Source organism: Panthera uncia, chromosome C2, assembly GCF_023721935.1.
Source record: "Panthera uncia isolate 11264 chromosome C2, Puncia_PCG_1.0, whole genome shotgun sequence".
Classification (NCBI taxonomy): Eukaryota; Metazoa; Chordata; class Mammalia; order Carnivora; family Felidae; genus Panthera; species Panthera uncia.
Genome location: NC_064810.1, coordinates 93,454,313 through 93,598,491, shown reverse-complemented (window position 1 = coordinate 93,598,491; position 144,179 = coordinate 93,454,313). Strand labels below are relative to the sequence as shown.

Here is a 144,179-nt window from a genome sequence, read left to right as displayed (position 1 = left end):
ATAAATTCCAATTTGTTATTTTCTTTCATGATTAGTACTTTTTGTGTCCTAAGAAAGCTTTGTCTACCCTAGTGTTGTGAAGATAATGCTATGTTTTCCTGTAGAGATTTTGTAGTTTTGGCTTTTACCTCTAAGTCTACATTGTACTTCTAGTTTACTTTTGTGAATGGTGAGGAGAAAATTAAGGTTCGTTTCTTTCATAGTACCAAACAAGATAATACTCTATTCAATTTTTCAAATTAAAAATATCCCCAATTCACTTTTAAACTTAAAATCTATCTTGACTTAGTTATTACACAACTGCTTACAAAACAATCTACACAAAAGAATACAACTCACATAATAAGAGCAATAAATCTGCCTTATAATAAAACAAACATATATAACAGCAAAACCTCACTGAGTGAAAGTTAACTTTCACTAAGGTCAAATAACCTAAATATCTGTGTTTAATGGCAATATAATTTGTTTTGTTTTGTTTTGATTGGTTTTGTTTTGTTTTTAATATAATTTGTATAAAACCAAAAAACCTTCTTGAAGTTCTCATGGTATTTTATTAAATTCCAATCTGAAATGTACGACAGAGAGCACTGTAACCATCAGTAACTTAAACACAACGTATGCTTATCTTTAACCTGAAGATCCAGACCTCAAGTACCACATTATGAAGCAGACAAGCTCACCTGAGTAGCTGCAGACTGACAGGAAGATGACGATGACGACGAGACAACAGGAATGTCAGACTGTACAGCAGCCACAGTGGTAGCGGGTGTGAAAATCAGCTGTACAGACAGAAAAACCAAAAAAATACCCTAAGACAAAAAGAACGTGTCCCACACACAATGTATAGCAGGCAAGAGAGACTGAAATTTGTGACAGAAAGACAATGCAGTTTAGGATTGTCTCCTAAGCAAAAGGTTTTACGTGACAAAGAGAAGTTTCTAATAGAGAACTAAAAAAAATAAAAATTAAAAAAATAAAAAAACCATAAACAGTTTGAAACAGCTCATGATTCTGATGAGTAGAAAAATAAATCAGTGCTCGAAAAAGAAAATGTATTTTCGTAATATGAAATCCTCATACCAAATTTTGCCCCAAATAAGCTATTATGATGCTTAAACTTTTGCCAGCTTAAAACTATGGCAGGATTCCTAAAATGGAAGTTATTTACAGTGGACAACCATAGTCACTACTCTTGAATACAAATTTCAGTGAGAAACCTGAAAAGAAACACAAAAGTCTTTTCAGTGTTCTTCATCACAAAAGATAACTATGCTACAAACTACATTATAGTATTTCACTCAGCCACATGGGATCTATAGTACAAACCTAGGCTGCCCTTGATTTTAAAACTATTCATAAAGAAATATTCATTCCAAATGTAAATGCCACAACATGTCAAAATACAACACCTGCAAAAAAGCTTCACATCAAATAAAGGAAGACATACTCGATTTATTTATCATCACCATCTCTTCAAATGTTATTTTTTAATATTGAAACAGAATGCCATTAGTTTAAAAGGCAATACAATCCACTCAGAGATTATCCAATCCAATTTAATAAATTATGAGAGTTATTTCAAACAATGTGTAATGCTCTATTTGAAAGTTGCATTACAAATTATTCAGTTTCCTATTTAAATTAAAATGACCAGTCAAGAGATCTTTTAAATTTCAGTTCTTTATATGCTAAGTTTAAATGAATTAACCAAGTATAACTTTCACAAGAAGGTAATTCCCAGAATAAACAGCTGAAAGCAGGAAACCTCAAGAGAAAATGTTCCATGTAGCTTGAACCATGTGAACCTGCAAGTTTTATAAAGAGGTCAAAGTGGTCATTTCAAATAGTTCAGTCTAATTTTAAAGCATATTATTAATTAAAGAAGATCTCCTGGGGAAATAAAATCAGAAATATGGTAATGTCTACTGAATAATCTGTAAATAAAAGGTCGGTCATGTCATGGTTTCCTCTTAGAAATATGATGGAAAACTCTGTCATTTTAGTGGAAAACTGGTGATCCAGATATATATTCCATTCACTGAACAAAAAAGAATATAAATAAATATATATTAGGCCAAAGCTCTTGTCTAGCTACCTGTAAAGACACCAAATAAAGTAAATGTCAACAATTTCTACATTCCTTAAAGAAGCTCGATAGTCAAATTAGGAAATCAGCAGGTACTCAAATAAAGAATAGCCAAATTAACATTCCTGTATTAACAAAAGATCAAAGTAAACACAAGAACACAAATACCTCTCAGATTTTGAGATGGGAATGACCAAAGCTAAAAAGCATCTGGTAAACTACCAGGAACTCCAATCCAGATTTCAGAAGATTCCACAACATAAATTCTAACTTAACAGTTAACCACCAAGTTTTCATCAAATTTAGGATGTCAAAGATACACAATGGCTTTCATATCACTGCAACTCTCAATTATAATACTGTAAGATGCCATCAGTTATAAATGCATCTCAGTTTCAGAGATGTAAAAATGTGAAAAAGGTTTGAATTCAATAAAACTTTATATTAAAAAATAATCGCTCCATGTTACAGAATCTGTTAGCTTCCCAAAGTTGCTACTATTTGATACACCAAGAAGGCCTACCAATTAAAAGTAGAATTTTTCATGACATATATGTATAAGAGCTAAGCACACATATAAAAAATTTGTTAAACATTTCTTAAATATTAAAAATGCCTCTTATTGCATCAAATCAAGAAACATTTTGATCTCTCTCAAGTCCTTAAACACTGAAAAAATTTGGTAGCTCGTATCTTACCATTTGAGCTCGGAGATACATTTGAGCTTGGCTTGCCGTTAGGGTAGGGGAGGTACTCCCTAGTAACATAGTCTGTTGGGTAATACTGCCGCTGGTAGAACTGGAAGCCTGGGAACGGCTTATTAACTGTGCAGGTGTAGGAGAAGTGGAGAGGTTGATCTAAGGAAGAAAACATATTAGGTCATAGGCTTCCATTTTTTGTTTCCGTGCCAGTGAATCTCACCAAGCTGCAGTTAGGCAATCAATGGTATAAACTATGGCTAAGGAACCTAAAAGAGAGGGCTTTATCTTTGACGGAGCCTCCTTCACTTCTCTGGGCAATTATCTGCACATATGCAAACAACACTATGTACTGATTAGTAATCAGGATAATTTTTAAGGATATCCTCAAGGTGTTTTGATAAGATTCCAGCATCTTAAAATATCATTTCCACTACCTCCTAAAAATTAGGGTTAATGTTCCATTATTTTAATATTCCTTATAACACTTGAATCAACAGTTTATACTATTTTGTCAGATTCTGTCACATTTCGAGGGTTTTCTCAAGTGAACAAAAATTAAAACACAGATAATCCATTCACATATATATATATATATATAAACATACGTGTAACACATAATTAGTATAACGTTCTCCCTCAAAAGCTCTCAAAGAATACAATTACTACTTGTCAAACGGAAAAATCCTGAATACTGATTACAAAATTAAATTATAAGCACTACCTTAAAGTTAAAACTGCTGTTAAAAAAAAGAAAACTAGTGCACAGTCTATCTCTAGGATACATAAAAAAACTGATAAATGGTTATTATCTATAAAGGCACTGGGTGAGGCAGGTAGAGAACAAAGGGAAACACATATAGCCTTTATCTTTCCAATTTCACACCACATGCATATATTATCCTTTTTTCGTATTTTTTGTGTTTTATTTCTCTATTTTGATTTTTTAATGTTTATGTATTATCCATATTAAAGATAAATATTTTAACAAGAGTAATATAACCTGACCTCCAATACTTTAAAATTAAGAAATAAATTATAAAGCAGTTTATTAGACTTTTGATTCAAGCGACAAGGTAGACTAGACGAATACATCTATGTGCCCAAATACACTCACTGAAATGCCAAATCAACAAGAAAAACTAGAATACAATTGAACTCCTAAAGGGCAAGGATTGGGGGGTGGAATTCCCAGGTTCCAGAAAGGAAGTAACTCAAAGATGTAAGCTCTAGCTGACAGGAAGGCAGTCTCAGGGGATCCTGGTCTAGAGATAGAAGACCTGATTCTGAACCTATTTCAGGCAAGAGCTGGAGGTAAAACCCCTATTTTGAGCCGAGATCTTCAAAAGCAGTGCTCAGTACGTGCAAAGGGACTGGAAATGCTCCACCCATGTGCCCTGAGAAGCAGCAAGGGAGCTTGCCATCTGTCCTGCCTTCAATGGAAGGAGAGAGGCTCCGATGAGAATCATAACACCAGGCTTGCACCATGTGGGGGATACAAAATCAAATTTACACCACCTGCAGTTCCATAACCCATCCCAAAACATTAGCATTTAAACCAGTTCAGGACATCTGTTAAAATGAATAAGGTATCTATCTGTTAAACTAAAAGAGTGACTGGAGGAAGCTAAGTGAAGGATATATTGGAGGTTTTGCATAACTTCCTAGGAGTCTATAATTATTTAAAAATAAAACCGTTAAAAAAAAAAAACAGTATAGTGGGTACACAAGAGTTGGTTAATGAATTCTCTAAACTTATCTGTTATCTTTTGATTTAAAAAAATATATGTACTGGCACACCTGTGTGGCTCAGTTGGTTAAGCATCTGACTCTTGATTTCGGCTGAGATCATGATCTCACAGTTTGTGATTTCAAGCCCCATGTAAGGCTCTGCATTGACAGCTCAGAGCCTGCTTGGGATTCTCTCCCTCTCTCTCTGCCCCTCTCCTGCTCTCTTTCTCAAAATAAATAAATAAACATTTAAAAAAATAAAAATACGGGCTCCGTGCTGACAGCTCAGAGCCTGCAGCCTGCTTCAGATTCTGTGTCTCCCCTTCTCTCTGCCCCTCCCCTGCTTGCACTCTTTCTCTGTCAAAAGAAAACAAATGTTGAATAAAATTTTCTTATAAAAAAAATACAAATAAAAAATAATATGTGTACTTAAATCTAGAATTCAGTGCATAAAGGCAATGAATATCATACACAGAATTATTCTGCAATATGGTTTTTACTCCTGGCACACCACTAAAATCCCATTAGCAATAATCACCAATGTCTTCCATCTAACAAATTCAGTGGATTCCTTCCAGACCATTCCCTCTCAATCTTCTTTACCAGCTCTTCTTTCTGGCCCACCCCCAGAGTGTTCATGTTTTGTTCTCAACACTTTTCTTCATGAATTCCTAGATTATCACATCTACACTACCACAGTCTCAAAAAAAAAAAACCTCAAATCTGATGACTCTCAATCCTTGATTATAAATTCATTCAGAGCTCCAGATCCAAATACCTACAGAATACATCTTTCTGGATATCTCTTATCAACTCAAATTCAGTGTGTTCATACACCAAACTCATTATAATTCCTTCTTAAACCAGCTTCACCTCAAATGGCCACAGGTATCCTCTAAAATCCCATAAGACAGATTATATGGAAGTCATCCTGAATCTTCCTTCTCCTTTACTAACATACAAAATCGGTCACACCTTACTGTTTATACATCTTTATTTTCTTCGTTTTCATTTTGATTTTTAATCACTTAGTTTGAGAGTTTGGGCCTATGGCACTTCCAGCTAGATTACTTTAGCAGCTGCAAACTGACCTCCATGCCTGAAATCTTGTTTCCTCTTACTTGCCATATAGTCTTTCCCTGATTTAATTAACTGACCATTTAAAAATCTGGGTAGCTTCAACCTCCCCTGACTACCTCTCTAGCATCAACTCCTTTCACTCCTCCATACACAACTTTCACATTAGCCATATGAAGCTACTTGCAATATCATAATATCCCAGGCCTCTGTGGCCCTAGTAACAATGCTCTGGACTGGTCTGAGCATCCCCTTAGCCCATGCCCCACCCCATCGGCACCTAGGTAGTGAACAACCCTCTTTCAAAAATCATCTGCTCTAATAAGCTTTTTTCAGGCATCCCTACATCCCACAGTAGAACTACTTCCCTTCCTTTTTGCTTGTTATCATCCATATACTTCTAGCATATACTTCTATCTCACTCTTATAAACAATAATTTCTATAAGGTGGGGGATCATGGACTATTTGCCTTAATATATCCAATATATACAAAAGTACCTTCATTCAATAAGTTTACTGAGTTAATGAATGCCATGTTATTTTAAGGCACACTTCATAATTTTAATTAATATATAAGCCCAACACAGAGTATCAGTAGATGTGTATGAGAGAAAAAAAGCCATTTTGGTACAGTCCCTAACAAAGCAGAGTAAAAAGGCAGAGGCAGTGTGGTAATATTAGTTCAACTCTATTTTTGATGTGCTTTATAATAAATTATCAATAGCCCCCTCCCAAAGCTTTTTATTTTCCTATGCCTCTACAAATGGACACTTTGAACAAAGCCTTGCTGCAAAGATTAAATCACTTAGCAGGGTAAAACTGGACTCAGGTTTTCTGACCCATGTGCTTTGGCGTTCAGAGTTGTCTTCTACACCCTGATCACTTGCTAATTTGGGTCATTCTGCAGTAATAGTGCCATGGCACTTTTTTTCGTCAGTGGAAGGAAGAAGGGGAGGGGCGGGGAGGAACTCTAGTAAGAACAGACCACACACTCTAAACAGAAACACAAAAAAAAGTCTTTATAAAAAATGATTTGCTGGTAGCTAAAATGCCTGAGAGTGCTCTGTAAGGAAGCAGAACACAAAGTACAAACAGAATGCTTTTCTTTTTCTTAAAAAAGAAAAAAAGGAAGTACGAAAACTAAATTGTAACTTCCTCACCACCTGCATTCCATTCTGTGCAGGCTGTAAGATTAAAAAACCAATATCATGTTTATTTTTAAGTTCCACATAGCAAGTGTCTCCTCACAAATGCCTAACCCATGAGGGCAAATGTATCTGTGCGAGAAGTCCATCTCCACAACTCATCTAACTAAAAAAACTTCCTTTCCTTCCCACAACTGATAAGCCTCTCCTCTACTCTCTGCTTTGGTCTGTTGACCTGAACCAGAGCCCTTAACTGTTTGGATTATATTCTCTGTTAATTCCATCCCAACATTCCTAATTTCTTATCACTTTAAAGCCTTGGCCAATCCTGTCACCTCATACCCAAAGACCCATACTCCATAAAGGACCCATACTCCTTGAGCCCTTATTACAGAAGCTCTCTTCCCAGTTGGAAGCACTAATTCCAAGAGTCACCAGAGAAAACCACGTATACCAAGAAAAGCCATTTGACTCCCAACCATCTTGGTATCTGCCCAAAAGGAGGTTACATAGGGTGTCCGGCCCAGAATTCTCCCTAAAGCCAAAGCCCATTTGAGAACCACTCCTGTTATATGACTGATCAAAATCAATCAGGTATGTCTACAGAGACATAATAGTTCACAGACATTAAAAGGATAATATATATCTGTAATATTCAATGACAGGAAAATATCTTTAATGACCCACTGAAGAATGAAAAAACTGTAGAATAACATATAGAGTACATTCCTTGCATTCCCACTTACATAATTATGTGAAAATGTCTTCATGTATACATACATATCACATGTGAAAAACACGTTGAGAGAAAAATGAATGCATAGTATATACACACAATAATGCACTCATAAAACTGTATGTGATTAAATTTCATATATATATGGATACACACACACGCCCCTCTGGAAGAACAGTCACCAAAATTTAAAGGTGACTAATCCCCACTACGGGTAAAATTTGGGATAATGTGTATTTTCTTTTTTGTCTTTTCTATGTAGGTGTTACTTTAAAATAGGAAAGGAAATGTTATTTTCCTTTTTTTTTTTTAACGTTTAGTACATTGTTTTGTTTTTACCACTTCAATGCAGTGTATACCTTTTCCTGGCTCATTATTCAGTGGGTATTAGTAGGTAATTCAAGTGTCTAGAAGAATAAAATATTAATATTTCAAATAATATCTACCCATTTAGATAATATCTACCTAATATTTCAAATAATATCTACTTAAAGGATTTCCTTTAAGAGACTGCACGCTTTTTTAATTTTTTTTAATGTTTATTTTTGACAGAGAGAGAGAGAGAGAGAGAGAGAGAGAGAGCGCGCGCGCATGAGCAGGGGAGGGGCAGAGAGCGAGGGAGACACAGAATCTGAAGCAGGCTCCAGGCTCTGAGCAGTCAGCACAAAGTCCGACACAGGGCCTGAACTCACAGACCACGAAATCATGACCTGAGCCACAGTCGGACGCTCAACTGACTGAGCCACCCAGGCGCCCCAAGACCGCACACTTTTAATAATACTATGAAATAAAATGTGTATTCTATTTATTATAGAAAACCATTATTTCTACTATCTGAGATTCAAGCTATAAACATAACAGCAAAACAAACAAGAAACCTCATAATCTCCCATTTGCTTTCAGATTTTGACATCTTAGAAAAACGGCAATGCTGAAACAATTAAAATATGGTAAGTAACTTAAAATGTCCAGCAATGGAGATGGTTATATAAGATAAAGCGCATCCATACTATGCAACACTATGCAATAGCTTAAGTAAGATTGAATTCTGTGTGCTAACACAGAAAGATCTCAAGACACCATGGAGTGTAAAACACAGAATGCAGAACACTGCTCCCAGTGCATAAAAATATGTGTTAACATATACACACCCATTTCTTTTTTTTTTTAATGTTTTATTTATTTTTGAAAGAGTACAAGCAGGGGAAGAGCAGAGAGAGGGGCACAGAGGATCTGAAGCAGGCTCTGCGCTGACAACAGCCAGCCCGATGTGGGGCTTGAACTCACGAATGAGATCATGACCTGATCCAAAGTCAGACACTCAACCGACTCAGCCACCCAGGTGCTACTACACACATTTCTTTATGCTCTATATGTCCATAATGCATAGGTAAAGATGTGATGGAGGGATATCCAGCACACTGAGGAGTCAGAAGGACTGAAGAGGACTGAAAGAAGGCAGAAGGGGACAGAGGGCTGAAGGGGACTTAACACTTTTTTTTACTTTTGCTGTACTTTTGGAATATTTTACAAGAATGTGGTAAAGCTGCTCATGACCATACAAATATTCAGGCTACAATTTTATTTTAAGGTGGTTATTAAGTTTTGGAATAGGTCCAAAACATAAACTCAATCACTTGAGATTTCATTTTTAAAAATCCATGACTAGGGGCACCTGGGTGGCTCAGTCAGTTGAGCATCTAACTTAGGCTCAGGTCACGATCTCACGGTTCATGGGTTTGAGCCCCGTGTCGGGGTCTGTGCTGAACTCTTGCTTAGAGCCTAGAGCCTGCTACAGGGTCTGTGTCTCTTTTTCTCTCTGCCCCCACCCCCACCGCCACTTGCGTCTCACTCTGTCCCTCAAAAATAAATAAATGTAAAATAAAAAAATTTTTTTAATTAAAAAAAAATCCTTGATTAAAGTAACTCCTAAAATAGGGGCACCTGGTGACTCAGTTAAGCATCCCACTTCCACTCAGGTCATGGCGGCACAGTTCATGGGTTCAAGCCCCGCACCGGGCTCTCCACTGTCAGTGTGGAGCCCGCTTCATACCCTCTGTCTCCCTCTCTTTCCACTCCTGCCCCACTCACATGTGAATGTGCTCTTTCTCTCCCAAAAATAAATAAACATTTCAAAAAATAAAATAAATAAAGTACCTCTTAAAATAGGTAAGAGGATGAGGACACTAGCAATAGAACACCGAGAATGACTGGTTATAAACAAATAATTTTCTCTCAGAAAAACTTACAATGGATTCATTTGATACATGATTAATCTGATTTAGACATTTTTAGGGGAAAGTAAACATTTTTAAGATTGATCTAAAAACAATCTCACTGACCCAAAAAGTATACTCTTAGGAAATTTCTTAAAAGAAAATAACTAGATATGTCAACAAGATATATAACAGAATATTCAATGCAGGTTTACTTATAATAGCAAAATTTCCAATACAGTCGCATGGGGGTTAGGGCATCAACAAACAAATTTTGGGTAGATGCATAAGACGTCACTTATCACCAGACCTCAACATGAACTCCAAACTCACAGATCCAATGTCTATTCAACATCTACAAGTGGGTATCTAATATCCACCACAAACTCAGAATGTCCAAAACCAAACTCCTGATTTTCTTCTCCAACACCTGCTTTGGCAGGTCCTTCCAGAGTTTCAGGCCAAAATGCTACAGTTATCCTTGAGTCTTCACATTTCCTCACATCTTTTATTCAGTCCATCAGCACATCCTATTAGCTCTACTTTTAAAACACATCCAAATCTCTATAATAAAATATTGGTGAAAAAAAAAAATCTAGAATCTGGCCAACCACATTTCACCACATTTACTATCACCATCACAGTCTAAGCCACTAATCTCTCAGATAACCATTAAAAACCATTTAACTGGTCTCCCTGCTTCTATCTTTGCCCCCTAGAACCTAACACTGCCACTAAGTTAAAACCTGTCTGAGATCATGTGGCTTCCCTACCGAAATAGCTCTTCTCTCCAATAGCTTCGCAATTAAATGTGAGTAAAAGTTTTATTATCTCTTCCCAACTGGATTACAATTACCTCTCAAATGTCATCTCTACACCACACTCCCACTCTCTCATTCCACTCCAGCCACACTACCCTCCTCTCTGTTCCTCGAGCATGTTTGCCTCCTTCACTCTCCTTCAAATACCATTTTTATTAGCAATGCTTTCCCTGACCACCCCGGTTAAAAAAGCAAATTCCCTCTCCCCATTCCCCTTTCTTGCATTATTCTTCTTTATAGCACTTACCATCTGACATATTACATACCAGCTTACCATCTGTCTATCCCTAGCTCCACAAGGACAGAGAATTTGTCTGTTGTGTTGCTGTGCTCCCAGCACCTAAAGGGTCTGGCACATATTGAATGCTAATAAATATGTGTCGTATAAGTGAAATGTATGAATGAAAAAGAATCATAGAACTGGGCTTCAAAATCTCATCTTGTTTAGCACCATAAGTAGAAAGCTATCACAAACAAGGTTTTCCCTTTTTGACTAAATAGTACAGTGAATGAAAATCAAAACACCCAAGATTAATGTAGATCCCAGGACCAAAAGACAACAAAGAAAAAGAGAATGAGATACAAACAGCTATTGAATCATTTAGAGACTTATGATTGCAATTTTCAGCTACATAATCCTTTCCAGCTGAAAATGCCCATAAAGGAGAAAGTATATAGAGAATGATGGCACTTCACTTACATTAAAACAGACAAATAAAATTAACTACATAAGTCTATCTGTTTACATTCATGTATAAAAACACACAGTAATAGGAAAGCCTGACACAAAATTTTTTCAGGGCCAAAGGGACTACTGAATCAGGATGTCCCTTCTACTTTATACAATTGTAGTGTATGTCCCTTAAACAACACGAGTACATTTGTGTTTTATTTAGGCAATATAAAAATTAAAATAAAGCTCTTCAATCTACTTCCTCAGAGATAACAAATGACTAACAATTTGTTGTGTATCACAGATTTTCTTCCTGAATAGTCAGGCAGATATATAGATTTGTTTTTTAAGTAAGTTAAATGACAGGAATTCTGTTTCCAGGAAGATAGAGATACTTTTCAGTATCCCTCCCACTAAATAAAACTAAAAACCTTTGATGTTACATATAAAATAAGCATAAGAAGATCCCGAGAGGTGGAGAGAAGCAGACTGGCTAAGGACCTCAGAACCCACTGAAACATGTTGTTGTGAGGTCCCTGGGTTTTCTTTTTGTCTTATAGAACCCAAAATTTTAAGCTGAAGTAGTCAGTAACCCAGAAATACAAATGGGTACAAACAAAAAAAGCCCCAAAAGCAGCCTGTTCTTTCCAGCCGAAAGACCAAGAAAGAGGCTACCTACAACATGGAAAACTTTTAGACAACTGCTCTACTCTAGCCAAACACCACAGAAAACACTGTGGCCCACCCACACCAGCAAAAACTTCCACCTACACCAGGATGTAATGAGGTACCCCAATTCTCCTAATCCTTCCAATGGATATGCTTCAGAGAAAACAAGGTAGAGAGGCAGGACTTTCATCCCAGCCAGGCAGTAACAGACTTACCACCACCAACCCACCCTGTCCCTGCAGTATCAGTGGAGCAGTAACAGGTACTCTTACTCCCCTCGCTCCCTCCAGCCAGGACTCTCACCACCACTCAGCAATTATGAGTGTCAATAGAGATCAAATGGGTAACCTGGACTTTCTACCCTCAGACGATAGTAAGGAGGTGGCACACATTCCCTTTCAGAAGCTAGCCAAAACACAAAGTTTAAATATGATACACTCATAATACTCAAAATATTGAGGTTTCAATCAAAAATCACTCATCAAACTAAGAACCAGAAAGACCTAAGCTGAATACAAAAGACAATAAGTAGATGCCAACATCAAGATGAAAGATAAAATTATCTGGCAGATTTTAAAGCAGTCATCATAAAAAAGCTTTGAACAAGCAATGTGAGCCCACTTGAATGGAAAAACTCTCAGCAAATAGAAGATACAAATAAGAATCACATGGAAATTTTAGAACTGAAAAACAGAATAACCTAAATATAAGTTAATGAGATCATACTATAATTTTTTGCTTTTTTCACTTAATGCCTAATGAAAATGTAAGTCTCTGTATACACACATATTTTTTAGCTATAGTATTCCACTGTACGAATTAACTATAATTTGTTTAATCTTTAATTAATGGGCACTTATTTATATTGTTTATAATTTTTCACGATTATAAACCATGCATAGTTGTATAATTATGTCATTTCTGCATGATTATCTATGTCATAATTATCTGTCATTTTTAGTAAATGACATCACTAAAAATAACAGTAAGTGAAAGGGAACGCATAGTTGAAATTTTCATACACATTGACAAATAATCTTTCAGAAAGGTTGTACCAAATACATTCCCACTTATAGTGTATGAGTATACCTACTTTCTCACATCCTTGCCAATAATGGGTATTGACTCAATGTTGTTCCTTGTTTTCTGATTTAAGAGATGTCCTTGTTTTTACATACACTTCTTTGTTACTAATACAGTAAATACATTTTCATATATTGAGAAGCCAGAAATTTTTCTTTGAAAATTACCAATACAGGTCTTTTGTGAATTCTCACTGTTTACCTTACAATTATAAATGAGTCCTTGTTATTTCACAAATATCAGCTGGTTAATCTACAAGGTACTAATATATTTTTAATCATTCTGTTGGTTTTTAACTTTGTTGCTTTTTTTTGCAGCAGAGTTTTTAATTGGTTTGGATTTCATTTTGGCAAATCAAATTTAACTAAATCTAAGTCCAATTCAGTTAAAGTACAAAGGCATCAACTTGAACACTCAGTCCCAACTACTTTTAAAACCAAACAATCATAAAATCACCACTCTCACTACTGATCAAAGTCTAGAATTAGTCTGTTTTAATGAGGTTTGGAAAGAAGAGGATGCTGGCACCCACTGATTACCTATATATTCAATTAACAACAGCCTTCTCCACAGTTTCAACCCTAAATCACAATGACTGGATTTTGACTCCGTTGTTTAATAATATTCTATTTCTCCATTGGGATCCCACTCCTACTCTAAATCCAAGTCTATGGATCTGGCTGATGACTTGACAACCTACCTTCTAGCCCTTTCTCCTACTGGAGGCTGGACCCTTCCCGGTGGGATTTCACTGTTGATCTGGAATCCTACCTTGAAATAACCAAAAACTGTGAAAAGTTTCTAGACTGCCACCTGACATGGCTCATTAGTATCACTACCTAGAGATTTCTGCTACCACACTCTTTCCCTCTTTTGGAGACTGACCCACACTTACTAAGCTACCTTGGGTATCATAATTTGGATAGCTAGTCAACTCACTTGAGCTACTGCTCAACTGGGATATAAAATAAAACAAATGCAGTGTATTTTTTTTTTAATTTTCCTGGACATCTGCTCTCCATGCTTACCTCTTTCCCCCCACCAACCAATCACAGGTTCTGGCATGTTTTATCATACATACAAGCCTGCCTGGTTTATGACAAGCAGCACTAATAATGTCATAAAAAAATAAATACAATCACTGGAATCAGAATTTCTGTGAAAGTCACATACATAAATTCATGAGAGAAAAATAGTTTAAAAGGATACCTTTTAATAATTTGAAAATCTCTCTTTGATATTTATGATATTCCAGTATTTCAAAGAATAAAAAAATTTGCCCATAATTTTTTTTAACCAGCTCACAAATGTTTACAGTGTTTGCCTTAACTACCAATGTATTAATTAAAGACACATCGGCATCAATAACCATAATTATAGTATTAAGGCTTAGGGCTAGATTACATTGCTTAAATTTTTCTTTTTCAGTCTGTTTACAAGTCATAAGTAACATCTTTTTTTTTTTTTAAGTTTATTTATTTATTTTGAGACAAAGAGGGGAGGGGCCAGAGAGAGAGAGAGAGAGAGAGAGAGAGAGAGAATCCCAAGTAGGTATGCACTGCCAGCACAGAGCCTGATGCAAGGCTTGATCTCACGAAGTGAGATTTAACTAATTTTATTCATGTTCCAGGATACTTCCATGCCAAAAATAGGATTTTTAAATTAAAAATGTCAGTAGCCATAAAAATAATCATATGCTCCTATATATGTACTTAGTCAGCAAAGACCATACCCCTAGCTAAAGAAATACAGTACAAGTTATCTGCAATTCCTTAGCAATCTACAACTAAACTCTACTGCAGTCGATTTTACAAAGTATCAGAGTATTATCATCTGGGATCAGGAAAAATTAGTTAGAAAGGATATTATTAGGTTAACTCAATGGTTCTCAACCAGGGGCAGTTTTGCCTTCCAGGAAACATCTGCCAGTGCCTAGAGACATTTTTGGTTGTCACACTGTGGCAATGAGGAGGGCCTACTAGTATCTAGTGGGTAGAAGCTAGGGATGCTGCTAAGGACCCAAACAGTGCACAGGATAGCCCCCCTACACACACAGCAAAAAGTTATCTGGTCCATAACGTCTACAGCGGAGGAGACAGAGCAATCTGGAACTAACGAAATGTGAATATGGACTACACTGTTAAATTTCCTGCATCTGACCATTCTCATGTGGTTTTGTAAAAGAACAACTTTGTTCATAGGAAATACATATTGAAGCATTTAAGAATAAAGGAACATGTCTCAACTAACCTGCAAATGGTTCAGAAAAAGATGTCTGTCTACACGTATATATGTAGAGAGAAAGAATGAATGATAAATGAACCAAATGCTAACAATGGTGAATCTGAGTAAAAAGTACATAGAAATTTTCAATATTCTTACAATGTGAAATTCTATCAAGATAAAAAAATATTACATGCCTATAAATTTCTTTTAACTGGGAAACTGCACAATTTCTATATATGTGCAATATAGCAAATCAGATTTACTCCTTTCTCAAAATAAATTACGTTATCTTAGGGTGCTGGGTGGCTCAGTCATTTAAGCGTCCAACTCTTGATTTTGGCTCAGGTCATGATCTCACAGTTCGTGAGATTGAGTCCCGCATCAGGTTCTGTGCTGACAGTGCATGCCTGCTTGGGATTCTCTCTCTTCCACTCTCTCTGCCCTCTCCCCTGCTTGCGCTCTCTCTCTCTCTCTCTCAAAATAAAAATAAACTTCAAAAAAAATTTTTGTTTAAAGTTACGTTATCTTGAATGGATACTTGTAAATTGGCCAAGATAAGTCAAGTAAGCATAAGCTGAAAAGTATTAATTTCTAAAATGTGAAGTGTCCAAAAAAAGCTAGAAATATTTAGATGTCTACCAAGGGTTGACATTCTTTAGTATATTGCAGGGAATACATGGCCTAATACTCCTGCATTGTACATTTCAGGCTTTCAATACATACTGAAAACTGCCATAATTCTGAATCACATAAAATCTGAGAAAAATCAGCAGGAAAACATATATAAGAAATAATACAAAAACATTTTTTTTTAAGACTCAGATTTTCACGGCGCCTGGGTGGCTCAGTCAATTAAGTGTCCTACTTCAGCTCTGGTCATGATCTCGCAGTTTGTGAGTTCGACCCCTGTGTCAGGCTCTGTGCTGACAGCTAGGAGCCTGGGGCTTGCTTTGGATTCTGTGTGTCCCTCTCTCTCTCTCTCTGCTCCTCCCCTGCTCATTCTCTCTCAAAAATAAATAAACATTAAAAAAAAATTTATTAAAAAAAAAAAACTCAGGTTTTCAGAAGCTTAACATTAGCTCTGAATTCTTGAAACTTATCATTTCTATTTCTACGCACTTATCACTTAAGTATCAATCAACAAATATACAACAGCAACTTTGTAAATATTAAGTTCACTTTTGGAAAGCAGTAATTAACATTTTTAAATCCAGGAAAAAATTTAGGGCACTTACAGATGTCTGGGACATACTTGACTGTTGTGTGACACTTCCTGTGGGGGATGTAGATGGTCTTCCACTGGACAAACTTGCCTAAAATAATAAGATCTTTATAATATGTCTATAAAAATCTGAAGTTAAAAACTTTCTGGCACCAAGATACCAAAAAATCACAATAAAAGTTAAAACATCTAGGTATGAACCAATGCAAAATTCAATTCACAGTCAACACAGATTAAGCTTTGGCCCAACAGCTTAAGAAAAAAAGGAAAAAGCTGAATAATGAAAACGAAGGACCCAAAGGCTAATCTTATTTTAAGAGCTGCACTCATTGTCAGTTTCACTCTACAAGTCTCTGTCTTCTTTCAAGTGGAATCACCACTCCAACGTTATGAAAAAGAAAATGGAGCCACATCAAGTGCCAGTGGGTTTCAGTTTCCTAACTTGTATCATGAATATGAAGTTATTTAAAATCATACTACGAAGAAGATGCAAGAGCTGTGTTCCTAACAGAAATAAACCTTTTTCAGGTTCAATCAACTGAGATCCTCCTCTCATAAGAATATTTAAGATTAAATCTTCACAGTCTTATTTAAATAAACAGAATAAGAATGAAAATCTTTTTTAAAGCAAGCATTTAATTATAAAAATATCCCGTTATCACTAGGAAGTTATGACTAGATACAAGAAAGGTGCATGTATATATATTTTTATACAGAAAATTTCTGGAGGAATATATACTGAACAGCAGCCACCTGTGAAGAATGAAAAACAGCAGTGGGTCTAGAAAATGAACACCTCCACTTTACCTCTTATAAACAATTTTATACTGCTTGATTTTTTTTAAATGAATGTAAATTACTTATATTAAAATTTTTTTCACTGAAATGTAAATACAATTCCTGTAACCCTAAGTATTCACTATTGTACCCAGAATTTTATCACCTACAAAACCATGACACTAGCATAGTATTTCTGCAATGTAGATAAAAAGAAGTGGGACGGAGCTAGCAACCGAGTAACATATAAAACATATCCGTACACTTTTTATTAACTTCTATCTGGCAGCCTATTAATTTAAGACAAACTAATCACAGGACATCTGAGAATTCCGAAATAATACCCAATATATCTATTTTCAGTAATTATCTGCAAAAAATGTGAACTTTTGCCAACTTTACCTCATAAAGTCTGAATTCAGTTAAGTCTCACCTGAACTGCAGCAAGGCTCTGAAGCTGGGAGCTGCTTAAGTGCTGCTGCTGGAGGGCTGCGGTGTGTAGCATCAAGTGCTGCTGCTGAGCAGCGTACATCTGCTGAAGGTACTGAGCAGCAGAGCTGGGGGGGGCGATGCAATGCCTGCTGAATCACCTGTGACGAGTCAATTGAACCAATGTCAAATCATGATCTTAATGTTAAGCTGAACCATGAAGTATAAAACAAGCGGTGGTTTAAAATTTCACTACGTTAATATTGAGGGTAATGTTTATTAACATAGTTCTCTCCTAGTTACATATGACTAAGATTCGCTAATCTGTACAAATCAAAGCCACCCAAAAGAAGCAATTCACAAAAGAAAAAAGAGCCAAATAAGCACCTGAAAAAATCTTCACTCTCATTAGTAGTCAAAATTTACAAATTAAAACAAGATACTATTTTCCAACTTTCAGATGAATAACTGACTTATTTTAGTGTATGCGCTGCCAAAGCAAGAACTGAATAACTGACTTAAAAGAATATTACCACTAAATGGGGAAACAGATAACTCTCACAGTGTCAGTAAGGATGTAAACTGGCGTACTGTTTTAGAGAAAACTGGGTAGCATTCCGGGCTTGGGTATAGAGAGGAATATGCATTTACAGCCATTACAAATAATAACATAGATCAATGCTGCTCAATATAGCAGCCACTAGCCACATGTGTCTCCTGAGCACTTACGAATGCAGCTAATGCAACTAAGAAAATGAGTTTTTAATTTTACTAAATTTTAATATAAATAGTCACAAGCACCTAGGGACACAATACACCTGTATTGTACAGCACAGACATATCTACTTTTAGCAACAAAAAAAAAAATTCCCAAATATATCATTTGGTGAAAAAAGCAGATTACTAAATAGTGTATAGAGTAAGATACCATTTTATATTAAAATATTTGAAAGACTATTCAGGAAAACATTAAAAGACTACCAATAGACAGCTAGATTCGAGGAGATTTTTACCTTCTCATTTGTACTTTCCGTAAATATCTGGAAAAAATCTACAAGCAGGTATTATATAAATAATCATGTAAAACTATAAAGCTACTTCCTGTTTTAAATTATTAGTTTTTTTAATGTTTTTAAATGTCAGATTCCTTTCAACATAAAAAAAACTATTCTAACTTAAAAAAATTCCTGAAAAACTGTTAATTACTGTGAATATTAGTAAAATATAAAATCTGAGCCTGAAACTTCACAAATAGATACATGTAGAAAAGTATTCTAAAAAAAGAGAAAAAAATCCTTGATCTGTCCAAACTCATAAGTCAGACTAGACCTCTCCTCTGCAACCACATTCCAAAGTCACACCATGCCCCACAGTGATCTGAAACAGCACAAAACCCTACTCTCAGGATCAAACCACAGTGTTCAGAACTAACAGAGTAATTGAGCCATAATCCTACAGCTTGAGGTCTGAGTCAGGACACCATGAACCACAGAGCAATGAATCTCTTTATCCAAATTCCAAGAAACATATTTCCTTGTTTACTTTCATGTATTCATATCTCATCTCTCCAACTACAGATTGGCTGTATCTGCTACAGACTCCTGTCACAATATCAATGTACGCTTTTGACCTCTCAGGAGACGACAGACCAGCATTAAGCAATTTAGAATTACAGCAGGACACCTTTTGGGTCAGGTAAATCTATATATGTTCTTCGAATTCCATAACAAAACTAAAGTCAAGCTAAAATAAAAGATAAATATAATCTATTTGACACATTTTTGTCAGTGTAGCCATTTCTTCTATTGTCAACACAGTCTTTCATTATCGTTCAATGACACACTGATGGAAGAGAGACTCCTAAAAGGCAAGTTAAAGGTACAACACATTGTTCTTATTTTAATCTTTAAAGAAACAAAAAGGGTAAAGAGAACTCATGGGACTGGAAAAGAATGCTGGACAGTATTAAAGAACTACTTAGGTAATTCAATGAATATTGATTTGACTGTACTTTAGAGGAAGCAATTCTATCACCTCATAAGAACTAGTATAAGTGCTATTTGTGAGAGATACCTATACCTATCCTTCTCCAGTAACATCTTATTTTTTATTAACACATTCAGCTTAGATAAAAACTAGAGATCAAAATGTCATATTAAAATACCACATCAACTACATGCTCAAACATCTAGATACTCTCTCCTAGATCCCTTGCCGCAAAGAAGGTAAAAAACATTAAAAACACATTCTTCATTCCAGTTTGAACTTTTGCTGGACTGACTCAATCTTCAACAACTCTGATTCTACCCCATGGTAACTTCAGAATTCTAAACAACACAACAGTTAAAAGCCATTATGCTGGGATATCCAATCTAGAAAAATGGAGTGGAGAGAGGACTATATTGCAACCAGGTTAAGTTATTTTCAGAGTAGAATGAAACATAAAAACTCACGGAGTGATTAAAGGCACAACTCTAAAACCAGACAATCTACTAGCTATGTGAATTTAGGAAAAGTTAATCTATTTAAAACATCCGTTTTCCCCATCCGTAAAATGGGAGAGAACAGCATCCACTTTACAGAGGTGTGGTGAGGATTAAAAGAGATAATCCAGGAATGCCTGAGTGGCTCAGTAGGTTAACATCCTTTGACTCTTGACTTTGAATAAGGTCATGATCTCATAGTTTATGAGTTCAAGCCCTGCTTCCAGGCTTTGCACTGGCAGTTCAGAGCCTGCTTGGGATTCTTTCTCTCTCTCCCTGTCTCTGCCCCCTCCCCTGCTCGTGCATGCACTCTCTCTCTCTCAAAATAAATAAATAAACTTTAAAAATAAAAAAATTAAAAAAAAGAGGGATCCCTAGGTGGCTCAGTCAGTTGAGTGTCCGACTCTTGATTTTTAGCTCAGGTCATGATCTCATGGGTTTGAGCCCCACACCAGACTCTGCACTGTCAGCAGGGACCCTGCTTAGAGTTCTCCGTCTTTTCTCTCTCTCTGCCCCTCCCCTGCTAATGCTCTCTCTCAAAAATACATAAACTTTAAAAAAAGATAATCCACGTAAAGCATTCATCAAATGCTTGCCACATAGCAATTATTCAATAAATATTAGCTACTGTTATTGATTGGGAATATATAATGTGCCCCACACCGTTTTAATGCTTCCTTTAATGATCAAAGTAACTGAGGAACTAGGTGGTCTCATCCTCATTTTACAATTTCCTGATGGTCAAAGAGATCATGCCTCTCAGCCAAGACACATAGCTACTAAGGATTAAGAAAATGGAATTCAAACAAAGAGCATATCAGACTACAATGCCCATGCCCTTTTTATGAAATACCATATTGCCTCAACCTCATTATAAAAGTTAACCAAGTAAACTTAATTTTGCAACCAAGTGAAGAGACTAAAACTTTTCCTAAATATTCCCTTCCCCCCTCTGCCCCTAAGAACTTTAAATGATTCTTCTGCTTAGGTTCTTAAGCCACTTGAGTTTAAAATGAACCTCTAGAGGCACCTAAGTGGCTCAGTTGGTTGGGCGTCTGACTTTGGCTCAGGTCATGATCTCGTGGCTTGTGGGTTCGAGCCCTGCATCAGGCTCTATACTGACAGCTCGGATCCTGGAGTCTGCTTCGGATTCTGTGTCTCCTTCTCTCTCTGCCCCTCCCCCACTTGCACTCTGTCTCTCAAAAATAAACATTAAAAAAAAAATCTTCAAAAAAATAAATAAATAAATAAAATGAAATAAAATAGGGGCACCTGGGTGGCTCAGTCGGTTGAGCGTCCGACTTCGGCTCAGGTCATGATCTCACAATTCGTGAGTTCGAGCCCCACGTCGGGCTCTGTGCTGACAGCTCAGAGCCTGGAGCCTGCTTCAGATTCTGTGTCTCCCTCTCTCTCTGCTCTTCCCCTGCTCACATGCTGTCTCTCTCTCAAAAATAAAGATTAAAAAATATTAAAAGAAAAAAAAGAAATAAAATAAACCTCTTAACACATCCACAGACCTGAACAGATCTTCCTAAGTCTATATTTTGGTTTCAAATATAAAAGAACCTAGAAAAGCCTAGATCCATTCTGTATATTTAGGCTGTAGGCTGAGTGTCTCCACATTGTAGCAGCCACCTAGAGACCTTCCAATTATAATTTTCTTGACATATGGTTTTATAAGCCACATGCTGACAAATGTAAGCCCTTTCAATAGAAGGATTATTGAATAACTTTTGATTGTTTCAGATATTAACTATTCTAACTGCACTCATTTAGAAAATATCATGTGACTCATTTGAGGACGTAAAACAACAGGTTCACCTGGCTTAAGAGAAAAATAACAGCATCCTAAGTCTTAGCCCACCCGTCATTATAACTGAAATACCTGTACAGCGTGTCGGTCTGAGCCACTGTAGACAGAGATCTGTGGCTGCTGCATTCGAGAGGAGGAAGTGGTGATAGTTGTGGTGGTGGTACTACTGGCTGTTGTCGACACAGAAGATGTGCCAGGATTTGCTTCACTATCCATAGCTGTACTGTGGTCCTTGAATCTGTCAGGTAACACAAAGGGTTTGTGTCGGCAAAAGCACTGTGTTACAGGCTTTAAAGAGTATTTAATTATTTCAAAGAAATAATCAGCAACAATCTAAATTTTTAAGACAACCCTCATAATAGCAGAGATAGCATACAGTCACCATAAACACTTAGGAAAAGTACTTCACAAATATATAGCATATTTGATAGTTAATACCTTCTAAATTTGAGTTCAAATAATTCAGGATATGCAACTTAAATAAATCCTGGCCTAAAGTTTATCTTTTCATTTATGAAAGATGAGTGAAACCGAAACAAGTTTATAAAAGAATACTATACCTAAAAAATAAATACTAAGGCAACATCAGAATTTAAAATATTTCTTTACTTTCTTTTGACCAAAGTCATTCTTAACTATTAAAATAGGATGCCTAAGCATTTGTGTTCATTAGCTTATTTCTGGTTACCATATACACTCTGCTTTTAAAATGTTCTCTTATTAATTTTAAAAATAATTTAAGATTTTATTTTTGGGGGCGCCTGGGTGGCTCAGTCAGTTAAGCATCCGACTTCGGCTCAGGTCATGATCTCGCAGTCCGTGAGTTCGAGCCCCGCGTCGGGCTCTGTGCTGACAGCTCAGAGCCTGGAGCCTGCTTCGGATTCTGTGTCTCCCTCTCTCTCTGCCCCTCCCTCGCTCATGCTCTGACTCTCTCTTATCTCAAAAATAAATAAAAACATTAAAAAAAAGAAGATTTTATTTTTTAAGTAATCTCTATACTTGATGTGGGCCTCCAAGGGGCACCTGGCTGGCTCGATGGGTAGAGCACACAACTCTTGATCTCAGGGTTGTGGTGAATTCAAGGTCCACACTGGGCACAGAGCTTACATTTAAAAAAAAAAAAAAAAAGTAGGGGCGCCTGGGTGGCTCCATTGGCTAAGTGTCCGACTTTGCTTCAGGTTCGTGATTTCAAACCCCGCATTGGGCTCTCTGCTGTCAGCACAGAGCCTGCTTCAGATCCTCTTTCTCCCTCCCCACTCATGCTCTCTCTCAAAAATAAACATTTTTTAAAAAGTAAAAATAGTAAGTTTTTATTAACTCACAGCGGCTTTTCCCCTAGTCTACAACACTGTCCACACTACACCTAATAACTCTGGTTATACTTATAAGCAGATTACTCCTGGAAAACAGAGCAGCTGACAACAATTTCCTCACTTCCTTCCAAAAACCTCCTTTCATAAAGAACTACTCCAAATTTTGAAAAACTGTAATTATGTTACTTTCCTCATGTATGGACAGTAAAGGACATTTTTGTACCAGACTTTCTGATTCCTTCAAACTCACTTCATTGTTGTGGTATAAAATCCCACTTAACACTGAATCTACAACTGAATAAATTCAAACAACATTTTAAGTCAAATCTGAGGGCCTCAATATTGTTAGAAAGTAAAACTTAGAGGGGCGCCTGGGTGGCGCAGTCGGTTAAGCGTCCGACTTCAGCCAGGTCACGATCTCGCGGTCTGTGAGTTCGAGCCCCGCGTCAGGCTCTGGGCTGATGGCTCGGAGCCTGGAGCCTGTTTCCGATTCTGTGTCTCCCTCTCTGCCCCTCCCCCGTTCATGCTCTGTCTCTCTCTGTCCCAAAAATAAAAATAAAAAACGTTGAAAAAAAAAATTTTTTTAAAAAGAAAGTAAAACTTAGAAATGCACCAGAATGGTGAAAAGCACACTTGAGAATCTACGGATTTTATCTGTCTTTCTTATCCAATCTTTTCTTCTGAGAAGCAAAATCTGCCACACATCACATCAGCATCATTGACAAGAATGTAGCAAGAACACTTTCTACTTCATGAAAAGACAAAGGAATTTGGCACTAATTGTGCATACACACACTATTCCCATATGGTGTCCCTTTACGTACAAATTTTCTTTGTTCTTTACACCATTTATGCAAATAGTATTTATAGGCTGTCCAAGGAATTAAAAGTAAAAAAACAAAAAAACAAAAAACCTCAATTTAATAAAAGGAAGTGAAAGGAAAATAGTAGAGGAAAACAGCTGACTTCAGTTTTTTGATTAGTAAATGACCCACATCTTTATGCTTCTCTATGGTTTTTTTTTTATACTTTTTCAAACTGCTTTCCAATCATCAAATCATACGTTCAAATCATACAGATTTAGTGGTAGACAAGGTAAACTTTTTGCCAAATTGCTGGCTGTCAAAACTCTTACCCATGTAGCAGTGATATGCAAAAAGCCAGCTTAAATTCTGGTCCTTTCAGACAGCTATTCTGCACAACCACATCCTCAAACTGAAACCCCATGGTAAGTTCGTTCACTAACAAACCAAAGATGGTCGCAGATAATCCAAATTCTAGGCCCAAATCTAAACATCAGTGAGCAGGAAGGACCAAACCATTGTATCACATTTGGAGACCTGGCACAAAAAAACAATTTTACTAACTCCACCGTCTGTGCGTAGTACTGTCTGCAAAATACAGCTGGCAGTCGTGGTGCACAAGAGGCCTACCCAGGAAACACGAAGTTTGAGTAGCTAACTAAGAACATCATCACACCACACCACCGCACAAGAACATGGCTCTCTAAGGCAGGCGTCAACACTGCAGCCAGAGACCCAGGGGAAATAAGGTCTTTCTTTCCGGGGTGTTTCAGCCTGGCCAGACCCGCAGGAGCCCCCGCCGCGATAAGGCCCGCGCTAGGACACCTTCTCCACGCCTCCTGGGGGAGGGCGGTGAGCAGCCTCGTCTCAGGTTCTCCCTCCGAGGAGGAGTGGGGTGACGCCGGGGCGGGAAGTGGGGGAGCGCTAAGGAGGCCCGGCAGTGCCCGCCCAACCCTACCCAGCCTCCGCGGGCCCCTGGAGCGGGCATCCGTGACGAGGCTGCCCGCGGGGCCCACTTGCAGGGATGACAGCGCCTGAGGGGCCCGCTGGGGCCCACCTCCCGGAAGACCCCAGCGGTCGGGGTCCCTGGGGTGGCTCTGCCAGCAGGGCCCTGCCGATTCGGGATCACACGGCGGAATGGGCGCTCCCGCCTGGAGGTAACTAGACCCTTACAGTTGGCCTCCGCCCCCCTATATGGGCCAAGCGGGCTCCTCCAAGCAAGATAAGGAACTCCTGGGTCTCCCTTTCCCTGCACTGCCCTCCAAAGAGCCTTGAGCTTTCCCCTCAGGGGACATGTCGCTGCCCCACTCGCCCCCCCGGTTACGACATCAGTCACCAGCAAGTCACTCACTCCGCTTCCGCCATCTTCTCTCCTCCATCACTAACACGGGCTGCGCATGCGCCCCCCCGGCGGCGAGCGGAGGGGCGGGGTCGACTCAGCCCGGGGGCCCCCCCCCCCAAGGTCACGTGGCGTTCTCGTCTTCCAATCCCCCCTCCCACCTGAGGCCTTGTTCGCTCGGGGAAATGACCAGGTTTCTCCAATTTAGCTGCCACTATTTCCCCTCCAATCCCTCCCTTTCTCTTGCCGATGGTCATCTTCTTACGGAGGGGTCTGTAACCAAGATATAAAACGTTCTGCTTGGACAGTTAACTTAAAATTTTTAAGAACATCTAAAATATACCAAAGCCTATGCAAACTGCCATAAGTGAAATGAAAGAAAATACAACCGAGATTGGATGAAGTTTCAGTGGGAAAGGAAATGCTTTGGTGGCTACCGGGCTTGTTACCTAGGGCTTATTGAAGTTGGGGGTACAAACAAGCAGTTCCTCTCTCAGCCTCAAAAATTGTGTTCCAGACCCTGTGAGATTAAGGAATCACCATAATTACCCTATGAATGTTATTCACGTCTTCCACATGAATTTACTGAGCATTTAGTAGGGATTGCAAACTTGAGCACCGGAAAGAATAAGCAGGAATGGCCACCGGTTTGTTAATATGGTTTGCTGTACAGTGTATATGCTAACTACGCTGAGGCAGACTGAGACAAATAAATAAAGATGACTTTTAAAAATCTGTGTCTTCCAAGAAATTTTAATATCAAGAGTGGGGTGTTTTTGTAGAGATATCCGTTCAATGTAATAAGTATTCTGAAACATCCATTAAGTGTTTTGGAAACCTTAAGTTCATGAAATAATCAATCTTCACTGCCCTTAACAGAAAAAAAAGTGTACTGATGACAATGTCCTTTGGTATTTCTAGACCTAATTTCAAGACCTGAAAAATGAAGTATTGATATAAATCTATCATAAAGTGTATTGTGGTCTAATGAAAAGTATACTTAATCTTAGAAATCTTGTGCTTTCAGGCTTTCCCTAGGGAAGGAAAAAGAACATTTCCAGTGTAAACTAAATTGTCAGTTTACTTCTTTTCCCTCCTCTGAAAACATAGTTTTTTTGGTTTTTTTCCTAAAGATTTTATTCTTGGGGCACCTGGGTGGCTCAGTTGGTTAAGTGTCTCACTCTTGACTTCAGCTCAGGTCATGATCTCACGGTTATAGTGTCAAATCCTGCATCAGGCCCAGCTCAGAGCCTGCTTGGGATCGTCTCTCTCTCTCTCTCTCTCTGCCCCTTCCCAGCCCATGCATGCATTCTCTCTCTCTCTCTCCCTCTCACTCCAAATAAATAAACTTTAAAAAAAAAAAAGATTTTATTCCTAAGTAATCTCCACACCCAAGATAGGGCTCAAACTCACAATCCTGAGATCAAGAGTAGCATGATATTATATTTAATATATATATTTTAAAAAAGAATAGCACACTATTCTGACTGAGCCAGCCAGGCACCCTTGAAAATGTGGTTTCTTTACTTCATTTCCCTCTCTGAGGGCAGTGCCTTTCCTACTACTCCTAGGAGAACTCACTGAAAAAGTCCCCTTTGAAAAGTCCCTTTGGATACTTAAAAATATTACTACTTTTTCTTTCATTTCTGACATGCTTATATGATGGCATTGTCATTTGACTCTCAAGAATCAAATTTCCATTGGTATTGCTGAAATTTTTGGTTAGAGAAACAAAAGTGAAGAAATTACAGTCTTAAACCTAAAGACAGAAAATGTCAAAGGAGTGTTTGGGATAAACATGTTAGGTAAAGTATTTTAGGTAAAGTAAGACCAGTATTGCTTTTTGAGAAACCTTTCTTTTTCTTTTTTTAATTTTTTAATATTTATTTATTTTTGAGATTTTGAGAGAGAGAGAAAGAGAGAGAGAGAGATGTGCAGAGTATGAGCGGGGTAGAGACAGAGAGAGACAGACAGAGAATCCGAAGCAGGCTCCAGGCTCTGAGCTGTCAGCACAGAGCCTGATGCAGGGCTCGAAGCCATGAACTGAGAGATCATGACCTGAGCTGAAGTCAGATGCTCAACTGACTGAGCCACCTAGGCACCCCACTGAGAAACATTTCTAAAGTTGATAGTTATTAGAACAACAGCAACCATGTATACAGCCTTTTTACTAAGTGCAGACTCATTTAATCTGCACCAAAACCCTGGATATAATTAACATCATTCCCATTTAGCACAGAGGTAGAGTAAGGCTCAAGGCGATTAAGAATCCATAGTGTCTCTGCTTGAATGTACCAGAAGCAGGATTCTAATTTCCATCTCCAAAGCCAAGGTTTTTTTTTCATGGCAGCATTTAGAAAGCCACTGTGTGAAATGTTAGAAGAGACAAAGTATGATGAGGGACTACTCTTAAGACATTTATCATCATAGCGGTGCCTGGGTGGCTCAGTCGGTTAAGTGTCTGATTTCAACTCAGGTCATGACCTCTCGGTTCATGGGTTTGAGCCCCGCATCAGGCTCTGTGCTGACAGCTGGGAGCCTGGAGCCTGGAGCCTGCTTCAGATTCTGTGTCTCCCTGTCTCTCCGCCCTTCCCATGCTCATGCTCTGTCTCCCTCTGTCAATAATAAATAAACATTAAAAAAAATTAAAAAAGAAAGAAATTTATCATCACTTACCTGATCAGAGGAAGGTATTTTCCTTCTTTGTGATTTCCTTTTTTTAATTTACTTTTTATTTTATTATTTTTTAAATAGAATTTATTGTCAAATTGGCTAAGGAAAATGTGTGTGAAGTGTGCTCTTGGTTTTTGGGGTGTGATTTCCTAAGGAAAGGATGTATATGGCATGCTAGCGAGTTGAACTTCTTTCTAAAGTTTCCAGGAACCATAACCTTGGAGAAGTGTTAGGATCCTATTTGGTTTTAGAAAAACCCCTCTAGCTTTGTGAAGGGTAGATTGGAGGAGAATGAAAATGGAGACAGGGCAACTAATTTAGAAACTATATGAATCCTAAGAGAAATAAATGATAAGGGCTACAGGAATTGAAAAGAAGGCAAGATGAAAATTTCAGTTCCTTAGTTGCATTAGTCACACTTCAAGTGCTCAATAGCCACATGTAGCTAGTGGCAACTACATTGTGCAGTGCAGATATAGAACATTTCCATCATTACAGAAAGTTCTATTGGACAGTGCCAGTCTGGACTCTAGGTCAGGGATTGGCAAACTACTATTTCTGCCTTAATCAGTTTGGGCCACTATAACAAATACCGTTGACTGGGTAGCATAAACAACAAACATTTCTTTCACACAGTTCTGGAAGCTGGCTGGGAAGTCCAAGATCAAGGTGCAAGTAGGTTCAGTGTCTAGTGAGAGCCCTCTTCCTAGTTTGTAGACAGCTGCCTCCTTGCTGTATCCTTCCATTGTAGCAGGATTGGGAACCACAAGCATATGGGCCACTTCTTCATGTAAACCACTTGTGCCTTCAGGGTCTGCTGGGCCCTTTCCATTTCATGGTGCAATGCTGCTATGCACAACCAACTTGGTTTGGTAAGTCAGATGACACTCAGTTTATGATGAATAGCTCAGGTCTCATGGTAACTGGGTGACCCATTTAGTCTCTATTCAGGCCCAGTAGCAATCCAAGATCTGGTTCTCAAAACAAATTATCTGCAGAGGACGGTGGGACTTTTTTCCAAAATTCTAAGAGCTTGCATGCACTATGATGCACCTGTAAGGGCCTATCGAAGGCTCCAAACAGCATCCCTGTCTGCAACATATACTCCAAGCCCCATTGGATGTTGGATCATCTGGCCAAGTGGCAATGCAGCTTGCACATAAGCCTGGGCCTGTCACAGAGTCTTCTCTCGTCCGGAGCCTCATTCAAAATTAGCAGCTTTTTAGGTCACTCAGTAAATAGCATGGAATAAAACACCCAAATGAGAATATATGTTGAGTCCATATTCCTGGACCCCTAGAAATTTCACTGAGGTGGAAGCCCCTAAGGTCTTTTTGGATTTTATTTCCCACCTTGTGACATGCAAATGCCTTACTAATAAGTCTAGAGTAGTTGCTACTGCTTGCTTACTAGGTCCAATCAATATATGTCATCAATATAAGGGACCAGTGTGATACCTTGTGGGAGGGAAAAATGATTAAGATCTTTGTGAACCACATTATGACATAGGGCTGAAGAGCTGATATACCCCAAGGTAGGACAGTGAAGGCAAATTGGTGGCCTTGCCATCTGACAGTGAGCTGCTTCTGGTGGTTTTTACTAACAGGTATCAAGAAAAAAAGCATTTGCCAGATCAGCAGCTGTATGCTAGGTACCAGGGGATGTGTTAATTCGTTCAAGCAAGGAAACCACATCTGGTACAATAGCTGCAATTGGAGTCATCACCTGGTTTAAGCTCATGATTGTCCACTGTCATTTTCCAGGATCCATCTGTCTTCTGCACCGGCCAAATAGGGGAGTTGAATAGGTGTGTGGTAGCAGTAATCTCTGCAGTCCCTCCAGGAATGGGCTTACGATTTTTCTGGGCAGAAGTGGTTCCAGGGGCTCCCACTTGGCCTTTTCCACCGTATTAGCCCTCATTTCATAGGTCAGGGAAACAATGCAAGGATTCTGCTATCTGCTAAGTATATCTATTCCAAGTATGCATTCCAGAACTGAAGAAATAACCACAGGATGGAGTTGGGGACCAACTGGGCCCACTGTGAGATAGACCTGAGATCCAACTCCACCAATCACCTAACCTCTATAAGTCCCTCTTCTGACTAATGGGCCATAGTGACATTTGGGTCTCCCGGAATCAATGTCACTTCATAGCCATTGTCCAGTAGACCCCAAAGGGTCTGATTGTTTCCTTTTCCCCAATGCACAGTTACCCTAGTAAAGGTTGTAGGTCTCTTTGGTAGAGGCTAGAGAAAGATTAACTATAAATTTTTGGTAGTGTCCCAGTGGCCTCCCTTTCATTTAAGGGTTTCTGGGTTCTGTAAACTGGCTGGAGTCTGAGAATTTGATTGAGGGGCTGTGACTCTCTTTTTATGATACAGGTTAGACTTTTGTTTACTTAACCAAAGACTTCTCTACTGATCCAGTTCAAGTAAGAATTTAGTAAGCTCCCTATCTATTTCATTTCTAGGAACACCATGATGAGCCAATGACATAGGTCTGCACAAGCCAGACTAATTACTGCTTTGACTCTGCTGTCCATCATGGTAACCATGCCCACTTAGCCTTTAGTACTTAAGCGCTGCCACTTGGCCCCTGCCACCCTAGGATCTGATTACTCCTATTGCATTTAGTTTCCCAATCGGTTGAAGCAGTTCCCACTGTAAGTCTGGCCTGCAGAGAAGAGTGATCGCAGAACTCTTCTGCATGCCAGGGCGCCTCTCATAAACTGCTGCAGGGTGAGTGTGTCCCCCCCAGACTCCGTATATTGAAGCCTGAATTCCCACCATAATGGTATTTAAGAGCCTTTGGGAGGTAAATAGATCATCAGGGTGGAGCCTTCATAAATGGAATTAATGCCCTCATAAGAAGAGACAGGAGAGAGAGATGATCTCTCTCATTGCCCTGTGAGGATACAGCAATAAGATGGCTGTCTGCAAAGCAGGAATAAGCCTCTCACCAGACACCACAACTGCCAGCACTTCACAACCTCTGGAACTGTGAGAAATAATTGTTCACTGTTTGAGCCACCCAGTCTGTGGTATTTGTTATAGCACCCCAAACTGGCCAACGCCAGTCCATGGGCCAAATCCGGCCTGCCACTTATTTTTCCTACAGCTCTCAAGCTAAGAATTTGTTTTTATGTTTCTAATGATTGGGGTGGGGGAGATCAAAAGAAGAATGATATTTGGTGTCAAGTGAAAATTATGTGAAATTTAAATTTCATTATCCATGAAGCAGAGTCTTATTGGAACACAGCCATGCCCACTCATTTATGTTTTGTTGTCTATGGCTGCTTTTGTGCCACAAGGGCAGGACTGAGGAGCTGCAACGGACCCTATCATGACCCCCACTCACTAGGTGGCCCTCTACAGAGAGAGTCTGCTGACCTCTATTCTAGATCATGGATCACTCCATGCTGCACCTTTTCAGAGCAGTTAATACAGCACACACACCATCCCATACCCCAACTAGACTGTGATCACTTTCACAAGATCCTGTGTGGTGAGGTGAAAAATCCAGCAGACCCAGATATGAATACTGGGCTCACTACCTTATGCTTGAACAAGTGATTAGACTGCTTCAGGTTTTAGTTTTATTATGTGAAAAAGAAAGGAGCGACGACACCTTATAAGATTGTTGTAAAGTCTTAAAAGGCCAGATGTAAAGTCTAAAAAAGTCCTCGTTTGTTTTTTAACTTCACTCAGATTTGCTCAATAAATGTTATTGAGTACACCTAATACTCAATAGGTTTTAAATGCTTGATGAGGGAATAAATACTTGAATATTTGGATGAATGAGGCGTAAAATTCTAGCATATCCTGAAAATTGGAATGACAACAATGTATAGACCTGCTTTCTGTTTTCCTTGAAAGCAATCTACTAAAACCAAGTACTTTTGCGAAACCAAATAGTGTTGAAACTGAAGACAGTCTCTAGTCTTTCTCCTCTTATCTGCTCTTGCCGTAATTAGTATGCTAATCATATGCTAAGCCATTTTATCTTCCCTTGTACACCTGTGGGTGGCACCAAACATAGCTCTATCTCCCCAGGGGCCGCATAGTAGAAACACAGAGCACGAAAGCTAGAAGGGACATTAGATGTCATGTGATCCATGCTGATGAAGAATCCCAGGCAAAAGCAGAGTTTGAACCCTGATCTCCTATGCACCCAGTCGAGAGGTTTTTTGTTTTGTTTTGTTTTTGTCTTGTTCCACAAAGCCTTACCTCAAACATATAGGTGGCTCAATAAACACTGGAAGATACTATGAACTTTCCATTCTGCCTTTATGCTTTTGTTGTTTAGCATTGTGACAGCCTAGAATTGTTAGAAGCATGGCTGTAGAATCAGACATACTTAGATTTGAACAATGGCTCCACCACTCCTTAACTGCGACCTGTGGCAATCCTGCCAGCTCCACCTTCAAAACATAACCTCATCTCTGGCCACACCATGCATGAAATCATCAAGAAATTAACCAAATCTGCTACTTTTTCTTCTCTTTCTTCTTCGTCTTCATCTTCTTCTTCTTTTTTTTTTAATAATCTTTCATTTTATTTTTATTTATTTATTTTTATTTTTTAGAGAGAGAGTGTGCGAGCAGGGGAGAGGGGCAGAGGGTGAGAGAGAGATTCTTAAGCAGTCTCCACACTCAACACAGAGCCCGACATGGGGCTGAATCCCACAACCCTGGGATCATGACCTGAGCCACAATCAGGAGTCGAATGTTCAATTGACTGAACGACCCAGGCACCCCCAAATCTGACCACTTCCACTATTATCCACCTAGGCCAGGCCACCATCACCTTCTGGACCGCTGCAATAGGCTCCTGACAGGTCACTCAACTTCTAGCCTTATTCCTCTACAGTCTATTCTCTACATGGTAAGTAAGCTTTTAAAACTGTAAATCAGGGGGACCTGGGTGGCTTTGTAAGCATAGCACACTTTGTAATTATGTGTTTGTTCACTTGTTTTCTTGCCTATCTTTTCTCTCTAAACTGTGAGTCTCACAGGACAGGGACTAAACCTGTTTAGTCCCTTACTGTATATTCAGTGCCTAACACAGTGCCAGGCACTTAGTAAACTCTCAATAAATAAATGTTGGAAGAATAAATAAGTACATAAGTCACTCACCCAAAAAAGTGTATTTCATCTTTGATCTTTCATTTCCTGTACATGATGAATGGAGCATTGCCTTCTCCCCCCACCCCCACCCCCAGTTCTTTATTTACTCTTAGTTAAGGAACCATGCCACAGTTGTCTTGATTTGTACCTGAGATTTGCTTTAGTTAGGTATGGTAAGGTGAGAGACACAGGGACACCTGCCTTTGAAAGAAGAGTTTATTATTTACAGCTTCCAGGCAGGGGTTGGGGGGTGGGGTGGGAGGGCATGCCACACTATGGGGGCCACTGGGGAAGTACCAGTGTCCATTAGGAGGCAGAAAGAGTGAAAGAGAAAGCAGGGCCAGAGCATTCATTGTGGTTTCTGCAGGAAGGAATGGACAAGGCAGTGTAAGAAAGTTTGAGCAAATTTGGGATTGTATAATTTGAATAATTTTAGCAGGCTCTTGTCTATAGGGGTGGTCTCTAGTTGCCCAATGCCTGGCCCTAGAGTAATTTAGAGCAGGGGGAATAATGGCTTGTGTATGAGGTAGATAAAGGAGGTGTTTAGGGATATAAAGTCTGGGTGGGTTGGTTTGCATATGAAAGGTATGGTCACAGGGGAGTCATTTGCTATCTCTAGGAATTAGCTAGCCCTGGGAAGGCCCCTCTGTCAGTAAGGCCACCCACATGTCAAAGCCTCACAAAAGGGGCGCCTGGGTGGCGCAGTCGGTTAAGCGACTTCAGCCAGGTCACGATCTCGCGGTCCGTGAGTTCGAGCCCCGCGTCAGGCTCTGGGCTGATGGCTCGGAGCCTGGAGCCTGTTTCCGATTCTGTGTCTCCCTCTCTCTCTGCCCCTCCCCCCCGTTCATGCTCTGTCTCTCTCTGTCCCAAAAATAAATAAAAAACGTTGAAAAAAAAAAAAGCCTCACAAAATATACAGAGTAAAAAACAAGATTAATACATGTCCAATTTAGGTATTATGAAAGTTTATTCCCTGATCAAATTCTTCAGATTGACTATAAACCATTATTATTATGTGGTATTTTAAATATGCTATATATTTATGCAGAGTATAGTATGATATACATTCATGTCAGAATAATTTCTGCTATAATGATTTAATATATATGGTTTATTCAAATAATTTGTGTAATATTGATGTATTATTTTGAGAAATGCTTGGGTTATTCATTTGAAGTAGTTTTATAGAAACAAATTAAAACATTTAAAAGCTGATAAATTTCTCTTAGCCAATACTATACTATTTAATCTACAAATAAATTACCTCTGTCTCGGGCACCTGGGTGGCTTAGTCGGTTAAGTGTCTGACTTAGGCTCGGGTCATAATCTCCAGGTTTCTGAGTTCCAGCTCTGCATCAGGCTGTCTGCTGTCAGCACAGAGACCACTTGGGTCCTGAAGCAAATGAGGGACAGAGAGAGGGAGAGAGAGAATCCCAAGCAGGCTCTGCACTGTCAGAGTAGAGCACAATGCAGGACTTGAACTCAGGAACCATGAGATCACGACTTCAGTCAAAACCAAGAGTTGGATGCTTAACAAACTGAGCCACCCAAGCAGGGAATTAAATGTGTGTGTGTGTGTGCATGTGCGTGTGCGTGTGTGTGTGTGTGTGTAGGAATCTTTGTCTAGTTTAATGCAGGAAGATAGGCAAAGCCTGGAATCTAGAGTGAACCTGAGTTTAAGCAGTGGTCCTGCTCATGTCTAGCTGGTTGTTATTAGGCAATTCATTTCACCTGTTCGCATACCAAGTTCACCAACATTACCAGTTGAGCTTATTGGAAAAAATCAATTAATCTGAATGTGATTGTATTTGTAAAAGTGTTTTGTGACCGCAACGTACTATGCACATGTGTCTAGAATTTATAATATACTGCAGGGACTTTTTCAGAGTAAGAATTCAGAAGGTTTTTCATTGTTGTTGTAATTGTAGAAATGTTCAAGGGCAAGATTAGAGGAAGGAACACTAAAAATTGATTCAGGAAAAGAATAATTCACTGTCTATTTACATAATGAAATTTTGGATTTGAAGGGTACTTTCCATCAATGAACTTCAAAGAGCTTTGAGATGTTTGTTTATTTTCACAATATTTTGAAGTCAGCCAGGTTAACGTTGTCATCATTTATTCTCTGAAAGGGAAATAAATTCACAGCAAGTTACATAACCTGCTTCAGTCAAAAATAGAGCCAAGTCTTTCAATTTTGCCATGTAGTGCTCAGGCTGGAGATTGGACTGTTCTCAACAATAAGTACTTTTTTTTTTACTGGTATTATCTAAGATTTAGTTTTACCAAAATACTAACTGAAGTAAGCGATTAAAATATAGAAAATGTCACCAAATAATTATTTTAAAAAATTTTTTGAAGTTTTAAAAAAATTGTCTTTTGAAGTTTATTTATTTATTCTGAGAGAGACAGAGCAAGTGGAGGGGGGAGAGAGAGGGTGGGAGACAGAGAATCTCAAGTGGGCTCCTCACTGTCAGCACAGGGCCCAATTCAGGGCTTGAACCCATGAAACCGTGAGCTCATGACCTGAGCCAAAACCAAGAGTCAGATGCTTAACTGACTGAGCCACTCAGGTGCCCTGTCACCAAATAATTATTAACAATTCATTAGAAAATAGGCCACATCAAGTGCCTCTAATATGCCCAGATTTGGTTTACATTTAATAAAGTCAAAAATCTGTATCGTCTCCTGAAGTCCCACAGCTACCATTCTTATCTAGTTCGGGCTACCCTTCCCTCTGCTATCATCTAAAGACTCAGTATCTTCACATTCCTCTTCTCTTTAAAACTTCAGTGGATTTAGGACTAAATCATAGGACCAAATTCAAAGTTCCTTCTTTCGCGTACAGACTCTATTTTCTTTTTTTTTATCACTTAAAAAAATTTTTTTTATGTTTACTTTTATTTTTGAGAGAGAGAGACAGACAGAGCACAAGTGGGGGAGGAGCAGAGAGCAAAGGAGACACAGAATCTGAAGCAGGCTCCAGGCTTTGAGCCACAGCACAGAGCCCGATGTGGGGCTCAAGCTTATGAACCCTAAGATCATGACCTGAGCCGAAGTTGGACTGAGCCACCCAGAGCCTCTATTTTCTGACTCTAAAACACCTTCTTCTGCTTCCAGCTGCCTTTCTTCTTAAGCCTTATTGAACTTCTTGCCATTCAGACCCAAGCTAGGCCTTTCCCTGCTCTGCCTTTACACTCAACATTAATTCCACCTAAAATAGCAATATGAGGTTGAGGGGAGAAAGAGAGGGCTATGCTTGTTGAATACTTACTCAGTGCTCTACATACAGTATCCTATCTAATTTGCACCCATGAAGTAGGTATCCTCTATTTCGCTGATGAGGATATTCATTTTAGTGAGATTAAGTAAACTGTTCAAAGTCACACAGCTAGTATGGCAGGACTAGCTTTGGAACCAAAGTCCAACTCCAAGATACATGTTCTGCCCTTTTCAGTATGGCTGTCTCTCTCCATCCATTGTTGTCAGCCAGCATTATCCTTCAAATTCCACTCAATGTTTTCCCCCTTTGACCTTCACAGCCTCTCCCAGATGGAGTTAGCTGCTCCCATAGTACTCTGTTTATACTCCTCTATGAGTACATATATTTTTAATTGAGGTATAATTTACACAATATAAAATCCATCTGTTTAAAATACACAACTCATGGGACCCCTGGCAGGCTCAGTTGGTAGAGCGTGTGACTCTTGATCTCAGGGTCATGAGCTCGAGCCCCACCTTGGGGGTAGAGTTTACATAAAAAAATAATAATAAAGCATATAACTCAGTGTATATTAAAAATGTTGTGTAACGACCACCACAACTAATTTCAGAACATTTTCATCACTCCAAAAGAAACTTCATGATCATAAGGCAATCATTTCTTTTTTTTTTTTTTAAGTTTATTTATTTATTTTGGGAGCGAGCGTGTGTGAGTGGGGGAGAGGCAGAGAGAGAGAGAGAGAGAGAGAGAGAGAGAGAATCCCAAGCAGATGCCACACTGTCAGTGCAAAGCCTGATGTGGGGCTCAAACCCACGAACTGTGAGATCATGAACTAAGAGCCAAAATCAAGAGTCCGAAGATCAACCAATGGAACTACTGAGGCCCCCCCAGCAATCATTCTTCATTCACCTTCTCTGCAATCCCTGGCAACCACTAATCTGCTTTTTGTTCCTTTGGATTTGCTTATTCTGGACATTTAGTATAAATGGAATTACACAGGATGTGGCTTCTTAGCATAAAATATTCAACATTGTCATATCTTTCAGGACTTAATTCCTTTTTACAGATAAATATGATTCCATTTTATGGATATACCACATTTTGTTATCCATTCTTTAATTAATAGATATTTGGTTTGATTTCACTTTTTAGCTATTACAAATAGCACCTCTATGTATTAGTTTTTGTGCAGACATATGTTTTTAATTTTCTTAGTTATATAACTAAGAGTGGAATGTCTGGGTCATACTCGGTGTTTTGTATCTTAAGGAATAGTCCAGCTGTTTCTAAAGCAGCTTCACCAGTTTAGATTCCCACCAGCAATGCATGAGGGTTCCAACTTTTGCTCATCTTTGCCAACATTTGTTATTATCCACCTTCTGATTATAGTCAAACTAGTGGGTGTGAAGTAGCATCTCATTGTGATTTTGAGCTGCATTTCTCAAATGACTAATGATGAATACTTTTTCATGTTTTCATCGGCCATTTGTATGTCTTCTTTAGGGGAATATTTATTCAAATCCTTTGCCCACAAAGAGAAATTGAGTTATGTGTCTTTTTACGGTTTAGTTGTTAAGAGTTACTTAAATATCTGAATACTAGTACCATATCAGATATGTGATTTGCAAATATATTCTCACATTCTGTGGGATGGTTTGGTTTTTTTTAAATTTTTTTTTAACGTTTATTCATTTTTGAGACAGAGAGAGAGACAGAGCATGAATGGGGGAAGGTCAGAGAGAGAGGGAGACACAGAATCTGAAACAGGCTCCAGGCTCTCAGCTGTCAGCACAGAGCCCGATGCGGGGCTCGAACTCACGGACCGCGAGATCATGACCTGAGCCGAAGTCAGACGCCCAACCGACTGAGCCACCCAGGCGCCCCTGTGGGATGGTTTTTCACTTTCTTGATGGTGTCCTTTGAAATACCAGCGTTTTTAATTTTGACGAAGTTCTACTTATCTTTTTCTTTTGTTATTTGTGTTTCTGGTGTCAGTCTAAGAAACCATTGCCTAATCTTAGGTCACAAAGATTTACTACATTTTCTTCCAAGAGTTTTATAATTTTAGCTCTTACATTTAGATTTTTAATCCATTTTGAGTTAATTTTTGTAATGGTTTGAGTAAGGGGTCCAACTTAATTTTTTTGTACATGGATATCCAATTGTTCTGGCATCATTTGTTAAACAACAATAACAACAACAACAACAACAACAATTATTTCCCCCAATTTAATTGGGTTGGCCCTTGCCACATGATTTTATTTTATTTTTAATGTTTATTTATTTATTTTGATACAGAGAGAGAGAGAGAGAGAACAAGAGCATACACAAGCGGGAGAGGGTCAGTGGGAGAGGGAGAGAGAGAATCCCAAGCAGGCTCTGTGCTGTCAGCGCAGAGCCCAACACGGGGCTTGATCCCAAGCACTGTGACATCGTGACCTGAGCTGAAATCAAAAGTTGGATGCTTAACCAACTGAGGCACCCAGGCACCACTTATCGCATGTTTTTCAGTAAATGTTGACATACATCTACTACTGTGAACTTCCTAGGGTTGAGTTTCTTGTATTCCTATCTCCATGTCCAGCATGGGAGTATGACATAGTAAACTCTCAACTAACATGTTCAATGAATGAAAATCTGATTGGAAATTCCTAGTGTCGACCAACAAATACTAACTGCCATAGGCTTTGCTGGGTCCTGGGGAAGTTTTATACAGAAAGAAAGCTCACAGTTTAGTGAATTTTTCAAACCAGAAGTTCCTAAGAGGCCCCAGAATCTTATAATTCTAGACTGGAATGGATTTTGGAGATCATGGGCCCCCTCGTTTTTCAGTAAGACAAAAAGCAGACCTTGAAAGGCTAAGTAGCAGCCTGTGGCCTATCTCATGTAAATTTGCCAGAGGGACCCAGATCTCTTTGAAATTACATTCTATTACAAGTTAACAAAGGACTTTTCAGTGAGTCCTTGATAAAGCATTTTTTCAGTTAGTCCTTGATAAGTCCCTTCCAGATGAAAGACAATCGCTTCTGTTTTATATCACACTTATCTTCAGAGATAACTGCTATCAGAGATTGAAAACAAAATTCCTCCAACCTAGCTGTACATAATTACTCCTCTCTCTGAATTTCTATAGATCATACTTGCTCTTGCACAAATTAGCAATGTCTTCTGTATTGCCCTATTGCTTTGAGTTGTTATATAATCTTGAATTACTATTTATCACAGGTTTATGTGTGACCTTCCTAAGTAGACTATCTCACCTAGACTTAGTGGCAAAATTTGGATTTTACATTTTATTGTATGAAACATAGAGCCTTGTGCCTAGGAGACCTGCAGTACCTGTTTCTTGATATTATTTGCATATTTAAATAATTTATGTTTAAAATCAGAAGCTAGTCGGCCTAAGTGTCATTCTGTTTTCCCCATTCCACAGATAATAAGGCAGCTTACTCAGATGCTCAGGGTGAGAGGCTCTAAGGGAAAAGAGTCTTCTGTCTTTTGGAAATTTTCTAGCGCCTCTTTACTTGCCTTCCTAGAGGAATGGAGAGACTAGAGACCCAATAATTTAGTACAGATGTATACTTAAATATTTCGTAATATTACTATTAAAGCTTTTAAATTCTATTAAAAGGATAAGAAAGATTGGCAGCATTCCTCTAGGAATTGAGTAAATTAAACTAACTCTCAAGGGAACTCTGCGTTATAGTTTTAAATTACTGAGTCAGAAAGTAGAGAAAGACATCCTGTTTCTCTCCTTAAATCAAGCTTGCTTTCTAGTTATGAGGTGGAAAAAGATGACAGAATAATCTAGCCTCATACTAAATAGTGCTTTGCAGGACATAACCAAAATCTTTGAAAGTGTTTGAGTCAAAATGTTATTCTTTTTATTTTTAAAGATTTTATCTTTTAAATAAACCCTACATCCAACATGGGGCTCAAACTCACAACCCGGAGGCCAAGAGTCACATTTTCTACTGACTGAGCCAGCCAGCCACCCAGAGTTAAAATTTTAAATTGAGATGAAATAAAAGGTTGCTGAATGAGACAGAATGAGTATGTCATGACCTGATACTCAGTATACAGTCATGCATCTATGGGAATACAGTGAGCCTATTAATTGATTGTGATGAGAACAAATTATGTGTGGGTTAAAGTGATTCTCTAATTACAACACATCCAGACAGCATGTTCCCACATGGTTAGATCATGGAAAACAAATAAGAAACAAAAAAAAATAAATAAAACTAAGAATTTTGTGAAGTTAACTTTTTTCTTCATCTTCCAGAAACTGCTCATTCCCTATTTCAAATTCATGACATTTTAAAATTATGCTAATCAATGAAACACTCTGGAGCAATGATAAAATCATTGTCATTTCACTTCTCTGGACAAAATGAGGCCTAGACTTTTTGCTCCTCAAAGTCATCAGTGGACCAGCAGCATAAGCAACCCACCAACAATGGTTTGAAATGCAGAATCTGGGTCCCATTCTACACCTTTTAAATCAGAATCTACACTTTGATAAAATCCCCACCTAATTTGTATGCATGTGAAAGTCTGAGAAGCCTGATTTAGACGATATAACGTAACTTCTTAGTTAGTAAATTCTACCCACCCATGATTCTAGCTGAAACATTCCAAGTTGGGTAAAATGAGAGTCACTTCCTTACAAGTTGTGTTTGACTTGAGTAAATAGATTGCTCAGCAAGTTGAACTAACTTTTCAGGTCACAGCTTTAACAGCTTAAAGGCAAACGGAAAATAAAGACTTGCTCTGCTGGTTTGGTGTTGCCAGCTTCCTTCCTCTTTCACTGAGATGAATTTTAGTATTTAAGTGGACATGAACCGACGTAAAATTATTTAAATGTCAAGTTAAACAATGTAATATATGTTGAATACCTAGAATTTTCTAAATGTCAAAAGACATTAAAAGGTAAGATTCCTGCTCTTGAGGTACCTAATGAAGACAGTGGCCCTGCTTTGAAAGTCTCTGTGTCTGGAGCCCTTTGCTGATTTAATTATAGAATGATTCGTAGTTTGTTACTATCTGGAATAAGAAGCCATACGAATCCAGTAAAATATCTCATGCTCAAGTTGCAGGATGATAAGCTCCGTGTGCAGGTGAACTAACAGGCAGCTTTATCTCTGGAGTGCTGTTCCCAATGACACCGTATGTGTGATTAAGCAGCCAGAAATCATTATAGACTATGAGCTCTGCTTTTTCCTCTGATTTCTCTGTGGCCCAGAATAGAATATGGTTTAATTCAAGGTCAACAGAAATTCAATATGAAAGCATTTGAATCCAATAGGAAGTAGGTGGAGGCTGTGGAGAAAATAAGCAAGTCCTCTATGGGAGGAGAGAGGGGTTAGCAACCTTGTTGGGGAGAGGAGTTACTCCAGACGCTGTAAGAGAGAACTAGATTACTGAAAAAGGCCTGTGGTGGGGTGGCTGGGTGGCTGGAGCACAGAGAATTTAGTAGACAAGGTTTACATTTTCAGTTGAATGTGCCAGCCTCAAGAACAGGTGTGCTTTTTCAAATTTGGAGGGTAGCTTACATTTAACGGTTTTTTGCTGCTGGTGACAGCGTACTTGGTATGCAAACATCAGTAGACAGTGATACTTCAAATTCAAGTTTTTATGGGTTAATGGAGGCTCTTTCAACAATGTCATTTTACCAGTCAACTTTGTGCCTTTCAATCTAGCCAGACACAAGTGGGTTCTTCTGGATCCCAGAGAAGACAAAGTGGTATTCATGAGCTGTTGCAATTTTTCTTTATCGCCTGGGGCACACAGCTTGCTATTTTGCATTTTTTCCCTCTTTATTGGTATACGTCCTGACATTCTATCTGGATTGGACCTTTCTTGAAAAGGAGACAATAGTGCCTGGCACCAATTAACCCAATAGGAGTTAATTATGGTGAGATTTCTTTGACCTCTTTGAATATTCAGCAAATTTCATCAAGTAAATGTTTTATAGGGGTGCCTGGGTGGCTCAGTCGGTTAAGCATCTGACTTCAGCTCAGGTCACGATCTCGTGGTTTGTGAGTTTGAGCCCCATGTCAGGTTCTGTGCTGACAGCTTGGAGCCTGGAGCCTGCTTCGGATTCTGTGTCTCCCTCTCTTTCTGCCTCTCCCTGACTTGCACTCTGTCTCTCTCTCTTTCTCAAAAATTAATAAACATTTAAAAAAAATTTTTTTAAGTAAATGTTTTATAATTTTTTGCATTACTGACTCTACCACTTAATGGAACTCTCCACTGATGGCTCATTAAAACAAACATCTTCTTTCAGGAGTTTTTTGTATTAACATAGCGTGGCTTTATATTTTAGGAATTAAGTAATTAGGGGCGCCTGAATGAAATCAAGCATCCAACTCTTGATTTCGGCTCAGGTCATGATCTTCTGGTTAGTGAGACTGAGCCCTGCATCCAGCTCTGCACTGACAGCACAGAGTCTGCTTGAGACTTTCTCTCTCCCCCCTCTCCATCTCTCCCCTGGTGCACTCGCTCTCATAATAAATAAACTTAAAAAAAAAAATTAGTTAAGTAGCCCAGCCTCAGGACATCCTTATCAAATAAGTCAGAAGCTTATCCTTTTCTTACAGATAAGAAAAATGAAGCAAAGTGGTATTGTTCAGTGTCGATAGACATAACTGAGAACTCAATATGGGCTAGGTACAGGGGACACAGTGATGAACCAATTACAGTTCCAGCATTATGAACATGCCAGCAAGAAAACAAACTATGATACTATGCAATGCGTGTGCTATATATGATATATAAGCAGAATGTAGAGCAGGAGTACAAAGAGGAAAAATGAAGAGAATGGGTATGTAATGGCCTAGGGAGCAGAGGTGAGTTTGTAAATGGTTCCTAGAGAAAGAGTGGCATTTGGCCAGGACTGGTGGGGACTGAGCATGGGAGGGCATTTCAGACTAAGCAGAGGATACTATATGTGGTACTATATATACAAAGACAGGACTATGTTGTCATTGGTGTAAATGAGCTTCATTTTCTGTGATTATCAGGGAATATAGACATGAATATTAAAATTCTTTAAGTTCAAAGGGAAGACATTTTATTTTTTAAGATTTTACTTTATTATTATTTTTTAATTTTGTTTAATGCTTGCTTATTTTTGAGAGAGAGACACACACAGAGAGACAGAGAGAGAGAGAGAGAGAGAGAGAGAGAGAAGACAGAGTGCAAGCTTGGGAGGGGCAGAGAGAGAGGGAGACACAGAACTGAAGTAGGCTCCAGGCTCTGAGATGTCAGCACAGAGCCCAACACAGGGCTTGACTCCTTGACCGCAAGATCATGACCTGAGCCAAAGTAGAATGCTCAACTAACTGAGCCACCAAGGTGCCCCAAGATTTTATTTTATTTTTTCAAGTTTATTTACTTATTTTGAGAGAGAGAGAGAGAGAGAATGAGTGGGGGAAGGGCAGAGATGAGGGAGAGAAGGAGAATCCCAAGCAGGCTCTGCACTGTTAATATGGAGCCTGATGTAGGGCTTGAACTCACAAACCGGGAGATGATGACCTGAGCCTAAATCAAGAGCCAGCCGCTTAACCAACTGAGCCACCCAGGTGCCCCTTAAAGATTTTATTTTATTTATTTATTATTATTTTTTTAATGTTTATTTATTTTTGAGAAAGAGAGAGAAAGGGAAGGGAGAGAGAGAGAGAGAGAGAGAGAGAGAGAGAGAGAGAGACAGGATCAGAAGTAGGTTCTGCACTGTCAGAGCAGAGCCCAACCTGGGGCTTGAACTCACGAACCGTGAAATTTGACTTGTGCCGAAGTCCAGTGCTTACCCGACTGAGCCACCCAGGCACCCCAAGATTGTATTTTTAAAGTAATCTCTACAGCCCACATGGGGCTTGAACTCAAGACCCCAGCATTAAGTGTTGCATGCTCTACCAACTGAGCCAGCCAGGCGCTTCAAAGTTATTCCAAAAGCAAAACAAGTTAAGGCTAAAACTGCTATATGTCATTCTCTATGGTGTGGGAGTTAATTTGGGGACCCATAACGGAAATAAGTTTGCAAGGCTGGAGTGAAGGGAATACTCAGATAACTTGAAGATAAAGTAGGCAACGTCAATAGGGCAGTGAGAGGACACAAGAAGGGGAAAGAGAAAGTCATGGGGGTATTGTCAGCTCTCCATTCTGAAGAGGCAAGGTGAATTAACACAATAAAAACTAAACTCTCTCACTAACCACAGCTGTCAGAACTCCACTCAGGAGTTTTGCCGCTGCTCTTGAAGGTTAAATGAAACAATGTAATATTAAGACACTATCACAGGGGACCTGTGTCTACTATTTGTTATCTCATTCACCATTTTCCAAGCAGGTTATTTTTGCCTTACATTGGGACAAGTACTCTTGTGATCACAAAATGAGAAAATGTTGGCCAAAATCTTTAAAATCTCTTAAGCCTGTGGATTTGAGGATTAACTAATTTTTACGATTAAAGTTATTGCAGTGAGCCAAAGGCAGGTTAATTCAGCCTAGCACTCAATGTTTATCTCTGGAAGTCACAAAGTGCCCCCGCTCAAATGATCGGGAATTGCAGTTTAAACACTTTTTTTCTCCTTTTAATGACATTATCCCCTGCTCAATGTAACCACTGAAGAATGCTAGGTTAAGGGCAGCAGGCTTAACCAAAGCTGAGGGTATTAGTAAACACTGTTTCAAGTACAACAGAAAGAAAATGGGCTGTGGGAGACTTGTTCACAGGGTCTACCATTGACTTCACATTTTATATCATTTGATTCTCAATTGAGGAAGAGACCACAGAAATCCAGTAGCAGGATTTATTAGTTGACATAAAGAACATGGCAAACAAATTTTCCTATTTGATCCTGTCTGCAGGGCACACTGGTGAGGCTAATTGAGACTGAACATAAAGGTCAAGCTCTTCTGATTATTCTTGTTAGAGCAGCTTAATCTGCAGCAAGGAAGTCAAATTTTCCTAAAGATATGATCGATGCGATGCCATGTTCCTTTTAAACCTTTTTACAGAGTTCTGTGTTCTCTAAGCTAAAGAGATGGCTCAATAGTTGCCAGGGATTTTTGTTGTTGTTGTTGTTGTTACTAAAAATAACATAATTTCTGTGACCTGATCATCCTGTATGCATAACTCTTTGTGCCTTCTGTTTTAATTGCATTACATTGACTTTAAAGATCAATGTCAGAGCACTTCCAGAATGGAAACATGAGGAGCTTCCTATATATTCTCCCCAGTGAAACAACCATAACTGAAGAAAATTATAAATAAAAAATGACCATTGGCTCAGACAATGGAGCAATTTATGCCCTAGGGCATTGTCAGAAGTAGTGGGGCAATCATTTACCAATTAGTGGAGGCTCACAGTTGGGAGTAATATCAATAAAGGCAAACCAGCCAAAAGCTTTGATAGGAAGATGAGGGAAAGTCAAAGAGAACCTGACTAAAACCACTGTCATCCCCAGTGGAGGGAGGAGGATTCAGGGTAACAGTGTGCACACGGAAGCACTGAGGAGACATCAGAGCCTCCTGCACACTGTGGGGGACATAGACTATACAGAACTAGTCTGGCCAAGTCACTAAACAAATGAACAAGCCAACAACAACAATGACAACAAGCCCTGGAGCCAGTACAGATCAGTCTCCAGAGTTGCTAAAATGGGAACGTAAATAAAATAGTGAGACATACAGACAGGCGATTGGGACCCAGGCACATAGAAAGTGCCATTGAGAGGACAAAGATATTGGACTTAGCAGACAAAGACTTCAAAACAGCTATTATAATTATGTTCAAAGAGCTAAAGTAAACAGTTCTTATGAGTACAAATTCAAAATTCCTCAACAAAATACTAGCAAACTGAATGGAGCAACCTATAAAAAGGATTATATGCCATAACCAGTTGAGATTTGTCCTAGGAATGCAAAGTTGGCCTATGTCCAAAAATCAGTTAATGTAACATATCATATCAATAGAATAAAGGATAAAAAACATGATTATATTATCTTGATAGAAAAAAGGCATAAACAAACCCCAACACTTTTTTTTTTTTAAGATTTTATTTTTAAGCAATCTCTACACCCAACTTGGGGATTGAAATTACAACCATGAGATCCAGAGCCGAATGCTCCAGGACTGAGCTGTCCAGGCACCCCCCCCCCATAGGAATTTTTATTAAGAGTTTATAATCTAAGTTTGTAGCAGCTGAAGGACATCATGCCAGACTAAGTGTCACACCTAACTCTGATGAGTTAATCCTCCAACCCTATTTTATCATAGTAAAGAAAGGTATTACCTTGATTATTCCAACCTTTTCAGCATGTATTGGTACTGGGACTTATGCAGGAGCTGGATTCATGCTACCTGTAATTGCAATATGTGACAGAGCCAAGATCAGTGGAAGGTCAGAGACTAGGCTACAAGGACGGGTTCTTTATATTGTAAACTTTGGTGAGCCAGTGTTTATAGAAAATAAATGCCGGTGGATGGATTGGATAATTATTGTGAACCTGTTCCATGCAATGGCAATATACAAGGGATATTGGGGGCTGCAAAGGAAGAAACGTCGGTCTTCCATCATACCTTCTAGATGAGTTGCCTCCTTTATTACGTTCATTATTACATTTGTTACATATGTTATTAAATTCTTTCCATAAAAGAGCCTGTGCTGAGCCTGTAACCAATGTTCCCCAAAAAGGCACTGTATGATTGAGATGATATATGTAATTGGAAGGGAAAATGCATCAGAGAACAAAGTGTAGATCGTGACGATGCCCAATCATTTCCAGTGACCTCAGATAACCAAGCTCGATTCAGGGTTTCCAAGCCGAATACTCCCGATGGCGTACAAGCTGGTGGCACAGTCGGCTAGAAGGGGAGGATGGTTTCCTACACAGAGATCCCCCAGTCCCAGAATCCCACCGGGACTCCAAGTCCCAGAAACCCGCAGGGCAAATCTACCCCAGTCCCTAGTCGGCTGACCGCGGACGCGACCAAGCTAGGAAACCGGGGTGAGATGCCGTAGTCTTTGTCACCTACTGTTTTTCCTGTAGGAATAGGGCTTTTTTACGGAGAACTTTGGCATTTCCTCAGTCACAGCTTCCACGAAAGGCCCCCTCCCGGCCTATCTGATGTGATAGGCAGCGTCTCCCATCCTCTCTCTCCCTTTTCCTAGCCCCTGTAGGAATGGTGCAGCCTGGCGTTGAGGTTCCTTGAGTTGGATCGATGGTTGCGCCCGCCCTCCCCCGGAATGTGGGCCTTTGGAGCAAGCGAGGTGGGAGGGACCCAAGCGGGGAGGCGTGCTGGGCCCGGGCGGCGGGAGGAGCCGCGCGGTTCCGGCTGCCCCGGCACGGCGACCCTTGGGTCCGCGCCGCGGGCGGAGTGGACAGGTAGGCAAGCGGCAGCCGCAGCTCTGGGTGAAGCTCGGGTAGCAGAGTGCCCCACGGCACCCGGCGCGCACCCCGCACCCTTGGCCTCCGGCGTTCAGGCGGGGGAGTAAGGAGATGCCGACCCAGAGGGACAGCAGTACCATGGCTCACCCGATCGCAGGCGGCGGCAGCGGAGATCATTCTCACCAGGTCCGGGTTAAAGCCTACTATCGCGGGTGAGTCTCCCAGAGTAGGCGTGGGAGTGGGAGGGGAGAGGAAAGGCCCGCTCGACTTGGACTGGAGGAGGGGAGGGTGAGGGGCTGGAGATGTTGTGGGCGGATTGGTCTGGGCGGGCGACTCTGGGGACTCGGGGTGGGTGACCAAGTGATCCGGGGAGGAGCAAGGGGCGCTAGGTTGGGGCACCCCACGGTGTGTTGCAGGGCGCCCGGGAGTCGCGCGGCTGTTGGTCCAGATTAGGGTCCCAGGGAGGAGCCTTCGAATAGAGTAGGTCCACCTGGTGGGTTCGAGAGAGACTCGCCTAAGAGATTTACAAGGACTTTACGTCATTAAGGCTGAATGTGTTCGGGCTGAGAGTTGATTCCGAGTGATGCCTCAGTTAACTGAGTTTGCTATAGGTTTAGAAGACAGGACTACTTTAGTTTGCTGGCCCTTTTGGTTGTCAGAAGGCCTAAAGGCTCTGGTTCTCAAAGTCAGGTTTACCTTCATCGTCTTAAGTTCAAGAAGTGTATCTGGATGCCTGTGTATTAGACATAGGAATTATTATTGAAGAGTAAAGTTGATGGGTTTTCAGGGATGTGCATTAGGTACGTATGTCTTGCCGAGATTAGTTTGTGTATGTGTAAATTAAAAATTTGTGAACGCTTCTTTGTCAGTGTTTCATCAAGGACCATTTGATAGGGTGAGATACTGCAAAGAGAGAAGAGGACGAACCGAATTTTAAAGTCTATGATTTTTAGTCGTATTTTTACGTAAGTTCTAACTCCGGTGCTTACCAGAAATAATCCAGTCCTAATATCGTTGTATTAAATCATATTCTATAATCAGTGCCCTGAAGTATTCCCCTTCCCTTGAATTAAGTCGTGGTTTGGAATTTGAGAGAATTCTATTTAGGAGCATTGGAAAGGTGAAATGTTAGTGTGGGCATGAAGATTTGAAACTAAGGGTTAACAGAAAACCTGATGGCTTGGGCCTGTCTTACTGCTTGTTCAAGTAGAAGTAAATTGCTTTAAAAAAAACCTCAAGCACTAGGAGGTTAAAACTGCAATGCATACTTTTACATTCCAGAGAGGATCAGTGAAGATAGCAAACTTTCAAAATGCCTCTCTTGTTTTGATTTCAAAGGAAATAGAAGCCCTAAAACGTCTTATTGATTCGATATAACAACTTACTGGTTTGCCTGCTGCCATGCAGCCTCTGACCTCTTGTTAGCTTGACTGTCTTCAGCAGTAGTTTACAAGAATTATTTAGGAAAGTATCAGTGTTTTTGCTTTTAAATTGATCACAGAGGTCTTCATTTTAAAACAATACCAAGAAGTGTGTGTATGTTTTTTTTAAAAGTTTGTAGTGGTCATGAGAGCTGTTTTGACTTGAGTATGGTCAGCTATGAACTTTGCACTGTAGGGGAGAAAAGCTTTGCTTCTTTACCTTACCTTTAATTTGATAGATGAGATAGTTCACTTTCCATGTTATAATGTCGACGGACAGCCCATGAGTTGTTAGGTACAGAGAGTAAAATATGTGGTATGTGTTTCTTTTTTTTAAAGGTGTCTGATTATTGACAGTTAAAAAAGTTAAAAATCAGCATACTCACATGGTGGGAATGTGCACACTTTGTAGATGTATAAATTAAGTTCCATCCCATCCTTCCAACTTTCAGAGGTATACTGTTGACAGTTTATTTCTGTTCTACTGGAGGTTGTCTTTATTACTTTAAAAGTTATACTTCTGTTTTGTGATTCAACTTTAGATAGTACCTATTGATTCCTTTCTCTGAAGGATAAGACATTGGGTGAATACTACCTTTTGCTTGCCCTTCTCCTGATTGGTACTTCTCAATTTTTAATTGTTAAACTATTGTTTTTAGTTTTCTGGTTTACCTTTATGACTCTGACAATACAAAATTCTTGTCTTATTAAATTTAGATAGTTCCCAATGATTCCAACTATGCAGAAGAAGAAATTAGTGCTTCTTCCTTTTTGCCCATTTTTATTGGTTTGACAAATCTAAATAGGCCTAGTTAGTAAATTAAAATCATTGTAAACTCCTTTGGAAAGAAATCAAAGTCTGCTATATTTTAGGAATTTAAGTGTCATTTTTTCTTGGCTTATTGCTACAACTGTTTTTATAAAAGAGAATAAGGACATATAACCCTTTTAGTGCCTAAAATTTTCCCAAGACATTCAAGTTAACATTTCGTTGTTGTTTTTTTTTTTTTTAAACCTATGCATTTTTGCTAAGGAATGAAAGAAAAGCCCTTGCCCATTAGTGCTTCTTATTCACTGAACGCTTTCTAATAGTGCCTTCATTTCAAGCCTTATTTAAAGACAACATCGGCATTCTCTAAATTGTACCAATTTCTGTCCCCTGAAATTAAATCTGTTAAGATTATATGTTTATTAACAATAGTCTAAGCTGGTGGTTATGATATTACATAGTCAGCTGCTCATTACTACAGATGAAACTAAAATGAGTCACTAGTGAGGATAGCTAATAAACAAGTTGGCTAACTAGAACACCTACCTGCTTTTTAAGTAGAAAATCCTTCCTTTATGTCAAGAAATGTAAGGACAATCTGCATTTGAAAACGTTGCTTTTCCTTCAGATCTTGTGAAAGGCCATTATCAGAAAGCTTTCTCCTTATCCCCTTCTAACAGTATTTCTTTCCAGTGAACGTTGAATTTTGGAATAGCCAGAATTTTTTAGTGAATACATTGCCTTCTTTCAGAGATGTGTGTGGTGTTGTCATTCAGTTAAATTTGTTCTTAGTGCAAATGTGATGTCTCCCTAGATATAACAGACATTTAATTGGATTTTTTCTAGTTTTTAAGCAGGAGATTAATAGCATTAAGACACTGATTATATTGAAGACCACCTAAGAGTGGCTCTGTGACGGCCCGTACACCCTTTTTTCCTTGACACGGGAGCTTGTCAGTGAGTAGCTTTCCTTCAATCATTAGCTAGTAGTGTTAGGAGGAAGAGAAACAGGTTTTGTTGGTTAGTGATAGATTGCTATTTTATGGGCTTATCCTTATATTAAAGTTACTTGATATTATGGGATAGAGTTTAACAAGGAAATGTCTGGACTCCTCATTTCTTTACATCACAAATGTGTGGGAAATTTTGCAAAAAGGTTGTGAAAATGCTTTTTAAACCACTGCCATTGAACAGTTACAATAATCTAGAGGATTCTTTCTGTGAACATCTGCAAATAGAAAGAGATTAACTACTTGTATATTTGGAATGTATAGCTGGTTCAGTGAAGAAGTATGCAGGATTTTTCTGTGAACAAGTCTTGGCAAGACTTGTTTTTAAAAGTATTGCAAAATAATTTTAGCAATATAAAGTATATCACTATAATGTTCTAAGGAAATACAAATACTCTCTTGAGTTGGAAGTTGGGGGAATGTTAGTTACTGGTCCTGGAGCTTCTGGCCTGGCACCGAACCACAGGACAACTGATCCATAGTTTTATCAGAGAAAGAGAAAGGACTTGGTGGCCTGGTGCCAGAAACCAAAACAGCTCTCTCAGAAATTTGAATCAGGTAACAAAGAGATAAATTGCTTGTTAGCAGTGAACACTGGAACTGAAGAGTGAAGGGAGAGGTTCGGGAGGCCAAGACTGACCCTGTACAAACGGCAGGTCTGAGAAAGCAGAGGAGAAGGAAGCAGTTCCCTGTAGAAAAATTCTTCCTGGAGGTCCGTGAAAGCTTTCTAATACAACTCCCAACCTTCTTGTTAAGGTAACTTGAGTGTTTGTTGTTTTATGGTTGCAATGAGCATCATTAAAGCCTGAATTTTTAAAATTCCATTCTTGCTTAGGATTTCACGTATTACCTAAAGTGTATTTAAAGTCACTTTAATAAATATTGTTGGACACCTACTGCCTACTATAAGGCAGGCACGTGGTACTAGGGTGGGCACAGAGGATGTAAAGGTGGATAATACACAGCTCTGCCCTTGAAGGACCGTGAGACTTATAGGAGGAAAGATCTAGAAGAGCTAATAAAGGAGTGTGTATGTGTTTATGTGTAAGGTATTTGCAGGGTTGGATATTGGGGAGGTGTTTGGGGTAAGAAAGGTAAACCTTCCTAGAGGATGAACTGTTTGAGGCTTTTAAAGGATAAATAGGTTTGTCTAGTGGATGAAGATGTTGGGGAAGGGGGCATTCCAGGCATTGCACAACCGTGTGATATATTTGGGGAATTCAGATCAGTTTAGTTGTTAGTGCCATAGTCCTTCCTTATTAGGACATGAAGTGTGAAGCTGGCACTGATAAGAAGTGAGGCTAAGAAGAAGGCTCACAGGCGCTACTCATGAAATTCTTGAATATCATACTTTGGGCTTCGGACTTTTTCTCATTGGCGGTTTTAAGTCAGAGAGATATACATACTGAGATTTTCATATTAGAAAGGTCAGATTTGGAACCAGTATGGACTATGAATTAGCAATGGATGAAGACTGATTTGGAGGCTTTGGAAGTAGTCCTGGTGAGAGATTCAGAGGAGGAGAAGAGGATCTGGATTGAATGGCAATTTTAGGGGGTAGAATCCATATGAATTACAGATCGATTGCCTGTGGGGAAGAGAGAGGGAATCTGACAACTCTTAGGTTTCTTATTTGAGAGAGACTAGGGACTAAAGAAGGAAGAGATTAGTGAGAGGAGGTAACTCATTTCCTGGAACAAGTAACCGAATTTTTAGTTCATCATGCTTTGGGGACATCCAGGTGGAAATGGCCAGCATTAACTGAACAGTCATTTATTGTGTGCCTGCTGTGTGTCCTAAGCCCTGTACGTGACAGCTAACCTACATAGGAATGTGGCTGAGAATGATGATTGAAACAAAAATGCCACCAGTTACCAAATGCAGATGACAAAGACAAGGCACTAAAACTAAATTTTAAAGATACAGACGTACCTAAAATGGAAAGTTTCCCTTGTAGCTTCTCACCCCCACTTCCTAATGGTAGCCATTGTTAACAGTTTGGGGTATTCTACATTATATTAATATATCTATAGGTATAGATATGGATACACACATACCCTTTTATTTTTCAAGTGAACAGGTTCATATTTCTACACACATTTCTGCAACTTGATTTTTTTCATTCATGATCATCTTTCCATGTTAGGATAGACAGGGATAAATACATATGTAGAGAGTGATCCGCTTACTTTTTATAATTGATGTATAGTGTTTTATAGTATTGGTACACCATAATTTAATCTTTTTTTGTTTGTTTAACGTTTATTCATTTTTGAGAGACAGAGAGAGAGCATGAGTGGGGAAGGGGCAGAGAGAGGGAGACACAGAATCTGAAGCAGGCTCCAGGCTGTGAGCTGTCAACACAGAGCCCAGTGCGGGGCTCGAACTCACGAATTGCAAGAACATGACCCGAGCTGAAGTCGGACGCTCAGCCAACTGAGCCACCCAGGTGCCCCCATAATTTAATCTTTTTTACTGATTGATAAGCACAAAAAGTTGCTTTCATTAAACCACTATTTCAAATTATGCTAAGGTGACATCCTCATATTTAATATGTATTTTTGCAAACATGGTCCAAAATTTGCCTGTTTTAAAACTTGACCCTGTCCTCCAAACACTTATCAATTTACATTCCCAACAACAGTTTACAGTGAAGTGTTTTCCTTTTGTTCCCATTGCACATTACTGGTCTTTAAAAATTTTCCCAATAGAATAGGCAACAAATGTTAACTTTTTTTTACAACTATCTTTTTATACATACTGATCATTTTTATTTCCTCTGTGGGTTGTTTATTCATATCTTTTGCCCAGTTGTCCTCCTGGATTCTTTCTCTTTTTTTCATACATTTATTTGAAGGGACATTGGCATGTTGTCTGTTACAAAAGGTGCCAGCATTTCTCTAACCTGTTGCTTGTCTGGAGTTTTTCATTTTTATTTAATCAAATCTGTCGTTTTAAAAATTTCTTTATGGCTTCTGGGTTCTCTTAGGTAAATGTACTTCTCATTTAAAAATACTCTATTTTTATGTCTGTTATGCAGCTTTTCAAGTGGTTATCAATAAATCTGATATTTGGAGGTTTTAATTATTTGTGGTGTATTGATAGAACTTAATTTCTTAAAAAATGTATTCTAATACTGCTATTGAATACGTTCTTTCGCCACTGATTTGAAGGACAACTTTTTTCTTTTTTTTTTTTAAATTTTTTTTTTTCAACGTTTTTTTATTTATTTTTGGGACAGAGAGAGACAGAGCATGAACGGGGGAGGGGCAGAGAGAGAGAGGGAGACACAGAATCGGAAACAGGCTCCAGGCTCCGAGCCATCAGCCCAGAGCCTGATGCGGGGCTCGAACTCACAGACCGCGAGATCGTGACCTGGCTGAAGTCGGACGCTTAACCGACTGTGCCACCCAGGCGCCCCAGGACAACTTTTTTCTATACTAAATTTTTCAGATGAACATAAGTACTTTCTATTCTGTTTCATTGATTTTTGAGGAGGAATGTGTTTTTGCATTGGTTTAATTATTGTGGTTAATTTTGATATATGTTATGGAAAGGTCATTTCATTAATTTTCTATTTCCAGATTTTCTTGGCTATTCTTACACATTTATTTTGTCTTCCAGATCAGTTTTTGAAGGTTTTTGTAGGTTTCAAAAAAAAAAAAAAATCTTATTTTGATTTGGAATTGCATTGAATTTACAAGTTAATGTCAGAACTGATAGTTTTATAATACTGAGCTTGGCCTTGTAAGTATGTGGCATAATACCTATTTATTGATTTTTTTTCGTATTTTTCAGTAAGGTTCCTGTCCCTTAGATCTTGCACATTTCCCATTAAATTTATTCTTAAATGCTTTATAATTTTGTTGCTTTTGTGAATGGGACTTTTATTCTCATAGCCTTATTTTATACCATCTATTTTTGAATATTTAAGTGGAACTGGTCACCTTATTCTAATTCTTAGTTAACTATCTTAGAATTTCTAGCTAGATAATATCATCTGCAAATAACAGTTGTGCCTCTTGTTTACTATATATCTCACTTCTTTTTCTCGTTTTTGTTTTTTTTTTAAGTTTATTTATTCTTGGAAGAGAGCGAGCATGTGCACGAGCAAGAAAGGGGTAGAGAGAGAATCCTAGGCAGGCTCCATGATCAGTGCAGAGCCCCATGTGGGGCCCGATCTCACAACCGACTGAGAGATCATGACCTGAGCTGAGATCAAGAGTCAGACGCTTAATCGACTCAGCCACCCAGGCGCCCCCTTTTCTTATCTTAACCATTGCCTGGGTTTTCCAGTGTTGAATTTTAACAGTGAACTTTTATCTTAAAATATTATCAATAATTAGAAAAATTTCACAGATTATCTTCAAAGATACCCAGTCTCCTTTCATCTCTTTGATGTATGCTAAAGAGCATAGAAAGAGAATGTACCCAGTTGTGCCAAGAACTATGATAAGTGTTTTGCCCTTATTTGTATTCATAACAATATTCAGAGGCGGGTATCATTATCTGCATCATATCGATGGTAACGCTGAGGCTTAGTAAGCCACCATACAAAGCTGAGTCTTACCCTTCAGAAAAATTTCTCTTTCTCCTTTTACTATATTGATGGGGCTTTTAAAAATCACTTTTTTGCTTTATTGTCAAATTCATATCTCACAGTTCTTTTTGAGCCAATTTTCTGTCTTCTTGATCATTAAAAAATAGAACTTGCTTTATGCCTGTCAATGAATAACAATTACTTTGAGGAATGATACTGTGATTTATATGAAGTCTCTTTCCCCAGAACCTTCAGCCTAGTGATTTTACCATCCATGGATAATTCTGCCTAAATCTCTTATATCAGTGATTACAAATAAAACTTTTTTCTGTTTATACTACATTTAATTTTGGAGAAAAGCTTATTTTGAGATAGCAGAAGGATTGAACTGGTGGTTCTTTTTTCAGGTTTATTTTTAAGAGCAATTTGTCCTAAGGAAAAACTTTAGATTCTATATTTTAGAACATAGGAACATAATGAATGCTTAAAGCAGTTTGTCTTCTGAGGCCCAGTAGCAAAATTAAAACTGCCTTTTTTTTTTCTTTTTAAAAACTTCAGCTAAAACTATATCTAAATTTTCCATTTTGGGAATCTTTGTGGTGAAGCAGAATATATTCTGTCAAAGACCAGTGGTAAGATAATGTATGCTAACACTGAAGTTAAAACCAGAGAAAAAAAATCTTTCATGCATAATTTGTTTTATACCTTTAGAATGTAATATCTTTATTTTGCAGCTCATTTTTAGCTTTAGTGCTATAATAAGAATCTGGTGTTTGTGGAGGGTATGAACATGGTGCTTTCTCAATTACTTAGAGAAGTGTTTACATAAAACTCCCTTAAATGTTTTAGTTCCTGGAACTTAAGGAGTGGTCATTGATAAAGCATAACTCCTTCCCCGAGTCTCCTTAGGATGTTTGTACTTATGTTTTTTTAATGATTATAGAGATGTTTTTAAAAATATTTGTATGTTCTGATAAATGTTTTTTAGTTCTTGAAAAATAAGATTTCTTAAAAATCCGTATTGTATACAGACATGCTTATGTATGTGTTAATTGTAACTCCATGTGGACCTTAATAAGAAAGTCATATTTTGATGATGCCAGATGTTAATTTTTTTTCCCTTGCATTCAAAAAAAAGATGTCATCCTTGTACTTTGCCAGAGAACTTCTATGGAAACCTTTCCTTCTCTTCTGACTTAATTCTAAAATATAATCTCCCAATCCTTATATCCCTTATACTAGTAAACTTGAAGGTATTTTGAAAGAAAAATTGTTGTAAGGTAAGGATGTTAGAAGAAGGAACTATTTTATATTTTTAAAATAAAATTTTAAAATATTTGAAACAATTTTATTTATAAAAAGTCATTTTAAATTGTTTTACATTTTAGGGGTGTGTTGATGGCTCAGTCAGTTAAGCATCTGACTTTTGGTCCTGACTCAGATCATGATCTCATGGTTTGTGAGCTCGAGCTCCATGTCAGGTTCTGGGCTGGCAGCGTGGAACCTCCTTGGGATTCTCTTTCTCTTTCTGCCCCTCCCCTGCTTGCTTACAAGTGTTCTCTCTCTTTCTCTCTCTTAAAATAAATAAACTTCAAAAAATTGTTTCATATTTTATTTTTTTATTAGAAAGCAAATTTTATAATAAAATCATACCTTTACATGGTAGAGAAATTAACAATAATCTATACCATTCAGAAAGGTCTAAGTACAGAGTACATCTTCTTTCCATCTGTAGTCTCTCCTCAATTCCCAGTTCCACAACGTAGAGTTAACTACTTTTAAAATTTTGTTTTGTTTTATTATATCTGTTGATAGATATGAAATAAGAGGAATTTAGTACTACTTGCCATTTCTCGTGCCTATTTTTAGTTCTTCTAATAGTTATGTTTGTAAGTTAAGTAATGTGCCTTCTTCTGCTTTTGTTTTTAATTGTGGCTAAAAAAAATTAAATTTATCATCTTATCTATTTTTAAGTGTACAGTTCAGTAGCGTTAACTATATTCACATTGCCATGCAACCAATCTCCAGAACTTTTTCATTTTGCAAAATTGAAACTGTACCTTTTGAACAATTCCCCATTTCCTCCTCCCTCCAACCTCTGGCAACTACTGCTCCAATTAAGTGGAGTCATACAGTATTTGTCTTTTTGTGACTGGCCCATTTCACTTAGCATAATGTCTTCAAGGTTCATCCATGTGTCAGAATTTTCTTACTTTTAAAGGCTGAATAATATTCCTTCGTGTTTATACATCACATTTTATTTATTCGTTCCTCTGTCAGTAGACCCTTGGGTTGCTTCCATCATTTGGCTATTGTGAGTAATGCTAGTCCGAACATGGGTGTACAAATATCTGTTGGAGTCCCTACTTTCAGTTCTCTTGGATATATACCTGGAAGTGAAATTACTGGACCATATGGAAATTCTATTTTGAAGTTTTTGAGGAACCTCCATACTGTTTTCTATAGCTGCTGAACTATTTTACATTCCCACCAACAGTGCACAAGGCTTATTTCTCCACATCCTTGTCAACACTTGATAGTCTCTGTTTTTTTGTTTTTGTATTTTTTTTAAAGTAGGCTCCATGACCAACGTGAGGCTCGAATTCACAACCTGAGATCCAGTCAGATGTTCCACCAACTGAGCCACCCTGGCGCCCCTGGTTTTGTTTTTGTTTTTTTGATAGTAGTTATACTAATGGGTGTGAGGTGATATTTCATGATGGTTTTGATTTGCATCTCCCTAATGATCAGTGATGTTGAACATCTTTTTTTATTTTTATTTTTTAAAAATTTTATAACGTTTATTCACTTTTGAGAGACAGGGACAGAGCGCGAGCCAGGGAGGGGCAGAGAGAGGGGGAGACACAGGACCCAAAGCCAGCTCCAGGCCCTGAGCTGTCAGCACAGAGCCTGACACGGGGTTTGAGCCCACAAACTATGAGATCATGACCTGAGCCAAAGTTGAATGCTTAATCAACTGAGCCACCCAGGCACCCTGAACATCTTTTCATAGGCTTGTTAGCCATTTGTATATCCTTTTTGGAGAAATGTCGATTCAAGTCCTTTGCCCATCTTTTATTTGGAATATTTGTTTTGTTTTGTTTCTTGTTCCCTGCTATTTTTAAATTATTGGTTTTAGATAGAGTATTGATTCTCCGCTAGGAAAGAAACATTTTGAATTTACACTTTTACTTTCTCTACATCTTGATTTTTCTTAGTAATTTTTATATTATAAAGGTTTATAACATTATTCTTTAACTTACAAATTTTTCTTTAGAGAAATGAATGCTTATGTAAGTGTTAAGCACTTGAAGAGCTAAGTAGTATGATTAGATGCTTAGACAAGGAAAAGTAATCTTGTGTCAATAAAACTTTTCTCTTTTAATTTTTTTTTTTTTAACATTTATTTATTTTTGGGACAGAGAGAGACAGAGCATGAACGGGGGAGGAGCAGAGAGAGAGGGAGACACAGAACTGGAAGCAGGCTCCAGGCTCTGAGCCATCAGCCCAGAGCCCGACACGGGGCTCGAACTCACGGACCGCGAGATCGTGACCTGAGCTGAAGTCGAACGCTTAACCGACTGAGCCACCCAGGCGCCCCAAAACTTTTCTCTTTTAAAGGTTCCTCATAACTGTGTTGTTTGGGGCTAATATGTTTTCTCAGTCACTTTTACCCATCTGTTTTCAGTCATCTGCGATTTTTCTTATGCTTTCTGGTCTGCTGCTGGTGACTTTTTTGTTTTCTAAGACTTTGATAATTTGTCATTTCAGTTATCTGTTGTTTCAACGGGCCCTTCAAATGAAAGGATATAGATATGTGTTCCCTCTGCCATAATGCACCAGAAGCCTCTGAGTGTTGCTTTTAGAAAGTTACATCACTTTTTATCTCTCTAATTAGGCTTCGCTTCTATTTAAAGTATTATGTGAATATATAGCGTTTTTTACATTTACTGAACACATAGGATCCAACATGTGACAACTCCTTTCACTCAACCTAGAGTAATTGAATGTCCACTCTGAGCCAGACACTGTTTCAGTTATTGGTGATATAGCAGTGAGCAAAACTAAGTGCCTGCTTTCATGGATTTTACATTTAGTCAAGGGAGATAGACTAAAATATGTATAATTTACATATGCTGGCACAGTATTTTCTCTGAAGAATAAAAAATTTAACTAGTGGGCTCCTGGGTGGCTCAGTCAGTTAAGCCTCCAACTTTGGCTCAGGCCATGATCTCAGGGTTTGTGAGTTTGAGCCCGCATCAGGCTCTGTGCTGACAGCTCAGAGCCTGGAGCCTGCTTCAGATTCTGTGTCTCCCTCTCTCTCTCTGCCTGTTACCCACTTGTGCTCTTTTCTCAAAAATAAATAAACATTAAAAACAAAATTTAACCAGCTTCATGTACTAAAGTAGAGTAATTTATTTTATTTAAAAAGTATTTATTTATTTGGTGAGCATGAGAGTGGAGGGGGGCAGGGAAAGAGGACACAGAGAATCCCAAGCAGGCTCCGCCCTATCAGTGCAGAGCCTGATGTGGGGCTCGAACTCATGAACGGGGAGCTCATGACCCAAGCTGAAATCAAGAGTCAGATGCTTAAGTGACTGAGTCACCCAGGCACCCCAGAATATACTAATTTAATATCCTCATCAGGGATTTCATTTTTCATTAGCCAGTCTTTTAAAAGTGAGATTATGTAACCATTATGTTCTTGTCAAAAAACCATCTAGGAATAGATGTGCATTGGGTAGATTCTACTGTGGAAAGTGGTGTCTGGTGTGCAGGAGATTTACTCAGGTCGACGGCTACGGAAGGGAAGGCAAGGGAAAGAAGTAGGCTTAGGTAGGAGGAAATCAAGATGCCCTAAAGTCTCAGCAGAACCCTCAGTTGACCCTCCCAGGAGTTCTGAAGATGAGTTGATACTTCAGAGCTTTCCTGAGTTGTCTACCACCTTTATACCCCCACATGGAATCAGTCATTCACTGTGGGCTGCTCCAGGAAGTGGGTGTGACCATAGGTGAGATTCAGATCTCTGAAGGAGACTGACAGCTGGGGATTATCTACTGGTAACATGTCCAGCAGCTGGTATAATAAATGCTCCATTGCTAATGGGGGATTTTAGGGGGGGGGGGGGGGAGTCAGATCATAGCATCTACCACAGGTGTCATTAGGATTTGGTTTGAATTCTTCTATTTTTTAACTGTGAGAGACTGGCAAATATTCCTTTGTGTTTTGATTTTTAAATCTGTAAAATAGGTTAGTATGTCCAGTTTGACAGTTCTTGTGAAGATTATATAGATAAAGTTTATTTTTTTAATTTTTTTTTTTAACGTTTATTTATTTTTGAGACAGAGAGAGACAGAACATGAACAGGGAAGGGGCAGAGAGAGAGGGAGACACAGAATCTGAAACGGGCTCCAGGCTCTGAGCTGTCAGCACAGAGCCCGATGCGGGGCTCGAACTCACGGACCGTGAGATCATGACCTGAGCTGAAGTTGGACGCTTAACCCACTGAGCCACCCGGGCGCCCCTGATAAAGTTCATTTAAATACCCAGAGCACACTCAGTTTTCTATAAATGTTTATAGGCAAAGGAAATAAACAGTGATATTTCCTTGTCAAAAGTACATTTTCTGGAAGATGGATTTCTCTTAGAAAGTATTTCTTCTACATCCAATTAAGAAATGTTTGAGTCCTTCTTATATTTTTTAAAAAGTATTTTGTAAACTGTTATGTATATATGCTATATACACATATATAACATGCATACGTATATACACAAATTTAAGGAACTGTTGTTATAGGAAAGTGTAGGTCGTAATAAGAGAATTTTTTTATTACTTTCAAAAAAATGCTTTAAGGTTCTTCCAAATTGTAGCTGTCTACTACCATGACAATTGGATTTCTAATTTTTAGATATTAAATTATTTTTTATTAATATTTGTTTATTTACTCTCGAGTTAGTTAATATGCAGTGTAGTCTCAGAGTCCTCATTATGTTAATAGTACTGTGACTCTATGAAACAGTCCGAGGATTTTTGTCTCCCAGTTGTATACAATTTAGTTGAGGATGTGTTATCAGTGTATGAGTTAAATAACAAAAGATGAAACATAAGATACATGTTGGACAGGTTTAAAAGTATGGACCATTGGGCTTATGTGGTTAAAAACTGTTTAATGGAAGTTGATGTTGAAGTGCCTATTAGAGAATTGATCCTCACCTCCCTCTATAAACTGGGAGGGCCTTGAACCTCCCTCTAAATACTGGGCCAAGTATTAAAACTTGGGTCATCAAGGTCTTATGTGTGGGAGTTATGAGTAAACCAGATGAGTGCAGTAGAGTATTTGTATTGGGAATGGTGGGTTCAAGTTGAGAATGGGAATTAGAACCAGATCATCAAAAGGTAGAATTACAGGTTTAGGAGACCTCTACATAGAGATAGTAGTTAAAACATTGAATATGAATTAAGTTTCAGAGAGAAAGAAAGAATGACAGAAGATGAATGTGAGAGAGAATGTAAAGAGTACCTTGTGATTGAAGATCAAAGGAAACTTAAGCGTTCATTCAGTATAGCAGACGGAGAGCCAGGGAAGCTTACTGTTAAGAAAGCCAAGGCAAGAAGTTCTCAGAGGCAGGGATACAAAGCTGTGAGATGCTTAGAAAGATTATCAAGAAAAGGGCAATCCATTTTGAGGCTCTGCTCTTTGCTTACCTTTGATAGCCCATAAAGACCAGTTTTAAACTTTTTTTTTTTTTTTTGCGCAGATGACTAAAATTTGAAATTCCTTATTTCCTACTCTGTGTTCTGTGTTCCAGCTACCCATTTCTGTTCACAGTTCCTTCCTTTCTTGAACAGGTATTTCTTAAGCATCCGTTCTGTGCCAGGCACTGTGTTGGTTGCTAGGAATATAATGAACAAAATAAAACCCCTGCTTTCACCAAACTTACATTCTAGCTGGGGTAGATGGTAGAATATAAGCATTGGTTTACCTGCTCAAGTAGTAGAAGAGGTTGGTCAGAGAGGTAGCCAGGGTCTCGTAGACTCCACTAGGGACTTTGGATTTTACTCTTCATGAGACAGAAAGGCATTTGAAGAGTTTAAAACAGAAAGGACATGAACTACATTAATTTTGTAAAACTGTTAGGGCAGAATTTGACACATAGGCATCACTCTATAAATTTTTATTAGAGTCATTCAGTCTGTTTGACTTACATTCGAAAGGTGATTGTGTCTGGCTACTGAGTGGAGATGTGATCATAGGGAGCCTTCTCCTGGCTCCTTGGAGGAAGTCCCAGGCCTCTGCTCTAAAACAGTTTGTTGCGGTTTTAAATTTTATACTAAATAGCCACTACGTAGATTTATTTGAATACTGTTGCTTATCTAACACTAATACAAACAAATACACATTTATGTCTGTTCCTGTGTTCTTTGGGTATCTACCTAAAATATTAGTCTTATTTTAAACCCAATTTTGGCAAATGGGAATTCTTTGGGAAATGGTGAAAATGAAGGTGTGAGGTCTAAAAATCATGCCACACAAAGAATGGGTGATGGTCTCATGGGTGGTTAATTTGTGGAAGTGAGGGCTGGGGAAGAGGACTTGACAGATCTTGGTCAAATTATTGAAGAGCTGTTTCTTAGATGAAGGGTGGACTTTTGGGGGAGGGGAGATCTGCAACCTGTGATTGGAACAGATTTCAGTTAAATATAAGGCAGAAGTTCATCAATAATAGAGCTGTTCATCTGCGGAGTGCAGTGCCTCACAAAAGAGTGAGCTTTGGTAACAAAATTAAAGTCAAAGTGAGACAACCATCAGAGCAGTTAGGGTGGCCTACCTGAATGAGAAGGGAGATTGAATGAAAGTTTCTCACAAATCCACTATTTTTACTTTTTTTTCTACTAAGTTATTTATTTTGAGAGAGAAAAAGCATGAGAGGGGCAGAGAGAGAAGGAAAATCCCAAAGAGAGAAATCCCAAGCAGGCTCCATGCTGTCAGCACAGAGCCCGATGTGGGGCTTGAACTCACCAACCGTGAGATCTTGGCTGACACCAAGAGTCAGAGGCCCAGCCAACTGAGCCACCAAGGCGCCCCCACTATTTTTACTTTTAAGCATTATTTAATATGGATTTTTTGTTTTTACTTTATGGAGATAGTTTACCGGAAGCAATGCATGTTGAGGCACTCACAAAATAACTGATGTTCATCTGATTTTCAGGCACTTAGTGTTATGTAGAGTATTATTAGTTTTGGTCATTGTCAAACTTAAAACTCCTTTTTTTTTTTTTTTTTCCAGGGATATCATGATAACACATTTTGAACCTTCAATCTCCTTTGAGGGCCTTTGCAGTGAGGTTCGAGACATGTGTTCTTTTGACAACGAACAGCTTTTCACCATGAAATGGATCGATGAGGAAGGTGAGTGGTAAAGAGAGGGCTGCCTGTGTAAGCATTGATTTAAGATACTATTTTGTCATTTGTTTTATTTTTTAATGTTTATTTATTTTGAGAGAGAGAAAGAGAGTATGTGCACACATGCATGAGTTGGGAAGGGGCAGAGAAAGAATCCCAAGCAAGTTCTGCACTGAGGACTCAGAGTTCCATCCCACAAACTGTGAGATCATGACCTGAGCCAAAATCAAGAGTCGGATGCTTAATCAACTCAGCCACCCAGGCACCCCTGTCGTTTGTTTTTAAAATGTAGTAAAAGTTCAAATTAATTAGGACTATTGGGTATATTAGAAATTTTATGTTATTCTTATTTTGCTTCAAGCACTTAAATAAAAAGAATACCAAAGGGTACAATCTTTGTTTTGTCCTTTTTACTCCAAAATAGAGTGAAATTAATGTGACTTGTTTTCCACCATTAATGTAAACATCTCATCAAATAGTGTTACATTTTACTTTAATTTTGAATATGAGTATTGTCTTATATTTTAGAGATTATCTTCAATAATCTGGCAGTATTTTTTTGCTGAGTACTGTAAATACTTCAAAGAAAGTGCTACAGAATAAAAGTGATTGTGATAGCCATGATTTCAGAGGTGGTGGCAGAGACTTGATACCTTAATGACTTGGACTCAGAAACATCTATTGAACATCTGTGTGCTGAAGATAGAAATTTTTTTTTTTTAATTTTTTTAATGTTTATTTCTGAGACAGAGACAAAGCATGAATGGGGGAGGGACAGAGAGAGAGGGAGATGCAGAACCTGAAACAGACTCCAGGCTAGAGCTGATAGCACAGATCCCAACGCAGTGCTCGAACTCCCAAACTGTGAGATCATGACCTGAGCCAAAGTCGGACACTCAACCGACTGAGCCACCCAGGCGCCTCTAAGATAGAAATTTTCTATATTCACACTCATAGTCTCATAGGGAGATGGACATGTAAATAACAAATATGATAAGTTGAACATAAACGCATAGGCATCTTGGAATCCAAAAGAACCAACATCTCCATGTCCTTGAAATATTCGTGACGTTTGGACTAAAAATAAAGACTAGAAGTTTTTGAAGTGGAGGAGGTGAGGGGAAAACCACTTCTGATGAAGAATTAGAAAAGAGATGGAGGTGTGAAGAACATGGTATATGTGGAAGAGCGGTAATTCACTAAATTAAAGTGCAAGGTGTAGAGAGGTGTGGACGAGGGCTAGATCCTTGCTCCTTGGTGTGGTCTGCGAATTTTTGGAAAATGGGACTCTCAGGCCCCATCACAGATCCCTGGATCTGAACCTACACTTTAATAGGGACTCCAGGTGAGTGGCATACGTATTTTTTTAAGTTTATTTATTAAAAATAAAGATTTATTTATTTTGAGAGAGATCACGCACATGCACGCATGTGCAAGCATGAGTTGGGGAGGGATGGAGAGGGAGAGAGATTCCCATGCAGGCTCCAAGCTCTCAGCATAGAGCTTAACAGCAGGGCTCAACCTCTTGAACCGGGAGATCATGACTTGAGCAGAAATCAAGAGTCAGATGCTTAACTGACTGAGCCACCCAGGTGCCCCAAGTTGCATGAATATTAAACTTTGAGAAGCTTAGGATTCAATCCTGGAAGCCTTTGCAAACCACATTAGACTTTATCTTACATGATGGAACGTCAATGAAGTATAATTTAAAGATACCCTAATTAGGGGCGCTTGGGTGGCTCAGTTGATCGGTCTTCCAACTCTTGATTTTGGCTCAGGTCATGCATGATCTCATTATTTGTGGGATCACCCGCATCTGATTTTTCTGCTGACAGCGTGGAGCCTGCTTGGGATTCTCTCTCTGCCCCTTCCCTGTGCACGCCTACTCACGCTCTGTCTCTCAAAATAAACATTAAAAAAAAAGGAAGATGCCTTATATATACTAGTTTTGTATTATGACTTTCTCTTAATTGTAATGTGAATGGAATTTCATTTTAAGGAATGTTATAATATTTAGCTCAATATTTGGGACATTTCTGTGTTTTCTGATGTGAAAAACACTGGAAAGATATCCCAACTCCGAGCTATAGATAAACTCAAACGCATTGTCATTTTCTAAAGACATTTTTTATTTGATTTTATTTATTTATTTTTAAATGCTTATTTATTTTTGAGAGAGAGAGAACGTGAGAAAAAGAGGGGAAGAGAGAGGGAGACAGAGGATCAGAAGCAGGCTCTGTGCTGACAGCAGAAAGCCTGATGTGGGGCTTGAACTCATGAACTGAGAGATCATGACCTGAGCTGAAGTCAGACTGCTCAACCGACTGAGTCACCCAGGTGCCCCAAGACATTTTTTTAAAAAAGGTTTTTAAAAAATTTTTTTTAATGTTTATTTATTATTTTATTTTATTTTTTTCTTTTCTTTATTTAGTTTTTAAAATTTACATCCAAATTAGTTAGCATATAGTGCAACAATGATTTCAGGAGTAGATTCCTTAGTGCCCCTTACCCATTTAGCCCATCCCCCCTCCCACAACCCCTCTAGTAACCCTCAGTTTGTTCTCCGTATTTATGAGTCTCTTCTGTTTTGTCCCCCTCCCTGTTTTTATATTATTTTTGTTTCCCTTTCCTTATGTTCATCTGTTTTGTCTCTTAAAGTCCTCATGTGAGTGACGTCATATGATCTTTGTCTTTCTCTGACTAATTTCACTTAGTATAACACCCTCCAGTTCCATCCACGTAGCTGCAAATGGCAAGATTTCATTCTTTTTGATTGCCGAGTCATACTCCATTGTATATATACACCACATCTTCTTTATCCATTCATCCATCGATGGACATTTGGGCTCTTTCTATACTTTGGCTATTGTTGATAGTGCTGCTGTAAACATTGGGGTACATGTGTCCTTTCTAAATAGCACACCTGTATCCCTTGGATAAATGCCTGGTAGTGCAATTGCTGGGTCGTAAGGTAGTTCTATTTTTAGTTTTTTGAGGAACCTCCATACTGTTTTCCAGAGTGGCTGCACCAGCTTACATTCCCAGTGTTTATTTTATTTTTGAGAGAGAGAGAGAGAGAGAGACTGTGAACAGGAGAGGGGCAGAGAGAGAGGGAGACACGGAACCCAAAGCAGCCTCCAGGCTCTGATCTGTCAGCATGAGCCCAACGCAGGGCTCGAACTCATGAACCGTGAGATCATGACCTGAGCTGAAGTTTAATGCTTAAACTACTGGTGCCCCTAAAACAGTTTTATTTATTTAATTGCTGTACTCAGTGTGGGGCTCGAACTCATGACCCCGAGATGAAGAGTCACACATTCCTCAGACTGAGCCAGGTAGGCACCCCTTTAAAGACCTTTTTAAAAGTTTTTCTAAAGTAATTCATGTACTTATGTTGGACAAGGTTTCATTTCAACGTGCATGAAATTACATCATTACCTTTTTTTTTTTTTTTTGAGAGAGAGAGATAGAGAGTGTGTGAGAGGGGGAAGGCAGAGGAAGAGAAAGAGAGAATCTTAAGCAGGTTCCATGCCCAGGAAGGAGCCTGATGTGGAGCTCTATGACCATGAGATCATGACCTGAGTGGAAATCAATCAAGAATCGGATACTTAACTGACTGAGACACTCAGATGCCCACCATCATTACCTTTTTCAGCACTGTATAATATTCCATATTGTAGATATTTCATGATTCATTTATTTAACCCTTTATTGATGGATATTTGGACTATTTCTAATGTTTTTGCTACCATAAGACAATACATAATGCACATCTTTATATGTAATTTTGTGCTATTGTATGGGAGTCTCTCTGTAGCCAATTCATAGAATATGTCCTTCATAAATTTTGGTAGCTAGTGACAATTTGCTATCAAAAAAGGTTTGAGCCAGTATATGGCACAGCTACATTGAATGAGAGCATCTCTTCACTCATGCCCTTGCTCACCTCAGATATTATGAGTTTAACTTTTTTTCTTGGAATCTGATCGGTGAAATACTAGCTTGGTCTTTTAAATTCTGTATTATTCAAGGGTAAGACTGAATGTCTTTATTCAACCACTTTAATCTTTAAATAAATAAATAAATATTTATTAATAATTGTATATTAATAGCCATATATTAATAATTAAATACTAAATTTAATCTTTAAATCTTGTTGATTCTAAATGGTGTGGATATCTCACAGTGTATCTTCAGGCTGAAAATGAGACTCTATAATTTAGAATTTAGCATAGTACATACAATATAGTTAGCATCAATAGTTTGATCATTATCATGAGCTAATGTTATTCTCATTTTTTTAAAGTAAGCTCTATACTCAGTGTGGGGCTTGAACTCACAACCCAGAGATCAAGAGCCTCATGCTCCACCAACTGAACAGCCCCAGTGTTATTCTCATTTTAATTCTGTGCTGATCACTTCATGCCATTTACTTGCCACTTAGGGTTTTTTCAGTTGGTGGTTTTCAAATTCGTGCACATAGGAATCGCAGATAATGCATTTTATTAAAAGAAATTGATTTAGAGATAATCCACTAAAATTTTTTTTTATCGTACTCTTATACTTTGTAATGTCTTTACCTGGGGAGCTCTGTTCCCAGATTGTTACAGGGCTGTCTCTTTCCTGTCATTCAGGTTACTCAAATGTCCTGTCTCCAAGAAGCCTTTCACTTCTATTCACTTTGTATCTTATTTATATGGTAGAATGTAAGCTCCACGAGAACAGAGTTCTTGTCTTTGCCATGGAGCTCCAAAGCCTAGAGCAGTATAGTACACTCAAAAAACATTTGCGAATTGTACAGAAGGCTAATAGCAAGCCTTTCCACAGTGTAGTTTTATGTTTGTTATTAGAGATTTAAGCATGGGGCGTTGTGGTTTATTCTATTTTTTCCTAACATAAAAGCATCTTTTAATTAACAGGTGCACATAGTAAATTAAATTAATTATCTGATGAAACAGTCTTATCCTTTTATAATGCAATTCAAAGTTCTTTCTCTCTAAATAGCTGTTAAGTGTCCTAATTTTCTGGGGAAAACTACAAAACTATAGCCCCATCCAAGTAAAAGGTTAAACTTTCTATTAAGGTGTGTTGATTCCCATGTGATCCTTCTTACCCTGGTTAATTGTGATACCAGTCTTTCTTAATTTTAGGTATATAGAACCAGTAGTAATTATTTTTAAGCTCCTTGCAATTATTTTTCAGTTGTAATTGTGTTGCCTTTATTTTTAGCCATATAAGCATGGGGGTTTGCTTATCTGGAGAAAAAATTCTCTCTAGAATCACTGGAAGACAGGACTATAATTTCTCTGGTTTATGAGAAACACTTTCTAGAAGCTAATCTTTTAATTGTGGGATTTTATATTAGGGCGAGTAATGATCATAAGCTTGCTTCATTTCTTTAAGTAGATTTATGACAACTGTTCTTTTTCCTTGTGTTTAAAACCAGTTTTAATGATTTGTTTTGATGTGCCTGTGGGAAAACTGGTTTGCTTAATCTAACTAAACATTTTAGAATGAATAGTAATTTTGTAACAATTGTACCTCCCTTCTCATGTGGGGAAAGTATATGGGGCAGAGAATGATAAATGACTTTATAGTTCATCATATTTTTTTTTAATTTTTTTTATAACGTTTATTTATTTTTGAGACAGAGAGAGACAGAGCACAAACGGGGGAGGGGCAGAGAGAGAGGGAGACACAGAATCGGCAGCAGGCTCCAGGCTCTGAGCCATCAGCCCAGAGCCCAATGCAGGGCTCGAACTCATGGACCGCGAGATCGTGACCTGAGCCGAAGTCGGACGCTTAACCGACTGAGCCACCCAGGCGCCCCAGTTCATCATATTTTAATTGAGACTGTTTTTCCATAAGGATGTGCTTTAAAAAAACTTTTTTTTTATTGTTTATTTATTTTTGAGAAAGAGAGAGCAACTAGGGGAGGGGCAGAGAGAGAGGGGGAGAGAGGGAGACACAGAATCCGAAGCAGGCTCCAGGCCCTCAGCTGTCAGCACAGAACCTGACGCGGGGCTCGAACTCACAAAACGTGAGATCATGACCTGAGTCGAAGTCGGACACTTAACCGACTGAGCCACCCAGGCACCCCAAATATTAAGTATTTTCTACATTTCTTTTTTTCTTAAGTTTATTTATTTATTTTGAGAGACAGAACGTGCTTGTGCACTTGTGTGAGGCAAGGTGGGCGGAGGGGCAGAGAGGGAGAGAGAATCCCAAACAGGCCTTGCAACTGCAGAGCCTGATGAGGGCTTGAACTCACAAACCATGAGATCGTGACCTCTGTCCCTCTCCCCGACTTGTGCTTTCTCTCTCTCAAAATAAGTAAGTAAGTAAGTAAATAAATAAATAAATAATAGTGCATGTTAACAAAAATACTGATTTGTTTGAAGGAAAAAAATGTCTCTGTGGATCCTCAGATCCCCCTAATAGCCGCTATAAACAAATTGATGATCTTTTCATGTGAATGTACAACTAGAAGGTATAGGGTAACACTTTTTTTCTTTCTTACAAGTACCCAAATACTGTACAAGCTGCTATTTAACCCACTTTTTCCTTTAACATCTTGTGGATATCTTTCTGTATCAGTGTATGTAGATTTATATAACGTTTATACAATGTGACTGTACATAACTTTTTTTATCATCACATTCAAGAAATTTAATACTGACATATTACTTAACATATGGTTCATATTTAATTTTTTTAATATCCTTTTTCAGTTTCTTTTTCATTTTTCTAGGACTTTTTCCCCCTGGATATAATCAATATTGATGTAGTATTTTTGGCTCTCATGTTTCTTTGGTTTCTTTCTTTCTTTCTTTTTTAAATTTTTATTTAGTTTATTTTTTTAATTTACATCCACGTTAGTTAGCATATAGTGCAACAATGATTTCAATAATGGATTCCTTAATGCCCGTTACCCATTTAGCCCATCCCCGCTGCCACAACCCCTCCAGTAACCCTCTGTTTGTTCTTCATATTTAAGATACTCTTATGTTTTTGTCCCTCTCCCTGTCTTTATATTATTTTTGCTTCCCTTCCCTTATGTTCATCTGTTTTGTGTCTTAAAGTCCTCATATGAGTGAAGTCATATGATATTTGTCTTTCTCTGATGGACTAATTTCGCTTAACATATACCCTCAAGTTCCATCCACATAGTTGCTAATGGCAAGATTTCATTCTTTTTGATTGCCAAGTAATACTCCATTGTATTACATCTTCTTTATCCATTCATCTTTATCTTCTTTATCCATTCATCCATCTTCTTTATCCATTCATCCATTGATAGACATTTGGGCTCTTTCCATACTTTGGCTATTGTTGATCGTGCTGCTATAAATATTGGGGTGCACGTGCCCCTTTGAAACAGCTTACCTGTATCCCTTGGATAAACACCAGTAGTGCAATTGCTGGGCCGTAAGGTAGTTCTATTTTTAATTTTTTGAGGAACCTCAATAGTGTTTTCCAGAGTGGCTGCACCAGTTTGCATTCCCAGTGTGGTTGTGCATAATTTATTTAATCAATCCTCCTTTGATGGATATTTGAATTATTTGTAGTGTATAAAAAATATTAGTGCAGAGAATATCTTTGTGCATATGTTTTTTGGGCACCTGCACTGTATTATTTATAGGTGAATTGCCTAGAACTGACGTCCAAAAATATTGTACCTTTTGTTATATTTTTCAGCAATAGCATATGTAAGTTATTTACAGCCTGTAAAAGGCTATGTGAGGGAAAAAATAGATGATTTGCAGAGAGTGGGAGAGGATATAATTTGGATGTAGTTCTTTGTTTTTTTATTAAAATTTTTTTTAATGTTTGTTTATTTTTGAGAGAGAGACAGAGTATGAGTGGGGTAGGAGCAGAGAGAGAGAGGGAGACCCAGAATCCGAAGTAGGCTCTAGGCTCTGAACTGTCAGCACAGAGCCCAATGCAAGGCCTGTACTCAAGAACTGTGAGATCATGACCTGAGCTGAAGTCAGACGCTTGCCTGCTGAGTCACCCAGGCACCCCTAGATGTGGTTCTTTAATTCATGTGACTGTTGGGTTCAGTAGGTGAGATTCATGGAAATTTGAAATGCAGGTAAACATTCTTTGACATAAAGAGTATATGTGGAGTGTTTCTGAATCTGCGAGGTTAAACGATTAAATCTGATGTGTTCATAGGGTGGACAATTGAATGTCAAGATGTAACAAAACCATACTTAGGATGGAAGGAAACATTTCATATGATATTTTACAAAAATCTTTTAAAAATTTTTTAATGTTTATTTCTTTAGAGAGAGAGAGAGAGAGAGAGAGAGACAGAGTGCAAGTAGGGAAGGGGCAGAGAGAGAGGGAAACAGAATCTGAAATCGGCTCCAAGCTTTGAGCCTTCAGCACAGAGCCCAGTGAGGGGCTCGAACCCACAAACCACAAGATCATGACCTGAGCTGAAGTTGGATGCTCAACTGACTGAGCCACCCACGTGCCCTGATATTTTCCAAACATCCTTCATCTGATTTTCTTTTAGCTGGTGTGTTAGGAGCTTCATACTTTTTCTCTACCACCCCACATTGTATATTGACACTGTATATTAAGTGGCAAACATGTCAGAAGGAACAGTGAGGAGAAAACTTTCTGACTGAATGTATGTTCAGTGTGATGTCAGTTACCTAGGTAGCAGTATTATGGATCCAAACCTGAAAATTAAAAAATGAAAATTGACATCAATAAGAAAAAAATCTACATACTCCTTGAGCAGATCTTGCCTTGTAATTGGTATTTTCCTTTTGCTTAGAGAACTTCTTTTAACATTTCCTATAGTAGAGGTTTGCTTTTGATTTATTCTTTCCTCTTTTTCATGTCCTTATTTTCACCTTTAAAAAATAGTTTTATTGAGGCATAACTGACACACAATAAATTGTACATGTTAATATTACAAGTGTACAATTTGATGAGTTTTGACACTCAGGAAACCATCACCACAAGTGAGATGGAGACCATATCCGTTACCCCTAAGTGTTTCTGTATGCTTTGCAGTTCCTCACTCCTATCCATCCATCCCAAGCAACTACTGATTTGTTGGCTGTCACTGTTGATTAGTTTGTGTTTTCTAGAGTTTTATAGGAATGGAGTCATACAGTATGTACTCTTTTTTTGTGGGGGCGGGAACGGGTCTGGCTTCTTTCATTTGGCAAAATTATTGATAATGTGTATTGTTTGTATCAGTAGTTCATTTCTTTTTATTGCTGAGTGGTATTCCATTATGTGGATCTACCACAGTTTGTTTATGTGTTCCCCTGTTGATGGACATTGAGGTTGTTTCCAGTCTGGGGCTATTATGAATAAAACTTCTTGGCAATCATGTATAAGTCTTTGTATAGATATATTTTCTTTTCTCATGGGCATATGTCTAGAACTGGAATGAATGGCTGGATTATATGGTCTATAAATACTGTTTTTTAAAAATAAAGTAGGAAAAGAAATATTTGAAAAAGAGATGAAGTGAGGTATTGTACCTCAGGCAGATTCTCGGGCTGATGATTTTTAGAGAGGAGTTTACATGGAAGTTGAGGGTCTGGAAATTGATACTGTTTTCTTTCTTTCTTTCTTTCTTTCTTTCTTTCTTTCTTTCTTTCTTTTTCTTTCTTTCGAGAGCATGTGCACATGCAGGGGAGAGGCAGAGAGAGAGAATTCCAAGCACACTCTTGGCTTCTGCCCAGAGCCCGATGCAGGGCTTGATCCCACAAACCATGAGATCATGACCTGGGCTGAAATCAAGAGTCGGACCCTTAACCGGCTGAGCCACCCAGGTGTCCCTGTGAATTGATACCTTTTAAAAACTGTCTCTTCCTGGTCATCATTGGAAAGTCTTCCTATACTCCCAGGGGTAGAGTACTCCACACAGAAGGCAGCTAGATGACTTAGAGAAGTACTCAAGTATTTCTTTTAGTTCTGGCCTCTGCCCCAGCTCTGTGCTTTAGGTGTTCTGCCTGGTAAACTCTGGCTGCTGCCACTTATATAGCAGGCTGTGTGGATGCCTGACAGGCAGAGGGATCAAACGGGGGCCCACGTGGGAGAAATCCCTTGCAGTGGTAGGATGGAGATGAGTTAAAAGGTGAGGCAAGCAAGAGTGGCCGTATGAGCCTGATAAGGCACCAGGACTCCCAAACTTGTGCTTTGTTCTATGGCGAGGTCTGGCCTTCTTGTTGGCATTTCCATCTCTGATTACATTGTCTTTCTTCCCTTTCTAAGGGACAACTACTACCATAGGTTAAGTTTATAATCAAACTTTTCTCACCCATATCCCTTCATCCCCAGGGAACCACTAATATGCCTTCTGTCACTATTCTATATATATAAATAACAAAGTAGTGCTTTTATGTGCTATTCAATTAATATAAATGGCATTATTCTGAAGCACATATTCTGAAACTGCCTTTTTTCACTGGGCATTGTCTTGTCTCTATGCACATTATTCATGCACATAGAGAACTAGTGTACTTCTTTTTTTTAATTCTTTTTTTATTGTGGTAAAATATACCTAACATAAAATTTTAACCTTTTTTTAAGTGTACAACTCCGTGATCTTAAGCATATTCATAATTTTATGTAAACATCCCCACTACCCTCTTCCAGAATTTTTTTTTATCATCCCAAACAAACTCTATACCTATTAACTCCCCCCCACTTTCCCCCTCCTCACATGCCTTTCTTATACTTTCTGTCTCTATAAATTTGCCTTTCTGTTCCTATGAATTTCTACTATGAATTTGTCTTTAGGTCACCTTTGTTTTTGAAAGATAGTTTTGCTCAGCAAATAATTCCAGGTTAGCAAATTTGTTTTTGCATTTTGTGCACCGTCTTCTAGCTTGTATTGTCTCTGATGCAAATCTGTGGTCAGTGGCCTTTGTTTTCTATGTAATGTGTCTCTTTGGCTGCCTTTAAGATTTTTCTCTTTATTGTTGGTTTTAAGCAGTTTGATAACGACGGGCCTTAGTTCACTTTTATTCATGTTTTGTGTCTTAAGATTTATTGAGCTTCTTGGATCCATGGGTTTTTATGGTTTTCATCAAATTTGGAAACATTTTGGCCATTAGCTTTTCAATTTTTTTTTCTGTCACCACATCCCTTTAGGGGACTGTGGTTAACATGAATATTAGGCCTCTTAAGGTGTCATAAAGCTCACTAATGTTCTGTTCATTTTTTTTTTTCCCCAGTCTTTTTCTCTGCATTTCATTTTGGGTAGTTTTATTGCTTGTATTTAAGTTCACCAGTTTTTTCTTCTGCAATGTGTAATCTGCCATTAATCCCATCTAGTATAGTTTTCATTTCAGATGTTATAGCTTTTATTTCTAAATGTTCAGCTTGGGCCTTTTAAAATATCTTCCATCTTTACTTAACATGCCCAATACCTCCAGCTTCTTGAGCATATATTGGATATAATTATAATAACTTTCAGTAACCATTTCTATAAATTTCTTTCATCTGTCAATTCAGGGTTAATTTCTGTTGATTGATGTTTCTCCTGTTGTAGGTCATATTTTCCTGCTTCTTCACATGCCTGGGTGTATTTTATTGGATCCTAGACAATGTGACTTTTGCATTATTGGGCATTGGATATATTTGTAGTTTTATAAATATTTTTGAGTTTTGTTCAGGTATACATTTAAGTTACAGCTGATCCTTTGTTGCTTATTTCCAGTATCTTGAACCATTTTTTTTTCACTTGTTTTGTATAGTTTTTTTGTGTTTTAGGTAGAGGGTTAAATCAGTTCTTGTTACTTCCATCATCTCCAGAAGTGGAAGTTGAAGATGGGCAGCTTGATAGGATGGCATATGCTTCTGTAACCACTGATTTCTGCCTCCTAGAAAAAAGGAAGAAACCAGAAATCCATTACTGTTGTGATTGGGCTTAATATTGAAAGGATGACCACCTAAACACTGTAGCATTCTTGAAAAATTTTTGCAAATCTATGTTTTAAGCAACGCAACCCTTCAAAGCAGGGAATACATGGACTTTCACAAGTGGTATGTAGTATTCTGAACCCAGTATCCAGAGGTGGAATGGCAGCAGAAAGAAGGTCCGGTGGGAACAGAATGAGTCTAAATCTATGGCAGACTCAAACATCAGGGAGAGGAGCATTGTGATGCTATCTCAGGCAAATGTTAAAGGTGGCCAACCTTGGTTTTATGCTGTGTAGATTCTTTCAAGTGTGGGGCACTGAACTGAGTCATATGCTGAGATACCTAACATAAGTATGTTTTAAGTTCTGCGTCTTCTCAGGTTATTTTGTAAATAATTGAACCTTGCATATTTATTAAATACTTGAGGTCCAGTGCCCTAATTTGGTTCTTTCTATAGGTGAAAAGAACATGTAGATGCATTGAAAAAAAGACTTGATCTGCTGGTTATAATATACAGATCTTATTACCTTGAAATTCATTGATCTGAGCAGATCTCATTCTGGCTGTATGCCTGTTTTAGGATATGAATATGTACTTTAGTAATAGAGTAGGCTTTCAGAAATAGCTTTTCCTCCTGTCTTTTCTTTCATGATGATTCTTCACGGAATGTTTTGCTTCTGAGTTATGTGCCCTGCTTTATCAGGCATTAAACAGTTGGCCCAAAAAGGTAATACTTGAACCACAGACATTCAGTCCAATAAAAATAAAATAGATTTGGATATACATAATATCAGTAATTAACTCCTATTTTCACACTTCCTTGTGATTATTCAAAAGTGTCGATCTCTAGGTAAATACTGCATACAGGTACTTTACATGGTCTAGGTTTCAACGAACAGCAGGCAGGTATCGGTCTGGCAAAAAGACAATGTCTAGCAGAAGGAAAAGATTGATTTTTTAAAATATGGTTATAATGATACTTTCTTTATTTTAATTTTTAATTTTTTGTTTTTTAGAGAGAGCATGTACAAGAGTAGAAGGGACAAAGGGAGAGGGAGAGAGAATCTCAGGCAGGCTCCATGGCCAGCGCAGAGCCCAATGCGGGGCTCAGTCCCACAACCCTGAGATCGTGACCTAAGCCAAAATCAAGAGTTAGATGCCCAACTGACCAAGATGCCCAGGCGCCCCTGGTTATAATGATACTTTTAACAATAGTTAATTCCATTCATGGCATTTAATCAAAGTGCAATAATAAAGGTCACATGTATAATGGACCAAGCGTACTATGAGTTAACTTTAAAAATATGATCTTTAGTTTTCCCACCATCCTCACAATATAGGTAATAGCCCTCTGTAGAGAGAGATAAATATATATACACACATCTATATACATATGAATGACATACATATATTTCTTATTGTTTAAACACAATCTGAGGTGAGCTTAAATGTATTTAAAATGTATTTAGTTTCCTCACCTGGGGAGTTGTAAATGAAGTGTTAATTAAATTTCAGACTCCTATCTCTAGAATTCTTTGAATATTTCATTATTTAGAATTAATTTAGTCAACTGGCTTATTTGTCTAACTGAAAGAATAATTTACACACTTATTGATGTGTGAAATTCTCATTATTTTTATACTGCTTTTTTATTTTTGGCTTACACTTAAATCTTCTGTAGAAACAAAAGTTTTTTTAAAGCAATGTCAAAAATGAAATGTAATTATATTGCCTTTCACTTTCATAAATGTGGCAAAATGGGAGAAATTTGCGTACTAAAAAAGTGAGTCTGTGTGTTTATTTCTTTGAGGCAAGCAAAGACAGACTTTGTTTTTGGACTAGACTGTTACTTTGTTATCAGACTCACTTTTATAAAAATGCTGCAGTAAACATTTTTTTCTAAAACAGTTGCACTGAGATATAACTTATTACTTAAAGTGTATAATTCAGTGGTTTTTACTATATTCACAGAGTTGTGCAACCATCACTGTGATCGATTTCAAAACATTTTGTCACCCAAAACATAAACCCCGTGATCATTAACATTCACTACCTATTTCCCTCTAGGTTCTTTACCCTCCACAGCCCTTAGATCAAGGTAACCACTAATCTACTTCGTGTTTCTATACACTTGCCTAATTTAGACATGTCATATCCATACTTACTCAATTTTGATGGACATTTGGGGTTTTTTTTCACTTTTTGGCTGTTACAACTGGAGTGAACATTTGGTTTCAGCTTTTTGTGTGGACATAGGTTTTCATTTCTCTTTGATAGCTACCAAGACTGGAACTGCTAAGTCATCTGATAACTATGTTCCATCTTTTAAGGAGCCCCCATTGTGTTGGCTGAAGTGGCAGCACCATTTTACATTCCCACCAGTAGCATATGAGGATTGATCCCAGTTTCTCTGCATCCTCACCAGTACTTGTTATTGTCAGTATATTGAGCGCTGATCCAAAAATGGTTTATCTGTGTAACATGGTTGGGTCATTTTGACCTCTCTGTTTTTCATCTAGCCACTCGAAGACGCCTATAACACCAAGTTATAAAGTGAGCAAATGAGAGCACCGATCTTTCTTTTATGTAGATAATACTCAAACCAGAAAGTGTATTGGAAGAAAAGATTTCATCTGTAGTCACAACGTAAATTTTGTTTTTAAATCTAGGAATAAACTTTCATTTTTTTTTTTTAATGTTTATTTATTTGAACCTGAAGCAGGCTCTAGGCTCTGAGCTGCCAGCACAGACGTGGGTGTCAAACCCATGAACTGTGAGATCATGACCTAAGCCACAGTGGGATGCTTAACCGACTGAAGGTTCAGTCTAGGAATAAACTTTAAAGAAATGTGTAGAAACCATATAAAGAAAACTGAAACAGAAACAACTGGATGCCATAAGCAAAACTGTGGATGAATGGGGTGAGGAAGAAGCGTCATGTAAAATGAGAGCTCCCTACAGATCAATCCGTAAAGAGCACGACCTCCAAAAAATTTCTATTCTTTTTTTTTTCATTTCTTTTTTTTTTTTTTTAACGTTTATTTATTTTTGAGACAGAGAGAGACAGAGCATGAACGGGGGAGGGTCAGAGAGAGAGGGAGACACAGAATCTGAAACAGGCTCCAGGCTTTGAGCTGTCAGCACAGAGCCCGATGCGGGGCTCGAACTCACAAGACCGCGAGATCATGACCTGAGCCGAAGTCGGCCGCCCAACCGACTGAGCCACCCAGGTGCCCCACCCCCCAAAAAATTTCTAATAGGGTGTTTTTAAAACTGACAATTTTATCTGGAAAAATAAACAGGAAAATTCTGGCAAAGGAACTGTAAAGAGGGAAGATTTTTCCTAATTTTGTATGTCAAAAAATACCATAATCACATATATAAGAGTAGTAACAACTGACAGAAAATGTTTGTAACATTTACAGAGGATTGTTATCTCTAATATAAAATAATTAGGTCAAAAAGAAATAGATGAAAAATCTACTTAAGGGGGTCTAGATAGCTAATTCATGAATGACAAAAATACAGGGGGTGCCTGGGTGGCTCAGTCATTTAAGTGTCCGACTTTGCCTCAGGTCATGATCTCACGGCTCTTTAGTTCGGGCCCATGTTGGGCTCTGTGCTAAAAGCTCAGAGCCTGGAGCCTGCTTCGGATTCTGTGTCTCCATCTTTTTCTGCCCCCTCCCCCCCACACTCACACTCTGTCTCTCTCTCTCAAAATTAAATAAACATTAAAAAAATTTATAAATGACAAAACTCAGAAATTACTAACAATTAACGAAACAAAGATTTTAAAAGAAGGCATTTTCACCTGTCAGATTAGAAGATATTTAAAATTTAATGAATACTTGTAGGATCTTAGGATAGATACTTAGTTGACTGCATTTATGATAACCTTTTTGCAGTTACTGTCATTCCAAATTTTGGAATAATTGTCAAAATTTTAAATGGGCACACTTTAAACCAATCAATTATCATGAGAAGTATCATGAGAAGTTATTCAAACATAGGAAAAAATTCATTTCAAGAATATTTACTATTCACTAATAAAAAAGGACTGAAGTACTGATACATGTTACAACATGGATGAACCTTGAAAACATTCCAAGTGAACAAAGACAGACATAAAAAACCACGTATTATGTGATTCCATTTATGAAATGTCCTGAAAAGGCAAATCTTAGATACTGAAAATAGGTTGCCTAGGTCTGGCAGTAGGAGGAGAGGGTGGGGGGGAAATGGGGACTGACTGCTAATGGGAAAGGAGCTTTTTTGAGGAGACAATGAAAATGTTCTAAAATTGATTATATCGAGAGTTGACAGCTCTGTGAACAGACGACCATTATACACTTCAGCTAGGTAAATTGAATGCTATGAGAATTGTATCTCAATAAGATAATTATTAAAAATTAGGTTATCTTTAGGCTTTTCATAAAATGTGAAATATTATCCCCTTTAGGTAAGGCTGTTCAGAAGAGGCATTTATTTGTCCTGGGTCTTGTAAGATTCACAGGATTTCAGGATTCAAATTGAAAGATGGTAGTAAGGTGTTTGTTACATAACAAATCACTTCAAAGCCTAGTAGCTTTAAAAAACCCACCACTTTATTTATTTATTTATTTTTAGTGATTTTTTTTTTTTTTTTTTGTGAGAGAGAGAGAGAGAGAGAAAGAAAGAGAAAGAATCTTAAGCAGGCTACATGCCCAGCACGGAGCCCGACACAGGGCTTGAACCCAGGAACTGTGACATTGTTACCTAAGCAGAAATCAGGAGTCAGATGCTTAGCTGACTGAGCCACCAGGCGCCCCAGTCCCACCACTTTATTTCGTAATCTCTCACACTGGTCTCAGTTGACTGGCTGTGCTAGTCTCACATGAGGTCTCTCATGCAGTGGCAATCATATGGCAGCTGGGTCTGGAGTGACGTAGAGGCTCATCTGGGATACTGGCCTAGTTGGTTCTCCCTCTCTGTGTAACCTCATCACAATGAGGTGGTGTCTTGTTGATTAGCTTAATGATGAGTGATACTGAACATCTTTTCATGTGCTCATTGACCATTTGTGTATCTTCTTTGGAGAAATGGTCATTTGTTTTTTCCTTGCCTTGCTTTTGGTGTCATAGCCAAGAAATCATTGCCAAATCCAGTGTCATAAAGCTTTCTCCCTATGTTTTCTTCCATGAGTTTTGTACTTTTCACTCTTGCATTTAAGTCTTTGATCAGGTTTGAGTTAATTTTTGTTAATGGTGTAAGATAGAAGTCCAACTTTATTCTTTTGCATACGGTCATGTTTGGATATTTTATTGTGAATTTTTGTTAGTTTTCATAGGTGTATAATGATATTGTGATCATATTAAGGAATTTTAATCTAGACTTATAAGGATTTGTTCACAATGCCATGGTGGAAGGGAATAAGTGAGTGGGTATGTAGGAGGAAGCAAAATTTGGTAACATGTTTGAAGATTTCCAAAATGAAAAGTTAAAATAGAGTTGGTAAACCAGGGGAATGGTGTTTCAGAAACCTAGATGCAGTTCCATCCTATAGATGGTTAGTAGGGAACTTTGTTAGATGCTATAGAGAGATCAATTAGAATAAAGACAGGAAAGTTGCTATTGGTTTTAGCAGCTCTTTTCATGACCTTGGATATAGCAGTTTTAGTAGAGTGTTTGGACTAAAACCTGATAGCAGAATTTTGAGAAATTCATGGAGGACAGGAACATGGAGAAAGCAGGGTGGGGTCACTCTGAATATTAAGAGAAGTTATTTCTAAAAAATTTTTTAATGTTTATTTTTGAGAGAGAGACAGAGAGAGAGTGAGCACAAGCGGCGGGAGGGGCAGAGAGAGGGAGACACAGAATCTGAAGCAGGTCCCAGGCTCTCAGCTGTCAGCACAGAGCCTGACGCGGGGCTCGAATTCCTGAACCACAAGATCATGACCTGAGCTGAAGTCGGACGCTTAACTGACTGAGTCAGCAGGCACCTCAGAAAAGTTACTTCCAGAGGTGCCTGGGTGGCTCAGTCGGTTAAGCATCTGAGTCTTGATTTCGGCGCAGTCATGATCTCACAGCCTGTGAGATGGAGCCCTGCGTCAGACTCTGTGCTGACAATGCAGAGCCTGCTTGGGATTCTCCCCCTCTCTCTGCCCCTCTCCTGCTTGCGTGCACATGTGCTTGCTCTCTCGCTCTCTGGCTTTCGCTCTCTCGCTCTCTCAAAATAAATAAATTTTAAAAAGTTGTTTCTAATAAATCTAAAGTATTGTAAACCCGTGATTTAAAAAGTACAAAAGCAAAGTAAGAAGTCAAAGATCAAAAGCCCTACCCTATATTTTTCCCCTTCTTCTCACCCACCCCCTCCAGTTTCAGTCTAGGGTTTGCTCTTGAGGGTGTGGCTACAATGGAATGGCAACCCGAGTGTGAGGGAGATTGTTGAGAGGGGGACTCAAACATGCCTGTGCCGGAGAAGAGCTAGTGGAAGGAAAGAAAAAATGCAAATGGAACTGAAAGGGCTAATGGGATAAGGCCCACAGGAAGGTAAAAGGAAGAGATTCAGTAAGGGAATCGCCAAGTTGGAGAAAGGTACAGAGGCACTCATTTCTTTGAGACTGGAGGAAAGGAGATGGCTTCATTTTTCTCTTGTGAGTAATAGACATAGTTCTCTACTGAGAGTGACTGAGGTTTGGATAGGGCCGGTGGCATCTTGTGTGTGGTAACATTTGGTGTGACCACAGGAATGAGCAGAAGCATTGCAGTGTGGAGGACCCAGCTCGGGCCCCAATTGTGATCTAATTACTTTTTCATTGAGGAATGCCATCATTCAGGGAGATGTGCCATCTCAGTCTTTGCCAGGGTGACTCAGTTCTTTGGCTGGTTGACTAGGAAGGTGTTTCTTCCTTAGTCTTTCTGTGTGTCCATTTACTAAAATGATGTGTTTACATTTAAAAGCAGTTCAGATTGGACTGCTGTTCAGTCCAGAGTACTTAGTAGCTGTGCTTCCTTTCTGTGAGCCTCTTGAGCAGGCTCTCAGGTGAAGGAAAAATTTGGCAGAATGATTACATGGAGACCTCTAACTGACCATATTGTGGCAGTGAAACCACTTTCACTTCCTCCTCTAGAGAGATAGGTAACAGAAAACTTGTCCCTGGCAGTTAGTCATACTGTAGTGACAATCCAAATGTGGTCGGGGTGGATTGTGTTTGCTATATTTTGCGTATACTTTATATGTTATTGAGAATTAAATGGCTTATATGTATCAAATTTGGTATCTATGAATTTCATGTAATATTTTTGGGAAATAGAAATGGAAGTTATGTAGCTACTTTAGAGAATAGAATTGGCTAAAATTTTAAGTATCTAAAGACTTGTCAAATATTACTTTATGTATGTATGTAATTGTTTTTCCTCAAGATTTTATGTACTGGAAATTATGTTTTTGCTCAAGATTTTATGTAATGGAAATTGTTTACTAAACATCACATTTTAGAGGATTTAAAAAGTGAGCTTTGCTTTACTTTACTTTTTATATTTTTTAGGAGACCCGTGTACAGTATCATCTCAGTTGGAGTTAGAAGAAGCCTTTAGGCTTTATGAGCTAAACAAGGATTCTGAACTCCTGATTCATGGTAAAGGAGTAGTCATTTCTTACTCTTCTAGAGCTGTATTTTTTTTTTTAATAACCCTGTATTCTTGTCCATTTTAAAACATCATCATGATGTCATTTTCTTAATCTCTATCTCTCATTGCTATGTAATTGTTCAGATTTAGTCTCTCAAATGCTAGAGAAAATAAAATCACCTTATAATCTTGGGAAATTTGTTATTTGGGTTTGCCTTCTTGGATATTACACTGAATATCTCTCAGTTTTTCACAGCAAAGTGTAGGATAGAATTTAAAATTGAGTGCCCACTGGAATTCTCCTAAGTCATTCCCTTGCAGTTTTGTAATGTATGCAAATAATGATCTCCAAAGAGAAGGTATCTTAAATGTCCTTTCTTTTATTTGAAGGTTAACAGTGAAACTATTTACATAGTTATAGAGATTACGTAGTTTTCTGCAAGCCTGCAAGTCGGATTGTGGTACAGAAGAAGAGACAAAACTCAGCCATCATGTAACTGGTGCACTGTAGACCTAGTTATAGAATCTAGGTCTTCTGGTTCCAAATCTATGTTCTTTTCATTCTACTGTGCTACCCCTCAAATTTTTTATGTACTGTAGAACCCACTTAATATGGCACATTTAATTGCAATTCGTTGGCGATATTTCATAAAACATTTTTAGGAGCTTTTGCAGGCCAGACCTAGGGAACTCTTTAAAACTCAAAACAAACATGAATCTCCCATAAGTATAATGAGTCAACACCTTGTTATTATTCCCATATACTTTTCTTTACAGTGTGTTTTTCAAAAGTGAGTAGTTTGATATTCTTCTGTCTTCAGAATTTGACATAGTGACTTCCAAAGGGATCCATAGTCTAATTTGTCGAGATCCTAGCAGAATTTTAGTAAGTCATCCATTTTGGGGGTCATCTCTTTTTAGAATAAAACTGCAGTGAGTGTTTAAAGAAGTGACTGATCAATAGTATTAAATAGTTTAAGTTTTGTTTGGTTTTCTGAAAGAGAGAGCACGCACAAGCAGGGGAGGGGGAGAGAGAATCTTAAGCAGGCTCCACATGCAGCACAGAGTCCGACACAGGGTTCGATCTCATGACCGTGAGATCATGACCTGAGCCGAAATCAAGAGTCAGACGCTTAGCCAAGTGAGCCACCCAGGCACCCCACTTTCGTTATTTTTACCCTATATCACATATCTGTTTTTAGAAGTTGGCTTATATTTCAACTTTTAAGAATATGTTAGCAACTGTGCTTCCCATACTCTATATTCTTTATTAAGCCATGTCCTTCTGTACATCACAGACTACAGCTGGTTGTCTAGTTCATAAATATACTATGTCTTTATATTCTGTCTCTTTATAAAAATGGCCTGAATTATCATGTTTATAAATTTACAGTTTATAAGATAAAACTTATATTTTGTTGGATTTGGGTACATGTTAATCTTATGAACTTATTCTTAAATTTAGTATACATCTTTTAAAAACTGTAATGGTTTATGTTCATATTTGTATACATTTTTGTAATTTAATTTTTTTTTTTTTTACGTTTATTTATTTTTGAGACAGAGAGAGACAGAGCATGAACGGGGGAGGGGCAGAGAGAGAGGGAGACACAGAATCGGAAGCAGGCTCCAGGCTCTGAGCCATCAGCCCAGAGCCCAACGCAGGGCTCGAACTCACGGACCGTGAGATCGTGACCTGAGCTGAAGTCGGACGCTCAACCGACTGAGCCACCCAGGCGCCCCTTGTAATTTAATTTTAATTCTTCATTGTAGCAAACTTTACACTACAACAGAGATTTAAGGAAATAGTTAATTTCTCTAAGGACAAAAGAATCAATTAGTAATGTTAATAGGGAGTAGAATGAATAATTTGAGCTTCTAATGCATTTGTTTTTGGATGTTCACTTTCATAAAAACTTCTTCATATAGCCCTGGTAAAATGGATCCCTTGAAAAAATATTGACCATATGCTACGTATCTTATGTCAAGAGAGGGTAAGGTTGAAATTTGGGTCAACGTTTTTGATATTAGAATTTGACATTCTATGTAATTTGTGTGTTTTCAATATGCTGTATTAATTTTAGTTTATTTTCTTTCAGTCTTCCCTTGTGTACCAGAACGTCCTGGAATGCCCTGTCCAGGAGAAGACAGTGAGTGTGTATATATACTTCATATTTTTGAGAATAGAGTTATTTATGGTACAGTGGCACAAGTGAAAAGAAATCAGAAATAGAACTTTTAGTCCGTTTGATTTCCTTTCCATTCTTCAGTCTAATTTAGTATATCTTAGCAACTGCCTAAACTCTACTTTTGCCAGATCACAATCAGGCAGTTCTTAGTTACAAGTTACTGACATAAGTGTCTGTTGCATGTTTGAAGAGAAAATTAAGTTAATTTTAAGTCATGTTTCATCCTGGTTTTTAATTTTTGAAATTTTCAAACTTGTGGAGAAGTTGAAACATTGAAAACAAAGATACAAAGGTATCTTTTGCCTCCATTCACTGATTTTCTATGTTTCCTGTATATCTGCATCTGTATGTGTTCACACATAGACAGAGATGTATATACATAAGAAACATGCTTGTTTTATTTTTATTTTTTTGGTGTACCATTTGAAAGTAACAAGATGCTTCATCTCTGAATACTTGAACTTGTGTAGTTAGAAATTGTTAGGGATTTTCTTTTGAGTGTCCAAGCTGATGGTTCCCATTAGTGAGAGGAATTGAAAGTTTGTATATATACACACTTACATACAGTCAGTAGTTATTGCCTTTGATATCCAGTGTAATGTATTATTACTTGTGGATACTACTCATTTTCATTTGTGGTTTCTGCACATATCCATGACTTTAGAGAGAAAAGTAGTAAATGTTTTCCTTTGAATTAAATGAAAGAGTTCTAAACTTTCAGCTCTGTGACTCTTCATGCAACCTGGTGAGAAGGAAAATTAAACAGCTATGAGTGTTTGTATACAGAGTTGATTGGGGGCCGTGTAATATATATAGGAAGATGGAGAAATATAAGGAAGTAGGTAGAGCCTTGAAGCTCTAGTGAAAAATTTAGGTTTGGGTTCAGCTGAGAATATTTTGCTGGAGTTCCAGTGGTGGATGGACCAAAGCCAGTGTAGGCTTCCTTTACACAGCTGTTGGAGAGGCAGCTATGTTCTTTGTCCGGTCTGCATTTTTGAAAGACTTGCCATTGTAGCAGGTCTTGGTTCCAGAGTCCCATCTCCAAATCGATCATGGGTCTTTAGCACACTTTCCAGATAAAGTAATAATTTCCTAACTTTTCACTATATTTCATGCTCATATTAACTCTTTAAAATTTGCTGGTGGGGATTTGATACCACTTCTCCCCCAGTATAATAAATGTTACTAAACTAGAGCATGGAGGAAGATTAATCACTATTAATATGGTCTCTTGCCTCTTTTAATTCCTCGGCAACACTAATATGCTTAAATTTAAGGTATATCGAGTTGTAGTTTCATGAAAGCTTCTGAAGATATTTCAGGTTAAGATATTAACAGAACAGAAACTTTCTGCTTTGGTTACTCCTAACAGAATAGATAAATAAAAATTAAAGCATTTATATTTAGGGTTCTGTATTATGCCATCTTTAGATTTCTAATTTAGAGCATTTCAACTGGTCTGTTTTATCTTAATTTTAAATTCAGTGCTACATTTGCTTTAAAATATGAGTTTAAAAACCTAATGGAATCTTTCCACAGTATTAACTATCACTATGGAATATTACTATTAATGACTAATAGACAATGTATATAATAGTGATCAATTTAACCAAAATTACACAGGTAGATTAGATTTGATCTTTTGGAACCTCTTAATTTGTTTAGAAAAAGTATTACTGTAAAAACTATTGGGTTAAAGATTATTGGAGGAGCACCTGGGTGGCTGAGTCAGTAAAGCATTCGACTTGGGCTCAGGTCATGATCTCACAGTCTGAGTTTGAGTCCTGCATCGGGCTCTATGCTGACAGCTCAGAGCTTGGAGGCTGCTTCAGATTGTCTCCCTCTTTCTCTGCCCCTCCCCCCCCCCCCCACCCTCTCTCTCTCTCTCTCCCTCTCTCTCTCTTACACTCAAAAAATAAACATTAAAAAAGTGAAAAAAAAAAAAAAGATTATTGGAGAAGATAATATTCCTGAAACTGCAAAATGTCCCTTATAGAACACCTACGAAAAGTAAAATGTGCGTTTACAATGAAGAAAACTAGGAATCACTGCCTTTAACGGAGTGACTGAAACACTAGTAAGTGGGAGTCAGCAATCTGACATTTGTCTATCCCGTAATGTTATACAATAAGCAACACATATCGTCTATGTATTATTTTTGCCAAGAGTATTTAATACTGATTCTAATGAGGAAACAGACAAATCCAGAATGTGGGACATAACGTAAGACAACTGGACCCTGTTAAAAAAAAAAAAAAAGTCAACATCACGGAGACTCAACAACAAATACGGCACTGTGAATATTTCAGCATCCATTAAAGAGACAAAAAAGGTATAGCAACCAAATGCAATGCTTAAATCTTGATTGGATCCTGGAGAGAAAAAGAAAGCTATGAAATACACTCCGAGGACAAATAGGGGAGTTTGCCTATGAGCTGTATGTTAGGTGACGATTGAATTAATGTTGATTTTCTCAATCATGGTAATGGTATTGTGCCTAAGCAGAATTAGGGGGAACGTCCTTAATCTAAGGCAGTGGATATTTAGGTGTTTAAGGGTGAAGTGGTATGTCTGCAACTTACTTTTAAATGATTCCAAGAAAAAAAGCAGGTGTAGAGGACAGAAAGCAAAGGTGGCATAATGTTAGTAATTGGTAAATCTGTGTGAAGGATGCAGGTGTTTCTTGTTCTGTTCTGTCGATTCTCTGTGGGCTTAAAATTTTTCAAAATAAAAGTTGCGGGAAAATTAAAAAACACAAAAGCCCGAATGGTTATTTGAACAGTTTTACTCCATGGGCTTTGTTTTCATTTAGTTCCTCGATGCATCTATTTTAGTTTTTCACTTTGTTTTTATCCAAATATTTTTTTTCTTGCAGTGAATATCATGAAAAAAATCACAGACTTAATTATAAAAAGACTTTACTCACACTTGCTCTTCTTTTTTCTTTTTTTAACTTTTTATCTCTCTTCAGAATCCATCTACCGCAGAGGTGCACGCCGCTGGAGAAAGCTTTATTGTGCAAATGGCCACACTTTTCAAGCCAAGCGTTTTAACCGGGTAAACCATAGTTTTTTAAATGTTTGATAATTTGAGATATCTATTTTTTCCCTCACTACTGTAAAGTCTCGTTTTCCCTTTTAAAGGAGTAAATAGGGTGACAACATTCCCAGTTTGCCCGAGGGCAGTATCCCTGTTATCTCCAGGTAATTAAAAAAATTTTTTTTTAAATGTTTATTTATTTTTGAGAAAGAGAGACAGTGTGAGCAAGGGAGGGGCAGAGAGAGAGGGAGACACAGAATCTAAAGCAGGCTCCAGTCTCTGAGCTGTCAGCACAGAGCCTGATGCGGAGCTCGAACCCACGAACTGCGAGATCATGACCTGAGCCGAAGTCGGCGCTTAACCGACTGAGCCGCTCAGGCGCCCCTTGAGATAATTTTTAATAGCCTCTCCCTTCTTAAAACTGCTCCAGAGTGGATGATTAATTATGTGGTTATCCTAGCTAAAATAAAGTTGGCTTTTTATTTTATTTATTTATTTTTAAGTTTTATTTATTTAGAGACCGAGAGAGAGCATGTGTGCATGTGTTTGTGGAGGAGGGGCTGAGAGAGAGGGAGACAGATTATTCCAAGCAGGCTCCGTGCTGTCAGCACAGAGCCCGATGTGGGGCTTGATCCGATGAACCATGAGATCATGACCTGGGTCAAAATCAAGAGTCAGATTCTTAACCAGCTGAGCCGCCCAGGTACCCCGAAAGTTGACTTTTTAAGTATAATTCCAAACATCCAGAAAATAAGCAAAGTTTATTTTGCAAACCAGTTAATGCTGTAATTTTAACTTTCAGTTTTGAATATAATAATTGCAAAACACTGACCTAGCTTTAACTATGTACCAGGTGCTTTTCCAAATGCTTGACGCATATTAACTCATTTAATCTTTACAACAACTTGTGAGATAGGTACTATATATTTCTATTTTATAGGTGAAAAAACTGAGGTATGGGGCAATTAAGAAACTTGCCCAAGATGACACAGCTAGTAAGTGGCAGAGCCAAGGTTTGAAAGACATTTCCAGTAGTCTATGTTTTCACTCCACTTGATAACTACAAATATATGGATCCCATTTCCATTGTAAAACTAGTGCCATGTTCTGGATTCATTAATGTAAATAAAAGCTACCACCTGAGGTTTACAAAGGTCCTTTTCTCAGTAGCACTAATATTTGAAAACCTTTGAAATAATTACTTTAGGTATTAATCTTTAAGAGAGCAGGGCTTTGCTTTGACTTCTGAACATTCTGGAAGGTTTATGTTTGCTTGGGAGTCCTTGCATAGCTTTTTCTGTCATATGGTTTTCAAGTTTAGTTCACTTTTACTATTTTCAATACTCTGAATTTATGTGAAGACTAAAAATTCTTGAAGTTAGAAAACAACATGCTTGCAGATTTCACTCTTGCAAACAAAACTCTTTTCTGTTCAATTTTCCTATTCTAGCTTTGGAAAAGTTATGTATGATGAAGGGAACTGAGAGAAGAAAGCCACTTATTTTCACTATTTTATGAGCAGAATGTTGGCAAATAATTGCGACTGTCTTTTGGTTAATAAAATACTGTTGAATTATTCTTTCCAGCGTGCCCACTGTGCTATCTGCACTGACCGAATATGGGGACTTGGACGCCAGGGATATAAGTGCATCAACTGCAAACTCCTGGTTCATAAGAAGTGCCACAAACTTGTCACAATTGAATGTGGGCGGCATTCTATGCCACCGGTAAGACACAGTTGTCTCTTTTTAATAGAGCATTTTCAGTAACACTACTAGAACAGAGGGCTAAAATACGGAGGTGCTAAGGAATCACAGTTTTAACAGTGTTGTTACAGAATGTAACTTTACAGTCCAGTTGACCTATGGTGAGTTTTGGAATTGTTACTACAAATTTGTAGTATATAGGTAACTTCTTTATTTAATTTGCTACAAAATCATCTGGTCTAAATTAGGAAGAGGTAGGGAAAACCATTTAAGAGACTTTTTTCTCTTCTTTAAGCCAAACTCATTAGTTTGTAGCTCCCGTTGTTCTGGAGCATCCACACCAAACAGAGATCAGGTAAGAATAATCAGAGGCTTCATGTTTGCTATTTAAAGTATGAGATTACTAGGTAGAGAGTTTTTGAATTAAAAAATTTAATTTTCACTTTTTCTTTAAATATGCAATTAAAACATGTTGGTTATAGAATAAATAGAGGATACAAATGAATAAAGAGAAATTAAATACAAATCCCTCATGAGGGGCACCTGGGTGGCTCAGTTGGTTAAGCATCTGACTCATGATCTCATTCAGGTTTTGATCTCAGGATTGTGAGTTCAAGCCCTGCATTGGGCTCTGCATGGGGCATGAAGCCTACTGAAAAATTAAAAGTTAAATTAAAAATATAAAAATAAAAATGCCCCATGAAATGTCCTATCTAAAGGTAATTGTCTTGGTGTATATTCTTCCAGACCTTTTTCTTTGCAGATTTATATGCATAAACATTTAAAATTTTTCCATTCTATATGGATGTAGAATAATCTATTAGAATAGATTATAGAATAATCTATATAGAATAATCTATATAGAATAATCTATAATCTAATAATTGTATTCATATAGAATAATGGAAAACTTTTAAATACATTTTAAGAGTAGATATAACAGTATAATGAACTTCCATATATCAATCATCTGGCTCCCACGGGTATCAACTCATGATTGATATTATTTCAGCTATACACCCCCCATAAGTGACCTGCTGTCATCCTATATAATTTTGAAACAAATCTAAAAGATAAGAACTCTTTTAAAAACTAACTGAAAAACAAATTCCTTATATCAAATACTCATCCAGGCAGTGTTCAAAATTTCAGTTGCCTCATAAATGTGAAAATTTTGTTTTTACAGTTTTCATTCTGAATTAGGATCCAACTGAAGTCCATATTTGCAGTTGATTGATATGTGTCCTAGATATTTTCTAACTTACTGATGCTTCCATCTCTTTCTCTCTCTTGCTTTTGTCCCCCTTAAAATTTAAATGTAGAAGAAATTATGTTGTCATTTAAAGTGTTGCAGAATTTCTCTCTTTGCTTCTCCATGGTTATGTTTAAAATGTTTCCCCATCTTCTTTATTTTCTGTATGTTATAGTTGAACCTATAATTAGATTCTGGGTTTTGGTTTCTGTGGGTTGTTTTTGAGACTGCTTCATAGAAGGTGGGGTGTTTATCCATCAGAATGTGCATAATGTTTGATTTGGTCTCATTCTTTTACATACTTTTTAACAAAAGTGAGATCATATATATACTGTTTTCAACCCATTTTTCTCACTCAACTATGTATTTTGGTCATCTTTCTATATCTGTCTGTCTATATCCTCATCAATTTTAGCATATTTTGTTATATGTCTGTGTCATGATTTACTTAATGTGTTCCCTATGGTTGAACATTTGACTTGTTTTCTGAATTTCCCTGTAAAGAAAATCATAATGAACTTTCTGATAAATAAATCTTATTATTTCCTTAAGGATCCAGAAGTAGAATTACTGGCCTAAAGGATATGCATTTTTAAAGAGATCTGGAGACATCTTTCTAAATTGCCTTCTAGAATGAGTGTACCATGTTTATTCATAATACCTTCTTTGGACATTGTGAAAATAGGTTATTATTAGTGACTCTTGGCTATCAGAATTATTTAGCTTGTTCGTATAAGCTCAGGAATGGGTTTGTAGTTAGGGAGGTGAAAATCCCATCTTAAGGGAAAAAAAACAAAGGCCAAAATTTGTGAACATTATTTAGGGTACTGTTGTTATTCTTGAGTATTCTTAGGTGATGGAATGACTTGTGTACATTTATAAATGTAGGAAGAAAGGGGCAGGATTAGTGATTATATTGATATTTTAGGATGGATGCTAAACACAATGAAAAATCCAAAGGCCTGTCTTTAAGACAGGCTTAAAATTACAATGGTGTAGGGGAGCCTGTCAGGCTCAGTCAGTAGAGCAAGTGACTCTTGATTGAAATGAGTCCCATGTTGGGTGTAGAGATTACTTTAAAAAAAAAAAAAATCTAAAAAAAAGAATCTATAACTGTATAACTTAATGTTCTTTCTCAAGTTTACCCTTTCTTGCTGGTATTCATTAAACCTGGATCCAAGATTAATGAATTAGTAGCACTTTAGTTTAACATTTTTCCTGAGGTTATTGGCAGTTAGTGGGTTAAGTCAGTTTCTAGAAGATATGTCTTTTCCTTATTTGGATCATTGGCACTTTTGAGAATCTTCCGAAAAATGGGAAAATCCATGAAATTTTAGGTTTATAGACCATTTTGAAGTCCATCTCTGGACTCAGCTAAGGAATGTATGTACTAATGACTTCTTTTGTTAGAGATGTAAAGTGAATGTATGGAGCTCAAAGGAAGAATAGTGTAGAAGAGAAACAGATGAGAGTATATAGAAGTTTAATTTGATTGCTAATTGATGGTCTGAAGTTAGTATTCTGTTTCTTCTGTTATCTGTAAAATGTGACTAATGTTACCTCATTCACAAGAATATTGCATGGTTTCATATAATAAAATTAAAGTAAATTAAATATAGTAAAAACAATTCTCACTTATTAAGTTATTATTCTTTCAAGCTTAAATTTTAATATGCTGTGTCTCATCAAAATAATGTTGTTTCTGAATTAATAGAGGTATTGGGATTTAAAAAGAACCCACTAAATTACTATATCTTTGGAAATGTTTGTAGGAACCAATGATGCCCATGGATCAGTCATCCATGCATTCAGACCATGCACAGACAGGTAAGAATCCCACTGGTACTTAACCATTGTTCGTCAACAAAGTATCATTTAAAGACTTCTTTAGGTAACTCTTTAACTTAAATTTAAAAACATTTATGTTGTTGCCAAAAGAAGTTAGGTTACCATATTTTGCGGTGGTGTTATCGGTCACAATATTTAACATATACCTGTGGCATTTTAAGAAGACAACTATGTAAATTACAACAAATGACTCTTCCCTAATTCAGGTGAATTTCTTCTGAGACCTTTTTAAAATTCAGCAAACCTAGTTTTTTCAGTAATGAAAACATACTGATATTGTGGGCCACGTTGACTATGTTCAGGTGATCTGTTTTTATTAAAAGCTTTATTATCAGAAGTAGAAATTATGGGGGCGCCTGGGTGGCTCAGTCGGTTGAGCATCCCACTTCAGCTCAGGTCATGATATCACAGCTCATGAGTTCGAGCCCCGTGTCGGGCTCTGTGCTGACAGCTCGGAGCCTGGAGCCTGCTTCGGATTTTGTGTCGCCTTCTCTCTCTGCCTCTAACCCACTCGCATTCTGCCTGTCTCTCTGAAAAATAAATAAATAAACATTAAAAAAAAATTTAAGATGTAGAAATTATGTAAAAGATATAGAGATGTAGTATAGAAAATTCAAAAAAGATCATGTGAGTTCCAATGTCAAATAGATACAGAACCTTAAATATGTATCTGGGAAATTTGGAGAGCTGTTAACCAGGACAGAGCATACTGATCTCAGAAGAGTCAAGAAAAGGAAGATTAGGGAGTTTTTCTGGAAGGACAGAATACAGTCTCTTGTTCATGCAATCTGTGAAATATGGGTGTTTTTTGTTTTTGTTTTTGTTTTTGTTTTTTTTTTGCCCCAAGTAGTTCCAAGGAATAGAAACCTGTAGTCCAGTTTTGGAGTATGAAGAAAGTGAGGAGTAAAAACCAAAGGCCCCCTCTCTCTATGCCTTAGTCATACTAAAATAATTAAGGTTTATGGAGTCATCCTTGTAGAAGGAATTGATTACTTTGTGAAGAGGAGAAATATTTTTAAAAAAACAAAAATATGTTAAAATCAATACTTGGCTGTTAATTGGTTCTTGTTCTCTACTCTCATTAAAGATTAGGAGTTGACTCATAAATACATACAATTTGTTACTAGTAGGACAAATATTCCATTTTAAATAGTGAAAACTTGAGGGTGCCTGGATGGCTCAGTTGGTCAAGCATCTGACTTTTTTTTAATTAATTTTTTATATTTTATTTATTTTTGGGGGGGGGGGAAGGGGTAAAGGGAGAGGGAGACATAGAATCCAAAGCAGGCTCCAGGCTCTGAGCTGTAAGCACAGAGCCTGATGGGGGCTTGGACTCACAGACCGTGAGATCATGACCTGAACCAAAGTCAGACACTTAACCCACTGAGCCACCCAGGCGCCCCAAGTATCTGACTCTTGATCTCAGCTCAGGTCTTGATCTCAGGGTTGTGAGTTCAAACCCCATGTTGGGCTCTGCTCCGGGAGTAAAGCCTACTTAAAAAAATAAAATTAAATAATGAAAACTTATTCTGAAATAGAAACTTAAATCACGAGAACACTTTAAGTCAAGCTCAGTTAACGGGTACTATTGTTTTTCTCCTTTTTTTTTTTTTGTGGGGGGGGATTGGATTTTCAGTAATTCCATATAATCCTTCAAGTCATGAGAGTTTGGACCAAGTTGGTGAAGAAAAGGAGGTAAGATAATTAGTTTTATTGTATATTACATCATTAGCTTTTTAATAAGACTTGACAGTTAAAAAATATGAAAATTAACTTACTTAGATTTTAAATCATAATGGTAAAATGCAGGAATGATTTTTAATGATGTTTGAGTTTTATTCTGATTTAATCTAATAATTGCTAATTTCATTTAAATTAAATCTGGTGGGATAACTTCTTTATCCTTTTATTTATTTTTTTAACAGGAGAAAATCAAATTTAATAACCATACAGGGGTAACTTATTTTTATTTAAGACAGCATAATCTAAAAAATTATTAAAATTTTAATTTAATATAAGAGTGAGGTTTAGAATACTTGGTAGTATTATTAAGATATATTGTAGATCCTTCCATATTATGGGCTAGTTGTTTATTTCAAGTATAAATGATTAAGCATCTTAAATACTATTATTTTTTCTATTAAATGTTTTATCAACTTTTAAAGCAGTAAGTTTTTAGTTAAAGATATTTAATTAAAATAATATTTTTTAAAAAATATCTTGTAGTGAAAAAGACTTAGGGGCACCTGAATGGTTCAGTCAGTTAAGTGTCTAACTCTTGATTTCAGCTGTTTGTGATCTCATGGTTCGTGGGTTCAGGCCCCATGTCGGGCTTTGCACTGACAGCACAGAGCCTGCTTGGGATTCTCTCTCTCCCTCCCCCCACTCTTTCTGCCCGTTCCCCACTTGGGCTCTCTCTTTCTCTCAAAATAAATAAATAAATCTTAAGGGGAAAAAAAAAGATTCATCATGTTTCACACCTTCCACTCCCACTTTGACTTCTGAGAGGCAGCTCTTTTTAATCATTTCTAGTTATGCCTATGTTTATAACTCTTCAATTTTCCAACTTTATATATTGCAGGCCAGAAAGATTTTGTTCACAATTCCTCCCCCTTTTTCCATCTCTTTCCAATATTTGATAGGTATATTATGTTTTACTCCTAGTTACCTTTAAAAAAATCCCAACTTTGGGGCACCTGGGGGCTCATTTGGTTAAGCACCTGACTTGATTTCAGTTCATGTCATGATCTCCCAGTTTGTGAGATCGAGCCCTGCATTGATTGGGCTCTGCACTGACAACGTGGAGCCTGCCTGGGATTCTGTCTCTCCCTCTCTCTCTGCCTCTCCCTTGCTTGTGCTTTCTCTTTCTCTCTCAAAAATAAACAATGAATAAATAAATAAATAAATTCCCACCTTTTTATTGTGGAAAATTTCAAACACAATTAAAAGTAAACAGAGTAGTATAACAAAGCCCCTGTATCCATTACCCAGATAAAACAGTTATCAGTATATGGCCAATGTTGTTTTGGCTATCCATTTCCCTTATTCCTGTATTATATATACTCCTTTATTATATTTTATATTATCTGCATGAGATTATCTTTCTTCTTGAAAAACTCAATATTTCCTTTAGTGAGAAGGTACTAATGATGTATTTCTTTAGTTTGCGTTTGTCTGAAAATGTTTGTATTTCACTTTTGTTTTGAAGGCTATTTTTATAGATCAGCAGGGTTTGTTTTATTAGATCCTTTAAAGGTGGCATACCACTAGTTTCTGGTTTCTGTCTTGTTAGTGATTCTGCGAAGGTACTGTGCTTTTGTTCCATTTCATTCTCTTTTGTAGTTTCAGTTAACCACATTTAATTTTTTTTTTTAATGTTTATTTCTAAGACAGAGAGAGACAGAGCATGAGTGGGGGAGGGGCAGAGGGAGACATAGAAGCAGAAGCAAGCTCCAGGCTCTGAGCCATCAGCACAGAGCCCGATGCGGGGCTCGAACTCACGAACCGCGAGATCATGACCTGAGCCAAGTCGGATGCTCAACCGACTGAGCCACCCAGGCGCCCCCAGTTAACCACATTTAAAGTCTGTATATTACCTTTCCTTCTTACCATTCTATGCTTTCTTCATCTACTCTAATCTGGTTTCTTTAACTCCTCTTTATTTATTCTTGTTATCACATCAGATTATTATTTCTAGATTTTTGTGTGACCCTTCTCTTGAAACCTCATTCTCCTTCAGTTTTCATGATACTTTTTTTTTTCTTTTTTGTGCTTACTAGCTTTTCTCAAAATTTGCTCTTTGTTTTCTTGATACTCTTCACTTGAGAAAATTCATACTTAATTCTTATGGGTACATGTTGATTGTATGTGGAGGATTTTGCAGATGTGTTAAAACAGATTATCTTCGGTCTTGTCTATAAATTACCAGAAGCCCAAGTTTCTAGTTGTAAATGGATTATAAGGCTGGTTTTGTCATTCCAAAAGAGCTTGGTATTGTGTAGAAAAGAATGTTTTCCATTAGTTAAGCTGCCTCATGCTTATTTTCTGTTTATAGCTTCCAAAAATATCTCTGAATATATCCGCTCATTAGTCCAGATTTGATATATCAAGCTTCCAGTGGACTCTTTAATCTTGCAATCCCATTGTATCTTGTATCTTCAGTATGAAAAACCAAGCCCATTATCTCAACAGCTCTGTTAATCTTATCCTATGTGCACACTTTGTTTTTCTGTCAGTATTACCTCCAGTCTCCCAGTCATCAAAGTTAGTGTCATTTTTTTAATTCACGTATCTCCATTGTCTTCATACCCAAAGTTATCACATCTTAAGACATCCTTTAACATTTCTCAGATTTCAACTCCCTCTCCGTTCCTATCAGTACCCTTCTGACCTCAACTCATGAATTCATCCTTTCCTTGAGTAGTTAGATTATATCGTTTGGAATGAATAAGAAAAGAATTATTAAGAACTTAAATCAGAAAATACTTAAAAAACATCTTAACCAGGTACTGGAAATATAATGTATTATGCAAAATTCCTCCAGGTATAACTATTTGATATTAATGTTCTCGACAGGCAATGAACACCAGAGAAAGTGGCAAAGCTTCATCCAGTTTAGGTCTTCAAGATTTTGATTTGCTTCGGGTAATAGGCAGAGGAAGTTATGCCAAAGTATTATTGGTGAGATTAAAAAAAACAGATCGTATTTATGCAATGAAAGTTGTGAAAAAAGAATTGGTCAATGATGATGAGGTAAGTAAGCACAATGATGTTTTATCATTTCTGAACTGTTAAGTTGGCTTAAGTGTACTATTTCAGAGAAAACCTCAATGTTTTGTCTTATCATTTCAGTCTACATTTCTAAATATATGCTTCAAACAGATTACAAAAGATATATTTAATGTAATCTGATGACTACTAGATTTTTAAGAAATAAAAATCAACCCATATTATTATCAAGGAAAAGTACTTGATCTTTGTAGAAGTTTTCTAGACTGTTTCATAATACTGAAAGATTTATTGGTGTTTTTGTATATAAGCTGTTGTTTCATGATTATCATGAAGCAGTAGTAGTTAGTTACTTACTTGTATTTGTGATAATTGAATTACTAAGAACAAATTTATCATAGTTTTGATGATAATTCAGTTTGACATGGATTTCTTTCATATTTTGAAATAGGATATTGATTGGGTACAGACAGAGAAGCATGTTTTTGAGCAGGCATCTAATCATCCTTTTCTTGTTGGGCTGCATTCTTGCTTTCAGACAGAAAGCAGGTAAGATTGAAAGATAATGGAATGATTCCTGGGCTCTACACCTTTTGGTATATTACACAGTGAAAACTGCTTTCTACTATAAGCCGGAAGCGGAAGACATGGAGATGGACACAAGAGTACTCTGCTTAAAATTTCCTGCTAGTCATACTCCAATCAGTGATAGCCGTCTAACGGTGGATCAGCAGTAGGAAATTTCCTGCTTTGGGCAAAAAAAAAAAAAAAAAAAAAAAAAAAAAAAAAAAAAAGACCAGGTCATAATTATGGCACTAAAAATCTAACTTTTTAAGTATCTTCAAGATTCTAGTTTTAGGACTTAAAGTTTCCTAGAGTTTAACTAGAGAGAGAAATCCTAACTTCTTTACCTTAAGTGACAGTTAAATAAGACTTGTTTTGCAAGGGCCAAAGTTGAGGTGAGAGTAAGAGGCTCTGGATTGCTAGTGGTACTACTTTCAAATGGAAGAAGCAGTTCTCACAGTTATGCTGGTTTACTTTTTTGTGTCTTCCGTGATTAAACAGGTTTCTTCTCCACCTACCCTTTGTTTCCGCCAAATTCCTGGAGTGTTTGTTCAGGATAAATCTGGAGAATGCTCTCTATGTTGTAACTGCTCTCTATAGTGTTTAGAAATGCAAAGTTACACTGCCTCGTTTTGGATTTTGGTGTCATGTGCTCTCTCCTGTGTTTTTTTATTTTTATTTTTTAAGCCCACTGACATGTAAAGTTCCTAGAGTTAAGCCCTGCTAATTTTCTTTCTTTCTTTCTTTTTAATTTTGTTTCTCCCACGTTTTCATTTAAATTCCAGTTCATTCACATACAGTGTAATATTAGTTTCAGGTATAGAATTTAGTGAGTCATCACTGACCTATAACACCCAGTGCTCATCACAAGTGTCCTCCTTAATCCCCATCACCCATTTAACGCATCGTCCCCATCCACCTCCCCACCAGTAACCATCAGTTTGTTCTCTATAGTTGAGTCTGTTTCTTGGTTTGCCTCTCTTTTTTCCTTCCTATGTTCATTTGGGTTTTTTTTTTTTCTTATCTCTTCTGTGTTTTAGATTGTTCTTTGTCATAGAGTATGTAAATGGAGGAGATCTAATGTTTCATATGCAGCGACAAAGAAAACTTCCTGAAGAACATGCCAGGTACCATTGGATTTTTGTCTGGGGTCGTGGGTAGGGGATGCTATGGGACTTTTTATGTGCCAGTGTTTGAAAGGGTAGATAAATCACTTATTTTGATACTAGTTAATTTTTTGGAAGTCATATAGAGGCTAAGGTAAAAGTTTATATTATAACATGTGTAACATTATGTATTTACATATATTAACGTAAGTAATTGAAAAGTATAAAAACTATTCAAGGGGAAGCCTTCAGTTTACTAAACCCAATTATTTTATCTATTCAACATCCACCATTGAAATAATTGATGGATTTACACTTATTATTTGTATATGCTTGAGAGTAATAAAACAATTCCTCTTAAGGTTTTATGTAATTCTGACTATTCTTCCTGTAATTACAATTTCTGAATTGTTCTGCCTTTGGCTTTTTTTTCTCTGATCTCATACATGTTGATGAATAAGAAAAGATCATTAAATATTATTTATTTATTTGTTTATTTTCTGTCCTTAATTTGACATCATTATATAAGATTGTAAATTGCTTATATGTTGGAGGAATTAGGTAGGGAAGGATCATGGCCTTGGAGAAGTTTAATTCATCAGTGCCATGATTTGTTTTGTTTTGTACTCATAATTAGCAATAATTCTCACCCTGTTGTGCCCCGCAAAAGATGAGGCGTATGAGTTTGTATATGCGTGTAACAAAGGTTAAAGATTTTATTTTTGTAAGTACTTAGTGGAAATCTTTTTTTTTTTAATTTTTTTATTTTTTAGTGTTTATTTTTGAGAGAGAGAGAGAGAGAGACAAAGAGTGCAAGTGGGGGAGGGTCAGAGAGAGAGAGGGAGACACAGAATCTGAAGCAGGCTCCAGCCTCTGAGCTGTCAGCACAAAGCCTGATGCAGGGCTCGAACTCACAAACAGTGAGACCATGACATGAGCCAAAGTCGGACGCTTAACCAACTGAGCCACCCAGGTGCCCCAGTTTAGTGGAAATCTTGCTAATACATTGATTATTTCTTATCAAAAAGAGATACTATCCTTCAATTTTATAAAAAGGTAGAAATTGTACTAATCTAATCTCAGACCAAACTGTGTTTTGTTTTAATTTCCTGTATGTTCATTTATTTAGTCTTTATTAAATGGTTGCCCTTCATAGCAGAGCCACAAATGACATTTCTAATTGTGACCAGAGCCTGTATTTGTTCCTTGTTTGTTCAGCTGGACATGGGGAAAGTAGTTTTTACGTATTAAAGTGTCAGTTCTGGTTTTGTGCTTTTCTGGGAACCAAAGTACAAAATAAGGGCTCAGGTTCTCTATTCATAGAATTAAGTAACTGAGAAGGTTTGTGTTATGTACCTCCAAACATGATCATGATAACATTCCCCAAAGTAGCAATAAACCAACTTGAGTGTTTTATTCTCATTGTTCAGGTCAAAAGTTCTGGTTATCGCCAATGAGTTAGTGGCAGTTTTTAAAAAACCCTCTCTTTGATGCTAAATGGTATGGTTATAGGATAATTCATTTTCTAGAATTTTGGTATGCATTTTATAGTTTGAGTTAAACTTTTAGTATTTTTTTTTTTTTTTATTCTAGACCAATCAATGATTCTTAGCATTTGGAGAGATCATTTGTCTCTTAGAGAAGTGATAGAAGCTATGGAAACTCTGTAGAGGGAGGAGATGTAGATGTACACGTACGCACAACTGAGCCTCTGGTTGTAGCAGTGTGGACTGTCTGAAGTCTATGGAAGGACCCAGATTAAGAACTTCTGTTTGAGACTTTCAAATTAATAATTTTTTGAAAAGTATGAGTTCAATGTAGACTGGAACTTCTGTAATAGTGTTTTGGGCTCAGGTATTTTTTTCTTTATTTCTTTTTAATTTTTTAAAAGTTTATTTATTTTGAGAGAGCAAGCATGTGCGAGAGAGTGCACGCACATGCGCGCATGCTCGAGCAGGGGATGGGCACAGAGAGAGGAGAGAGAATCCCAAGCAAGCTCTATGCTGTCAGCACAGAGCCTGATAGGGAGCTCGAATCCACGAACCACGAGATCATGACCTGAGCTGAAGTCAGACACTCAGTGACCTGAGCCACCCAGGCACCCTTAAGATATTTTAAAGTGTACTTCAGTTTGTGTTTTGGTGTCATTTCTAAAAACATAGGGAGAAAAAAATCTTTTGACACGATTTTGGTGTTTTCATTTGCAGATGGGGATAGGACTTAAATAACCTCTTCTAGAAACTTACCACAATTCCGAAATTTGAATCAAATGAGTTATTTTTCTTTTTAGATTTTACTCTGCAGAAATCAGTCTAGCATTAAATTATCTTCATGAACGAGGGATAATTTATAGAGATTTGAAATTGGACAATGTATTGCTGGACTCAGAAGGACATATCAAACTGACTGACTATGGCATGTGTAAGGTGAGAGGCATTTCTAGTTAATCAGAAGGTCTCAGCAGCTCATAAAATTGTTTTGGTAAAATAACATTATTTAAAGATGGAGAAATGATTGCTACCCTGTTTGGGATGCTTTTTGGAATTTTAGCACAAAGAAAAATATACATGTTTTCTAATCATTTACAAAAGTCCGTATTTTCTGTGACTGTTATATGTGCTATAATAAGAGTTAATTTCTTTTTATTGTCTGTAACATTTTATTTTGAATGTTGTGAAAGTATGGGAGAAAATTTGGAAATAAAAATTGTCTGCAATCCCATGACTTTAGCATAACTACTTGCGTGTCATCTTCTAGTTTTCGCCATTTAATTGTGACTCGTGATAATGTATTCAAAATTTTCCCAGGAAATGTATCATTTTTTGTATTTAAAATTTAAATATCTGACATAAAGTACAGTAGAACAAAATAAGAATTTCAGTTACTCTCAGGACATGTCCTTTATTTCTCGGACCTATATTCTTTTTGTAACAGTTTTTTATTTAAGAGTCCAGTGTTTTTCCACAAAATGTGTAGGGTGCTACTCTCCTTGTTGTAGTAGCTGGGCCAGAATTATCTGCACACGGTAATATGGCAACAAGCATGTAAACGTATGGATCACACTCTCCCATTTACCTGAAGGAAGTGCCTCCAGAGCTTGGAGACTATTTAAACTATTTAAATGCTAACATTAAGTAAGACACTCTAACAGTATTGAAGATTTAATGTCATTATCTCTTGATAATGACCTTAAAAGAAAATCTTTACCTCAGGTATTTTTGCTTTTAGGTATAAAACTCAGGCATTTTTATCTTTTCTTATATTAAATTTCTATTTCCTTAAAATTTTCTATTATACACATCTTTAGTTATAAACAAGTAAACATTTAGTAGGCAAACCCCTATATATCCATTTTTTATGAGATTTGTGATACGTTTTTTTTATCTCTGTCACTTTTTTACCAGGGGATTTTTTTCTTACTTCAAAAGAAAAATGTCCTATAATTTGTCAAAGGAAAATAAAGCTGAACAGCAACAACAAAAAACCCATTAAAAATGTTAACCTTGTTAGAAAGTGTACACATTAAAATAGTCTTTATTTTTGCATGCCAGATACTGTTTTGTTTTGTTTTGTTTTTTAATTATAATAGTCTGCTTACAAGAGTCTGAAGAAATGGCATTCTTCTATGTCATTGGTGAGTGTATGCATTGTTATAACTGTTTGTAAAGCAGTTTGGTGAGGATGTATCAGGAATCTTAAAGATATACAGGCACACTCTTTGATTTAGAACTTCTGCCTCTGGGATATTCTTTTTTTACATTTACATCCAAGTTAGTTAGCATATAGTGCAATAATGATTTCAGCAGTAGAATCCAGTGATTCATCCCCTACGTATAATGTCCAGTGCTCATCCCAACAAGTGTCTTCCTTAATTCCCCTTGCCCATTCAGCCCACCCCTGACCCAGAACCCCCTCCAGCAACCCTCAGTTCTCTATATTTAAAAGTCTCTTATATTTTGTTCCCCTCCCTGTTTTTATATTATTTTTGCTTCTCTTCCCTTATGTTCATCTGTTTTGTACCTTAACTTCCACATATGAGTAAAGTCATACGATAATTGTCTTTCTCTTACTGACCAATTTCACTTAGCATAATACACTCAAGTTCCATCCATGTTGTTGCAAATGGCAAGATTTCACTGTTTTTGATTGCCGAGTAATACTCCATTGTGTATATATACCACATCTTCTTTATCCATTCATCTGGACATTTGGGCTCTTTCCATACTTTGACTATTGTCTATAGTGCTGCTATAAACATTGGGGTGCATGTGTCCCTTCGAAACAGCACACCTGTATCCTTTGGATAAATACCTAGTAGTGCAATTGCTGGGTCATAGGGTAGTTCTATTTTTAATTTTTTGAGGAACCTCCATATTGTTTTCCAAAGTGGCTGCACCAGTTTCCATTCCCATTAGCAGTGCAAAAGGGTTCCTCTTTCTCCACATCCTTGCCAGCATCTGTTGTTGTCTGAGTTGTTAATTCTAACCATTCTGACAGGTATGAGGTGGTATCTCATCATGGTTTTGATTTGTATTTCCCTGATGATGAGTGATGTTGAGCATCTTTTCATGTGTCTGTTAACCATCTGGATGTCTTTTGCCCATTTCTTCACTGGATTATTTGTCTTTTGGGTGTTGAGTTTGATAAATTCTTTATAGATTTTGGATACTAACCCTTTGATACATCATTTGCAAAGATCTTTTCTGCCTCCGGGATATCCTGAGTAAATTTTTTGGCCTATGAGAAAAGGTTTATGACCAAAATTTTTTTCTTGTAGTTGGTGATAAATATTTTAAATATTTTAAATAATCTAAATAGCTGGTAAGGAGAATAATTAGGGGAAATTATAGAATGACCACAAAACATAGCATTATAAAGTCATTTAGAAGATGTTTGCCAAAACTTCATAACAATATAAAATGTTTATAAATAACATTAAATAGAGTTTTAAAGTATGGCATTGTCTGTTTCTTTTTTTATTTTTATTTTTTTAAACTTTTTTTTTTTCAATGTTTCTTTATTTTTGAGAGATAGAGCACAAGCAGGGGCAGAGAGAGGGGGAGACACAGAATCCAAAGCGGGCTCCAGGCTCTGAGCTGTCAGCACAGAGCCCGATGTGGGGCTCGAACTCATGGACCGCGAGGTCATGACCTGAGCTGAAGTCGGACGCTTAACCGACTGGGCCACCCAGGCGCCCCTGGCATTGTCTGTTTCTATATGTGTTGTTGTATGTTCTATTATGTAGCATCATACATTCTGTTTACTTTTACATATTTTTGAGGTTATTATAATGGGCATGCATTACTTAATAAAACTCACAAAAATGAATTGCCTTTTACTTAATTGTAAATTTACTGTTAGTTAGCTTGTTTTTAAACTATCTTTTTATTGTTGATATCTTATTTAATTGCCTTGTGGCCAGAAAATGGTCTGAATGATATTAGTTCTTTGAAAATATATTGAGATTTCCTTTGTGACTTAGTATTTGGTCAGTATCCCATATGTACTTTAAAAAGGATATATAAACTCTTTTTTGCATGCAGGGAGTCTATGGCCTTCACACTCTCTCTTTTCTTTCCCCTTTTCTCCTCATGTACACATAGATTATACATATTTGTATGTATGTGTGTATATTATATGTATGTATATACATATTATATGTATGTATACATATGTATATGTATAATATGTATGTATATACATATTATATGTATGCATACATATGTATATGTATAATATACGTATGTATGTATATTATATATGTATATGTATATTTTATATATACATATATATATTTAGCTTTTGTCAAATCTTTTTCTGCTTACTAATTTTTTTGTCTGTATGATATGTCATTTTCTGATACAGATGTTTTGAAATCACCTGTCATGATTTGGGATTGTATTATCAGTTCAGCCTGCTATATCAATATACTGTAGACTAAGTGGCTTAAAAGACAGACATTTATTTCTCATAGTTCTGAAGACTGGGAAGTTCAAGATCAAAGTGCTAGTAGATCCAGTGTCTGGTGAAGGCACTCTTTATGGTTTGCAGATGCATGAAGGCACTCTTCATGGCTTGCAGATGGGTGAAGGCATTCTTCACGGTTTGCAGATGTGTCTTTTTGTTGTATTCTTACATGGCAGGGAGAGAAAGAGGGAGTTCTCTTCCTCTTATAAAGACACTAATCCCATCATCCCTAATAACTAATTACCTCCCAAAGTCTCCGGTCTCCCAGTGTTATCATATTAAGTCTTCAACATATGAATGGCGGGGGGGGGGGGGCATACAAATGTCCATTCCATAGCAGGGATTGTGAAATTCTTCTAATTTGTCTATTTTTACTTTGTGTTTTGAGGCTGTGTTGTTAGGTGCATACAAGTTTGTTATAAATTTTTGGTGATTATTCCATTTCTCAGTGTGTAGTTTTTCTGTTATACACATTAGTGTCTTCTGCCTTAATTTTTTCCATCTGGTAGCTATTGAAATACAAAGCCAAAAAATTTGTGCCTTAGGAAAAACAACCAACAGTGCTTGTGTTAGCAGGTGGGATTTAAAGTGCTTTTCTTCATAAAATATGATTCCTTTTACTCATATAATTAAAATTTTTATATTAAATTTTTACCTGAATATAAATTATTTCAAGTATCGGGGCGCCTGGGTGGCTCAGTCGGTTAAGCGTCCGACTTCGACTCAGGTCACGATCTCGCAGTATGTGAGTTCGAGCCCTGCGTCGGGCTCTGTGCTGACTGCTCAGAGCCTGGAGCCTGTTTCAGATTCTGTGTCTCCCTCTCTCTCTGACCCTCCCCCGTTCATGCTCTGTCTCTCTCTGTCTCAAAAATAAAGAAATGTTAAAAAAAAAAAATAAAAAATAAAAAATAATAATTTCAAGTACAATTTTTTTTTTTAATTTTTTTAACGTTTATTTATTTTTGAGACAGAGAGAGACAGAGCATGAGAGAGGGAGACACAGATCCGAAACAGGCTCCGGGCTCTGAGCTGTCAGCACAGAGCCTGACACGGGGCTTGAACTCACAGACTGTGAGATCATGACCTGAGCCGAAGTCGGACGCTCAACTGACTGAGCCACCCAGGCGCCCCTCAAGTACAATTTTTATTTTAATTGAACTGTCCACCAACATCGAATGAGGACAGGCTTTCTTTAAGCTATTTAGGGGCAACTCATGATTTTAATAATAAAGACAACTGTACTAGTAATATTTTATTTAAGCTTAATATATTACCTGTAGATGCTGAGCTTATATAACAAATGAAATAAAAGAGATGAATTTAAAAGATAATTTTTGATCTGATTATTTCTTTTCTCTTTTTTCTTTCTTTTTTATTTTTTCTAAAAGGAAGGATTACGGCCAGGAGATACAACCAGCACTTTTTGCGGTACTCCCAATTACATTGCTCCTGAAATTTTAAGAGGAGAAGATTATGGTAATAAATAAATAGGTGTTATTTTAGCTAAGTGCTAGATGGGTGGTTAAATGTGGTACCCACTGCATTATAGTACTCTGTAGTATTTAAATACTAATCTTATTAATATAAACTTCCTTGATCCCCTTAAAACCTACATGAAAACCCTAAAATATGAAATAAGAGACAGTGGGACCTTAGCAGTATTTGGGGGTACAGATTTGAATATTTTATTAATGGCAACACTAAAAGTTCTAGGCACTAATCCAAGCAGTTTACATTATATTAACTAAATTAATCTTCTCAATAATCCTAGGAGGTAAGCATTGTTAATTCCCATTTTACAGAAAGTTTAGATAACTTGCCTGAGATCATACAGCTAGAAAGTGGCAGAGTAAGGATTTAAACTTTAGCCATGTGACTACAAAGTCATGAACCCCTGGAAGATTGTTCACATTTCCTGGGATATTTCCTCCAGGAATCTGAAAAATGAGGGAGAGATTGACTGCTTGTCAGGAACCAGAGAATATATTTATCTCAAAACATTGGACTTCTTGGGTTCTGGCCCTCTGATTTCAGCAGATGTGAAGGAGGATGGTACTTCTGACAGCGTTCAGAATCTGATTCCAAGGTTCTTCAAGGATCTTTAATCAACTAGCAGAAGATCAAGTTTCAGACCCACGAAAGTTATTCTCAAATACAATTTAATTATATCCTCAAAAAAAAAAAAAAAAAGATACAGACTATGAGTCTGAAATTACAGGCATATTTGGGAGAAGGAACTTAGTGTTTCATTTCCAATATTTTTTCCCCAATATTTTATTTTTAAAGTTATCTTTTAGGTACCTCCCCTTGTTGATAAGTGAAATATTCCTATAATCTTCACTGCCAACCATGATAGTTATAATGCATTTAGAGTTTATTTTTCATTATGTTTAATTTTTAATTATACAATGAAATGAATCTCAAGTTACTGACTTTTAAGAATGCAGAATAATTTGTTGCTTCAAAAAATTCCTTTTTTGAAGGTTTCAGTGTCGACTGGTGGGCTCTTGGAGTACTAATGTTTGAGATGATGGCAGGCAGATCTCCATTTGATATTGTTGGAAGCTCGGATAACCCTGATCAAAACACAGAGGATTATCTTTTCCAAGGTAATTTGCAGTATTTTACAGATTCTCTGTGAATAACCTATTCTAGAGTATGAACGAGGATGGCTCAGATTTTTACCTTGAGTAAGAGGAGAATAATTGGACAATATACTTCTTAATATGTAGGTCTTCATTTTTTTTTTAATATTTACTTTTGAGAGAGAGAGAGAGAGAAGGAGAGTGAGAGAAGGAAGGGAAGAGAGAGGGGGAGACAGAGAATCCCAGGCAGGCTCTGCACTGTCAGCACAGAGCCCAACGTGGGGCTCACACTCACGAACTGCAAGATCATGACCTGAGCTGAAATCAGGAGTCAGATGCCCAACCAACGGAGCCACCCAGGCACCCCTTCATTTTTTTAAAAATATATCTTCCTACTTCTATTCCTTCAGTCCCATTTACCAACTACTTTCTCATACTCGGAAATATAACAAAGAAGTTCCTTCAGATTGTATATCACAGAGATTAGAAGAAGGAATCCTGTGGCTAGAGAGGAATATCTTTCCACATGGACCCCGAGGCTGAGTGCATAAGTCCAAGAACAATATGGAGGAAAAAGTGGGGTACCAAGAATATAAGAAGATCAAAAGGTGAAGAAAAGAAGGCCCACAATTGGAAATACAAAGACTCAAACAGGAAAACAAAACAAAAACAAAAAAAAAGACAAGGGATCACCCCCTGCTCCCAACACCCAGTCCAAAGATTTCCATGAAATTCTACATTTAATAATTAAGGCCATCACAGGAAATGAATAGCTGTTTCATGTAACAGAAAATCCAGATGGCCATGGAATATATGAAAAAGCATTCAGCTTCACTAGTAATTAGGGGTTTGCACATTAAAACATTAATGAGCTACTATTTCCTGCCCGTGCATTTGCCAGAAATTTTAAAGTCCAATAATACCAGGGCTGGTGAGGATGTGGATGGAGTAAGTGGAACTCTCATAGACTGCTGGCAAGCAGTGAAAATTGATTTAACAGCTTTGGAGAACAGCTTGGCAATGTCTAATAAAATTGAGTATAGTAACATGTACCTCACATTTTGTAGCTATTAACTCATTTAAACCTCATAACAACCCCATGAAGTAGGTATTATTTTCATTCTAATTTTACAGATGAGGAAACCGAGGCACAGTAAGGTAGTCAAAGAATAAAATATGCATGTAAATGATAAGGACAGCATTCAGAGAAGAGGCTCTCTGACAGGGAAGGAGAGGAGCGAGCCTGAGAAAGCACATGAAACGCTGAAGTAGTATATGTAATACCTTATTTTTTTCTTCGAGAACGCCCTTAAGTAGCTCATAATAAAAATGTAAAATTGAAGCTATGTAAAAGTGAAATATAATGCCACTATTTTATCTTTCTAGTTATTTTGGAAAAACAAATTCGCATACCACGCTCTCTGTCTGTAAAAGCTGCAAGTGTCCTGAAGAGTTTTCTCAACAAGGTATAAATTGAATGTAAAAATCTTCAGCAGTTTATCTCTGTATAGATGACACTAAGTAGAGGTTCAGGCAGTGTAATATTCCAAAACACTAGCGTATAATAATTTTTTTTCAGTTAGATCTGGAACTTATCTCTTTACCAAAGAGTATTAGATCCTGAGATGAATTGTCCTTTCCATTTTGACAGTGTAAGTCACTACCAGCTATATATTACATATGGGTTTTTAATGTAGATGATATATATACCATGTACTCAATTAGGGAAACATTACATCTTTGGGGATAGCCTCAATCGTACTTACAGCTTTGTTACTCAGTTTTCTTTGGATTATTATTCATAGATCTCTTTCCTTATTGAGCACTTGGGACAGTAGTGTTCTGTACAGATTATCATGTCAAAAGCCCTGTAATCAGATAAAATTCAGAAGAAATGAAATGCTATCATTGGTTCTTAAAAAATCTGAAGACCATTCAATTCTTCGTTGTGGTCGGTAGGTTAGAAGAGTTTTAGGATCTAAGATTATGATTCTGAATGGTTTTTACTCATAACACTTCTAACACCAAATGTGTAGGTTTTTTCCACACCAACAACCAATTCTCCACCTCTCTAGACATAAACTTGGTGTATTACAATTCAGTTTATTTCTGATACTAACTACCCAGAGTTACCATCAGATTCCAGGGGTTTAAGGGCTCAGTCCTATAAAACTATCTTCACCTCAAGTGCCAGTCATGAGTCATGAGTATTGAGTACCCACATTTCTGTCTGACTTGGCTACAGAGTTGAGCTTCCCACAATTCTCACACCTCAGGTTCAGTAATTCGCTAGAATGGCTCACAGAACTCAGGAAAATAGTTTACTTGCTATCACTGGTTGGTTATAAAAAAAAAAGATACAAATGAACAGCCAGATGAAAAGATACACAGGGTGGAGTCCAAAAGGATCCTGAGCACAGGAGTTTCTGTCCCTGTGGAGTTAGGGTACACACCCTCCGTGTCTCCCAGCATATGGACATATTCACCAACCCAGAAGCTCTCCAAACCCTGTGGTTCAGAGGGCTTTATGGAGGTTCCATTACATTGACACAATTGATTGAATCATTAGCCATTGGTAGTTGACCTCCACCCCTCTGAAAATGAGGCTTAAAGTTACAACTCTCTGATCACATGGATGGTTCCTCCGGCAACCAGATCCCATCCTGAGCTATCTACCAGCCCACCGAGAGTCACATTATTAGTATAAACTCAGGTGTAATTGAAAGGGACTTGTGAATAACAAAAGATAATTGGCTCACTCAGGAAATTACTCACTCAGGTTTTAGAAGCTGTGTCAGGAACCTGGGACAGAGACCAGATAAGCTTATTGTATTATGGTGATCTTGGCAATCATAAATATTTTCTTAAATAAATTGTAGGTTAGAAAAAGTAGGTTGATGTGCATTTATCATCTAAGGTAAATATAGATAATGATGAATTTTAACAAAACGAGAAATTGAAGCTTTTGAGTACTTTAGATGGAGAAAGATTTAAAATGGAAATCTAAGTGTTAGCACGCTGCAAAATGAAGGTGAGAGGTTTTAATGTTCAAAATAAAATGGCTTTTATTGGAAAGGAAAATGGTAACATGTTCTCATTCACAGTAATGAATAAGCCAAGACTGTTTGTAAGTTACAGCTCCTTAGTCCAGTGGGTCACATAATGGTTGTATCATGGTTATACACAGATTATATTGTTTTGTTGCTGTAATTGGCCATAGAGCTTTACAAATGAGCTAAGAACACACTTGTGAAGTTTCGGGGTTTGTATATTTTGACCAGCACAATAACCTGTGCCAAAGAAATAGGTGGATGCTGCTGAAATGATTGTGCTGCTCTCTTTACCCTCCCCTTTTCCTGTAGCAAGGAGTAGTGACCTATATCCACTATAATCACATGATAGCCGGAGACAGAGCCATGAGGAAATTGTACTCGTCACAAGCTTCAGATATTCATTTAAGTCTAGTGTTGTACTATGATGTAATTTCAGAGATAAAGGTATTATATAATAGACACAAAACCCAGGTCACAAAGAGGATGTATTTATTCTAAAGCATGATATCCATCCAGTTCTTGAAACATTTCTCTCCATCATAGGACCCAAAGGAACGATTGGGTTGTCATCCTCAAACAGGATTTGCTGATATTCAGGGACACCCATTCTTTCGAAATGTTGATTGGGATATGGTATGTAAATTGTCATTGTTTTCTATATTAGGTATCCTTATTATCTTGGGCCAAATTTTATTCTCTTAAAAGAATGTTAAAAAAACAAAACAAATATATCATAGCTTAAGTAACTTAAGCCACACTCTAAAGTGCTTTTTAAAAAGCTTTTAAAACAATAAAAGCTTAGAATATTAATTTAATGGAACAGGTTGTAATATTAGTAAGGCCTATATCAGCGTTCAGTTTTGTACATTATTTCCATCATCGTGAATACCGTTGAACCATGCCTAAGGACTCACTGTGATAGGATGTGGAAGCCTCTGAGGGAAGAGGAGAAATGTAGAGGTGGAATTTTTCTAAGAACGTAGGCTTGAGCTGTCATCTAATGTCTTTCTAGATGGAGCAAAAGCAGGTGGTACCTCCCTTCAAACCAAATATTTCTGGGGAATTCGGTTTGGACAACTTTGATTCTCAGTTTACTAATGAACCTGTCCAGCTCACTCCAGATGACGAGTAAGTAACTCTATAGACTGAAATATTTCTGAAGTTATTTGGAAGTTTCATTTTTAGTGGCTACACAGTGCTTCATTACCAGATTATAACATAATTTAATTAGCCATTCAGTTATGGGATATTTGAATCTATTACACTATTATAAGTTATAACGACTGCCCTTTTCTACTTTGCCTTACGTGCCTTATCTCTAATTCCCACAACAACATGATAAATCTACTTACTGTCATCTTCCTCTTACAGATGAGGAAACTGAGACCCAGACAGGGCAAGCAGAGTCACACAGCTGTCAGGTGGCAGAGTCAGGATGGAAACCCGTGCTCTTTCCACTGCACTGCACTGTTTTGAAGATGACTGTCTTTGAGTTCCTGAGTATTACTTTAAGATAGATTCCCAGAGAGGGAATTAGATCAAAGAGTGAAAATTTAAGTTTATTTATTTTGAGAGTGCACAAACACGAGCAGAGGGATGGGGGGGGGGGGTAGGGAGGAGTGAGGAAATGAATATACCAAGCTGGCTCCACACTGTCAGTGCAGAGCCCAATGTGGGGCTCAAAACTCACAAACTGTGAGATCATGACCTGAGCTGAAATCGAGAGTCGGACACCCAGCTGACCGAGCCACCCAAGTGCCACTTAAGAGTATGAAATTTTGAAAGCTCTTGATATGTATTGCCACATTGCTTGTTAAAAAGATGACATTAACTTACCAAGTCTAGCCAGCGGTGATCTGACATATTTTTTATGTGTATGTTCATTTTTTAAAAGTATGGTTTAGAATAATTTGGGCATATTTGATTGTTTACCTCTCTTTACAGATTCATTCTGTCATCTCAAGGAGGCCCTTACTCCTTGGCCATATTTTCACTTCTGTCTTGTTAATTCTTACCACATTCCTCATGCAGCTGTTCAAACCGTCTCTACATTTTGGAAGCCTTCAGTCCTACCTCTGCCTTCACCACTTCTAACGGACTAACCTTGCCTTAGCTTGACTGCAAGGATTGAGACCTGCCTGGTGTGAGCTTGCTCTGTTTTCAGCTGTCACAGACCATCTTGCATCTCAGAATTGCTGTCTCTCCCACCTCCTTTTTCTTCTTCCCTATTCTTGGAAGGCTATCCCTCTTTTGCAAGGGGTGCTCCATTTTCCTAGATCTGTTTCCTTAGCTTCTGCCAGGATTTCATTTTGTCAGTTATGTCCATTACCCCACCTTCTTTCTCTTTTCCTGCTGCTCTTCTTCTATTTATAAACATGCTCAGATATCCTAATTTGCCCCCTGGATCTTAGCACATCTTTAAACCACCATATTTTCTTCCCTCATTTTCTTTTCAAGATAATTACTCAATGCTCATGGTAAAAGAAAAATAAATAAGCAGTATCTCCATCAAACTCCTTCAGAGTAGTCAACATTGATTGTCTTGTACTTTTCTTACTACCTGCACTTTAACTCTTTACAATTTAACCTGCTTTTTTGGCTTTTGATGGTTGAGTTGATTTGTCAATTTCTGATTTTTGTTTAATGTTTATTCATTTCTTGAGAGAGGGAGAGGCAGAGAGAGAGGGAGACACAGCATCCGAAGCAAGCTCCAGACTCCGAGCTGTCAGCACAGAGCCCGCCCGATACAGGGCTTGAACTTATGGACTGTGAGATCATGACCTGAGCTGAAGTCAGATACTTAACCGACTGAGCCATCCGGGCGTCCCTGTTGATTTCTGATTTTTAAAGCGTGTTTTGATCAGTCCTCATCTCCCCTGATGTCTGTGAAGCATTTGGTACTCATGGCCTTGCTTTGTTGGGCACTACCCATCCTGGTCTGCTTCATCTCTGTGACCACTTATCATCCTTTTTCCCCTGTCCCCTCAAGACTGAGATGTTCCACAGTCTGTTCGTAACAGCCGCCTTTTTGCTATATGCACTTTGTTCCTTGGAGATTTAGGCCAGCCCCGCATCACTGATACCAGCTATTTAAATCACACCCAGCTAAACTGGCAAATGGTTTTTGAGCAAAAGACCTTGTGCTAAGTACTGGGCATTAAAGACGATTAAGATGTAGGCCAGTCTCACAAAAAAGCTTACTGTCTACCAAAGGAGAGAGTAATGTACGAAAGTCATTATTCTGACAGTGTCATGTATTAAAAAGAACACTAGATTTAATCAAAAGATAGGAATTTGAATCCTGACCTCACCTCTTACCAACTGAGTAACCTGGGTTCAAATTTCATAACTTCTCTGAGCCTATTTCTTCTCTTACTGCCTACCTCAAAAGGCTGCTGTGAAGAGTAAATGAGCCATAGTTCCTAAAGCACCCCCCACCTGGTATCTCTCCTGAACTGCATTTCTATCTGCTTGTTTAAACATCTTCCCTGGTTTGTCAGACAAGCACCTCAGACATACAAAATCTGAAATAAAGGTAATGACTTCTTGGGGCACCTGGCTGGTTCACTCAGGGGAGCATGCGACTCTTGATCTCAGGGTCGTGAGTTCGAGCCCCACATCGGGTGTAGAAATTACTTTTAAAAAAGGAAAGAAAAGAAAAGAAAAAGAAATGACTCTTTATGGTCTCTTTTTCTGTTGTTTCCAATCAGTTCCTTATTTTTATTTACTTTTTTGTGCTCATTATCCCATCATGTGTTCCTGCATTCAGATCCAAAATGTCCATGATTATTGACGCTTCCTTTTCCTTAACAAACGATAATGTGTTCAGCTGCCAACTCCTTGTCTGTTCTTTCTTTACTTCATCACTTGTGTCAGATCCTTCGTTTTCGTTCCCATTGTCGTCAGCCCCATTCACACCTCTTTCAAATCATGCGTAGAATATTACACCATCCTCCTGATCAGGCTCATCCTTTGCTTTGCAACCCATCCTGTACATCTCCTGCAGTAGCACCACCAGTTTTTTAACCCCCTTTGTCAGAAGCCTCCAGTAACCTCCTCCTTGTCTAGAAGATAAAACCTGTCATCTCAGGCAGCAGTCACTGCCTTCCGCCCTCTCCTCCCACCCGACTCTCCAGCCCTTTCTCACTGTGCTCCAACACAAATGCTGTGTTCTGACCAGCCTCCATCACTCCACATCCCCGGATAGTGTGCTGTTACCTTTGCTCATGCTGTTCCCTCTGTATGCCTCCTTCATTACATACTGGAATCTTCTCCATCTTGCTGAGCTACCTCAAATGCAACCAGGTCTTTGATGAATAAAGGTGAAACTCCTTACTCTAGTAAGCATTACTGGCTTCCTTTAACTGGCCATTACCTTCCTCCCAGATCATCTACCTTTGACATGCTTCTGTTCCTGTGCTTTCAACTCCAGTAAATTACTTGGCACTTTCCCAGACCTAACATAGTCTTTCATAATTGTCTTCAGTAAGTGGTTGTGGAATGAATGCTGGCTTTCTCAATTTCTGCAACTAGAAGTCACCCTCCTCATTAGAACTGTGCTTAGATCAAGACTTAGCTGTCCCATATGAAACTTAGCAGGTACTGCTTTCCCTTGTAGCTTTTCTTTATATGGGATACCTTCCCTCCTCAAAGGAAGGGACTGTATCCTGGGTAACTTTGCTCTGCAGTATGGTGTGTGCATTTAAGTATTCAAATATTCATTGGTATTACTCTTACTGCATATTAAATTAGAAACCCAGTATAACAGAATGCCAACATCTCTATACCCTATGACCCATGACCTCCCTGTGGTGTCCTCTCCTTATTCTAGGTCTTTCTATGTACTTGTCCCTATTGCCTTTTCCTTTTGGCTAACTTCTTCTGGGCCTTCTTGTCACCATCTTCCTGTTGAGGTGACTACTAAATTGAATGCTAATTCAGACCTGGATGTTCGCCTCTAAGTATGAATGTTGTTCAGGTCCAAAGTTAAGATTAACCAGAGTTGTGACAATTTGTGACTTTTAATTTCTAGCCTTCAATTTTGGACTACCTTTTAGTTCTAAACCTGCTTACAGGATTGTTAGTCTTTTATTTTCAGTACTCTTGATTCTTCTAGAAGATGTTTTGGGATTAATCTAAACACTTGTAGATTTCTTCCCCCATAATTTGTATAAATTAGCCTTATTTTTTGTTTTTTAATTTTCGTTTACCATTTAAATAAAAAGTTGAAGAAATCTAGATTATGAAAATTAATTTATTTTTCTTTCAACAGTGACATTGTGAGGAAGATTGATCAGTCTGAATTTGAAGGTTTTGAGTACATCAATCCTCTCTTGATGTCTGCAGAAGAATGTGTCTGATCCTCATTTTCCAACTGTGCATTTTGCTTGTGTTGCCATTTAATGCATGAATAAACTCGTTACCAGCCTGGATACAATGAACCATTTTATATTTCTTACCTACAAAAAAAGCATTCAGTATCTTCTATTGTTGGCTGTAAGAGTCAATTATTACATCTAACTATGAAAAAGAAAATGAAACTAGTTTCCAGACGGTCGTGTCAACATTCAGTTATACTGGTAATCCAGCAGCCTACTGATGAGTAATGAAGTTGTCCTTTTTGTTTAAAGGAAATACTTAACCACCGCGTTTAAGGCACATGATGGGATTGTGTCATAAACCTACTGTGATTTTTGTCACTCTTCATTTCGTCCTTAAAGTTTTAAATTTTGGAATAGAAGAGTAATTCAAAATACAACAACTTATATTACCTATTACTTTCTGAGTTCTTTGTGTTTAAAAATTCAGCTGTAAGTTTTATTGCCTTGGATAATTAAGTTATTGATTTTTAAGGCAACAGTTATTAAATTGGTAGTAAAGGATGTCACTTGCTTAGAATTAGGGAATACAAGTTCTCCTTGAGGAAAAAAAAACAGGCACATTTTATTAAGTATTAGATTCTAAATCATTAGCTATTTTTGAAAAACTGATGAGTGATTTCTTAGGATAGGGGTGTAAGCTTCTGAGCTTATCCCTTTAGCCAGAACTTTAACTGGAATGTTAGTAACTGTCATTCAAAGAACCAGGATGCATTTGAATGGAGCATTTCTCAGTATATAGAAAGGGAGAAAAATAGAAATTAAAAATGTTTTAAATTAAAAAAAAAACAAGAAAAACACCAGAAAAGTGCAATGGTAATCCCACAGTGACTTTTTATGGTTTTAGATAACAAGGAAGCACTCCTTATCAAACTTGTAAAAGCATTCCATTATCCAGTAGAGACAGAACGTATGCAATTTTTTCCTTATAACTTAATATACATAAAAAGTATTTTATCTTCCAAATAGTGTCTTAACCTTACTCATTTATTCACCAAAACCACATTATCCATACTTTTGGACCCTGTTTATAGTATGGAGTCTTCAGTGAAATTAAAAAAGGTCAACATGAATAAATATTCAGAACACAGACATACATATTCCACAAGTTCCAGCTCCTTAAATGAGTTTTTGTTAAGTGGGTAACACATATAATCAGAGTGGAATACATTTCAGGGGCAGAGTTCTTCAGATTATTTTTTATTAATACTAGTGTTTAGCGATTTATTATTTAAAGGGATGCCTGTGATAGCATCCGTTTATTTTGAATATTTTTTTAATGTTTATTTTTGAGAGAGAGCTTGTGAGTGGGGTAGGGGCAGGGGGGTTACAGAGGATCTGAAATGGGCACTGTGCTGACAGCAGGCGAGCCTGCTATGGGGCTCGATCGAACTCACCCAACTGTGAGATCACAACCTGAGCTTAAGTTGAATGCTCAATCAACTGAGCCACCCAGGTGCCGTGCCCCTAAATATTTTTTTAATGAAAAGGGATGTAAAAAGTAACAATAATCATCTAAATTACTCACAATTGTCCAATCTTAGTAAAATTTAATTTGGGGGGAAGCTATCTAGTCTTAAATTTATAATGATTTAAAATTTATAGGCATCTAATAATTTTTTTTTTGGATGCTACCTTTTATTTGAAATGTAATTTTTCTGAAGTTTCCGACCATGTACTCATTTTTCTTCAAATGACCAAATCTGAAAGCAATGAAAACCTCAAAGGAAAAAGTTTATATACATTCCCATGTTTATGTAAGAAGTATGTATGTTTTTCTTAATACCTAAAACTTGTTTTAAAAAAGCAGTATTCACTTCAAATCATAAACTTATAGAAAATTCTGACATATCAGAAATATGTTTATGACCTTGCTTTTAAGTGGTACTGTCTCCCCTAGGGCATTAGTTCCCAAATTTTAGAATGGGGAACGATCACCTGGGACATTTGTTTAAAATGCATATTGCTGGGCCCACCTTAGAATTCTGTTGGGTCTTTGGGCCTTATTTTAAGAAACACTTTCTTTGAGTTATTCTTTTATTTTGGCTGTAGTTATATATTAGAATATTCATGATAAGTTTTGAGAAAGGGGTAGGCAATGAATTACTATCTTATCTACAATTTTAAATAAACTTTGAATGACTTCTTCAAGTTAGATATCTCTTCCCCCAAAAAATCCTATCCATTTTCTATCAATAATGTTACAAATGATGAACATTTTTCTGTGATGAGGTTTTAACCATTATTCAGGGTGGTCTTTTGTGTTTAAAAAAATTTTTTTTAACTAATAACATTTACTGTGTATATTTTATACAGAATTGCATTACAAATATGTTTTTAACTGTGTTCTGTTTTTTGTAGTTTTTAAGTGCCATGCCAGTTGTTTTTATATTATATAGAAGTTCTCTCAAAATACTCAGCGGGAATAAGGCAGTTGACAGAATGTTTGGAATTTTGGTGTTCTAAGAAAAAATTTATATTGCATAAGCATGTATGTGGTCAGCTCATTTTATGTGAATGCAGCCTGAATTAGATATCAGGTATTATACTTGTTTAGTACCTGTACATTTACTTTTTAAATTCTGTTTTGATTTATGTCCTACAGAATACTGCCTTGATCATCATAATATCTGTACTTGTGTACCGTTTTTTTTTTTTACTTTAAAATCTTTAAATAAAATGTTTAATATTCATCAAGATTGGAACATGTTTAATATGTAGCATATCAAATTTGTGTAAGAACAAGGTGTATCAAAATTTTTTCAGGAAGAAAAGTGAAAATTTTAGAGTGTGGAATTTTCCTTTACTTACAGCAGCATTTTGGTAGTACTAATGCCCTATTGCAGACATTCATCCATAAAATATTGTTCAGTGTGTTTTCAAACTTGCCCTTCTATGCATCCCTTCTATTAGAAAACAAATTAGTAAGAAATCAGCTGAACATAGTTTTAACCAGTTTTAAAACTGAAGCAAATTTAAACAGATTCAGAACAGATTATTCCCAAATTATTTTGTACCGTGATCTAAAGTTCCAGACCTTCTTGTTTCTCCGTTGTAGCTGGTGTCCATATATAACAAGCGTGAGTCTGGCACTCCACACTTACAAACCTCTTTACCTTAACTTAATGTCTTCTTACCTTCACGAGGAGAATGAAATCTTAAGTGCCTTTACTTTTTTCCTCCGTGCACTTGTCAGAGAGCTAGGGCGTATATATATTAAAACCACCAAAGACTGATCTCTGTCTGACCATTTTATTTTATTAAAGACTTTTTAAAAATGTTTATTGATTTTGTGAGAGAATCCCAAATAGGTTCCATGCTGTCAGTGCAGAGCCCCACGTAGTGCTTGATCTGAAGAACCATGAGGTCATGACCTGAGCTGAAATCAAGAGTCAGATGCTTAGCAGACTGAGCCACCCAGGTGCTGCTTAAAGATTTTATTTTAAAGAAAACCAAAGCTGGAGGCATCACAATCCCAGACTTCAAGATGTATTACAAAGCTGTAATCATCAAGACGGTATGGTACTGTCACAAAAACAAGACACTCAGATCAATGGAACAGAATAGAAAACCCAGAAATAGACCCACAAATGTATGGCCAACTAATCTTTGACAAAGCAGAAAAGAATATCCAATGGAATAAAGACAGTCTCTTCAGCAAATGGTGCTGGGAAAACCAGACAGCGACATGCAGAAAAATGAACTCGGGCCGCTTGATTACATCAGGCACAAAAATAAACTCAAAATGGATGAAAGACCTAAATGTAAGATAGGAAGCCATCAAAATCCTAGAGGAGAAAGCAGGCAAAATCCTCTTTGACTTCAGCCTCAACAGCTTCTTGCTCAACACGTCTCTGGAGACAAGGGAAACAAAAGCAAAAATGAACTATTGGGATCTCATCAAAATAAAAACTTCTGCACAGCAAAAGAACCAAATCAAAACTAAAAGGCAACCAATGGAATGGGAGAAGATACTTGCAAATGACATATCAGATAAAGGGCTAGTATCCAAAATCTAATAAAGAACTTATCAAACTCAACACCCCAAAAACAATCCAGTGAAGAAATGGACAAAATACATGAATAGACTTTTCCAAAGAAGACATCCAGATGGCTAACTGGCACACGAAAAAATGTTTAACGTCACTCATCATCAGGGAAATACGAATCAAAACCACAATGAAATACCACCTCACACCAGTCAGAATGGCAAACATTAACAACTCAGGCAACAACAGATGTTGGTGGGGATGTGGAAAAAGAGGATGTTTTTTGCACTGTTGGTGGGAATGCAAACTGGTGCAGCCACTCTGGAAAACAGTATGGAGGTTCCTCAAAAAATTAAAAATAGAACTACCCTACGACCCAGCAATTGCACAACTAGGTATTTATCCAAGGGATACAGGTGTGCTGTTTCGAAGGGGCATGTGCACCCCAATGTTTATAGCAGTACCATCAACAATAGCCAAAGTATGGAAAGAGCCCAAATGTCCATCGGTGGATGAATGGATAAAGAAGATGTGGTATATATATACAATGGAGTATTACTCGTCAATCAAAAAGAATGAAATCTTGCCATTTGCAACTACGTGGATGGAACTAGAGGGCATTATGCTAAGCAAAATTCATCAAAGACAAATATCAAATGACTTCACTCATATGAGGACTTTAAGATACAAAACAGATGAACATTAGGGAAGGGAAGCAAAAAAATATAAAGACGGGGAGGGGGACAAAACATAAGACACTCTTAAATATGGAGAACAAACAGAGGGTTGCTGGAGGGTTTTTGGGAGGAGGTATGGGCTAAGTGGGTAAGGGGCATTAAAGAATCTACTCCCGAAATCATAGTTGCACTATATGCTAACTTGGATGTAAATTTTTTTAAAAAATAATTAATTTAAAAATAAAACCCAAATAAAAAAAATAAAGTTATCTCTATACCCAACGTAGGGCTCAGATTTACAACCCTGAAATAGTCATGTGCTTTACCAGCTGAGCTAGACTGGCTTCCCTTGTGTCTTATTATTTTATCCTAATTTCAATTCTTGCTTAAAATGGAGTATAGGCAATATCAACAAAGCTCTGTTCAGGGTAACCTCTATACCAAATCACAAATATGGTTGTTTTCTTTGAGTTAGTAAAATCCCAAAACAGAGTCCAAAGAGGAGTTCGAAGCTTTAGGGAAATGGTGCACTAAGACAGTCACGAGGGCAACCGGTTTCTTCCGGAAAGTTAAAGCCAATCTCCAACCATTAAAATTCAGCAGCTTGGCTTCTGAACAACACCCAATACCCAGTCATTTGGTGTGATGGCCTGTCTTCCTTTGCAGATTAGCCTTAGCCCTTAAGGGACCAGTTAAGGCCCAGATAGTCTGAGTAGTTTGTATCCATAGTTTATCGTTCCAGAATATACTGGATTTGTTATGCATGGTGCTAAATAAGACAATCTCTGCCCTTGACCTTCAAGACAGGGAATGGACATACTGAGAAGATATTCATATTTACAGCAAATAGTCCAGTTATAGGAGCCAAATAAATGCAGTAAAATATACATTATATGGTCATGATAGTTTATCAGCCTCACCAATGAAACTTGCATGAGTTTTGACATTCATATGTAATTTATGCTAGACATTTTTCAGATTTATGGTAGATAAAGCTTTCAGAATTCATATATACACAGTAAGAATTCATATATACACACATATTCTTTTGTATATTTATATTTGATTGTTTTTGGCTTTTGTGCCCAGAAATATGAATGGGAATGGGAGAGAAAATTGTTGGATGCTTCTGCTTAGATTAGGTTTTGTACAATTCATCTCTGAAATTTATGGTTAAAATGAATCCAGCTCAGAATTTGAGAGTGATTTTTGGCAGTACAGTTTACCTTCATGTAGCAATTTGTGCCTTACTGGCATTAACACTATATTTACTGTAATTATTATTCCTGATGTATTTAGTGAATAAAATGAAATTATAATTTTTCCAAGAGTTAAGTATTTGGTGTGATCTTTTATAGGATGTCTGAAATTTAGAACCCATGCCAGATGGATTTGAGAATTTCAGAGAGCTTTATCTTTTCATTGACAGTTTAGCTGATCAGAAGCAAATTCTGATTGTGTAGGAAAACCCGTTAGAAAAGAGAAAAGAAAGAGCCAGTTGAAAAGCTCTAGCAAAATCCTTGAAAAATTAGAAGCTTTGTTTTTCCCGTAAAAGGCAAGTTCTGGGTTTCTAGAGGTAGTGCCGCGTAACGACATTTAAAACTTACATGATATAAACTATCTGCAATGTGGGTGGTTATACTTGGTGACTTTTTACATTATTCATAATATAGGGGAAAATCAGGTAAAGGTAGTTAAGTACAGGAACCTATTTTAACTCACATTTTGTGGCCTTTTACAGAACATTTTCTTTTCTAAGTGAAATTTGTTACTAGGAACTCTAGATTTTTATTTAAAAGTCAGGTTTTAAAATGTAAGCGTCATAAAAGGATGTGCATTGGTGAACAGTTTGAAAGTTTGCCCAGTTTGAAACAATATTTTAATGAAGAAATCTAAATCGCTGTGGCAGACTTGATGTTTTGCTAAATTATTCTTACTTTCTTGATGTTTAAATTTTTAATTATATTTATGGGAGGCGTTAGAGTTTAGAAATGTTTTATTGTAAGGAATTTGTGATATAAAGAATAAATGCATTTCAGAAAAGATGGCTTAAGTTCAAAAGAAAATTCTGTGTGTATATTATCCCTTTAAGTAGGGGATATTTCCTATGATTAAAATAAAAATTAACATTCTCCCCCAGGTAGTGAGGTCTGAAACATGGAAATGGGAGACAGCGCTATAGCCTTTCTCTGAATGGGGATCCTATCTGCTTTACCACCACCAGGGGCCAGTCTCTTGCTATAATGAAGGTCAGAGTTACCAGCCCCTTAGCCCTCTGGAAGAGGCAGTATATTCACTACAGGCCAGTTAACAACAGATTCCAGGATTTCATCAGGCTAAACATGTGTATTTTGATTTTACAGAATTATTGGAAATCAACATTTGAATTGCCTTTCTGAAGGAAATCAGGAATGTGTTATATGTGGGTGTCTGGCAAGTTTTCATAGAACTGCTTTGCCTTGTGGGTGTTAGAACTTTTTATATTTATTCAACACAAATGAGGACCTACTATGTGCCAGGCACTTGGGGGATATATCAAGAAAGAATTTTGTCATATATTTATTGCTATCTGGACATTTTTCCATCTATAGAAGATACCTTCAGCTGAAAAGAAAATCAAGACTGTTTTTGGTCATTTAAATACTGAGAAATTCAGTGAAAACAAAATGCAAGAAATTGTTCACATTCTTTCATTTGTGGAATTCTAAATCAAATATTGCACGGCATCACAGATTTAACCCATGAATGTTGGTAGACCTTCAGATTGTCCATCAAAAACATGATTTCAGAAGAATTTTGACTAGGTTGCTATTTCACAAATACTGAACACTTTTGTACTGGAGGTAAACAGCTGAAAGCATCAATTTGCCAAGAAAAGGCACATTCCTGTTAATCCTGCTGAAAATTTCCACCATGCCTCAATTCCAGGCAGTTATTTACTTCACCGCCCAAAATAACCAATTGTACAATATGCCGTAAGTTGCATTCAACAACCTCACACCTTCTCCTTCGCGGGTTTTTCATCAACAACTTTTTTAGATTGTTGTTGACACCACTTTATAATTTGCACATTGTAACTTGGTAGTAAGAGTAACTCAGAAGAATGATAGCTGTCCACTTGCAAATTCTTGAAAGGATGAGTTCCTTTATTTTTATTTTTACTTTTTTTAAATAGAGGGGAGGGGCACCTGGGTGGCTCCGTCGGTTAAGTGCCTGACTCTTGATTTCTGCTCAGCTCATGATCTCATGATTTGTGAGTTCAAGCCTTTCGTGGTGCTTGGGATTCTCTGTCACTCCCTCTGCCCTCCACCCCCCCTCAAAATAAATAAATACACTTAGAAAAAAAATAAAGGGCAAAGCTTGTACGTTATAATGAGGCCTGGTGTTTCGTTTCGTTTCGTTTTGTTTTTTACTTCTGTTTGATTTTCAGTGATGCCAGAGGAATTGCAGTTTCCCAAAGAAAGTTGCTCCTCAATGTCGGGTCCACCCAAAAAGGAATATTATTTATGGGTTTTAATAGCTGACGTGAGCCAGGCATATGCTAACCATTTAGCATTAAATCTAAGTAGCAGTGTCTCCACAGATTCAGGATCCAACATCCAACCACACACCAACCCCCGTCCCTTCTTTTTCATCAGTTTTTTTTCCACCACACCAATTGCCACCTCAAGACCTTAACACGTGCTGTCCCCATGCCCTGGGAGTGGGCACCTTATATCTTTCAGGCATGTGTCACTTGTACAGAGAAGACAACCTCAGGCTACACCACCTGGCGGCCCCTCCCCTATTCTCTGTTGCACTTCACACGTTTTCTCCACAGCTGCTCTCACAATGTCGAAGTATGCATTTGCTGGCTTATTTTATTATCATCTGTCACTTCCCCCCACTCTGGGAGCTGCATGAGGACAGGGGCCATGCCATTTCCACTTCCCACTGTAGTCTGGGCACCGGGAGCAATGCTTGGCATACAGACCCTCCAGGAATAGTTATTAAATGAATGCATAAATGAGCAAACGGACACACATGAGCTCTCTACTTTGGAAAGAGAAAGCTCCCAGGGGTGTCTGATTTCCCCAAGAGTGGAGATTGGCAGAGAAACTCTCAGCGCTACAGCAGCATTGGGGCTAAGGAACCAGTACTTTTAACAGACCACGCAGATGTTTTTTCTGCTTTAATAAAGACCAGAAAACTGAGCTAGGAGAAGGCTTTCACCCACACACTAAATGCTGACCTAGGCCAAAGAAACTTTTTGCTACAGTTGGGAAGGTGAATCATTGTGGGGTTTTGTGGGATTCCCCAGCACTGATGTAAACGGAAGCTTTTAGAGAAGGCCCCAAATTTCTCAGGTAACAAATGGAAATCTGGGGAAAGGGGGGTCTCCCAAAATATTGAAGAGACTGCAACGCACAGACTACGTCAGTTGATTGTTAGTTTTCTGTTTTGTAGGAAGAATTTAGGAGAGGAGAATTTCATATAGATTGCCTCTATTGCCTTAACCAAGCGAATCCTAATGAAAGTGCTCCACGGAAGCACATTTCATACTTTGAAGGTGGATTTGATTCACAGAAATCCTCAAAAGCTAGTTGGAGTCAAATCTCATGTGGGCAGCAAACCTGGGAAATACTGCTCTGGAAAATTTGGACTTTAATTCCCCCTCCTTCCTACCAGCTGGTGGAAGAGCCTCTGCTGGAAATGACTTTGAGGTAAATGGGACATTTTGCTCCCTCTCTGTGGCCCACAGAGAAAGACTTAAATTCTCAGGGAAGAAGAAATGATGACCTAGAGGACATATTTTGTCTCCAGCACAATGATTCCCTAACTCTGTGCCCGTTGTCTCTGCATCGAGTGCTTCGAAAGTACCTCAGCTGCTTGCTGTGAACAAGGGGGTGGAGAGGGGATGCTTCCAAAGCTCTTCCAAGCCTCTATTTGCAGAACCCAGAGGAATATTTAATTAGTGCTGTACTCCAGGCTACTCAGAATAGGATTTCATAGGGTTGGAGTGTGCGGATGAAAAGAGAGGCCTTGTACCTCTAGTTTAGACTCCTTGTCCCTAGAAGCTCACCCAACAGCAGGGTTTTAGCCACAGACCTGTGGGTGTCCTTTCGTGGGTGCTCTCTATGATAGTAGAGAATGTCCCACCCAGAGTCCCCCTTCCTCTCTCCCCACCCTCCATCCTTAATCCACCTCCTTTACCGCATGAGTAACCGCCATTCTTAGCCCATATCTCATTTCTATTGATAAGATGCGTAAGGGAAACAGGCATTTCTGGGGTTGGCGGAGGGCAGAAAAGAATTGCAATTGCTTTGCTTTTGTTTCCTGCGTTTTTTGTTTTCTTCATTTTGTTTTGTCTTTTGGTCACTTCTAAATTCCTTTTTTTTAAAAAGTCGACATCTTGCACCGTGAGGATTAATATCCTGTGGCTACGTTTCCAGGTCTACAATTAAGATTCATACTCTCTCTGCTAGCATGACTCTTGGGCCTTTGGGAATTAAAAGAGCATCTGTCTCCTTTTAAAACCTGGAGTAACATTACAAAGTCCGTTTCTATTAATGTGAGCTTAACAGAAACCATGTCTGATTTCCTCTTCTCAATTTCCTGTTTTCTTCACCCTCCGACAGCAGACAGAGATGTTATAAATGATGGTGAACTGTATCGAATTAGTGCTTTTCGTATTGTAGGTCAAGCAAGTGTAGGTGTGAGGACCTAACAGCCATCTCTAACACCGTCTCTATAGGGAAAGATCTTCTATGTTCCAAATAAGGACAGACAAGCAAACTAGAAGACCTACTGTTACCGTGGAAACAGTCTCTATGTGTGTGCACGGGTGGTCATACACATAACACACATAAAGGCAATGCTCTGGGGCACTCTCTCTGTGACAATCCTTTTGGGGCCTTGGTAAATCTGTGGCCTTACTGAGTCTTACTTTAAGGTAGGTGACTGCTCTAACAAATAGACTCGTAAGGGGGTAGAAGTTTATTTCTTCCTCTCTTAAGGACGGATGCTCTGGGTCTGCAGCTGGAAGGATGGGGTTCTATTTCCCGTTAACATTTAGGGGTCCAGGCTGATGGTGGCTCTGCCATCTTCAAACCACGAGAAGGGGAAAGGCTGGGAGGTATATACAGGGCAGACGCTATGGCCCAGGCCCCGACAGAGCTTGCCTCACTCAGGCTCACATTACTTCTTCGAGAACTCAGTCCTTTGGCCTTTCCGACAGCAAAGGAGGTTGAAGAACGTCAGCCCATGGTGCGTCCAGGAAGAAGAGGTGACTAGCCATGGGTGGCCTGACAGCTGCCTCCCCCATCCTGCAGCAGAATTTCTTTCAGACTGAGTCACATCAGATCAGAGGCCCAGAACTGACCCTTGGAGGGCCATCAGCCTATGTTTCAGACTTTGACAGATCAGGTGGGAAGTCCTACATTGTGATCAGAGGGTCACCAACACAACCCCCTGTTGGTACCTGGCTGCTATGTCCCGCTTCGATTTCCTTCTTCAATCCCTGGCTCCGCTGGACTTCCAGCCCCTTCCTCTGCTCTCTTCCAGTGCCCTGCTCCCAGTCAGTGTGGTCTCAGGCTCACCGTCTCTCCTTGCTACCCAGTTTCTACCAATTGAGTCTCCTGGTCTCTTATTCAGCTGCCTGCTGGATTCCCTTGGCTTTTCGCTCATGTGTCTTGTGAGTCCCATTATGTTCCTCCTAATGAGGACAGCAGCCCCGGGGCTCTGATGCCCCATGCCCAGGACACTGCCCTTCCTGATGCCCCATGCCCAGGACACTGCCCTTCATGGCCTCTCATTGGCTTTGACACTTTGGTCTCCTCCTTTGTTCTCCTCACCTCCATCTGACCTCCCCTCACCCCCTGCCCCCCAGGCTAGTTGCTGGTGTGGACTTTTCGAAGTTGTCTATTTCACACCCAAGCACACTCAGGGTCTTTGCTCTCCCAAGCTGCAGACCACATCTGTGTTAGGGGCCTAGGGGCCAAGGCCCAGCTTCTCCTTCCTGTGAGGAGCTCCCTAGCTAGAAGTCTTCTGTGGCCCAGGCAGTACGGAAGACATATAGACATGAAACAGACTCAGTAAGAATCCTTCATTTGGCACCTCACATATGTCAACAGCCTTGTAATGGTGGGATTATTTTTATGTAGGTGACCTGCCACCCCCTCCCCTATCTAAGCTGATCTATACTTAATGAGTACCTTATTATAGCCCATGTGCTGTGGCACATATATACTTCTTTGTTTACTCCACAGCACCTAGTACACACTAAGCACTCACTAAGTGCTGTCGATACTAGCCCTTCCCTCATCCACTTATTATTTTAAGGGAAATCCTTTTTATGTTTTTATTTTTTTAACTGTATTTATTTGTTTTGAGAGAGACAGAGACAGTGTGAGTGTGGGAGGGGCAGAGAGTGAGAGAGAGACCAAGAATCACAAGCAGGCTCCGGGCTGTCAGCGCAGAGCCCAGCAAGGGGCTTGAACTCACAAAACCGTGGGATCGTGACCAGAGCCGAAACCAAGAGTCGGATGCTTAGCTTACTGAGCCACCCAGGTACCCCAACGGTAATCCTTTTTAAAGTGAAGGTTTAGATGATTTAAGCATTGGCTACTCAGCGCTTGAACTAGGTATTACCAAACAAGCAATGACAGAATAGACAATAGAAAAGGCTAAATATATACCCTTACTGAGGAAGATTTAAGGGGTTGGGGTGTCTGCATGGCTCAGTCAGTTGGGTGTCTGACTTCAGCTCAGGTCATGATCTCACTGCTTGTGAGTTCGAGCCCCACATCGGGCTCTGTGCTGACAGCTCAGAGCCTGGAACCTGCCTCACATTTTGTGTGTCCCTCTCTCTGCTGCCCACCCCCACTCACTCTCTCTCTCTCTCTCAAAAATAAATAAACATTAAAAAAAATTAAAAAAACCCCAAAAACTAAACGGATGCATCGGTGGCTCAGTTGGTTAAACTACCAACTTCGGCTCAGGTCATGATCTTTCAGTTTGTGAGTTCAAGCCCCATGTCAGGCTCTGTGCTGACAGCTTGGAGCCTGGAGCCTGCTTCGGATTCTGTGTCTCTGCCCCTCCCCAACTCTTACTCTCTCTTTCTCAAAAATAAATAAACATTAAAAGAATTAAAAAAAAAAAACTAAAGAGAAAGGCTGTTTAAAGACTATCTATCCTAGAAAGATGTAAAGGTAGATATTTATGGACTATTCTGAAGCGTGCTTTGTCATTGTACCTATAATGTGGTGTGGCTATGCTTTTAACAGCATTATAAGTACATTTTGAAATGAGAATCTGTCTTCACAAAAATATGACAGCTATAAAGAGAAATATCATCTATGCAGGCTGCAAGTTGACCTGATCAAGAAATTCTTCAGACCCTCGTTTATATCTTTTGGCTAAGTGAACCTGGAGAAGGAATTGTAAATTACGGAATAATAGTCAAAGTTTGAAAAAGGGAATCTGCCAGGTAGGAAATAAATTCTCTTTTAAAGAACCCACTTTATTGGAAATGAAGGAAAAAACTGATGGATGGCTTAAAAGGAAATGTTTGACTGAAGCCTGCCTGCTGTACCCATAGCTACCTGCCCACAAGAATGTGGCTCCCTGGTGACAGCTGCACTAATTATAGAAAAACAAGTTGAGTGGAAGAAGACGAATTATGTAAATTTACATTGACTGAGGATCCTGTTGGAGCATTAGGAATTTTGATTATTAAAAATAAATCCAAAATGTTCTTACATGGCAAAGGAATTGAACTGAAGGACAATTTGCTAGAGTCTTAGCATGAAATCCGGATCAGCAAAAATAACATTTATTAACGTTACGGTAAATTACTTGCAGGTAAGAGCCGTTCTGTGGATTTGAGAGGGAATCTAAAGTCTGTTTTGGGCTGTAAGTTTACATTTTGGTTTTTGTTTATAAAAAAAAAAAATGATAGGTACTCCCCAAATCACATTTTTTTCATAAACTCTTGCTGTTAAAATAGAAGCCTGAAACTTTCTGTGTTCCATTTCAAGCAGTTTTCTTATTCTAAAGTATAAATCTAGCTTAAAAGCTTAGGATTAGAAAACAGTAAAGAATGGAAAACCACTCAATCTTCTGAAAGAAAATATTTTTTTATTTGTGTTCAAAGATGGGCCATTGAAATCAATACCTTAATAAGGATGCCAAACAGGATTCTTTACACATTCAAAAATTTGATAAAGTCAGGTTTAGTGACTGTGTTCATAAAAGCCAATGCACCTGGTAGTTAAAAACTTTGCTTAGTGAAACATTACTCAACACTTAATTTAATATGCTATAATTAAAAAGAATTTTTTAATGTTTATTCGTTTTTGAGAGACAGAGAAAGAGACTGAGCACTAGCAGGGGAGGGGCAGAGAGAGAGGGAGACAGACTCTGAAGCAGGCTCCAGGCTCTGAGCTGTCAGCACAGAGCCCGACGCGGGGCTCGAACTCACGGACCGTGAGGTCATGACCTGAGCTGAAGTCGAATGCTCAACCGTAATATGCTGTAATTTTAAATGAATCTTTTTTCCTACTCAGACACCTTGGAAATGCAGCTAGATTGTTTCAGACACTCACTCAGTGAACCAAAAAAGTGACTTATTGCTTGCTACATACCGGGAAGGTGACGGGTCTGCCACAAAGGCAGCATGGTTCACAAGTTTCTTTTTTCATTCACTCCTCACCATCGCAGCACTTTAACCAAGTGAGGAAAGCACTGTTACATTGGGGTCAGAAAACTGTCTGAATGCAAATAGCCCTGTGTTTATTGCCACTCTTACTCCCCAAGTTTATGTATGTTTTAGTAATCTGCAGTTCAGAGGAGAATTACCCAAGCCTTTTTCCAATGCAGATCTTTCACGATTTGTCTTCCACTAAAAACCCCTGTGCAGATAGACAAAGGACAGCTTGAGGATACCCGAGTGTTCATATTTAGCACTGACACAGCACTTTCATCTGTAATGTGCCTTACAAACATTAACTAATTAAGGGGAACAACACCCCTGCAAGGTATTTAGCAAGATGCAAAAATGAAAATCTACAAGCAAGACAGACAGGATGCATAAATCATGAAGTGTTAAATCAACAAGACCTGAAAACCAGCAGGACTCCCTCCCCCTTTTCTTGCCATGACCGTCTTTTGGGGAAGGCAAGAAGTTAGATTTTGTGCCAAATGATAGGGGTGGGGGTGATGTCTGGGTAGGGGTGACTGTGACAGAGTTCCAAGTATCACATTTCCCAAAGGGAAATGTTCTACTAACTCAGAGGAGGGGCTTCAAGAATACAGCCCTTTTAGAAATACCCCAGAGAACAGAAAATCAATACAGTGTTTAATTAATCTACTGCAGATTGACTTCACATAAAGGAGCCCCAATCAGGAAAGTACTGCACTAGGAAATCTGACAGTGCACAGTTGGAGAGTCTACGAGGGCGGGAGAATGGCCTGTGGCATAATTTGCATTTTTTGTTAAGGGGTGGGGGAGGGCATCGTGGCTGCGCTCTGGTCCTACTACAGATTTTGCTCGCTGGCTCTGTGAAAGCGTTCTCAACAGCTAACAGCATTACACAACGGCGAGTGGTAGCTTTTAGGGGAAGGAATGGAGTGTCGTTCAGAAGAATCTGCAGTTCGGGGCTTTGGATGAAGAAGGCTGGGATTCTAACGAGTTCTGTGATCCAAGTCCTGTGTCTTCATCTCATGTGGTTTAATAACCTCTATCACAAACAGGATGCTAGAAAATGAAATGGAGTGGGTGGGAAACATGCTTTGGTGCAGAGTAGATATTCCACGAACGGTAGTTCTCTTCTTGCTGCCTTGGGTGTGCTGCAGGCATGAGGCAGGTACACCCCTGTCTTAACCCCAGGAGGCCCCCACCTGAGAAGCAGTTCTAGAGTCCCGTTGCTTCTCAGATGCCCTTGAAGACCTCTGAGTTGCACTCTCTAATGCGCTGGCCATAAGCCACATGTACTACTGAGCATTAGGCTAGCTCAAATTCAGATGACCTGTCCGTGTAGACTACATGCCAGATTTCGAAGACTTAGTAAGAAAAAAAAATGTAAACATTTTAATGAATAATTTGTATATTTATTACATGTTGAAATAAGAGTACTTTGGACATATTGTGTGTTTGTTTTTAAATGTTTATTTCTTTTTGAGAGAGAGAGCAAGTGGGGGAGGGGCAGAGAGAGGGAGACAGAGGATCCGAAGCAGGCTCCGCACTGACAGCAGCAAGCCTGAGGTGGGGCTTGAACTCACTAACCGCAAGATCATGACCTGAGCTGAAGTTGGACCTCAACTGACTGAGCCACCCGGGTGTCCCTGGACATACTGTGCTAAATAAAATATATTGCAATTAATTTCACCTCCTTTTACTTTTTAAAACTGTGGCTATGGAATACCTGAAGTTACATATGGGACTCACATTTGTGGTTCACATTGTGTTTCTATTGGACAGTTTTGTCCCAGAACATAACTCTGAAATATCTCAGCTCACATAATTCATCAATGAGAAAAAAGTTTGAGAATGCAGCCCCCAAAGTGTATTTTTTTTGCTAGAAGTTTACTTTATATACATTAGAAAACACAAAAATTGAAAACAAACACATGAATGGATGTTATAGTATCTTCTTCCCACACCTCAGTGATTACCATGTGTACCCCGGGGATGTATATGTGCCCCTTTGGAAACTGTTACCTTAGTACTGGCTAGCTCTTGATGAGGCAAAGGACCTATTTCTTCATACTCCTTTGAGTAGGGGAACCGGGTCCTTATAATCAGAGAGAAACAACATTACAATAAAAATTGTAACAACACACAGATTAAGCAAGTACAACCAAAGTCAAATATTACAAATGTTGCACCTTGAGTAATAAAAAAGGCTAGGAGGAGGCTCCCCTCAGTTGCAGCTGTAGAAGTTTGTTCAGAGAGGGGCAAGTGGAGGAGGGGCCAAGTGAGAGGCAGTGAGATCCAGCACCCCCCCGAAGCTATCTGTACCCAGGACTTTACCTAGGGACCCCTGGCTGGCTCAGTTGGTAGAGCACAGAGCACGTGACTCATCTCAGGGTTGCGAGTTCAAGCCCACATTGTGTGTGGTGCCTACTTAAAACCGAAGAGATAAAAACAGAACTTTACTTCGGATTACAAAATTGTCAAAGGGTTGAATCAAAGATTATGGGGGAAGGACTAAGGTACACCCTAGGTTCTGCTTAGTATCTTGTCTCCCCTCCTCTGTACCCCACCCCTTACAGTGAAGAGGAACAGGCTCTGAGTTTCTAAACGTTCATTCAGAAGAGAAAGGATAGAAGAAAGTAAGGAAGGAGCCAGTACTTACGTTATTAGGTTCTATGAGCAGGGGCCGTGGAGTCCTGCTCCACATAGGGCCCCCAGGGGCAACAAGACCTTTCTGATGAGAAGTGTAGGGAGATACTAAGGTTTGAAGGCAGCAGTGAAAGAAAGACTCCTCTCTCCAACTTTGGACCAAGAACTGAAGAGATCACGGACTTTGACGGGACATGGGAACCTACGTGCGCTAGAGACTGGAGAACCTGCCCTGTGCATTCTAGAATACATGAGATCTTCTGGGACTCTTGAATGACCTTAGGGAGACGAGGATTCCAAATCATGACTGAGATTAATTTCTTGGCAGTAGAATGATTTGAAATAGAAATGTGGCAAGTTTTTAATGAAAAATATCTTAATTTATAAATGTACACAGTTACATAATTTGAAACATCAAATAGAAGTGAAAATAAAAATCCCTCATCCCACCTCCACAAGGTAGATTCCTACTTCCCAGGAACAACTACCTTCAACTTTTTTAGCTGTTTATTCCTACATTTACCTCCATAATTCTAAATAAGGTATTCATATTACTTCTGAAGTTCTTGAGTTTTAGATATTACCTAAGGACTTCTCACTATGGAAGATGAAAGTTCAACTCCTTTATGCACACACACACACACACACACACACACACACACACTTTACCTTCCTTCCTTCTTTCCTTCCTTCCTCTCAATATAGTTATATCACAACTGCACAATTTTGGTTATTTATAGAGGATTTACATTATTATGACTATTCCAGTTTTATTTACAGCAGAGCCAATTAATAAATTATTTTCCTTTCTTGAGTGATTTTTTTCTAGGGTTACCTAAAAAAACCCCAAAACTTTGCTTAGTTTTCTATTTACCTATTCGTCACTCATTCATCTTCAAACTTTCTCACTACATACTAGGGCTCTCTAAATATGTTCAAACGTTAGGCAGTGTGTCATTTTCTGTCATTTCTCATTCTCCTGCACTAATGTGGCCTGAAACATGCTTGTCATCTGGGGGTTCCCTTCCACATCAGTCTCATCTTTCTGTCCTTTGTCCTCATCTCTGGCGTTTTGTTGCTGCTTTTGTTTGTGCTTACTTTACCCATTTACTTCCCTTTTTTTTAAGTTTATTTATTTTGAGAGAGACACACACAGCACAGGTGTGGGGGAGGCTGAGACAGAGGGAGAGAGAGAATCCCAAGGAGGCTCTATGCTGCCAGTGCAGAGCTTGATGAGGGGCTGAACTCACAAAACCGCGAGATCATGTCCTGAGCTGAAATCAAGCATTGGATGCTTAACTGACTGAACCACCCAACGCCCAGGTGCCCCCATTTTAATGAAGGTTCAGAAAGATGCAGATATCATTTTTTCAGGATGTGTGCTTATTGGGTAGTAGGAATGTGACATTTCCCAACCTCACTCTTGTAGAATAAAAGTCATAGCAGCCACACAGGAATAGCAGCACTTGAAAATCAGGAGCAATCCAATACCAATGACACATTGAAGAGAAGTTCCCTCTCCCAGTTGGAGCTGACTCCAGCCATCTGCATGACAGCTGGACTTCACAGAGGAATGCAGAATCCTCCTAAATTCTAGTAGCACACAGAGTTTGCTCTATAAATACCAGATTTAAGTAACTCATAACAAATTATCTTGTAAGTTTCCAAAAAGTGGCTCCTAGACATATTGCGAAGTAAATGCTGATGTGACTGTGGGTCATTCATCTCTAAGAACCAAAGCAGCTCCTATGGCCAAAAATAGGGCATTTTGGGCAAAACCAAACTATAATAGATTGAGGTACGGAAAATGCACTAAAATCCATGAGTTCATAAGGATGCAAAGATTAAAACTTAAAGTATTCCTTGGTCATCTGTGGAGGATGCTTATCATCCTGAAAACTGGTAAATAAAAGGCAAACATCCTGCCTTCCCTGAAAAACAAAAAACAAAAACAAAAACAAAGCACCCATACCTGAGAGTAACCAATAGATAGTAAAAGGGAGAGTTCTTTTAAAAACACATTCTAGCTAATAAATGAGGAAGGAATAGATGATATTACAACCTTTAGTGAAATAACGAATCCAAGCAATGTCCATCAATGGCCTGTTAAATCATTTGTTGAAAACTGGTGAGGAACTCGAGAATAGATGGATCAGGCTGACAACACTGATTGATCTTAATAGTACAGAAAAGAGAGACAAGTAGACATTATGTGTCTCATGTGCTGTAAATAGGAAGTATACACCACTGCCAATAAAATATTCTTGCCAACAAATCATACATAATCTGATCAAAGTCTCTAGATTTTACTACCATTATCAAGGAAAAGAGAGGGAGCAGGTACATGAAAAATGAACATTATAGGGATGCAGTCAATAAAATCATCAACAATCAGAATATAGAAAACTGTACAGGGCAAATGGCAATTTCTTCCACAAATAGATTGCAAAGTAAAAGGCATACCTATAGACTAAAAGACTCAAGAAACACCCAAGTGTAGTTTGTGGATCTTGATTCAAACATATCAACTATAAAAACAAGCAAACAAGCCTTTACCAGAAAACCAGGAAAATATGAACAGTGACTAGATACTTGATGGTATTAAGGAATCGCTGTTAATTATTTAAGGTATGGCACTGGTGCTGTGATTATGTTTTAAAAGAATTTGTTGTTTGGGGTGCCTGGGTGGCTCAGTTGATTAAGCATTTGACTTCGGCTCAGGTCATGATCTCATGGTTCATGGGTTCAAGCCCCATGTCAGACTCTGTGCTGACAGCTCGAAGCCTGGAACCTGCTTCAGATTCTGTGTCTCCCTTTCTCTCTCTACATCTTCCCCGCTCATGCTCTGTCTCTCTCTCTCTCTCTCTCTCTCTCTCTCTCTCTCAAAAATAAACATTAAAAAAAATTAAAAAAGAATTTGTTGTTTACAGGTACATATCAGGGTAAAGAGAAGTTTATTTTTTTGCCTTCCTTGTCCCAACTATTATCCCACGGGATTGGCTTTCTTTACAATGGAGTCAGAAAGCTAGTGTAGATGCCCAGGCCCCCTCTGGCTTGTCACAGAGCCCACTCTGTGTGGGCCCTTGGAGTCAGTCTGGGTCTTCAGAGATGAGGAAGATCTACTGTAGCTGGCCACTGTGAAAGGTAATAATTGCTGAGTGTGAAAATGTGTGCCAGGGCCAGTGATGGGGAATATTGGGGTTATGGTGAATTCAGGAGCACATGTTCTATCTGAAAGCATCCAAATTCAATGACACATAGAAAGGGAGAGAACCCTGGAGACTGAAGGGCACAGGTCTGAGCTATATTCTTTTTTTTCCCCCCAGTATTTATTTATTTATTTATTTATTTATTTATTTTTGAGAGAGAGAGCAAGAGAGCACACAAATAGGGGAGGGGCACAGAGAGAGGGAGACAGAATTCCAAGTGAGCTCTGCACTGTCAGCACAGAGCCTGATGTGGGGCTGGAACTCATGAACCATGAGATATGACCTGAGCCGAGTCAGATGCTTAACTGACTGAGCTACCCAGGTGTCCCTAGGCCTGAGCTATATATATTCTTCAGTCAAATTCAGGATCCCCGCAGAACTGAACCTTAACCTATACTGGAGCTGAATCTAGACTTTTCTTGGCCGTACATCCATCCCTTTGACAGCCAGTAGAGAACGCTAGCGCCTAATCAGAGTGGGTTAAAAAATATTTTGCTTATCAAACTGACACAGCAGGAATGGGGAGGAAACGCACTACCAGGAAAAAGTCCGTCCCATAGGGAGCCTGTCTGTGTTGACCTAATGATAAGAATCTGTACACCAGGGTGTCAGCCAGACAGGAAATCCATCCTGGTGGAGAGTCAGAAGTGCCCCAGTCAGGACTGACAGGTTGTGGCCACATCGACTGGCTCCAAAGGGCATCCTTTATACACACAGGCAAAGGGCACGTCTAGACTTTTTAGTCACCAGAGACTTTCCTGGACGCTACAAGGGAGTAAAGGGCAGTGGGAGGAGAATTAAGGGTCTAGGAAAGAGGCAGGGAACTTCTTTCCTCCCTGTGATTGGTTGATTTTTATTCAATTTAAAAATAATTCTGAGATTCTCCCTAATTATTAGAGAAATATCTGTGGTCAGAAACTACTACAAAAAACCAGGATTTGGGTATGTTTTAGGATCTTGCTGATTTGCTGATAGGATTATTAACTTATGTGGTGGGTTAGTAGGAAGGCTGACTGTATCAACTTCTGCATTGTCAAGAACAAATACTTACTGAGAGTACCACGTAAAGGAACCATACCAAACCCCATGGGAGATGTCGACACGAATAAGACGCAGTTCCTGCCCCACCAGATCTTTTAATACAGATGATGATCTAAGATCATAAAATTACATTCTAATACATAATATAAGTATCAGCCTTTCCTGAAAGGCTGAGATAGACAGGCAAAGCTTCACAAAAGATCTGGGAATTGACTCTGGCTTTGAAGGGTGGCCCAAATTTTAGTAGATGTGAAAGGGAGAGAATACCTTCTTCCTATCTTTCACGATGTACTAGATGTTTCTAGTGCCTGCTTGTTTGCATTCCCTCTAAAGAAGCTGTCTTGCTCAAAGGTTCTTCTAGGCGGTCAAGTTTTAATGCCCATGACCCCTGTTCCAGCAAAGTAGGTAAGAGATGGTTACATGACCCACAGAATGTCACTCCCAGGTGTGGCCTGATCAGCAAAGCCCAGCTAAGAAAGATATTCTGAGCCTATGAGAGTCTCCTTCTTAACAATGTAAAGGTTGAGATATGAAAAGAGAGCAAATGAAAGGATGCCATTGTGTCAAAGTTATGATGATATGAAGGTGGTACCAGGCTATCTAGGAGCCTGAGGACTTTCTAGTTCCAGTTATGGGTGTCTTTATAATCTTCTACCTCTAAGTGATTAGAAGTAAATGGAATGGATATCTGTTTAACCAAATTATCCAATTAAATTATATGGACAAGATGAATGGAAATACTAACTTTTTGCCCTCTCTCTCAGCTTTGAGACTCTCTTCGTACAAATACCTTGAAAGTCGTCTTACTATTTATAAAGTAGACATTGCCCTTACGTTTGCATGTGACAGGAACTGATAAATGGTGCAAGTTAACCAGAACTTCCATTTTCTCTTTCTCTTACTTCGAACTTTTCTCTCTCCCTCCCTCCTTCCTTGTCTCATGGATGAAATGAGAAGGAGAAATTGGAGGTGGGAAATAAAATCAAGACAGATATATAGCCAATACACAACTGTAGCTGGACATTGCTACAGATCTGATTCTGAGCTCGTAAGGAGCCGGGGGAAAACCTGGTTAATAACAAGCTTTTTAGTATTTTAAGACAGAAGTAAAGCAGTCGGGGCCCAGCAGAAATATCTGTATGGGTCCTCATGAAGGAAACACCACATCATCCTCAACCAATAAACGGCAGGTGACTCTTTCTTAGAATATCCATTATACAGAAAGGGCAGAATACCAAATCCTACTAAGGAAGGGAACTCTCCTTGTTTTAAGTATGAACATTGATGGATGAATTTGAACCCAGGAAAGGGGGGGAAAATATAACATGCCTAGAGGAGTGGACGGCCTTCCAGTCCTCCAGGAAATGTTTGATGAATAGCATTCCCCACAACTGTGCTTCGATAAGAATTAAAGAGCAGAGAGGTTATATCCTGAAGGGCAGAAATTGGATACAGCTGATTAACGGTAGATGCATATTTCTGACATTTTGATATGTGGACAATCAACAGAGCAGGTGTTATGGCTGGCATCATTTTCTGGAAGCAAAGAGACAAACCTGGAGAGGTGACACCAGACGATCTTCTGGCTTAGGTAAAGGTCTCAACAGAACATCTGTGCAGGTGTGGGGTTGGTAGAGTCATAGAGGCCTGTGGGAGACTGGACTCATTTCCTATTTATTATGGCCCACCACGATCTCAGCAGTATGTATTTCATGGAGGGCCTTAGAGGTCTGCTTCAGTATGGATGATTGTTTAGGCTAAATAATTCTGCAATGTTTATTGGCAAGTTGTTCTCCATTAGCCTGAAATTATGGTAATGTAGTATTTATTTTATCTATTTTTAAATGTGTGAAACATACCAAATGCCTGGCACTTGTCCATCCAGGAGAAAGTGACTAAAGCACATGAGGAAAATATTATATAGAGCTTTATTTGACAAGCTGATTTATTTAAAAGTCAACAAGGTGGCTAATGGAACTTCAGGGTAGTAATTTCACATTTATATTAACCTTTAATGAGCCCATGTGGTTTCTTTAAAATCTATATTACCTGTGTAAAGAAAACCTATTCATTAGAAATCCCGTCTCTGATTTTGGTAACACAGCCAATATTCATATCCCACAGAGGCCAATTCTAGTGAGCTTTCAAATCCAAGATATTTAACTTTGTGAATATAAGACTTCATTATCAACGGTTATTTCCCATGCTGTCAGTTGAAAGAATATGCTGACCACCTACTGTAACTAATTTAACTGGTAAATGGTTGAGACATTAATGGATAAAACAACAGTGTTGTTAATATTTTCTTATGAAAATAACTTCTATATTTACATTAGGCATATTTGCAAATAATCATTTTATTGCTTGAGGTTTTAATATATAACTTTATAATTTATTTATACAAAGAAAAATGTATATGTCAAGTCTAATTGCTAGTTCTGTATTTTTCTGTTAAATTGTAAAAGGAGAAGATGTAATTGGCCTAATTAATTAGTATCAACCTTTCCAGGCCAGGCCTTTTGGGTCAGGCTAAGTCTAAAAGTTATTGGCCAGCCTATGATTCAGGTCCCCATTCCTGAGCCAGTCAGTGACTGCCCTTTGCTCAAGGAATAGTCTAAGGCCACAGCAAAAGACTATGAACACGGTGGGTTCTGTTAGAAGAGGATGGAGAAGTTGCTGGCATCATGATTGATGTGTCTCATATCAGAAGTTTCCAATCTTTCTTCTTTTTAAAGTTTATTTATTTTTGAGAGGAAGGGTGAGCAAATGAGCACGAGTAGGGGAGGGGCAGAGGGAAAGGGAGAGAGAGAATCCCAAGCAGACCCCACACTCAGCATGGAGCCCAGCTTGGGGCTCGATCCCATGACTGCGAGATCATGACCTGAACTGAAATTGAGAGTAGGATGCTCAACCGACTGAGCTACCCAGGCGCCCACCCAATCTTTCTTTATTGTAAATAACACTGACGTACATCCTTGTTTTATATCTTTTCATGCTTGTCCATTACTGTTAGAAGAAATTTCTAGAAGAGTAACTATTTAATTTTTTTAATGTTTATTTATTTTTGAGAGAGAGATAGAGCGAGCGGGGGAAGGGCAGAGAGACAGAGACACAGAATCCAAAGCAGGCTCCAGGCTCTGAGCTGTCAGCACATGAATATTTTTAATTTTGCTACTTATCCTGCCTTAGTCTCTTGCTCTTTCACTTCCTGAACACCAAGAATATAATACTCCTCTCCATGAGTGTAAACATATAAGAAATAAAAGTTTTACTTCTGTAATCAACTCACAAAAATGATCGAGCCTTACCACTTTGCTCTTTTTCTTGTTTTTCTGCAAATCTATTATGAAAGAACTTTAGTGTTATATTTTGGGAGGTATTCATATCTCTAGAATTTTTTTTTTGCTGCAAGAAAAGGCTAGAGCTGCTTGCCTAGTGCTAGGGAGACTAGAATCCAAGAGAGAGAAAAAGAGAAAAGTCCAGGTGCTTTTTTTTTTTTTTTTTACTTAATTTTGCAAATTTTGCAAAAGATTAAAAAAACAACAATGACAATAACCAAAAACAAAAACCAAAGTGCCCTCAGTGTGGTGGGACAGCTGACAGAGTTTGCAAAGTGGGTCTGGTTGTTGTTTCTGGAAAGGGTGCACTTGTACTTGTCCTGTCTGCCCAACTGGCTGGTCTGAGTGTTTCTGCTGCCACAGCTGTCCCTGGTCACATTTCAGGTAGAAGAATTCTTCCCTCTGCCTTTCCTGTGTACTTCCCTTGGGGTACAGCTCCTCAGACTTGAGAGGGCAGAGCTGTGCCTGGACGTTTATTCAAAGTGCTGATTCCTGCACTCTAACCCCTGAGATTCTATTTTGGCAGTTCTGGGGCCCAAGAGTCTAGATTTTTAACAAGTTCCCCAGATGACTCTGGGGCAGGTGCGTGGTAAACCCCACTTTGAGGAAAATTGCTGTAGGGACTTAATGGGTACTTTTTGGGTGTGAGGAAATAAAAAGTTTTCTACTTAACAAAATTTTCCTCTAAAAAATGATTATGCTGTCTTTGTTTCAGTAAGTCAGATCTCAATGCATTTTTTTGAAGATTTTATTTTTAAGTAATCTCTCCACCCAATGTGGGGTTTGAACCCACAACCCCAAGATCAAGAGTTGAATGCTCCACTGACTGAGCCAGCCAGGTACCCCAGATTTGGACACATGTTTTTTTTTTTTTTTTTTAATGTTTATTCATTTTTGAGAGAGAGAGAGAGAGAGAGCAAGCAAGGGGAGGGGCAAAGAGAGAGAGGGAGAAACAGAATCTGAGGCAGGCTGCAGGCTCTGAGTTGTTAGGACGGAGCCCAACGTGGGGCTTGAACCCACAAGCCGTGAGATCATGACCTGAGCTGAAGTCAGATGCTTAACCGACTGAGCCACCCAGGCGCCCCTGGACACATCTTAAAGATGTGTTTCCCCAGTACTTCCTGAACAAGAATACTGCTGCCCTTGCTTTTTTTTTACTATCCATCCTTTTTAATTAACTTATGTGTCTCACAGTCTTCCATTCATAACCCCTATGGTTCTCCTGTTCTTATTGGCCCATGCCAGAATCCACTGAGGAACTCTAGAGTTTCTTCTGACTCTACTTTAGGAATTAATATTTTGAGGACAAATTCCTGGGACAGGTCAGGTATTGTGTGGGGAGGCCATTTGGCTGTCTGCCAGGTACAGACCCAACTGACATTACCTGGCTTAATTAGAACCTGGTTCTTTGCCTAGAAGCTTCAGAGGCTTGATTTTGTCAACAAACAAGATTGGATCTGGTCTGTGAACAGGTTCACTTTAGCCAAACTCCCAGCACCTGGTGCACAAAATCAGCATGGAATGCACTTGTTTACAGTTAGCAAGGAACTGGACATTTGCATTGACATGGACCTCTCGCCACAGTACAGTGGTTTGGGAAACTCAGTTAAACCCAGAAGTTCACTTCATGGCTAAGAAGTCAGAGTAAGGGAGGTTAAATACAAAATTTGCTTTCTGGATACCTTGAGGCTGATGCATTCATTTCTACAATTGAGATAGGCTTGCTAATCTTGCTGACCAGTTATACCTTCTGAGGGATACATTTATTTAGCAGGTTTATTTTTTTATTTTTATTTTTCCAACGTTTTTTATTTGTATTTTTGGGACAGAGAGAGACAGAGCATGAACGGGGGAGGGGCAGAGAGAGAGGGAGACACAGAATCAGAAACAGGCTCCAGGCTCCGAGCCATCAGCCCAGAGCCTGACGCGGGGCTCGAACTCACGGACCGCGAGATCGTGACCTGGCTGAAGTCGGACGCTTAACCGACTGCGCCACCCAGGCGCCCCTGGCAGGTTTATTAATGCAATCAGGTAAACCTTTTTTTTTTTCTTTGAAGACTTTATTTTTAAGTAATCTCTTCACCCAATGTGGGGCTCAAACTCACAACCTCAAGATCAAGAATCACACGCTCTACCAACTGAGCCAGCCAGCCACCCCGGCAGTTTTACTCTGACCAGAGAACCATTTCGTGTCTTCAAAGCGTTTTTGCCCCTCTCTGCTTTTCTTCTTCTTTCCTTCCCTTCTTTGTTTTTTTCTTCCTTTTTGTTTGTTTTACAAGTAATTCTTATTATCTTTTTCTGTCTTAATCTTGATTGGGAGGTAGGGATACAGTGTACAATGACTGGGTCAGGCGCTTCACAGTTGTTCCCTAGTGTTTCTGCACCACTCTCAGGTTTCTTTTGATTCTCATCTTGACACTGCAAGCCAGCTTCACTATTTGTGTCTTGTCTCTCCTAGAGAGTTATGCGGCCCATTATGATAGTCACTAGCTACATATGGTGGCGATTTAAACTTAAATTTATTAAAATTAAATGAAAATTTTCTGTTTCTTAGTTGCGTTAGCCACATTTTAAGTGCTCAACAGTCACATGTAGCTATGGGCTTCTTGTTGTAAGGTACAGTGTACATACAGAACATATCCATCATTGCAGACATTTCTATTGGACAACACTGGCCTAGAGACCCCTGAGTTTAAAAAAAGCAAGACATTCTTTAAATATATATATATTTTAATTTTTTTAACATTTATTTCCTTTTGAGGCACAGGGAGACAGAG

The 144,179-nt window shown here is 38.2% G+C and overlaps 2 protein-coding genes across 2 annotated transcripts in view; one reads left to right on the top strand and one right to left on the bottom strand.

Annotated features, from left to right (window-relative positions):
- The window catches only part of PHC3 (polyhomeotic homolog 3), an 82,514-nt gene extending 57,107 nt beyond the window's left edge, over positions 1-25,407 (bottom strand). The window contains 7 exon segments of the mRNA XM_049629612.1: positions 684-782; positions 2,788-2,946; positions 16,401-16,478; positions 17,598-17,729; positions 17,731-17,754; positions 21,962-22,127; positions 25,357-25,407. Of these exon segments, the coding sequence (XP_049485569.1) occupies positions 684-782; positions 2,788-2,946; positions 16,401-16,478; positions 17,598-17,729; positions 17,731-17,754; positions 21,962-22,127; positions 25,357-25,370 (672 nt within the window). The 5' untranslated portion in view covers positions 25,371-25,407.
- A 22,242-nt stretch (positions 25,408-47,649) lies between these two features.
- On the top strand, positions 47,650-119,523 carry PRKCI (protein kinase C iota). The gene is made up of 18 exons (XM_049629618.1): positions 47,650-47,969; positions 63,787-63,908; positions 83,330-83,419; positions 85,511-85,561; positions 88,572-88,657; positions 90,226-90,366; positions 93,370-93,424; positions 95,082-95,140; positions 98,021-98,197; positions 98,625-98,722; positions 99,778-99,864; positions 102,134-102,269; positions 107,199-107,286; positions 108,294-108,419; positions 109,782-109,861; positions 111,992-112,081; positions 112,461-112,576; positions 116,721-119,523. The coding sequence occupies exons 1-18, from the start codon at positions 47,869-47,871 to the stop codon at positions 116,806-116,808; spliced, it is 1,791 nt and encodes a 596-aa protein (XP_049485575.1). The 5' UTR covers positions 47,650-47,868; the 3' UTR covers positions 116,809-119,523.
- Positions 119,524-144,179: the final 24,656 nt, after the last annotated feature.

What these genes read in the sequence shown, in the direction of transcription:
- PRKCI (XM_049629618.1), top strand. Translation starts at nt 47,869, where the DNA reads ATGCCGACCCAGAGGGACAGCAGTACCATGGCTCACCCGATCGCAGGC. An exon ending in GCCCTGTCCAGGAGAAGACA is followed by an intron (nt 85,562 to 88,571) that starts GTGAGTGTGTAT and finishes ATCTCTCTTCAG; the next exon opens with AATCCATCTACCGCAGAGGT. An exon ending in GGCGGCATTCTATGCCACCG is followed by an intron (nt 90,367 to 93,369) that starts GTAAGACACAGT and finishes AAATGTTTGTAG; the next exon opens with GAACCAATGATGCCCATGGA.